At 35.5% G+C, this 137,316-nt stretch overlaps 1 protein-coding gene across 1 annotated transcript; it reads right to left on the reverse strand.

Annotated features, from left to right (window-relative positions):
• Window positions 1-902: 902 nt before the first annotated feature.
• Window positions 903-121,009, reverse strand: Hs6st (heparan sulfate 6-O-sulfotransferase). Its single transcript, XM_075380020.1, has 6 exons — window positions 120,347-121,009; window positions 79,912-80,127; window positions 75,302-75,449; window positions 67,418-67,599; window positions 66,241-66,364; window positions 903-1,016 (listed from the first exon to the last, which is right to left on the reverse strand). Exons 1-6 carry the CDS (start codon window positions 121,000-121,002, stop codon window positions 981-983), a joined length of 1,362 nt encoding a protein of 453 aa, XP_075236135.1. The 5' UTR covers window positions 121,003-121,009; the 3' UTR covers window positions 903-980.
• Window positions 121,010-137,316: the final 16,307 nt, after the last annotated feature.

Genomic DNA, 137,316 nt, shown 5'->3' on the forward strand with positions numbered 1-137,316 from the left:
TTCTTTCTTCATCTATTTGCCGCAATACCTCTTCATTTGTCACTTTATCCACCCGTCTGATTTTTAACATTCTCCTATAGCACCGCATTTCAAAAGCTTCTAATCTTTTCTTCTCAGATACTCCGATCGTCCGAGTTTCACTTCCATATAAAGCGACACTCCAAACATACACTTTCAAAAATCTTTTCCTGACATTTAATTTGTTTACATTTTTGATGTCAACAAATTATATTTCTTACTGAACGCTCGTTTAGCTTGTGCTATTCGGCATTTTATATCGCTCCTGCTTCGTCCATCTTTAGTAATTCTACTTCCCAAATAACAAAATTCTTCTACCTCCATAATCTTTTCTCCTCCTATTTTCACATTCAGTGGCCCATCTTTGTTATTTCTACTACATTTCATTACTTTTGTTTTGTTCTTGTTTATTTTCATGCGATAGTTTTTGCGTAAGACTTCATCTATGCCGTTCATTGTTTCTTCTAAATCCTTTTTACTCTCGGCTAGAATTACTATTATCATCAGCAAATTGTAGCATCTTTATCTTTTCACCTTGTACTGTTACTCCGAATCTAAATTGTTCTTTAACATCATTAACTGCTAGTTCCATGTAAAGATTAAAAAGTAACGGCGATAGGGAACATCCTTGTCGGACTCCCTTTCTTATTAGGGCTTCTTTCTTATGTTCTTCAATTGCTACTGTTGCTGTTTGGTTCCTGTACATGTTAGCGATTGTTCTTCTATCTCTGTATTTGAACCCTAATTTTTTTAAAATGCTGAACATTTTATTCCAGTCTACGTTATCGAATGCTTTTTCTAGATCTATAAACGCCAAGTATGTTGGTTTGTTTTTAAAATAATAATTGTATAACAAAAAAAAAAAAAAAAAAAAATTATCAGAAGTTTTTAATGAAATAAAATTATATGTAATTTCCATTAAAAAAAAAATGTAAATGTAATTTAATAGGCGTACAAGGAAGTCACGTGATGTTCACATCAAATTTTTTTTGATGTCCCTGGAAAAAACCAACAAAATTAATATATTAAATATTTATTATTATAATCAAAATATATATACATTATATAAAAAATAACATTTTACATGATACGTATATAACTTTTCCATCGGTTAATACAAAATAATAACAAAATACGCTTTACTACATTACAGACACATATTACGAGTACATGATTAAATTTATATATACATAAATATACAGAGTGTTTCACAAATAAACGGAACAAATTTCAGGACATGTTCAAGTAAATACGGGACCGGCTTCCTTCTTTCAGTTATAGCTTGCAAAAAATTTCGCCTGACTTCTCCTCCTTCGGTAAAATGAAACCAAAGGAACCTAAATTAAGGAATAATTTTTTCGATTTCATAAGGTTTTCATCTAAAAAATTTAATAAAACTAGCAGAATTAAAAAAAAAAAAAAAAAAACAGTATTTTAAGTTACATAAAAACTGATATCTAAAAGTACAATTTGTTAAGTTTCATGGACAATTCCTAGGATTTGAAAAAGGTTTTACAAAATCGGTGTCGCAACATATAATTTCGTTAAACTGACATTAAACAAATAAAATTTCATTTTGATAAAATCTAAATAACTATAATAAACTGTACTACATGAAGAAGAGTTTAAAGAAATTATAATTTTATTTATTTAAATAAAACAGGCAGATAAATTCTATATTATATTCTGAAACTGAAGCGATAACAAATTTCATTATTTGAAAATATCTAGAAATAAAATAAATTTTATTTTTAAAAAAAACCAATAATGTGGTGAGAGCCCGCTGTGCATAAGCAAAGTAAAAATAAACAATAATGACATAGAATTAGTAGAAAACTTTAAATATCTGGGGGAAAACATCACACACAACCTCAAAGAAAATCCAAACTGGAATGAAAGAATAAATAAACTCATCAAAGCCGCAATAAAAACACAAAACATCTATAACAAAAAATGCACGTCTATAAACACAAAAATAAGACGTTATAACTCGGTTATCCGACCGGAAATACTTTACGGATGCGAAACCGTATTTGGACCGTACCAGACAAGGTTTACCGATAAACTGGAAAAGATTGAAAGACAGATTCTACGACGATGCGTCGGGAAAAACATTAAAAAAGACGGGATTTGAAGAATTATTCCAAACGAAGAGATTTACAAAACGATCGTCCCGATAACTAATAAATTTAGAAAGAAGAGAATTTCCTTTCTAGGACATATTTTCAGAACGGAAGAGACCAGACGGATAATCGAACTTTTCTGGAAGAAGAAAAACAGATCGAACCGGTTATACGAAGTACAGAAAGACGTAGAGGAATTAGATATAACCCGTGAAAACCTAAAAACGAAAACCGGAAACTATGAGAAATTAAAAAATAAAGAAACAAGATTCCTATCGAAACCCAAGAAAACAATAAGCCGTACTCTGTACAAGAAGATCTGAAACCCTTAGAAATTACTGGCAAAAAAGAAAAGCTGAAAAACAACAAATCAGCAAGAAAAGAAAGAACTTGCCAAAAAAAAAAAAATCAACTAAAGTAATATATTATGGTCTTCAAAGTAAAAAAACAACTAGGACGATAGTCTATAGTAGCATTATTCAAATTTCACGGTGTTCTATTAAAATATCGGGCGATTCAAAAAAAACGACTTCACAATTTTAAAAGCATATAAAAAATTTATTTAGATAATTTACAAATTAGGTTGAGATCTCATTTCATAAAAAAACACATCAAGTTTGTCACCCGACAATTACTTTCGTTCGATATGGATTAATACATCAGATGTTCGATAATGCGGCGACATACAACTCATCTGAAGTTGAAATTCATCCAGAGAGTGGCCGACACAAGTCAGGCGTTACATCTGCAGCGTTAATTCGTAAGGCAAACGCGATCTTCAATGAAACCCCACAAGAAAAAGTCTAGCGGGACTGGAAAGCGAGGTGGCCGTGCGATTGGATGTTCACGACCCGTTTACCGATCTGGAAATCGAGTATCGAGAAAATTACGGAATTCTAAACCGCCGTTTCTCAACACAACTGATACTACGAACCTATAAAAATTTTAAGCGTGTATTACGGAAACGCAAAGAATTACACTGCAAATTTTAGAAAGTGCAGCTTTTTGTTTTTTAGTAATTCGCGGAGTAATTATCTAAAAAATTCAGACGGTACTCTAAAGTTGCAGTTGTACTGGCAAGCAGTGTTCGGTTTTCTCAGTTGTATCCATATTGCCGTTAAAAAATGAGTAATAATGTATTTCAAGGTCGTAAAACTACGTAATAAATATAAAGAAGTTCGGGGACCACCGATTTTTTTCCGGTGACGACCGTTTGAGAAATAGTGTTTTACATTGTAACGAAGCGGTGCCCTGTCTTGCTGATAGTAATAAAATAATTTCCAGATAGACGACCACGGAATTCGTTAGAACTTCGTCGTTAAGAGTCGACGAAGTCAATGAAATATGTTTTACAGTTTTAAAAATGTCCTAACATAACAGCGAAATGAAAACGGGGGAAAAAATAAACGCGAAAAATTCTATTTCAGTTCAATTAGATTAGTAATAAAACGACGTTTTTTTTTCATTTTATGAACCGCAGGACTCGAATATTCATTTTTTCTATTTTTAAACACGACTTTACGAATCGTAACGCTAGATAGCAGTACTTGATAATGTACTAGTTAGCGTAGAAAAACTTGATAATGTACTTGAAATAATAAAATTTAAAAGAAAATATACAATAAAATTATTTTTTTAAATTCCCATCGCTTCTTTAAAAAAGAAATACATAAAACAGAAAAAAATTCGAACGGTAAAATTTTTATTCTACAATTAGAACTTTTTTCTTTTTGGTTTGTTTTTCCTCCGGGTCCGCAGACCCGGAGGATAAGATCAACGCTCTGTAGCGTATGTGAAAAATGCCACGCCTGACCGGGGAATTCGAACCCAGGACCTTCGGATTAAAGGTCGAGACGCTACCACTTAATCCACGGAGTCCCGCTCTACTAATCGATAACTATTTCTCCATCGATAACTAATCGATGGAGAAATAAAGTTTATTTAATAATAATAATAATATAAAAAAGTGTGTCTCCACAGATAAAATCGAGGGTTACACTTACAAAGTAATACGTGCAATATTACATCGGGAATTTTCGATTCGTAAAGGTCATTATATTAATTTTATTAAAAAAAGGAAAAATATTATGTGAAATGAACGATATGACTATCAAAAAAATAAATTGGCCATGAATTTCAATGAATGTATATTTGTTTGTTCTAGAAAGGAAATAAATTTTAATAATAAATCCATAAAATAACAATCGATAATTCATAAAAAAAATAAAAGAATAATTAACAAAACGCAGTGATATCCAAAAAAAATTACAATGAAATTGTAAATCGTACGGTAACTCAGATATCATTTCTTTCGCTCAAAAAATTTAGCAATATGATACTGATATCAAAAAAGGTAAGACACTATATTATTTATTACAAAAATCTGTTATTAATTTACAATTTTCTTTAAAAAAAAAAAATACATGTTAGATATATGTAATAGATAATAAACAATGTTTAAGCGTTCCATATAATAAGGAAAAAACAGAAAAATTGTTACAAACTCTTGCCGGTCCGATTTCATTTATTAAACAAGGAATAATGATAAGAATTGTATTATTTCTGTAAATGTGTTATATATAAATGAAATCGGACCGGTTTTATGTTTTTTGCTTATTATTTGGAACGCTTAAACATTGTTTATTATCTATTATTGTATATCTATTGTCTATTACATATATATTTAAACAAAATTCTAAATTAATAACAAATTTTGAAAATAGAAATGTAGTAGTATCTTTAGTTTTGATATCAGTATAGTTTTGTTAAATTTTTGAGCGGAATAAATGATATCTGCGAGACTTTTACCGTACGGTTTACAATTTCATTGTATTTTTTTGGATACAATTTACGGTTACCACCTGGAAGAAAAACGGGACGTACAGTCATTGTTTTTTTTTTTGGGGGGGGGCATAACAACCTGCATCAACGAAGATTTGGTGCCAAAACTAAATTGCATGCCTACTAGGATTTTAACTATAGTACTCTTTTCCAAAATTACGTTGAACTGCAGTTGGTGACTACAAATCGTGAAACCAAAACACATAGCAAGCGCATTCCGCACCGGTAAATATATGGATTTTTTTTAACAACGCTGGTGACCGAATTCGGTACTAATGAACTACGCGAGTCAAAATTTGATATGTTTTCTATGAAATGAGACCTCAACCGAATCTGTAAATTATTTAAATAAATTTTTATACGCTTTTAAAGTGTGAAATCCTTTTTGAATCGCCCGGTATTTCGAAACCAAAATTCATTATTTATATATATTTTGTTTATTATTATAATATATACATTATAAGACATATTATAGGACATATTATTATAAGAGGAACCAAACGACAAGCCCAAAAAAACTTGATTCAGCAAATAGAAGAAAGTTCCAAGAAAACTAATTTCCGAGACTATTATAAAATTTTTGGTCAGGCTCTTCAAAGATATGAACCACCCACCCTTATGCTGAGAGGAAAAAAAGGAAATATGGCCCACACCAATAAAGAAAATGCTGAAATTTTGGCAGAAACCTTCAATAGACTCCTCAACTGTGACGACCCCCCAAAGCTTTTTGAGATTGACACTGAAACTCCAGTTAAAACTTCACCGGTAAATATCAACCCGGCCAACAATTCAAGAAGTTCTCGCAGCCTTAAATGAAATAAAAAACTACAAAGCAAGCGGAGAAGACCAGCTTTTCGCAGAACTCTGGAAACACTCATCAGTTTATTCAGTCAAAACTTCCCTACATCTATGCCTCGTGAAAATATGGAACGAAGAAAAACTTCCAGAACACTGGACCACAGCCCTCATCCATCCATTACATAAAAAAGGGGATAAAACTAATCCTGAAAACTACAGAGGCATATCTCTCCTGGATTGCACATACAAAATCCTGTCGAGAATCATATACAACCGATGCAAAGACCAACTTGAACTGGAACTTGGGGAATACCAAGGGGGATTTAGGCCATGGAGAGGTTGCCCGGAGCAAATAATATCCCTAAAACTTATGATGGACTTATATAAAAGACGGAAAAAACAACTAATAATCACCTTCGTCGACTTTAAAAGGGCCTATGATTGTATACACCGACCATCCGTGCTGAATATTCTGAGAAACCTGGGCCTTCACCCTAAACTCGTAAACATGATAAAATTAACTTTAACCGATACCCAGTCCAGAGTGAAATTCAGAGGTGAACTCTCTCAACCCTTCTACATAAAAACTGGATTGAGGCAAGGAGACGGCCTCTCACCACTCCTTTTTAACTGCGCCCTCGAATTTGTCATGAGAAAATGGTACGAAATAAATCCCAAAAATATAAAAATGGGTACTAAGAAAAACTCCATCGCACTAAATCGCCTAGGATTTGCAGATGACCTCGCTCTTTTAGCAAATAATATTCAAGAAGCCAAAACACAAATCATGAGCCTTCAAAACCTAGCACAAAAGATAGGGCTTCATATCTCTTTCGAAAAAACTGAACTGATGGCCATAGATCCTCTGGTAATAGAGCGCATTACGGTAAACAATCAGAAAATTAAAATAGTAAAACGATTTAAATATCTAGGGGAAATAATAACTTATAATTTAAATGAAAAAGTGACATGGCAAAACAGGACAAATAAAATGATTAAATCCCAAAAATTAACTCGGTCAACATATAACAAAAAATGCCTTTCTGCTAAAACAAAACTTAAACATTATAAAACTGTAGTACAGCCAGAAGTCACCTACGGAAGCGAGACACTTTTCAAAATCACTCAGAAAAACCGAATTGAAAAAATTCTGAAAATAGAGAGGAGAATTGTCAGAACGTGTATCGATAAAAAACACCAAAAAGAAGGCCGATGGTGGATCGTGCCAAATGAGGTGGTGTATCGAGAAATAGAGCCTGTTACTGATACTATGCGGAAAAAAAGAATCTCTTTCTTCGGTCATCTCATAAGGACACCGCAAACAAGACCGTCAAGAAATATCATTGAAAAGCTCTGGTTCCAAAAGCTAGAAGTAGTATGGATCAAAGAAATTAGAGAAGATATGAAAGAATTGGGAATTTCCCTGACCGACCTACAGAATAAAACTGGAAAAATTACAAAGCTAAAAGATAAGAGCATTAGATTTAAACAAAAGACAGACAAACGACAAAATACAACGAAGAGGGTGTTTACGGATGAAGAAAAGAAAGCAAGATCTGAACGGATGAAGAAATACTGGGCAGCTCGAAAGAATAAAATAACACGCTTTTCTCAGAAAAGATCCAACTAAAATTGACTTAAGTGGTCCCATGTTGGCCGTAAAAGCATAATAATAATAATAATATATACAATTTAAAATATTGTTTTCGAGACACCGATTTTTTGTTTTTTCCAATTATTTTATGAAAAATTACGACAGATATAAATAGATGTAGGACTTGTTTTATTCAAGTCAAAAAAACCCCTTAAATTTAGCCGTTAATTTAAGTTCCAGGAAATAAGAAATCAACGCGAAATTTTTCGCAAGCTATAACTGGAAAACGAAGCGTTACCGAACCCATGTTTATAAATATGGTTTTTTCTTTTTTCTTCATTTGTAGAACAGTTCTGAAATTTTTTCTGTTTCTTCGTGAAACATCTTATGTATACACTTCTATATACAATTAACAATAATAATATCTTTGGGATGATGACAATTTTTAAATCAAAAAAAAAAAAAATACAAAGATGTAATATTACAAAATATTTAAAAATGAAAAAAAAAATATATATAACAATTTATTACTTATGTCTTTCAATCCGTTAATTCTTATAAATAATTATAAATAAATTAAACACAAACAATTACTACTGCTTTTGGTTTATATCGAAGTAACATAATACATTTTTAAAAATATAAATCACCATCAGTAACAAAGGTTTTTTAAAATTTTTGTCATTTTAACTTAGAGAAAATCACATTTAGAGAAATTTCACTTACGCACGTTTATGTAAGCGTAACCTGTATATGAATATGTTTAAAAAACCTTTTGTTAACATCTATTCGTTACCTCTAAAAATATATAAATTTATTTATTTTTTTTGGGTCTAATTCTTTTAATTTTTATTATTAAAAATCTATTTTTTTGTAGTTATTTAAATATTTTTAACGAAAATAAAAATAAGATTTTTAATAATTAAATTACAATGAAAAGAACTACGCGATGTATGATATGATTTGAATGACGTATCCCGGAGAATAATGCAATAATTTGCCGGTTTTTTTATTTCACAGAATTCACCATCCTGAGTTAGGAAAAATTAATTTATTGTAAAATAAAAGTATTTCATTACTTCGGCACAAACCGTGAACGTTTCAAATAAAAAGCAGTAAATTAAAATTTTTATTAGCGATTTTAAACATAATATTAACAATTAAGGAGGAAAAAAACAACAAAAATTCAACCGAAAAAAATGCACCTTTAGACGATCCATCAATTACGTAAGCCCAAAGGAAAGAAATGTGTTCACGAAGTTGAAAAAAGTTGATTGTCTCAAATTATAATGTGCGAAAAATCTTTGCTCAAAAGTTAAAAAGAAGCCATTAATGAGTTATACGAAAAACCAAGTATTTTTTTAAAAACATACCGTACATGCCACGTTGGATGAAGGGAGACATCGGTAGTAAAGCCGTGCTCAAAACGGAAATTCATTATTTAAAATTCAAACACAACAAACGTGACTTTTAAATAATGAATTAATCGATTAATATTTTTTACTTTGATGGTTACCACAGTTTGAGTTTTCGGACAAAAAATATGTTATGAGTTTTTTTTTTTATTTCTATACGTTTCACGACCCAGGAACCCCAAAAAGTAAAAAAAGTGGGGGGAGAGAAAAGTATTTGAAGCTTAATAACTTTTACCTGGATAAACCAATTTTGATAAAATTTTGCACAGAGATTTTTGTATACGGGGGAAATTTAACGGTAGATCAATTTCATCAGGGGATGGGATAAATAGTTTCTTTAGAGGGCAATTTTCTCAAAATTTTGCAAACATAACACCGCATTGTACTCTGAATATACATGATCTTACCGTTAAACAAAAAAATTGCCCCCAAATTCACCCCTTTCCCAAACATTAAAAAAAGCTATATTTTTATTTAACGCATAGCTTTTAACAGATTCTTTAATTTTAAAAATATATTTTTTTAAATTTTGAGACTTTTTCTATACATCATTATTTTTCCATTATAAATAACCGAATCCAGGAAATTATAACTTCACATTTTTTTAATTTAATTATTTAATAATATTTATTTTTTTAACGTTAAAAAAATTAGAAAGGCATAAAAAAGTGGAGGTCACACACGAAATCAGGAAGCAACGATACGATAGAACGAAGAAGAAATACTGGGAAAGGCCAGACTAATACAGAAATTAAAGAGGAACTGAAATACGGATGACTAAAGCGTTCCAATGTGACCTCAAAAGTAAAAAAAAATTATTTTAATGAATTTTTTATATTTAAGGGAGTTGTCAACCCAAATATTCATTAATATACAAAGTGTTTCTAAAATGGTTATTGGCTATATTTTTTCAGATTCTACTTAAGGATAAAATATCCTTAGCAAAAATGTCGATTTCCCCTTCGTTCTCACCTGTCCGCCACTTTGTTATTTTTATATAAAAATTTATATCTCAAGTTCGGATAGACAAATCGCATTAATATTTGGTAATAAAGTTTTGAAATCAGGAATTAAATACCTTCGCAAATTACAAAACGGCGTGCATGTTTATTTTTCAATCTTTTATATCTCCATAAATATTACTTTTATCAAAATTTATGTTATTTGCTAAAATATTACGCTTTTTATTTTGAACAAAATGATGTTTTATCTTTTTAAATAGGTTAACGAATACTCGAGTTATGGGAGAAAATTGATACTGTAATTTTGCGTTAAAATTATTCTGTCTTTTATTATGAGATTCAAATTGTACGTGAAGTGGACATGAAAACAGACACAAAATTACAACATCAATTTTCTGCCGTAACTCGGCTATTTGCTAACCGATTTAAAAAAATAAAATGTCATTTTGTTCAAAATAAAAGGCTTAATATTTTAATAATAACACATATTTTGATAAAATTAATATTTATGGAGATATAACGGATTGGAAAAATAAATATGGCCGCCATTTCTTTGCTAATTTTAAAACTTTATTACCAAATACTAATGTGATTCTACTATCCGAAATTGAGATATACATTTTTTATATAATAATAACAGAATTTCGGAAACTGGGAGAACGAAGGAAAAATTGAAACTTCACCAAAGTTTATTGAGGATGCAAATGGCAGGCTGCTTACTGACGACCGCGACATAACGCAGGGATGTCTTAGGCGAAGAAGTGGAAGACGTAACCGAATCGGAGGTCGAACCTGCACTGAAAGAAATGAAAAGAGGTAAAGCAGTGCGACCGGACGAAGTGCCCGTCGAAGTCTGTCCGAGCGATCGGCATCCTCTTTCTCTGTATTTTGTTCAACGAAATTAAAAACGGAAGTTCGATGCCTGCGGCTTTTCGTCAAAGCTTCCTCTTGCCGTTCTTCAAAAGCAAAGAGGAGACTCCAGAAAATGCGGCGATTACAGAGGTATAAAACTACTGTCGCACGCTACGAAGCTTCGGGAAAAAGTCATTAACAACCGCCTGATGAAAATCGTACTGTCAAAAATTCACGTAAATCAATGCGGTTTCGGGCCCGGCAGATCAACAGCGGATGCGATTCAACCTATGCGTATACCGGTGGAAAAGTTTAGAGACGCCGCTAGCAATTTGCATATGATATTCATAGACCTCGAGAAAGCTTTCGATCGAATGCCGCGAGATTTGAAACGGACGGCGTTGAGAAATCACGGTGTTCCAGAACGATATGATGAAATCATTACGGACATGTATCGCGATGCGACCGCAAAGGTGAGATGCACGGCAGGAACGTCGACGGCTTTTCACGCGAACACGGGGGTACACCGAGGCAAACGCTGAGCCCGCTGCTCTTTAACATCGTTATTAATTATCTGACGTCGCACATCGCGGATGAATCGCTGCCGAGCGTACTTTTTGCCGACGATGCGGGTCTCGCGGGTGAAAGTGTTGCGGTGCTGCAGGATGTTTTCAATCGTTGGAAATGTGCACTTGAAAGTCACGGTCTGAAGATCGGCGTATCCAAAACGGAATATACGTTCTTGCCGTTCGGCGACGCACAAGCACCATCGCCTGACATTATGATCGACGGTCGAGTTACCCCGAAGCGAACAAGTTTTAAGTATCTCGGATCTATATTGAATCAAAGAGGCGGCTGTGAGCAAGATGTGAAACGTCGAATCACCGCGGCACGGTTGAAGCGGCAGCAGATTTCGGCTGTTCTCTTCGACAAGCGTACGCCTCCCGCACTTACATATGGAGCAAAGCGTCGGAAACGATACGAACAGTTTGATCGAGATCTCACGACCGCAGAGATGAAAATAAGTCGAATGTCTCTTGGTGCGACTAAGTCGGACCGCATCAGAAGCAAACGAATACGAGGCTCCCTTCAAATAAAAGAGTAAATCTCTCGAGAGCGAAACGATCGGTTCGAAAAGGTTGATTCTCAGCATCCTTCAAGTGTTACAAAAAAAAAATGGCTCTTGATATCCCGCGGGTCAAGAAACGAGGAAGAACAGTTGGTGTAGGCGATCGGAAGATCGACGATTGAAGCGCGGCTTGACCCGGCAAGAGAGGGACGATAGAATGAACTCGAGAATGACACTCCGTTCGATGAGACCAAATCGAATTGAAATTTTACTGTTTTACTGATTACCACGGAGACTTTCGTCTCACAACAGGTATTATATATGTAATATTAGTCATTACGTATATTAATAAAGCAAGGAAGAAGAAGCCCTTAGATCTATTCATAAAAAAATAACTTACATCCAGTAATTCAACAACGAATCCTTTGGTTTCCGACCAAACTTTTAAAACAAAATACAATAAATTAAAAGATTTTCTGTTAGAGAAACGAATATTACGACGATGATTTGTTAAACAACATTAATTAGAAAATTAAAAAAAAATGTATTAAAATAGATTTCATTAAATTGCGATTCATTTTGTATTTTGTGATGATACTCCGATTAAGGTTTTACTATAGTCTTCCTTGATCCATCCAGGCAAATGTTAGAGAAGTTTAATTATATATATATATATATATATATATATATATATATAAGTTAGGGACGGGTATTTATGCTATTATAATAAAAATGGGTAAACTAATCGATTTTAATTACGCGTACTCCACATCAATTACCGACATTTTCGTTTTATTCTCTTTAGTAGCATTTACCCTTGATGTTTTATATATATACATATTATGTACACCAATCATTAAAGTAATGCGAGTTCCATCTCAGCTTCAAAATTTAGAAATACTAAATTAAATTTTAGAAATAATTACTTTTATTTGTTCCTTAATTCTTTAGCTCTATGTATATATATATATATAAAAGATAGGGCTTCATATCTCTTTCGAAAAAACTGAACTAATGGCCATAGATCCTCTGGTAATAGAGCACATTACGGTAAACAATCAGAAAATTAAAATAGTAAAACGATTTAAATATCTAGGGGAAATAATAACTTATAATTTAAATGAAAAAGTGACATGGCAAACAGGACAAATAAAATGATTAAATCCCAAAAATTAACTCGGTCAACGTATAACAAAAAATGCCTTTCTGCTAAAACAAAACTTAAACATTATAAAACTGTAGCACAGCCAGAAGTCACATACGGAAGCGAGACCCTTTTCAAAATCACTCAGAAAAACCGAATTGAAAAAATTCTGAAAATAGAGAGGAGAATTGTCAGAACGTGTATCGATAAAAAACACCAAAAAGAAGGCCGACGGTGGATCGTGCCGAATGAGGTGGTGTATCGAGAAATAGAGCCTGTTACTGATACTATGCGGAAAAAAAGAATCTCTTTCTTCGGTCATCTCATAAGGACACCGCAAACAAGACCGTCAAGAAATATCATTGAAAAGCTCTGGTTCCAAAAGCTAGAAGTAGGATTGATCAAAGAAATTAGAGAAGATATGAAAGAATTGGGAATTTCCCTGACCGACCTACAGAATAAAACTGGAAAAATTACAAAGCTAAAAGATAAGAGCATTAGATTTAAACAAAAGACAGACAAACGACAAAATACAACGAAGAGGGTGTTTACGGATGAAGAAAAGAAAGCAAGATCTGAACGGATGAAGAAATACTGGGCAGCTCGAAAGAGTAAAATAACACGCTTTTCTCAGAAAAGATTAAGTGGTCCCATGTTGGCCGTAAAAGCATAATAATAATAATAATATATATATAAAATGTGTAAAAAATACGGAAGGGAATGGACTTCCACAAATAAATTTTTTTTAGTGGGTAAGCATAAAAATTATGCTTACGTAATTAATGGATAATCCCTCTCCCCCCCTCAAAAACAAAACTTGAACAGCATAACAAATAGCACTTATAAAACAGTTTATGGCACTTAAAAAAATAAAACAACTATAATAATTATTATATTAAATAAATAAATATGATAATTCTCAAAAAATAAGAAAGAAAATCAAGATATATTCTAAAACAAAAATAAAAAAAAAAATCATAAAAATTGGTCTAGAAAATCTTCATTTATTTACTTACAACTTGAAACAAAATTATGCTCATGATTTATGCTCTTAATGTAAAACGATATGTAATTGGAAGTAAAATTCAACCGGTAAATTTGACGGTTTCATATAAATTTTGAACGGAAAAATTCTAGTCGCTTCTTTAGAAAACTATTAAACAAAAAAAATTGTCGTCCGGAAACACGATTTTTTTACAGTCGACGTAAAATATTTATTAAATTGCCCGTAAACAAATATAATTTGTAGAGAATTTAATTCTTAAGTGTACATACGTACGGTATACAGTACGAAAATAATAATCGATATAATATATCGAACGCGAAATAAGAGATATGTTTAGGCCTCGGTAAGGAACAGTTACTGTTGTATCGTCGATAACAAGCTACGTCTACTTATCACCCTCGACTATTAATGGAATGGAATGGAATGCAAAGTTGGCAGGAGTGTATTACTCCCTACTTTATCGCAGAACCTGGACAGAGTCCCTTGCTGCTGGATCATTCTAATCGGGCTTGTTTTTAAAAGGGTAATTTTTTTAATCTCGGATCTAATTTTTCAAGTTTTGTCAATTATTATTTTAGTGAATTTAAGACGGATTTAATTGCATTCCAATCCGTTGTTAAACCAGCGTTATCGAACCCATTTCATGGGCCGACCGCGGAAGGCTAGGCTTATAAAGCCTGTCCTCCCGACGTAATTCCCCTTCAGACCGTCCACTGAAGTCCTTTCGGTGCTAACTCTTTAATAGGCTAGCAGGAATACGCCACAACGGGGAACTAGCTATAAGGAGGGAGCAATGCGTCCCCTTTTCCGGAGGAGTCGCAATTGCTGGGATATTTTGTCTTACTGTAAGTTTTTTTTTTTAAATTTAGACCGCGTTTTTGTTTTATGCGCGACTTACCGTGTTTGACGTCTTCAAACTATATAACTCGGGAAAACTTTTCACTCGCGACCCCGGAAACGCGTCTGACGCACTATTCCGTTTATGGCTCATGCGATATGGAGGCCCCTAAGCCTGGTTTGTCGATTTTCGGCTACCGCACCGCACCATCACGGTGGTTCGTCCAGTACGGCGTGAGGCCGCTTCCTTACAACTGTCGGAGTTGGGTCCTCTCGGCAGATGTCCCGAAGATGACTGTGTTCGGACACAGCCGCTCTCCCGAACAGTCTGCGCGCCTGCGCCACGGCCACCTCGGACACGGATTGAAATCTCGCATCAGATCGGAGAGTGGCGTTTCTCGACTATTAAGAAATTTAACTTTTACGCAAGCTTAAACAAGTTCATTTCAATAATGTAAAATATATAGAAACCGGTTTTATTAAAGATAAATAAACGAAAACAAAAATTAAGACGACATTTTTATAGCGTTAATTAAATTTTATTGTGGAAAAATTAAGAAATTAAAATCTATAACCACGAAATTTCCTTTAACCGATTTTACAGCGGTATTAATGTATAAAATAGTTTTTAATAACGGACCTTCTAAATAATGGATACAATCAATTTACCTGTAAAAAAAACCGTTCAATAAGTTCTGAAAAAAAAATTGACAGCAGGAATAAAAAGTAATTTTCTTTGTTTTATTTTATATTTCGTTTATCGGTTGTGAATTGCAGCGCTTCCCGCCTAAACGATGATGTTATGATTTCAATTACTTCATCGGTCAACGTGATTCGTTATAAGTCGCTATAAAAATGTATACTGTAAATTGAACGCTTATAATATTTTTGTTATGGTATAGTACTGTTTTTTTTTTCTTGTAGTACATTTTCTATCTTTACGTTCTGCTTTGTGTATTTCATAAAAATCGTTACCGCGACTTAATATATCTCAAACGCGTAAACATTTGAGATTAAAAGTAGCAGTAGTAAATGCCTACGAAAAACTCATTCTACGCGACGTGGTCCCCCTTAAGGGCGAATGTGGAATTTAGAAACTGAGAAATTCCCATCAAGAAGGACGATTTGAAGGAGCGAGTAATTTTGTGGTTACATCCGTCCTGGCAGACCTTGGTCGCGGGCTTCGGAGCCCGGGTCATGTCAGTATAAGTCGGCCTGCAGCACGGTTTCGTGGTGTAGTGTACCGCTGTAGGGGCACGACTCGCCGATTCGCCTTAATCGGGTAACGCAAAGTCTCGGTAAATCTGTGCGCTGTATGATCTCGTATAAAAAATGTAATTTTTAGGGTAATAATCTTAAGAAGCGGTTAAAATAGTAATAGTTAGTTCTTTCTTTTTCTTTCTTTCTTTTTCTTGTTTAGCCTCCGGTAACTACCGTTTAGATAATACTTCAGAGGATGATATGTATGAGTGTAAATGAAGTGTTAGTCTTGTACATTCTCAGTTCGACCGTTCCTGAGATGTGTGGTTAATTGAAACCCAACCACCAAAGAACACCGTTATCCACGATCTAGTATTCAAATCCATGTAAAAATATCTGGCTTTACTAGGACTTGAACGCTGTAAATAGTTAGTTAAGATGCAATAATGCAACGGTATGGAAACAAACTGGTTATTCTGTAAATTTTAAAAACACTATCTTGGTCGCCTGAATCCGGCAGATAGGCGGGCGAAACCAGGGAGTTATCTGTGTGTACAGACTGTTCCCTGACGTAGAAATGGATTCCTGGAAGCGGGTGTTAGGAAGGAGTTACAACGCTACGACGGGCGCTATGCACAAGTGTTCCTCTGGAGATTTATGTTGAACTGACAACGGGGCGGAAAGAGACTCTACCGATGCAAGTACCCTCTCGTAAATACCGTACGAAACAAAATGTTTAAATTATGCATAAATTATGTCGGTTATACGAAAAATGCCTGGTAGACCAAATAGCGAAGGTGTTGCAGAAAATGGTGTACAATAATCAGTAAACAAATACAGAGCGTTTCTACAACGGTAAGCTAAGTATAATTTTTAAGATTCTACTTGTAAAACTAAACGAAGAATATCCTTAGAAAAATGGTGATTTCTCCTTCGTTCTCCCACTGGCCGCCATTTTGTTATTTTTATATAAAAATTTATATCTCAAGTTCGGATAGAGGAACAGCATTAATATTTGGTAATAAAGTTTTAAAATCAGGAATTAAATACCTTCACAAATTACAAAATGGCGGCCATGTTTATTTTTCAGTATTATGTCATTATTAAGTCATTTATTTTGAACAAAATGACATTTTATTTTTTAAAATCGGTTAACAAATAAAAAGTCGAATTGTCGCAGAAAATCGATGTTGTAATTTTGTGTCTGTTTTCATGACCTCCTCTTTACGTACGATTCGATTAAATACTAATGTTAGCTTAACAAAATACAATATAGGAGTTTAAAAATGCTAACCGTACGTTGAAAAATGAAAAAATCCTTTAATTAATATTTAAAAACTTTTCACAAACGGCGGGTTACAGAAACATTCCGAGTTGATATTCGTTTTCGGCATCAAAAAATAGTTTAAAATCATGTATCGCACGTTAGGAAACAAAAATTATATTTATCAGTAAAATTATAGCCGTTCACATACCACGTCCGTAAAAGTATATTATGTGTACGTGTGAATTACATCGTACTGTAAGCATACGTTTAGCAAAACCTAATAAAAATTGCAATATTCTATAACCAATGATGAATCAACGGATTCGAATAATGTACAAACTGTTAAGTTTATATACTTGCTATTTTGGAACGCTGAATGATAATTTTTAATAATATTATTAATAACAGCGTACTAGACAACACGTTCGATAGAATACACATTCCAACCCCGTAGGCGGTCCGTCGCCATACCAACCACCCCCCCGCCCGTTCATAGCCCAAATGGGCTTTAACGGGAGGATAAAAATATACAGAATGGACCAAAGAAACGGGAAATTTTCTTTATAATATACGCAACCTCAGTTTTTTAACCGTGTCTATACATATAATACTATCGTTAACGATGAATTTATATTCATTATCAGTGTGCATTTGCTATAAAATCTGTCACAGAAATGTTGATCGCTTAAGTTATTCACAGAGACCGTCATAATCCTAGCTTATCGACTTTGTATATAAATTCCTGGCTTAAGAATTTTGATGAAATATCCTTACGTAAAAGAATAAATCCAAACGATGAAATAAGGTATAAAAGTTATTTTTTGGAAATCATTTAAGATCATTTCAACATATCGCGTATATGTGTACTATGATAATCTTCCAAAAGATTTCAATATTCACTTTTATATTGTAGTATTTTTAAGAGAAAATTTCACCTCAAAATATTGAGGTGAAAATATAGAGGTCGAGACATTTGAAAGATATAATTTTTAACGAGTAATAACTACGTGTATACGCATATTTTTAAATATGATTTATTAATTGAAATTATCAAAGAACATTTTTAAGCTTTTGATTTTTCTCCTTTAAATTTTTTAATTTCTTTGGGCCCATGCTGTGTGTGTATGTATATATATATATATATATATATATATATATATATACATACACACACAAACGACTTAATTAACATTAATTATTGTTTAATTACCTACACGTTTGTAATAAAAATAATAATAATAATAATAAAAATAAAAAAAAACTTCATCAAAATCCATTAAATACGGCAGAAAGGACGAATTTTTTATTATTCGTTTCTAAAATTAAACAATAAATAAAGCTTTATTATTAGCCCTCAAGGGTTATTTTCTAATAACAATTACATAACGTCTTACTTTAAGAGCATTAAACTCAGAAAAAATTTCAATTGTTAAATACAAAAATAATAGAAAGAAATGCAAATAAAATGATACTTATACATAGCGATCTATTTAAAAAAAATTAATCTTAAACAACTAAATTTATTCTATAGTTAAACAAACAAAAACAAATTACAAATTTTTTGAAAGTTTACGATCTCATAATGCTTGATCCAAGCACAGAAACAAAACAATTTATCTGAATTCTAGATGTATAATTAAAATGAAAATCGAGCCAAAAGTTAGCGCTTCAAATATTTACGAGTATTGGCCGATACGTTAATGCAGTCTTCTATAACGGAGAACAAAACATTGTTCTCGACAAACATGTGCTGCCATCTTGTATCTACAATCCCCAACTATAAACACGACAAATTGAATTAGGTTTCGGTTGCTTGACGACATAGACCCGTTACCACGAATTCAATTACGTCGAGTCAAATTAATTTAATTCGTAAAAAACACATGAAAAATACGGATCTATAGAGTTTAAAAAAAAAAGAAAAATGAATCGCTCGCTTTAAACTAATGCTCCGTTTTAGTATATATGAAATGCGATATGATCGCAGCACAGTTAGTTAGTTACAGATTATATTTACAGGCTCCTGGAATAGACGGAATACCTGTAGAATTACTGCGCAGTGCAGGGGAGGAGGCGATTGATAGATTATACAAACTGGTGTGTAATATTTATGAAAAGGGGGAATTTCCGTCAGACTTCAAAAAAAGTGTTATAGTAATGATACCAAAGAAATCAGGGGCAGATAAATGTGAAGAATACAGAACAATTAGTTTAACTAGTCGTGCATCAAAAATCTTAACTAGAATTCTATACAGAAGAATTGAGAGGAGAGTGGAGGAAGTGTTAGGAGAAGACCGATTTGGTTTCAGGAAAAGTATAGGGATAAGGGAAGCAATTTTAGGTCTCAGATTAATAGTAGAAGGAAGATTAAAGAAAAACAAACCGACATACTTGGCGTTTATAGACCTAGAAAAGGCATTCGATAACGTAGACTGGAATAAAATGTTCAGCATTTTAAAAAAATTAGGGTTCAAATACAGAGATAGAAGAACAATTGCTAACATGTACAGGAACCAAACAGCAACAGTAGCAATTGAAGAACATAAGAAAGAAGCCGTAATAAGAAAGGGAGTCCGACAAGGATGTTCTCTATCTCCGTTACTTTTTAATCTTTACATGGAACTAGCAGTTAATGATGTTAAAGAACAATTTAGATTCGGAGTAACAGTACAAGGTGAAAAGATAAAGATGCTACGATTTCCTGATGATATAGTAATTCTAGCCGAGAATAAAAAGGATTTAGAAAAAACAATGAACGGCATAGATGAAGTCCTACGCAAGAACTATCGCGTGAAAATAAACAAGAACAAAACAAAAGTAATGAAATGTAGTAGAAATAACAAAGATGGACCGCTGAGTGTGAAAATAGGAGGAGAAAAGATTACGGAGGTAGAAGAATTTTGTTATTTGGGAAGTAGAATTACTAAAGATGGACAAAGCAGGAGCGATATAAAATGCCGAATAGCACAAGCTAAACGAGCCTTCAGTAAGAAATATAAGTTGTTTACATCAAAAATTAATTTAAACGTCAGGAAAAGATTTTTGAAAGTGTATGTTTGGAGTGTCGCTTTATATGGAAGTGAAACTTGGACGATCGGAGTATCTGAGAAGAAAAGGTTAGAAGCTTTTGAAATGTGGTGCTATAGGAGAATGTTAAAAATCAGATGGGTTTATAAAGCGACAAATGAGGAGGTATTGCGGCAAATAGACGAAGAAAGAAGCATTTGGAAAAATATAGTTAAAAGAAGAGACATACTTATAGGCTACTTACTAAGGCATCCTGGAATAGTCGCTTTAATTTTGGAAGGACAGGTAGAAGGGAAAAATTGTGTAGGCAGGCCACGTTTGGAATATGTAAAACAAATTGTTAGGGATGTAGGATGTAGAGGGTATAAACGACTAGCACTAGATAGGGAATCTTGGAGAGCTGCATCAAACCAGTCAAATGACTGAAGACAAAAAAAAAAAAAAATTACATTTTACTAAAACGTTTTAAAATATCTTTTAAAAAATATTAATATAATTAGAAAAAAAACTTACATGTATATGTTAAATATATAATAATTGTATACGGTAACAGATTTTATAATCTCTTACCATATACGTACAAGTTATTAGAAAATGTACGTCATTTTTAAGCCTTCTCTATTACATAAAAATGTACTTAATACTAAAATTAAACGATTAGCGGCCGTTAAAATTAATTACAATTTAAAACCGATTCATTATTTTCTATAAAATTTTATCCTTTTTTTCTTTTTTATAAACTGGTAACATGAACAAACAAATGTCACTGAAACCTAACCGTACAACAGAAAAATTCAATTTTTACGAAAACTATATTATAAAAAGTTAAAATAAAAACAAATTAAATGACAGATTTAGATTTATTGTTGCTGTTGATGCTGTTTGTTAACAAATTTTCATTACATTTACAGATGAACATATAAAATTACTATACTTTCTTATTTTAAGGTGGATAAAAGAAAAAATGGGACGCTTTGTTTGTAATGTCGGCATGACTGCAGTAAATAAAGATAATTTACGCATACGCCCTCTTAAGAAGATCTGTAGTAACCCTTTATCCACAATCCTTAAACGATTTAATTTAATCACCGCATGCGACACCTTCCGGAGAAGGGGGGTGCGCATTGAGCCCTCCAAACAACTAGGGCCCCGTTCTGGCGTATTCCTGCTAGTCTATAAGGTGCTAGTACCGAAAGGACTTCAGAGGAATTACGCCGGGGAGCAACAGGCTCAAAAAGCTTAATCTCCCACGGTCAGACCCAGTAATAAATTGAAAACTCTGGTCCAAACGGATGAGAACGCAAATCACCAAATCCGTTCGATTACAGAATCATACAGCAGCAAGGGACACATTGTTCAAGCTCTGCGATTCGTAGGGAGAAATGGTGATATTTCCGCCCACTTCATAGCTGTACTGTTACTCTTAGTAACGGACACGTTCAAATGTTGAAGTATGCTGGTTTGTGGCGTCTGTTATGGCCTTTAATTATTAAATATCGCTTAACATCTTACGTACAAAGAAAATTATCAAACGATTTGAACTGTAACTGATTTAAATTATAATTTATCAAATTTAAATTATAATTTATTAAAATTATAATTATAAATTATATTTTTAATGTTTTAAATTACAAAAAAATCTCTCTCCTGAGGATGGTCAAATGACCCAAAACGCTAGGAATATAATATAAATTGTTGGTAAGGTTGATTTTTATAACTAATTTTATAGACAAACTGTGCCATGTTTGAAACGATTTTAATACCTATATATATATACGGCGCAGGAATGTTTTAACACTCGGATGGTCGCGCCCGATCTGAGAGATCCACCAACTCATTTATTTAGTTTGTCTCTTAATCGCATGGGCGCGCTGTGCTCTCTTTCCGTGTATCCTCCCCACTCAAACGGCCAAATACGTTAGTAGTGCAGTGACCTTCACCAGTGCAGTGACCTTCACCGCGTCTGCCTCTGTTCATTTGTTAACAATTGGATCTCACAGATACCAAGCGACCTAATTTGTAAGTATAGTAGTTTTTATTAATTTGATTTAATTTTCTTGTATTATTCTATGTTGTGTTAATTTATTTACGTGTACAATTATTAAATTATTAAAAAAGTTTTGTTTACTGACATTTATATACTCTGGATCTCCCAGATCCTAGCGACTTATTATGTATTAAAAAAAGGTTTCATCTATATTTCTATAATTTTTATGTTTATTTTTTACCTTTGCTAATAACTTTACTTTTTTTCTTCTAGGGGCAAAATGTCATCAAAAAAAATATTCGAATAATCCTGAGGATGTTGCACGAATCCATGAACTTTTATTTGACCATGCGGATGGTGAATCTTTTCTAACAACGTGTTCAGAACAGCCATTTGAGCCTACTTATGACATAGAAAATGAAACGGACGCCGATGAAGAGATAGAACATCGGGAAGATGACGAATCATCGCAATTTGTTAGTAAGGCTTCCAGGTGTTATAGGAAACGCCAAAAACATTCACAGCATCGTCAATACATGGTATTGTTTTTTAAACGACAAAATATTAGAAATGATTGCCACTTCAACAAACAAGTTTATCGATCGAATACGTGCAAATTATTCACGGGAAAGGGATGCATTTCCAACGGATACAACAGAAATCAAGGCCTTCATAGGACTGCTATACATTGCAGGAATGGAAAAAGCAGGGAGGAAGAACCTGGACGATTTGCGGGACTTCGGAGGGTTCGGAATAGAAATACTCCGACTAACTATGAGTGTTCGCTTCTTACTTAGATCCTTGCGGTTTGACGACCTAGAAACTCGTCAACAGCGAAGACAAGTTCATCGTTTGGCTCCAGTACGAGAATTATTTACTGAATTTGTAAAAAAATTGTCAGTCCTCTTACTCAGTAGGTGCTGATGTAACTATTGACGAAAAACTCGAGGCTTTTAGAGGCAGGTGATCTTTTACGCAATACATTCCGTGTCAAAACCTGCTAAATATGGCCTAAAGATTTTTGCAGTCGTAGACTCTAAAATGTATTACACGTGCAATTTAGAGATCTACGCCGGTAAACAACCTGAAGGACAATTTCAGGTTAGTCATAAGAGCATAGATGTCGTCAAAAGACTAATCCTTCCTATCCGTAATTCTGGCCGCAATGTGACGGCTGACAATTGGTTTTCAGATGTTTCTCTTCTACAAGAATTATCTGAAAAATATAGGTTATCATACGTAGGATCCGTAAAAAAAAAATGTGGCAAATTCCAAAGGAACTAAAGGAACTTAAAAGCAGAGATTCCTTTTCAAGTATCTTTGGTTATCGAAAGGAGGGAACAATAGTTTTTTATGTTCCACAAAATAAAAATAACAAAAAGAATGCATTATTAATCTCCAGTCTCCATATGGATGGTACAATTGACGAATCAACGGGTGATAAAAAAAAACCTGAAATAATTACGTATTATAATAAACATAAAATTGGAATAGACATTGTAGATAAAATGTGCTCCTCATATAATGTCCAACGTGGAACAAAGAGGTGGACTATGGTAGTATTTTATTCACTTCTGAATATAGCAGGAATCAATTCCCAAGTCATTTATTTAGGTAATGGTAATAAACAACTACCTCGCCGACTATTCCTAAAGGAGCTTGGGAAGGAACTAATTGAGCCACAGCTGGTTAGAAGAATGTTGGTTACAAATTTACCACAAAGCATGAAAATGAGGATTCGAGAAATTTTGCCTGGAAGTGAGCAACCTGCTGGATCCAATGAACCAAGATCATCCTGATAACACCTCATCAGGGAGAAAACGTTGCCGGCCTTGCTTGCAAACTGACAATACAAGACTGTTAACAAAAAATACTCTTGCACAAGTTGCGGCCAATATTTATGTCTTCAACACTGCGCCTTTGTGTGCACTGAATGTTGTACAAATGTATCAAAAGCGGTTATTGATGAATAATTACAAGTAGTTTAAATTTTTTAATATTATATATAATAACGTTTAATATTTAGCTATAATGTGTATATATTTATTTATTTCATTAATATATGAATTAAAACGTATATTAAACATTTCATTTCACCTATGCAATTAAAATTCTGTACCTTGCCACCAATTTGGTGTAGTAGATCTCACAGATCCTTAGCGACCTTCCATGTTACTACAGGTGTAGCGACCATCCGAGTGTTAAATTACAAAAAAATCTCTCTCCTGAGGATGGTCAAATGACCCAAAGCGCTAGGAATATAATATAAATTGTTGGTAAGGTTGATTTTTATAACTAATTTTATAGACAAACTGTGCCATGTTTGAAACGATTTTAATACCTATATATATATATATATATATATATATGCAAAGACCAACTTGAACTGGAACTTGGGGAATACCAAGGGGGATTTAGGCCATGGAGAGGTTGCCCGGAGCAAATAATATCCCTAAAACTTATGATGGACTTATATAAAAGACGGAAAAAACAACTAATAATCACCTTCGTCGACTTTAAAAGGGCCTATGATTGTATACACCGACCATCCGTGCTGAATATTCTGAGAAACCTGGGCCTTCACCCTAAACTCGTAAACATGATAAAATTAACTTTAACCGATACCCAGTCCAGAGTGAAATTCAGAGGTGAACTCTCTCAACCCTTCTACATAAAAACTGGATTGAGGCAAGGAGACGGCCTCTCACCACTCCTTTTTAACTGCGCCCTCGAATTTGTCATGAGAAAATGGTATGAAATAAATCCCAAAAATATAAAAACGGGTACTAAGAAAAACTCCATCACACTAAATCGCCTAGGATTTGCAGATGACCTCGCTCTTTTAGCAAATAATATTCAAGAAGCCAAAACACAAATCATGAGCCTTCAAAACCTAGCACAAAAGATAGGGCTTCATATCTCTTTCGAAAAAACTGAACTAATGGCCATAGATCCTCTGATAATAGAGCGCATTACGGTAAACAATCAGAAAATTAAAATAGTAAAACGATTTAAATATCTAGGGGAAATAATAACTTATAATTTAAATGAAAAAGTGACATGGCAAAACAGGACAAATAAAATGATTAAATCCCAAAAATTAACTCGGTCAACATATAACAAAAAATGCCTTTCTGCTAAAACAAAACTTAAACATTATAGAACTGTAGTACAGCCAGAAGTCACCTACGGAAGCGAGACCCTTTTCAAAATCACTCAGAAAAACCGAATTGAAAAAATTCTGAAAATAGAGAGGAGAATTGTCAGAACGTGTATCGATAAAAAACACCAAAAAGAAGGCCGATGGTGGATTGTGCCAAATGAGGTGGTGTATCGGGAAATAGAGCCTGTTACTGATACTATGCGGAAAAAAGAATCTCTTTCTTCGGTCATCTCATAAGGACACCGCAAACAAGACTGTCAAGAAATATCATTGAAAAGCTCTGGTTCCAAAAGCTAGAAGTAGGATGGATCAAAGAAATTAGAGAAGATATGAAAGAATTGGGAATTTCCCTGACCGACCTACAGAATAAAACTGGAAAAATTATAAAGCTAAAAGATAAAAGCATTAGATTTAAACAAAAGACAGACAAACGACAAAATACAACGAAGAGGGTGTTTACGGATGAAGAAAAGAAAGCAAGATCTGAACGGATGAAGAAATACTGGGCAGCTCGAAAGAGTAAAATAACACGCTTTTCTCAGAAAAGATCCAACTAAAATTGACTTAAGTGGTCCCATGTTGGCCGTAAAAGCATAATAATAATAATAATAATATATATATACGGCGCAGGAATGTTTTAAGTAAGTGAACTACCCACAACCTATCGATTTGCGGCTTGGGCTAAATGAAATCAAGAGTACCCGTGAACAAGCCACACACAAACGAAGACCTGAAAATTTCCATTCGTCAAGAAATTGAATTCGAACGAAATGTTGGAGAAAGCCGCGCAAAGCTTTTCGGAGAGGTTCCGAATTCGCGTCTAACAAGGATGTATGTCATCTTACTGACATTTTTCGAACCTAATTAACGTATGTCGATTTCAAAAAAGCAGTAAAAATATTAATTTTACGTAAACCTTTTTTTCTATAATTAAAACAACCTATAATTAGCGAAAAACGTGCGTTTCCTCTACTTCAGCCTTACTTTATCTCAGAAACTAAATATTATAGACTCAACATTTTTACCAGGTATTCACAACTCTACTTTACCATTATATAAGAAGATTTCTGCATGTAACTACGTACTGAAATATTTTTAACAAATTCTGTGCCGAAAAAACGGTCCGATTTTAGAAAACTTGTAAAAATATAATAAACTTAGTTAGGTTTCATTAAAACTAATAATTCTGCTTAACAGTTGTACGTCTACCGTTTGTCTGCTAGGATCGAAACAGAAATATGTAATTCAGTATTATTTATTTGTTGGTGTTCACATTTGTTTACCTGGTTAAGGGTCCCCGTCGATCTGGGTGGTACTTTCATATCTTTTAAGTCAAGGATGGATGACTTTCAAATAATTTTTTCCGAATTATTCAGTTTTTTCTGTACCACTCAAATTTTCTAATAACTTATTTAAGAGTTTTAATTTACGAATATCGAATAGACGTTCATTGACAACTCAGCACAGCAATGACATCAAAAAGGGTAGATTCATCATTCGATCGTATTTTCCCGATGATTATATCAGTATTAATGGCCGATTCTTTGCTTGATTAACGCTTTTAAAATCAACCTTCGCGACAGCTGTTATGAATATGCAATTGCAACTGCACTGACGTAATTATTTTTATACAATAACGCCCTGTTGTTATGACAATATTTTATAATTTTTTATTTACGTTTTTAATTTTAATGTTTTAAATTACAAAAAAATCTCTCTCCTGAGGATGGTCAAATGACCCAAAGCGCTAGGGATATAATATAAATTGTTGGTAAGGTTGATTTTTATAACTAATTTTATATACAAATACATTAGAACAATTTAACTTGAAACAATTTCAATACGTAACTTTTTTTTGATACGTTGTTATGGCATCTTTATATATATATATATATATATATATTTCTTGTGTGGGTGTGCATGTCACTGAACTCCTCCTAAACGGCTGGACCGATTTTGATGAAATTTTTTGTGTGTGTTCAAGGGGATTCGAGAATAGTTTAGATTCACAATTTTGTCCACCGGAAAATATTTTTTTAATTGATTTTTTTATTTATAAGTAGTTGTTGATTTTGGAATGTTTTACATCGGATCCGGCAGACTGCGCTACCATTGCAGTATCGAATATTCAATAATATTCTATTTTAATTTTAGTTTGTCCCGACAGTCGGTGCTGCGATCAAATTGAGAAAAATATTTCGTAATTTTGTGTTATTATTGCGTTACAAAAAAATCGTGTGCAAATTAAAATATTACATCAAAATGTAATTGGTGTTTTGAAGTGTGTATACAAAACTATACATTTTGCGAATTTAGTGCGGAATCAAAGCGAGTATATTTCATATAATTTTTTATCAAATTTACACGTGCGTTGATTAACAACCACCCTAACCTATAAATTTATTTGTTTAGCTAATCGATTTCATAACGAATTGATTTTCAATTGTTTTTATTAAAAATTATTCCTTTTTGGAAATAGTAAATAAAAAAAAGCAAAAAAATAAAATTACACGTTTTTATGCGCGTTCAACTTCAAAATGACCCATTACCGTCAGGATTCTCTGAACAATTGTTAAGACATCGGTGATAGTAAAATTCAATCGTATGAAGATACACAATATATTCGACTTCCAGAGAATTTTTGCAACATGGTGGCTACCAAAGACGAATTAATAAAAAGTATCTTTCCAGATTTGAGACGTGATTATACTAATCGTGGATGGCTACGAGAGCGAGCTATTTTAGCCGCAAAAAAATTTAGATGTTGACGCCATCAATTTTAAAATACAAAAGTCATTGCCTGGTAATGAAATTATAATCAAATCGATATACACTGTTGTTGATCCTGACAAAGTCGTCAACTATCCTGTAGAGTTTTTAAATTCACTAGATTTACCTGGAATGTCACCACATAATTTGCGATTGAAGATCGGCTCACCTATAATTTTGCTTCGAAATTTAAATGTCCCGAAATTGTGAAACGGCACGCGATTAGTTATAAAAAAAATCACGGGCAACATTTTTGAAGCCGCTATTTTGAGTGGAAAATTCCAAGGTGAAGTTGTACTTCTATCACGGATCCCGATGATTCCTTCAGATTCATCTGTACCGTTCAAACGTTTACAATGACTATAAATAAGTCACAAGGCCAAACGATGACAATTTGTGGCTTAGATTTAGAAAATCCCGTGTTTTTCTCACGGCCAATTATATGTTGCGTGTTCCAGAGTCGGAAAACCATCGAATTTGTTCGTTTATACTCCTCAAGGATTAACCAAAAATATTGTACATCCCATGGGATTACGATGAATTAAGTTTTTGTAAATTAAAAAATATATGTTATAAAATAGTTTGTGTGTAAACTTTTTCACCTTTAATTAAAATAAGTTTAAGTTTTTCATTTAAAAAGTTATTGCAATATCTAACGTCATTACATGTACATTTATGACAATTCGACCAATCGATAGCGTGCGAGTGAGTGATGTGAAATGTAGAAGGTGTGTTAATAATAATTTTCATCAAAAAGGTCCAGATTGTTACACCTTATTCAAAAAAAGTTTGAAATTTTCGAATTAAGGACGTGTGTACAGGAGACAACGTCTGTCGGGTCCGCTAGTATTTTATAATTTTTTATTTACATTTTAATGTTTTAAATTACAAAAAAATCTCTCTCCTGAGGACGGTCAAACGACCCAAAGCGCTAGGGATATAATATAAATTGTCGGTAAGGTTCATTTTTATAACTGATTTTATATACAAACATATTTGAAAAATTTAACTTGAAACAATTTCAATACGTAACTTTTTTTTTGGTACATAAATAAGTGAAGTACCCAGAACTTAAGTTTCTTCATACACCTTTTTCAGAAAAAACTATAAATGATAAGACCCGAAATCTCTGCCAGGTATTCACAGCTCTATTATATCATTATACGAGTATAAGCACATTTTTGCATATAACTATGTACCGAGATATTTCAAAAAATAAATTGTGCCAAAAATGGTCCAATTTTAGAAAAGTTTCAAAAATAGTTCGGTTTAATTAAAGGCGATAATTCTGCATAAGTAAATAGAAAAAAGTACAACGAAAAGAATAAAAAAATCATTCTCTCTCTCTCTCTTTCTCTCATAGGAAGCGAGAAAAAGCTACATGAACGAGGTTAAAATTAGCATTATTATATGCGACGTACAATTCCCTCTGAAACTGTAACATGTGACCCGATATTGAATCAAGTGGCAACCGATGTGTTAAGAAAGCCGGATCGATCGTAGAAACAGATGTAAGTGGCGTTTGTGAAGAGAACGATGATACGGAAAATACGGGAAAAATTGCTAGTACACCCTTATACTACGTTTATGAATGCGGACGACAATATCGTAGTTACCGGATGAAGATATCCTAACCGAAGTTAGAAACTAGGAAAAAGGCTAGAAAGCGATGAAGACAACGTCGAGGAAAAAGAACAGCCGCCATTGCTTGACGATAAAGAAGCATCGGAAATGTTAAAGAAACTAGTCGCGCTTTGACGGACAACACAATACAGGACCGGAAATATTTATTTGTTTAAATAACGTACAAGTGTCGTAAAAATTCAAAACAGAATAAACAAGTTAAAATTACGGTATATTTTTGAACGCGTCGATGACTGTAATATATGCGGTTGTACGCCTACCGTTTGTCTGCTAGCGTTGTAACGGAAACGTCTAATTTCAGTACTATTTATTCGTCGGGTTCTCATTTGTTTATCTGATTCACGGTTCCGGTCGACTCGAAAGTGGCGATACCTAAAGCCACGGGTAAGGAGAAGAAGGCGTTTTGGTGGTCATCCGAATTGCGGGAGTTACAAAGCGCAACGAGGCGGAAAAGAAAGAAAGCGCAGAAGGAAAGGGATCCGGTCCGTCGCGAATGGAAATGCGGTGAATATCGGCGGGCCAGGAATGAATACTTCAACGCAGTAAGATCAGCGAAGAGGGATTCCTGGCGTACGTTCGTGACGGACGAGGGTCTCCTCAGGGAGGAGATTCGGGACGCAAAGATCCAAGCTTGGAAGAAACCGGTGGAAGACCTGGAGTTCAACCCCTGGGGGAAGGCGTATCAGATCGTAACGGAGAAATTCGGGAGACGCCTCCCCAGGTTGTCACGACGGCAGACTGAAGTGGCTGTCAGCTCCCTCTTCATCCTGGAGGAAGAAGCAAGGGATGAGATCCAAGGGGGACCGGCAGTAAGGTTTTCTATGGACGAGCTGAAGCGGGCGGCTGCGAGAATAAATGAAAAGAAAAGCCCAGGTCCGGACAACGTGCCCGGGTCGGTGATCAAGCGCCTGGTAGCCCGGCATCCCTGGCTCGTATTGGACGCGCTCAACGACGCTGTGTCCAACTGCAGCTTCCCCGACCGCTGGAAAAATGGAAGACTGGTCCTGCTCCCAAAAAGCGCGCCGACGCCAGGGTCGGAAATGAAGTACCGCCCGCTCTGTTTACTGAACGTCTTGGGGAACGTGTATGAGACGATGATCGCTGAGCGCGTCAAGGAAGAATTAGCGGAGACCGGTGGGCTTGCGGATAACCGATTCGGTTTCAGGAAGGGCAGGTCCACCGTCGACGCGGTGAAATATGTGGCAAACTGGGCCGGGGAAACGGCGGCCGGGACATGGAGAACACGGATGATCCCAACGGTGATCCTTCTGGACGTCCGTAACGCGTTCAACAGCGTCCCCTGGAGGGTGGTTCTGGAGGCGCTGGGATCAAGAGGGGTGAGCGACTACCTCTTGGCCCTAATCGGTAACTACCTGTGTGAAAGGGCTGTGGTTGCCGACACGGAGGATGGCCCTGTCAGCTTCCACATGCACGGGGGTGGTACCGCAGGGCTCCGTACTAGGCCCACTTTTGTGGAATTTGGCGTACGACGACCTGCTCCGGGAAGAGCTACCTGGAGGAACGAGGCTGGTCGCGTACGCAGACGACCTAGCCCTGCCGGTATCGGGACGGACAGAGGATCACGTGGAGAGGACTGCCAACGAGGCTACTGCCCGTGTAAGCGAGTGGCTTGAAAGCAGTTAGCCCCGGAGAAAACATCTGTCGTGGCCGTGGTAGGAAAAAGGAGACTCCGGAGGATGACAGTGTCGGTCAACGGCCACGAGGTAGAAGAATCGAGTTCGGCCAAATACCTCGGGGTGTGGTTGGACAGATCTGTTAAGTTCACCGCTCGCTTACAAAGGACTTCAGAGAAGGCGGAGAAGATCATCACCGACCTGGGATGGATACTATCCGGCAAAGATGGACCGAAGGCTGGCAAGAGGCGGCTTCTGCTCTCGGTGGCCACATCTGCGCTGATGTACGCGGTTCCAATGTGGCGCGGGGCTCTTGAGGTAAGGAGGAACGTCGCACGGTTAACGTCGCTGCAAAGAAGGGCCAATATCAAGATCTCGTCGGCCTATCGGACGGTCTCGGCGGCTGTGGCGGCGGTAATTGCAGGAGTCCCGCCTATACATCTGCGGGCACTGGAACTAACCAGGACAAGCGAAGGGGTCCCGAAATCTGAGGCCCGGAGGTTGCTCCTAGAGGAGCGGCAGGGAGAGTGGGTGGCGTCGGATCAGGGAGCCTGGACGAGGCGGCTGATACCGCACATCGTCCCGTGGATCCGGAGGGGTTTTGGGGAAGTCAACCACCATCTGACGCAGTTTCTCTCCGGACGCGGGGAGTTTGGAGCGTATCTCGCCAGGTTCCGGAGAAGGGACGATCCGACGTGCCTTTACTGCTTGGAGGAGGACACCCCGGAGCATGTTTTCTTCCACTGCCGGAGGTGGGAGGCCATGAAGAGGCTAGCTGGTCTAGCGTGGCTGACCCCGGATAATACCATCGGGTACATGCTGCGGGGTAGAAAGCAATGGGATCAGGTTTCGGGACTGGTGACGAAAATCGTACAAACAAAGGCAAGAGAGGCCGAGGACTGGGGAGCATAAGTGGTCACTGAGGGCGGAGTGAACTTATTCTGATTTACTTTGTTTTCTTTTGTCTGCGTATCGTCTTAAATGTGTGTGCTTATTGTTTCTTATTGTAAATATCATTACCTTGTGTTTGTATGTACTTATGCTACTGATCCGTTTATAGTGTGTTATAATTTGTACTTTGTGAGTTAAATGTGTCTAGTGCCCTGGTCCGGGCACGGTCGAAGGGTGGTCGGACCAGCCGATTGAAAGTGTACATGTGTTGTAATGTTTATAATAAAAAAATAAAAAAAAACAAAAGGCGGAGGCCATCGAATCGTGGTGACGATTAGGGCCAGGCAGGCAGCCTTTTTGCCTAGGACAGTCTGGCTTACCAGCACGCAAGAGCTGGTGGGTCGAGCTGCTTCTAATTATGGCAAAAAGGACCCTGAAGGTATGAGAGGGCGCGATGCAAGGAGAAGGGCATGTGAAACGCGTGCCCGGACCCTGGTAGGTTACCCTGGGGTGGGTAGCCTCCCTGTGGAGAGCCACTGGGACCATCCACAAGCGGATGGTTTGGGTGACTCGAGGATGCACGGAGGACCCCGATGGGGGCCTGAACAGGCCAAGCTAGGGGTGGAATCTGCTACCACGTCACTACGGGTGTAACGTGAGGTAATGCCGCAAGGTGATGCCAGTTACCCCCGGGGTGGTTAAGAATGATAAATAAAAAAAAAAGGGTAATAAAGACCCGTGGGGAATAGTGTATCGTCTCGCGACCGGCAAGAGGAAGGAAGAGGTGCTCCCGTCCTCTATGGAAATCGGCGGTCAGGTAGTGACAGATAAGACATTTGTAGTGATGAAGCTGCTGGACGAACTGTTGCCGGACGATAATGAATTCGAGGAGACGGAATACCATCAGAGAATAAGAAAGAGCGTTCTGGAATTTCAGACGGACTCACATTCGGATGAAATTTCAGAAGAAGAGATTGCGGCAGCGGCCTTCCCGCACTGCAAGAAAGAGGTAACACGACTATTTAACGTGTTACTGAAGACCGGCAAATTTCCAGCATGCTGGAAATTTGGGATGGTGAAAATCCTTTATAAAGGACAGGGGAAGGATCCGACTTCGCCGAGGTCGTACAGGCCCCTAACACTTTTACCGGTGTTGGGGAAACTGAATGAGAAAGTCTTATTCAACAGAATATATATTTGGCTGAACAAAGAAGAGCTTATCTCCGGTTTGAGGCCCGGAAGTGGGACGGAGGATGCGATATCATCATCGATAGAAATTACGCAAACATCAGAGAGCGAGTACGTCTTGTGCATCTTCCTGGACATCTCGGGTGCATTCGTTAGAATGTGGTGGCCATCTGTAATATATCAGTTAGGAAGGCGGGGTGCTACACGGGAGGAACATCAGTTCCTGTGTAGTTACTTCGCCGATAGAGAAATAATAAGGCGTCACGGTTCCGCGGAACGGAAGAAGTTCCTAACAAAGGGGTGCCCGAAGGGAAGTGTACTCGGGCCCCTGTTGTGGATAGTGGAGTTTGAAACCTTCCTAAGACTTAGGTTGCCGGAAGGTTGTCAACTCCGAGCGTATGCAGACGACGCACAGCTTTTCGTCGAAGGGAACTCGCGGAACCAAATCGAAGAAAGAGCGGCGAATGCGGTCGAGATACTACAGAATTGGAGCTCGATGCACAAGATGGAGTTCAGCGCAGAGAAGACAACAATGATGTTGCTAAAGGGTACACCGCACAGAAAAGTTTAGTTTATTGAGGAAAAAAAAATTGTAAACGGGAGCACACAGCAAAGACCGCGAAGAAGAACTAAGAAAGAAGCGACCGAGGCGACAAGAACAGCGGCGAAGAAAGAAGAAAATCGTCGAAGTCTAACAGAAGACGAAATCTTTTTGACGCCGTAGATCCTTCTCAATCCTGGATCAATAACTAATCCCGGTCGGAATTAACATTTAACAGCCGCATAAATATTTGGAACGAGGCTGTAGTAAATATTATTTAAGTGGTAGTATATATCGTCGTTGTGGATATTTCGAAATTTTATCGTCCTCGCGGCATTATTAACGTGTTTAGTGACACGGACGACACGGTTTTCTTGAGCACATACGAGTATTATTATTAATTATTTTAATACTTACTGTTCCGGTACCCCTAATAAGAGTAGTGTTTAGAAAAGAAAGATCGCGGCAGTTGGAAACAACTGTCGCTGCAATAGTTATGGACTTTCCCCTCTAAACGGATTAGTCGCTCCGAGAATTTTAAAAACACGCGATCTTGGTCGCATGTCCGGTGACGGACAGGAGATCTGAGTCCAGCAAGAAAAGCGGGCAAACCCGTGGAGTCGTCTGTGAGTACAGAGGGCTCCTCGGCGTAGAAGTGGGTTCTCGGGGTGGCTGTCCGTGAGGAGTTTCAGCACTATGGGGGGGTACTATGCACGGGTGTCCTCCCGGCGGTCTATGCTATATGGGTAGCGGGGCGGGAAGAGAGCCGGCCAATGCAATGAGTGTCGGCAAGGGTACGGCCCTCGTAAAGACTTCGGTCAGAGGGCTGGTGGTCATTAGACCAGCGGGGTCCGGGCGTCCTCTCCCCTCTCACGGTTCGCGCTGTAACCTGGAAAGGAGCTGCCGTGTCTGTGGTAATGAGCGGGGTAGCGGTCGGGCTTGCGCACTCAGATGGCGAACTCTGCGTACGTCGGACTCACCCGTCCTATTCCGGTGGGCAGCCCCGTGATGTTAGGCGCGCGTACGGTGCAATTTTCTGGATAAGATGGTGCCGGGCCTGACTTCCCTCGTATGCGGTCGTCAGGCTTTCCTTCAGTTAATTGACCTATGTACGGGTGACGTTGGGTGGCATGCCACACTCTTCACCTGTGCATGGTAGGCCGGCGGGTATACGGCGTCCGGGGGGGACCGCGGGGTAATATATGCCCTAGAACAGCCCTGCGGATCCTCTACGCACGCTTTCTAATATTGCGTAGGTTCAAGGGCAAACTTATGATAAGGTTAGTTATAGAAAATTGTTTATTGCAGCGGCCTTGTTGCGGGTATTTTCAATTATTAGCGGTGTTGTTTTTATATTTATATTGTACCTTAGTTGTAAGTTTGCTCTAGACATTTCTATTGTATTTGTAATTGCTGTATTTGTATTTGAATTGAAAAAAGAATGCCGAGCTTTGTGTTCCCCGGCCATAGATACTTGGGGCCGGGAAACCCGGTGAATAATGGTGTTCCTGTAGATAGGGACGATGAGTTTGCTATGAGACACGACATTGCATATGAAAATGCGAGCACGAAGCGGGCGGTCAGGAAAGCGGACCGAGTAGCGATAAAGGAGTTCGCAAAAGATGCGGTGATGAGCGGAAACTGGCAGTGTGGGTCGGTGCAGCGGGTCTCTCGGCGAAGTATGCGGCCGAGACTGTAGTGGGGGTGCAGTACCCAAGGATTAAAAGTGGGTGCAAAATCCCCTACGAAGATCTTGATCGAGAAGAAAGAGTGAGAGCCCGTACCGCCATGTTGGAAGAGGCCAGAAAGCTCGAGAAAGGAAAAAAGAAGCGGACTGAGAAGCCTACTACATTCAGTAGTGTGGTGAAGGCGGGTTTAACGGTCGGCGGGTCCCTGGGGTCGGTGCCAAGGAGATATGAGGAACAGGTCTCTCCGAGGCAAGACTATGATTACCGCCGAGTTGTGCCTGCGGGTAGCTCATATTACGAATATGAGCTGCATAAAAAGGATATGGAGCGTGCCCAAAGGCGAAGGGACAAGAAGCGGCAGTCTGAGAAACGGCTTCAGCGGCAATTAACGCTGAGGATGGAAGAAATTGAGCGGGAAGAGGAGGAAGAAGAAGAGCGGAAAAGAGACGAGGAGGTGCTCAAAAGGATCGTAGAGCAGAATAAAGCTAAGGCGAGAGCCACAGCTAATGCGGGGACGAACCCAATGAGCCCAATGAGTCCACTGAGTCCGGCAACACCTGCGGGAAGTGGTGAAGAATCGGATGCGGTAGCCACCGAGGCTGAAGCTGACGAGACAACGAATGCCTCGGAATCTTCCGAGGAAGAAAAGTTGAAAGCGGCACCGGGGTATGATGATCTTTGCCCCGGACCTACGTCAGAGTCTATGAATGGAGAAGACTCTAGCGACGGCGGAGAGTGGAGAACGGTGGGCCGCTCCGGTAAAGGCAAGCGGGTGTGCCGCCTGGGGCCAGAACCAAGACTTCTGGGCGGCGCTGAAAGCCACTCCTCTTCCTCGGAAGTGGAGGATGGCGCAAGCGCTGTATCAGGCAGCGTAAGAGGTGCAACCCTGGCACAAGAACTGTCGGCGGTTGCATCTGGTAGTAAGAAGCGGGTGCGATCACCTGGCGCGGAAAAGCCAGGAAAAAAGCCGGACTCAAGTTCGGGAAAATCTTCTTCCTCCGAAGCGGAGAGACACCGTAAAAAGACGCGGACGCAAAAAAGGAAAACTGCGCGCATGGACGACGAGGAGGTCGGCTCTTTGATGGAGCAGATCTTCGGCGAGTCCAGTGCGGGGAATGTTCTGAAGGGACCACCCAAGCCTCCATTGCTGGCGAAAAAAGAAGAGGCCACTAAACTCAAGGAAATCGAGAGTAAGTTATCAAGAGAGGAGCTTTGTGAGGGTAAGACCCTCAAGGAAGCGGCGGACTTGTTCGCGGGAATAGTGGCAGAAATGGAGGATTGGATGTCAAGCGGAAAGAACATGAACCAGAAGGCGCAGAGCTTTATGGCAACCAGGCTGCGGAAGTTGAAATTTATCAACGAGCAGGTTGTTCGGCGGGCAGAGAGATACCGTGGGTTCGTTGAGGGACTACAGTTCGCGGGATACACTGGTGGTATCCCGGCGACTGTGCCGGTCCGGGAGGTCCCGACGACGGCGAGGAAAACGTTCAGTGAGGCTGCTAGGGGACCAAGGAAAACAACTAAGGTCATCCTGGTAGACAAGCCGGACGAGAAGGTCTCGTCGACGGATTTCAAGGCGGAGATAGCGGAGAAGCTGAAACCGCGGAAAGAAGGGTTAAAAATCTTGAGTATCCGGGAGAATCCGAAGGGAATAAAGATCGTTACCCAGGATTCGGAAACGGAAAAAAAGATTAAAGCCAGTAAGTCGCTCGATGGACTCACGGTCAAATCAAAGAGCGAAAAGCAATTGCGTCCGCGGATGATAATTTATGATGTCCCCAGGGATCTAAGCGAAAAAGACGTGCTGGAGGCCATTAGAAAGCAGAACACCAAGCTGAAGAAGGAGCAATTTGCGGGAATGGTGAAGGTGGCGTTCAGGACAGGAAAAAAGGACGGCGAGTTTGTCCACTACATCATCGAGGCGGACAAGGAGTTGAGAGCGGCGTTAATCGAAACAGGCAGGGTATTCATTGAGTACCAGGCCTGTAAAATTAGAGATTTTATCCGTATAACACGTTGTTTTAACTGTCTTGGACTGGGCCACATAGCCAAGTTCTGTAGAAGCCCGGAAGTTTGCTCCCACTGTGCAGGAGAGGGACACAAAGGCGAGGTGTGCCCCAATAAGGGGAAACCGCCAGTCTGCGCTAACTGTAAAAGGTTAAAAAAGAAGGCGGATCATAATAGCAGGGATCCGACATGCCCAGCGTTGCTGAGGGCGGAGAGAAGTTTGATCGCTAGGACCGATGTATAGAGTCGTGCAAGCGAATCTACAGGGGTCCTACATAGCGCAGGTGGAGTTAGGTGCCATATTAGGCAATTACAACGCCGATGTGGTGCTGATACAACACCCCTATGTAGTGGATGGTGGACTGCCGGGTTAGACGGAGAGTGGAAGCTATTCCACATAGGAGTGGGCGCTATGGCTGCGATCGGTATGAAAAAGGAGATAGATGCCTTGTTCCAAAGGCAGCTTACAAGTGCGCACCATGTTGTTGTTTCCATCACGGGTGGAAGAGGAAGTTTGGTGCTCGTCTCATCGTACTTTCAGTATAGGGAGGCGATAGACGAGTACCTGCGGCGATGGGAACAAGTAATCGTGGAGTTTAGAGGCCAAGAGATAGTGTTGGCTGGAGATGTTAACGCTAAGTCGCCGTTATGGTTCAGCAGAGAGCGGGATTGGCGTGGACGAGGTGAGAAGATCGAAGACCTGATTGCACAACATCAACTTCATGTGTGCAATCGGGAGGGAGAGCTTCCCACATATAGAGGGAACGTCGACGAGCGGAGACATTTTCCAGGTACTAACATCGACCTGACGCTGTTGAAGGGCGAGAACTCCATGGTAGAGGACTGGACGGTGATTGATGAGGGCAGTAGCGATCATCGTATCATCGTCTATGATGTGAAGGTTGGTGCGGCTTGTGAGAGAGTGCCGGTTGTGTCGACAACGGTGGAGAAAGGCAGATATCTCCTGCGTAAGGCAGACTGGAGAAGGTTCGGACTAGGCCTCCGGCGTGAAATGAATGACTGGAGACCGCTTGTCGGTGAGTTAGATGGAGAGAACCTTGCGTCGAGGTTCATGGAGGGACTGTTGCGGGCCGTGGAAGCGGCTGTTCCCAGGGCAACGGGGAGAGAGAAAGTGGCGTTCTGGTGGTCAACCGAGCTGCAGATTATGCAGCGAGCAGTTCGGAAAAAGAGGAAGAACGCCCAGAGAGAAAGGGACCCTGTGCGCCGCGAGTGGAAAGTGCTGGAGTACCGAAGGGCTCGTAATGAGTACTTCGGTGCAGTCAGAGAGGCCAAAAGGTCTTATCGTCTCTCTTGTTTACAAGAGATCTCGCTCCATATCAATCATCTTCATTATCAAAATTCAACTTTAACAATTTATTTTCTTGCATTTATTTTCTTTTCTCTTTTCTCAATTTTAATATGCCTTATATAATTGTACTTGTGATAATCGAAGTGATTTTAAGGATTTCAATGGCAAAGAAGTTGGAGTTGATATTAAATTGACTTGCATTGGTGATCCTCTTGAGTATGATGGCCTGTCACCATATCCAGTCTGGCGTAAGCCAATTCGTGATGTATTGAATGGAGCTAAGTCCTACCATAATCCTGAGAAAACCATATGGATAGATGGTTCGACATTAGAATATGATCCAACCACCAAAAAAAAATTTGGTTACAATTTGTTCGGTTACAAATTTACGCCACAGGGTAACAAGGACCCGTGGGGAATAGTCTATAGGCTCGTAACAGGTAAGAAGAAGGAGGAAGTTCTGCTAACCTCGATGAAGTTCGGCGGTGGAATGATCACTGACAAGCGGTTTGTAGTCATGAAATTGCTTGATGAACTGCTGCCTGACGATGACGAGTTCGCCGAGAACGAATATCACAAACGTGTGAGGAAGCTAGTGAACGAGTTCGAGGCGGACTGTTCGTCGGAGCCGATCACCGAGGAGGAAATCGGAGGTGCGTTGGCTTCGATGAAGAAAGGAAAGCCTCCTGGGTTCGATGGCGTTACGGCTGAACTGGTTAAGGCGGCTTACCAGCATTGTAGAGCAGAGATAGCCCAGCTGATTAACAAATTGTTGGACACTGGGGTGTTACCGAGGTGCTGGAAGCAAGGTGTGGTGTTGGTGCTCTACAAAGGACAGGGGAAGGATCCGGTACTGCCTAAATCGTACAGACCCTTGACCCTATTACCGGTGATGGGGAAACTGTACGAGAAGGTAATGTTCAGCCGGATATATAACAGAATGAACGACAGAGGGCTTCTCTCCGAGCAGCAGTACGGGTTCCGGCCGGGAAGAGGCACGGAAGATGCGGTGCTGTCACTGTTAGAGGACGTGAGGAGCGCTGAAAGCAACTACGTGTTGTGTGTGTTCCTCGACATCTCGGGTGCTTTTGATGGAATGTGGTGGCCATCGGTGTTATGGCAATTCAGTCGGCGAGGAGTGACTCGGGAGGAATATCGCTTCCTGAGTCACTACTTCGAAGAGAGAGAGGTTACACTACGACATGGTGAGGCCGAGTGGAAGAAGCAGCTGAATAAGGGGTGTCCGCAGGGAAGTGTGATGGGTCCACTAATGTGGATAGTGGAGTTTGATTCGTTCCTGAGGTTAAGGCTTCCGGAAGGCTGTAAAATAAGAGCATATGCGGACGACGCCCAGCTCACTGTGGAGGCCGACTCGCGGTTGCAGTTAGAAGATCGAGCAACCAAGGCACTCGAGGTGTTGCTAACATGGGGGCAGCAGCACAAGATGGCTTTCAGCGCGGAGAAAACAACAATGACGCTGCTGAAAGGCAGGCTCGAAAGGAAACCGCTGGTAAAGATCGGAGAGAAGAACATAAAATATGCCAGGGCCCAGAAGCACCTAGGAATCATCGTCGATGAAAGGAACGAATTTAAGGAGCACGTGACGCAGGTTGGAGGAAAGGCGTTCGACGCCTTTTGTAAGATCAGGCGGATCGCTAATTACAATTGGGGGTTGGATTTCCGGACGCTAGTAATTTTATATAAAGGACTGGCAGAAGGGATCCTACTCTATGGAGCGTCGGTGTGGGCACACCGCACGGAGTTGGTTCACTACAGAAGAATTCCATTGAGTGTACAACGACTGATTTTGCTGACGGTTATTCGCGGATACCGAACGATATCCGGGGATGCCGTCTGTGTCATCGCCGGAATCAAGCCAATAGATATAAAAGCAAGAGAACGGAAAAAGATCAGAGAGCTGAGGAAGTCGGGTGCGTGTAACGACAGTGAAGTATTGAAGCGAAGAGAACGTTCCATCGAGGAAGAGGGATATGACGAATGGCAGGCCCGATGGAACGCGTCAACTAAGGGAAGATACACGTACTCGATCTTCCCAGATGTTCGACAAAGATGTGGTCGGCGGTGGCTCGTTGCAGATCACTATGTAACGCAGGCACTGTCCGGCCATGGAAATTTTAACGAGAAGCTCTACAGCTTTGGCTTGGTTCCGAGTCCGAACTGTGTGCGGTGTGGACAGGTGGAATCAGCGGAACACGTGCTCCTAGAATGTGAAGAATATGAAGAGGAAAGGCGGCAGTTCATGCGACAACTAAGGCTTCTGAACGTGCGCTTCGAGCTCGCAGACGTGTGCAGCAACAAGGCCGCGTTTAGTTTATTTAGTCGGTATGTTAAAAAACTATTAATTAAGAAAGAAAACCAGATACTGTAGATCCGTGGGCGCGAGGGGCGCGATGACCGCAAGATATCCGGAAAAACTAAAAGAAGTTATCAGAGTCGCGGTAAACCCTAGATTTAGAGTAGATTTAAGATAGAATAAAGCTTACTGGAAAATAATAGTCCATAATAAAATGCATTGCAAGAACGAAAGATGGTAATATAAAAAATAATAATATCATGTGATAGAGATTATAAGAACGAAAGATGGTAGTATAAAATAATAATAATATCAAGTGATAGAAGAAAATATAGAACGAAAGATGGAAATGTTAAAAGAAGAATAATTTCAGAAGAGAGAAAAAACCGAGTGGAAAGAAATGAAGTAATAAATTAAACAAAAAAGTAGCGTAGTTTAGGCCCTAAAAAAAAAAAATAATTGTAAACGAGACGGCACAGCGACAATTACGGAACGCGGAGAAGAAAGAAGAAAAGAAGAAAGCGGCCAAGAAGAGAACGCGGAAAAAGACTTGAAAGAGAAGGCAAAATCGAGCGTCAGAAACGGCGTAAATATACCCGATGAGACCGGAGAATCGTAGCTGATACCTAGTATCAGAGGCGGTTTGAGGAAGGTTGAGGGGGGACATCTTTGCCCAGTGCCAAGTGCAGCGTTGTACGAATAAAAAGGTATGAGGGCTAATAGAGGACTGCTGACAAAAGCCAATGGCTTAGAAGCGGCAGGGGTGGAGGACTACCGGAGAAGTCCATGGAGGGAACCTCTATACATCAATTAAAGATGTTCCGGTACCCCGGTTTTTCGGGGTAATATAGAGCCGGGCCCGACTTCTCTCGCATGCAGTCGTCGGGCTTATCTTCAGTTTTGTGACTCCTGTACGTGGGGATTCTCCTTGCGTGCAGGGTAGACCGGCGGGTATGCGGCGTCCGAGGGAGGTTGTGGGGTAGCGTGAGCCCTGGGACAGCCTCACAACACTCCTACGCACGCTTTCTAATTTAGCATGGCGTCCGAGGGCCCATTATGGGTAAAGTTCAATTAGGAATCCTGACGGGCGATCTTGCTGTTTACAGCAGTCATCATTATAATCGGATATTTAGTTTTTCTTGTCGTGTTGATTTGTTATTTTGTTTTTAAAAAATGCCGAAGTTCCTGTTCCCGGGACATAACTACCTGGGACCAGGTAATCCAATAGACAACGGTGAGCCAGTAGATCGTGACGATGAAATAGCGCGGCGTCACGATATAGCTTATGAGAACGCTAGAACGGCGAAGGACGTGCGTAAGGCAGACAGAGTGGCCATTAAGGAATTTGCCAGGGACGCAGTCATGACTGCCAACTGGCACAGTGCAGTGGGAGCGGCTGGACTGTCCGCAAAGTATGCAGCAGAGGCAGTAGTCGGAGTGCAATACCCCCGAACTGGAAAGAGAGGGGGTGATTGTAATATAAAGTACGTGGACCTTGATAAGGAGGACAGGAGGCGAGCACGAGCGGCAGTGCTCGAAGAATCGAGGAGGACATATGCAAATAGGTCCTCTGAGACCAAAAAGAAAGGAGGAGTCACCGAGCTGCTTATGGCGGCGGGAGTTGCGGCAGGACAGTCTCTCGCGAGTGGCCGAAATAAGTATGAAGGCGGGTATGAGCGGTCATACCAAGATTATGATTATAGGCGGCCTGAAAACTCGTACAATTATTACGAGGAACAGCAGAGGCAGAAGGCCTATATCAAGAAAATTGAGAAACGAGACAGGAAGCGTAGGCAGAATGGCTGGCTGGAAGGCCAGTTAGCTCTGCGTATGCATGAGATTGAACGTGAAGAAGAGGAAGAAAGGATAAGAGAGGAGAAGCGAATCAGATGAGGAGCTGCTCAAGATCTTCACAGAAATTAATCGGCAAAAAGCGGAGGCCCAAGTAAAGAGCGAGGTAACTGATGGTAGCGAGTCGGAGGTCGCAACGGAGGTGGGTGAAGAGGAAACTATAGAAGCCACCTTCGTGGAGGGCCCCGACCGTGAGGTAGAGGCAGGAACGGTTCGTTTACTGTCGGAAAGTTCATCAACATCGTCCTCTGAAAAAGAATCAGGGGACGAATGGAAGACAGTAACAAGAAAGGGTCGCCGTAGTCCGAGAGGCACTCCTGTGGAGCCGAGGCTGCTACGTGGTGCAGCGAGCCACTCCTCCTCGACATCCGAGGAGGAGGATGGCGGAAAAGCCAAAGCCGAAGAGGAGGTTAAAAAGGCAAAAGCAACGGGAGCGATCCCCAAAAAGAAAAAGGCCTCGCTTGCGCAGGAGATGGCTCAGGTCGAAGGGCAGTCTCAATCTCGGTCGCGGAAAAGAGGACGAGGTTCTCCAGGAGAAAAGGAGAAAAGTAAGAAAGAAAAGCTGGCGTCTGACTCCTCGGAAAGAGAGGGGCAGACTTCGGAGGCTCTCTCTGAAGAGGAACGCGGGCGTCAGAGTAGATTGGAGGATTCTCGGGCGCGGCCGCGAAGTAGCAATAAGGAAAGAAGACAGCGTGCAAAAGAGGACGAGGAGATGGAGCTGCTAATGGACGAGCTCTTTGGCGAGCCAAGCCAGGTAAGCCAGGGAGCTTCAGTCAGGAGTGGAGCTGTGCCGCCTCTCGCGGCAAGGAAAGTAGAGGCCGCGAGGTTGAAAGACCTCGAAGAGCGGCTATCAAGAGAAGGCCTTGCGGAGGGTAACACGCTGAAGGAGGCAGCGAATCTCTTCGGCTCAATTGTAAATGAATTGGAAGAGTGGATGACAAATGGAAGAAATCTCAACCAGAAGTCGCAAAGTTATATACAACCGCGCGTCCGAAAGTTGAGATTTATCCACGATCAGGTGGTCAGAAGAGCGGAGCGATATCGTGGGTTTGTCGAGGGACTGCAGTATGCGGGATTTAGAGGTGGCTTGCCTGTGCCGGTCAGAGAAGGGCAATCTTCAAAGACGACGGCGGTCAAGACCTTTAGCGAGATCGCTAGAGGTCCGAAGAAAGCGACTAAGGTGATACTAGTCGACAAGCCGGATGAGGGAGTCTCATCGACGGCTTTCAAGGCAGAAATTGCCGGTAAACTAAAGCCCAGAAAGGAGGGGCTAAAAATAATTAGCCTAAGAGAGAATCCGAAAGGGGTGAAGATAGTCACCCAGGATTCTGAGACAGAGAAGAAGATCAAGGCAAGTAAGTCACTCGAGGGGCTCACGATAAAGTCGAGGAATGAGAGGCAGCTGCGCCCGAGAATGATAGTATTCGACGTTCCGAGAATGCTCGAAGAAAAGGACGTGCTCGAGGCAATGCGGACGCAGAATACCAGGTGGAAAAAAGAGGAGTTCGCAAAGCAGGTAAAGGTCGCGTTCAAGACCGGGAAGAAGGATGGGGACTTCATACACTATGTGTTAGAAGTCTCGAAGGAGTTCCGCGAGAAATTCGTGGATTCGAACAGGATCTTTATCGAGTACCAGGCGTGCAAGATAAGAGATTTTGTACGGGTAGCTTTAATTGTACGGGTAGATTTTGCGGTGCTTTAATTGTCTCGGTCTTGGACACGTTGCGAAATATTGTAAAAGCCCGGAGGTCTGTTCTCACTGTTCGACCGAGGGGCACAAAAAGGAAGCCTGCCCTGCGAAGGATAAGCCGCCGGTATGTGCGAACTGCAAGAGGCTGAGGAAGAAAGCCAATCCAGCAGGAACCCGTCGTGTCCAGCGCTAATTTGGGCCGAGCGGAGTTTAATCGCTAGGACAGATGTATAGATTCGTTCAGGTGAATCTCCAGGGCTCATACATAGCTCAGGTGGAGCTGGGGACCATGTTGGCGAGTTACAACGCTGATGTGGCTCTCTTGCAACACCCCTATGTAGTGGAGGGACGACTGCCGGGAATTGACGGAGAGTGGAAATGCTTCCATGTAGGAAAAGGGGCTATGTCAGTAATAGCAATGCGGAAAGAGATCGATGCATTGTTCCAGAGGCAGCTCACGAGCACACATCATGTGGCTGTTACGATTACATCAGGAACAGATAATTTGTCGGTGGTGTCCTCGTATTTTCAATACGGGCAGCCCATCGACGAACACCTGCAGTGTTGGGAAACGATTATCCGAGAATTAGGAGATCAAGACCTGCTCCTGGCCGGGGATGTCAATGCAAAGTCACCGCTATGGTACAGTGCGGAAAGGGATTGGCGTGGTCGAGGAGAAAAGTTGGAGGACCTGATCGCGCAGTACGAGCTGAACATATGTAATCAGGAAGGAGAGCTTCCCACTTACCGTGGCAATATTGACGAGCGGAGGCATTTCGACGGCACAAACATCGATCTCACACTGCAGAAAGGACACGGCGTGGTCGTTGCGGACTGGAGTGTACTAGACGAAGGAAGTAGCGACCACAGAATGATAGTGTATGATGTGAAATTCGAAGAGGCTCGTGAGAGAGTGCCGGTGTTGGATTCGAGAGTTGAGAAGGGAAGGTTCCTGCTGCGGAAGGCGGATTGGGAGAAGTTCGGCCTCGGCCTAAGAAGGAATATGAGCAGATGGAGCAAGAAAATCGGAACGGTCGGAGAAGACGAACTGGCCGAGAATTTCATGGAGGAACTGGTAGGAGCGGCAAACGCGGCGATGCCTAAAGCCACGGGTAAAGAGAAGAAGGCGTTTTGGTGGACAGCCGAATTGCGCGAGTTGCAAAGCGCAATGAGGCGGAAAAGGAAAAATGCACAAAAGGAGAGAGACCCGGTTCGTCGCGAATGGAAATGTGGTGAATATCGGCGGGCCAGGAATGAGTATTTTAACGCAGTGAGAACAGCGAAAAGGAATTCCTGGCGTACGTTCGTGACGGATCAAGGTAATAGAGACCCGTGGGGAACAGTGTATCGTCTCGTGACAGACAAAAGAAAGGAGGAGGTGCTTCTGTCCTCTATGGAATTCGGCGGTCAGGTTATAACGGATAAAAAGTTTGTTGTAATGAAGCTGCTGGACGAACTGTTGCCGGATGACAACGAATATGAGGAGACGGAATACCACCAGCGCATAAGAAGGAGTGTTCTGGAATTTCAGACGGATGCACATTCAGATGAAATTTCAGAAGAAGAGATTGCGGCAGCGGTGGTGTCCCTAAAGAAGGGAAAGGCACCGGGGTTTGATGGCGTAACAGCCGAGTTGGTAAAAGCGGCCTTCCCGCATTGTAAGAAAGAGTTAACGCGATTATTCAACGTGTTACTGAAGACCGGCAAATTTCCAGCATGCTGGAAATTTGGGATGGTGAAAATCCTTTATAAAGGACAGGGGAAGGATCCGACTTCGCCGAGGTCGTACAGGCCCCTAACACTTTTACCGGTGTTGGGGAAACTGTATGAGAAAGTCTTGTTCAACAGAATATATAGTCGGCTGAATAAAGAAGAGCTTCTCTCCGATCACCAATATGGTTTTCGGCCTGGAAGAGGGACGGAAGATGCAATAACATCATTGATTGAGGCTATTCAAACATCAGATAGCGAGTACGTCTTGTGCATTTTCCTGGATATCTCGGGTGCATTCGACAGAATGTGGTGGCCGTCTGTAATATACCAGCTAGGAAGGCGGGGTGCTACATGGGAGGAACATCAGTTCCTGTGTAGTTACTTCGCCGAGAGAGAGGTCATATTGCGACATGGTTCCGCGGAATGGAAGAAGTTCCTAACGAAGGGGTGCCCGCAGGGAAGTGTGCTCGGGCCTCTGTTGTGGATAGTGGAGTTCGACACCTTCCTAAGACTCAGGTTGCCGGAGGGTTGTCAGCTCCGAGCATATGCAGACGATGCACTGCTAGTCGTTGAAGGGAACACGCGGAACCAAATCGAAGAAAGAGCGGCGAAGGCAGTCGAGATATTACAAAACTGGAGCTCGATGCACAAAATGCAGTTTAGTGCGGAAAAGACAACGATGATGTTGTTAAAGGAAGTGTTGCAGAGGAAACCATTAGTAAAGATCGGGGAGAAGAATATAAGATATGCCAAGACCCAGAGGCATTTAGGATTGATGAACGCCGAGATTACAAGGAACATGTGACACAGGTCTGCGGGGAAAGCGCATGCAGCATACAATAAGATCAGGCGGGTCGTAAATTGATTTCCAAACCGAAGACTTCCAAACCGAACCGTTTCTAGGATTCACAAATCTCATAGAAAATGAACAAAACGCCAAGATCTTCGCTCCTATAGCGGCAGTCTTGTCTAACTTTGGTAAATTATCAATTAACCATGAGAAATACCAGGGTATCGTTCCGGTCAACACAATATCAATGACCACTAAAGCTGGAGCCCAACCCAGCAAGAAGAAGAAGCGCTCTGCACCGAGCACTTCGACTTCTGGTAGTATAAGTGGGGACTCGATTTCCAGACGCTGAAGATCCTGTACAAAGGTCTAGCAGAAGGAATAATGCTGTATGCGGCATCGATATGGGCGCATAAAACGGAGTTGGTGCATTTCAGAAAGATACCGTTGAGTATTCAACGATTGATCTTGTTAACGGTCATTCGGGGGTACAAGACGGTGTCTGGAGATGCAGTCTGTGTCGTAGCAGGTGTGAAGCCGTTGGACATAAAAGCACGAGAGCGGTTGAAGATCAGACAGCTAAAGAAGACGGCGTGTATCGACAAGGAAGAGCTATCGAGAAAAATCAAGGCGATAGAAGACGACGGATTCAATGAATGGCAGAGAAGGTGGGAAACATCCGATAAAGGTAGATATACGTACGCGATCTGAAATGTAAGAGAAAATGGGTAACGGTGGACCATCATATGACGCAGGCCCTGACCGGCCATGGGGACAAACAGCAAGCTTCATGGATTCGGTCTGGTGCCAAGTCCGAACTGCGTGAGATGTGGCAGAGAGGAGACGGCAGAGCACGTGTTCCTTGAATGCGAAGGGTTCCAAGAAGAGCGGCGGCAGTTCGAAAGGCAGCTGAGGTAATAGATGTTCGCTTCAATTTAGAAGATCTATAGCAGAAGCTACCAAGAGAGGAGCTGTGTGAGGGGAAGACCCTCAAAGAAGCGACCGATATGTTTGCAGGGATAGTGGCAGAGATGGAGGAATGGATGGCGTCTGGTAGGAATATGAACCAGAACGCGCAGTCCTACAAGTCGAGCAGGTTGCGGAAGTTGAGGTTTCTGAACGAGCAAGTTTTTCGACGAGCGGAAAGATACCGCGGGTTCGCTGAGGGACTACAGTTCGCGGGATACACTGGTGGTATCCCTGCGACTGTGTCGGTCAGGGAGGTCCCGACGACGGCGAGAAAGACGTTTAGCGAGGCTGGCAGGGGATCGAGGAAAACAACAAGGTCATCCTGGTAGACAAGCCGGAAAGTATCTTCGACAGTTTTTAAAGCGGAGATAGTGGAAAAGCTGAAACCGCGGAAAGAAGGCTTGAAGATCTTGAGTATGCGGGAGAATCCAAAGGGTATCAAGATCGTTACCCAGGATTCGGAGACGGAGAAAAAGATCGAAGCCAGTAAGTCGCTTGACGGGCTCACGATGAAATCAAGAAGCGAGAAACAACTGCGTCCGCGAATGATCGTGTACGATGTTCCCAGGGACTTGAGCTAGAAAGACGTGCTGGAGGCCATTAGGACGCAAAACCCTAAGCTGAAGAAAGAGGAATTTGGAAAAATGGTGAAGGTGGCGTTCAGGACAGGGAGAAAGGACGGTGAGTTCGTCCTTTAGAGGTCGCTAAAGAGCTAAGAGCGGGCCTGATCGATGCCCGGATGCCGGATTCATAGAATACCAGGCCTGCAAAATCAGAGACTTTATTCGAATCACTAGATGTTTTAACTGTCTTGGACTGGGCCACATAGCCAAGTTCTGTAAGAGCCCCGAGTTCTGCACACATTGTGCAGGTGAAGGGCATAAAGGTGAAGTGTGTCCTAACAAGGAAAAACCACCAGTCTGTGCCAATTTCAGGAGGTTAAAAAAGAAAGCGGATCATAACAGCAGAGATCCGACATGTCCAGCTTGATCGCAAGAACATATGTATAGAGTCGTTCAAGCGAACTTGCAGGGGTCCTACGTAGCGCAGGTGGAGTTAGGCGCCATACTAGGCAACTACAACGCCAATGTGGTGCTGATACAACACCCCTATGTAGTAAAGGGCAGACTGCCTGCGTTAGACGGAGAGTGGAAGCGCTTCCACGTAGGAGTGGGAGCCATGGCTGCTGTAGGACTAAGGAAAGAAATAGATGCCTTGTTCCAGAGGCAGCTCACGAGTGCGCACTATGTAGTAGTATCCATCACGGGTAATAGAGGAAGCCTGGTGCTCGTCTCGTCGTATTTTCAGTACGGAGATGCGATAGACGAGTACATCAAACGATGGGAAGAAATAATTATGGAGTTCAGAGGCCAAGAGATAGTGTTGGCTGGGGATGTCAACGCGAAATCGCCGTTATGGTATAGCAGAGAGCGGGATCGGCGTGGGCGAGGCGAGAAGATCGAAGATCTGATTGCACAACACCAACTTCATGTGTGCAATCGGGAGGGAGAACTTCCCACCTACAGAGGCAACGTCGACGAGCGAAGACATTTCCAGGGTACGAACATCGACCTGACGCTGTTAAAAGGTGAGAACTCCATGGTTGCGGACTGGACGGTGATAGATGAGGGCAGTAGCGATCATCGAACCATCGTCTTCGATGTGGGAATTGGTGTGGCTCGTGAGAGAGTGCGGGTTGTGTCAACAACAATGGAAAAAGGCAGATACCTCCTGCGAAAGGCGGACTGGAGAAGGTTCGGACTGGGCCTCCAGCGAGAAATGAATGAATGGAGAACGCTTGTCGGTGAGGCTGATGGTGAAGTTCTAGCGGCGAGATTCGTGGAAGGACTGATGCGGCCCGCAGAAGAGACTGTTCCCAAAGCTAGGGGGAAAGAAAAGTTGGCATTCTGGTGGTCAACCGAGCTGCAAGCAGTAAGGAAGAAGAGGCGGAATGCGCAATGTGAGAGAGACCCTGTGCGTCGCGAATGGAAAGTAGCGGAGTATCGAAGAGCTCGTAATAAGTACTTCGGTGCGGTGAGAGCGGCCAAACGAGACTAATGGCGTAAATTCGTGACGATTAGCAGATATTCGTGGATATCGAACGATATATGGGGATGCCGTCTGTGTCATCGCGGGAATTAAGCCATTAGATATCAAAGCGAAAGAACCAATGAAGATCCGAGAGCTGAGAAAGTCGGGTACGTGCAGAAGTGAAGAAGCTTTGAAGAACAGGGAGTGTTCGATCAAGGAAGAGGGGTTTGACGATTGGCAGGCCCGGCGGGATGCTTCGAGTAAAGGAAGGTATACGTACGCGATTTTCCCAGACGTCCGACAGAGATGTGGTCGGCAATGGCTCATCACAGATCACTGTGACGCAGGCATTGACTGGCCACGGAAACTTCAACGAGAAGCTTCATGGTTTCGGTCTAGTTCCGAGTCCCAATTGTGTGCAGTCTAGTCTGCAATTGTGTGCAGTGTGGAATGGTAGTCTCTGCGGAACACATGCTCTTTGTATGTGAAGAATATGAAGAGAAGAGGCGACAGTTCATGCGGCATCTGCGTGTGATAGATGTTAGATTAGATTTGAAAGGCATTTGTAGCAACAAGGTCGCGTGTATTCATTTTACTAGGTATGTTAAGGATATTTTAGTCAAAAAAGAAACTAGTTAACATCTGTAGGTTCGGGAGCGCGTGGGGCGCGAGGAGAAGATATCCGATGCCAATGTGCTCGAAATCTCAACAAGATGGGAGAAACGTTCCTCGAGACAAGGAAGGTGTTGGTAGAATACCAAGCCTGTAAAATACTATACTCGAATCACGAGTTGTTTTAATAAACGTCTAGGTGTTGGTCACATCGCCAAATTTTGCAAGAGTTTGGAGTTATGTTCACTTTACTCCGGGTAAGGGCATAAAAAATAACAATGCCGAAATAAAGGAAAGCCTCTAGTTGCTTGCGCTAATTGCAAAAGGCTTAGGAAGAAATCGGGTCATAACAGCGTGGATCCGATGTTATTACTCGTATTTTGCTTATTGGTGTTCGATATTTAAAAATAAATAATGTCTTCTTTTTGTATCCTGTTTAACGTACGTAAAAGTCTTTCTAATAGCTATGAGCAATTATAATTATAATCGTACTTACCAGGGCAAATTCCGGCCTTGGATATGATCCAACGGGCGCGAGAGCGACCCGTGACCAACGAATTCAGGAATATCAACAACAGCCTGCTTTCACACCGCAGTATTGGACTCGGCCACGCGGCGGCAGAGCTAAACAACATCAGGGTAATCGGGTGCCAAAATTCGTAGATAAAAAGAACCGCTTTTGAAACAAATGTTAAATCAAGGTTCCAAGGCATATTAAATTCATTGAGCCAAGGAATAGAAGCGCTAAAAATATCCGGTTCAGAGGTTGACGCACCTATACCCGTAACCCCAAGATGCATCGGCTTCGCAGTAGCGGAGACCTTTCGACGTGTTCGTTGTGATAAGGACATGCGTGATAAGCTTGATCCTAATGTTACGGCTCCCATTGTATACAGAGTTTTACTTGGAAGAATGGAATAATCATGCACCAGATATTGAAGATATGTTAAAGGCAGCTAAAAATGTTAACGTTGTACCTCCAGCAGTCGCAGTTATTTTTAAATTATTAAATCCAGTAAATAATGTCAGGTCCGAGTTCGTAAATGAATGACGATTAAATATTGCAATGTTCTAACCATAGTGAATGTGATTTGGAATAATTTTTCGAGAGTGAATTTGAAACTAAAGGTAGTAAAAATATTGAATCCTATTTAAACAATGAAATTAATAGCGGTGATGAGATTGAAAATAGTGATGACGATTATGATGATTACAGGAAAGTCTTTGCATCTGAACAATCACTTACTTTGCCAAATCAGTTTCAAGAAATGTCTGATCGCAAACATACGACTGTTATCGGTTCAGTACTATACTGTAACAAGACCGGTATAACGAGCCTGAACACGGATTACAACCGATTTAGTAGAAAATATAATAACGGGGGGAATCCAGAAAGGGGCTAGAACAAACCTTTCAGTAAAGGTAACAGGTTCGTTTAAAAATCGGCTTTTGTAATACTGCCCACTGACACGCCTAAACAGATGTTCCGTGAGAAGAGTTACCGGACTAGGGTAGGAATTTCATGAGAATGAGTGAGGGCGGACGAACACTCTCACCGCTTCGAGTTTGATCCGGTCTGGCAGATAAACAGAATAATAGTATAAATACTCCGGAAAAGACCGGTTGAAATCAGTCTAAGCAAGACGTTAAGACGTGAGTCTGCGAGAAAGTGTTACGATAGAGGAGTAATTATATATAGAGTTTGAGGCGAGAGTATTCTGCGTGGCAAAGGATAGTTACATTTTACAAGCGTTTGTTTAGTTTACACGTTCGACGCGATTAAGGTGACATCACAAGTAATCTCGCTACACGAAAACAAGAAATTGTTAGGTGAGTTACTGCAAGACTATAAGTGAAAGAGAAGAGAGATAATGTATTAAATTTCATTCATAAACTGTTAGGGTAGTTTTACTGGTGAACAGCAAGGGTATTTGCAGTGAAAGAACTTTATACTTGTCTTATCTCTTGTTAATACAAGATTAGTGGTTAAAAGTGTTAAGACTAGCGGTCATGCTAATGTCTTTTGTTAATGGGACTGAATTCTGCTTTTCATTATTTATCTACCTGTGAATAATTCCCGACGATTACTTTAAATTCTATTTTGTATGTAATCACTGTCTGTTATTATTATTACTATTATTATTATTATTACCGATAATCGTTGACGGTAAGAATAATATCACGATATTACAGATACACTTTTGAGTTTATATATTTCAACTTATTATTATAGTTAAACATGCACTATATTTGATCAGAAGTTATGTGGAATCCACAAATCTTTAGTCTTATAAAAAATATGCAGTGTTTTACGAGGAATCTGCAATACTTTACAGGCGTGTTCCGCTTATCAAAACAATGAAAAACGTTCACATAAAGATAGATCTGAAAATGCTTCGTTACAGAATTACAACTAGCAAAATATTTCGTCTGGATCTTAGCTCCCCCAGTGAAATGAGGTCGTACTAAAATTTCTTGGATGTTAATCCAGAGGTGAAATTAATGGTTTTGTACAACTTTTTAATGTTTAGCTTAAAATAACTTTCTTAAATAAGCATACATACAAACACGTTTTCTACAAAACTTGTAGAAAATTTAATTCTTAAAACAAGTGATTTAATCAACGTCGATGAACACTGACGCAATGTTTTCCAATTCGTTTTTATTGAAAACCAAACGTAACTAGCCGGCACAAATGTAGTTGAGGTTGGAAAACAATACTTTTTAGCGCATTTGTGTGCCACTAGGAGTGCCGATCATCTATTTACATAGGAGCCAACTACTGTATGTTCCATTGTAAAAGTTATCGGTTATGTTTTTACACATTGTTGTACTAATGTTTAGTTTTGTGTTGCGGGATGAAGTTCAACGTGAAATAATACTAAGAAGAGTAGCAAAGTGTATTTCGTGTAATAACGTTCACATTTATTTCGCTTTCATTTTATTTTATACGGGTTCTGCAATAGTAATGCTTATTAAGCCGTCGAGGAATATCGTATACGATTACCTAATCGGACTGTTCACAACGAACAGGTATTTACAGATACACACAGAAAACTGTGGATCATTTGTATTACATTCTGAACGGGAACGTAACAAGTACACGAAGATTACGGGCGCGTGTACATATTCCGCATATTAGCGTATGGAGAACGTTACGCCGTGAACAAGCGGGTGTTAAATACACATCTTGTCGTAAAATTCTTCACGAATTAAAATTGAAACCGTACCCTACTACAATTGAAGGACACAAACAAACCGAAACGACTAGATTATTACAACCGGCTTCTCGAAAATACTATCGATAGACAGACAGACTCGATATCGTATTTCATGTCAGACGAGGCACGGTTTCATTTTTCCGGTATGAATTCGCAGAACACCAGGTATTGGATGACGAGGAATCCTCACGAGATATTTGAGCGCCCACTTCACGATGACAGAATTGGTGGTCGGTGTGCCGTTTCCGGAAATCGGGACCGATATTTTTCGAGCAGACTCAATGCAAACGTGTACCTCACAAAAGTTTCGAAGAATTCTACGCGAAATTAACCGATAATGAAAACGAATAGAGCTTCTTCCAACAAGACGGAGCGACATATCGCACATCAAACGTTTCACTGAATCGCGTTCATGGACCTTTCACAAATGCACGAGCTGTCAGCAGAGGACGTTGAGCTAAACGTTCGGCAGAGTTGTCTACTTTCGATTTTTTCCTTTTGGGCCACAAAGGAAAGAGTTTATGCATCTAATCCCCAAAATATCGATGAACTGAAAGCGAATATTCAACGAGAAATCAACGCAACCGATAACAAATTTTTGCGCCAGACGACTCTCGATATGATCAGTCGAGAGTAAGAAGAGGACATCGATGTCCAGGGTGGTCATTTCGAACAGCTTTTGAGACAATAAGGTAAATAAATGCAACATTTAAATTACGTTTTACGCTTTTATTATTTAATTTATCCGTACCGTTCATAACATTTCATTCCGACATAACCTACTGATTTTGCAGCGGTTATGATTTGGGTTCGATTTTGACGAATATTCTCGGAATTATACGATTGAAAATTGTTTTCCTGTTTATATAAAGAGGATTCCCAACCTAAAAACAAAACAGCTTATGATCGACATAAATTAATAAACAATGCCATCTTTGAAGAAACAGCAAAAAAAATCAAATTAACTAATAATTTAAAAGAACTGACATCCCAACTGAAAGAAATAGCTGACGAACTAGCCCCTATAAACCCAAGAAAAAAACACCAATGGTGGAATGAAGAATGTGACAAAGCATTCAAAGACCGACACCGGGCTTGGATCAACCACCAAACCCAGAAAACTGAAGAATCTAACCGTGAATTCACCAAACAAAGGAAAATAACTCAGAAAATTATAAGAGGAACCAAACGACAAGCCCAAAAAAACTTGATTCAGCAAATAGAAGAAAGTTCCAAGAAAACTAATTTCCGAGACTATTATAAAATTTTTGGTCAGGCTCTTCAAAGATATGAACCACGCACCCTTATACTGAGAGGAAAAAAAGGAAATATGGCCCACACCAATAAAGAAAATGCTGAAATTTTGGCAGAAACCTTCAATAGACTCCTCAACTCTGACGACTCCCCAGAGCTTTTTGAGATTGACACTGAAACTCCAGTTAAAACTTCACCGGTAAATATCAACCCGCCAACAATTCAAGAAGTTCTCGCAGCCTTAAATGAAATAAAAACTACAAAGCAAGCGGAGAAGACAAGCTTTTCGCAGAACTCTGGAAACAGTCATCAGTTTATTCAGTCAAAACTTCCCTACATCTACGCCTCGTGAAAATATGGAACGAAGAAAAACTTCCAGAACACTGGACCACAGCCCTCATTCATCCATTACATAAAAAAGGAGATAAAACTAATCCGGAAAACTACAGAGGCATATCTCTCCTGGATTGTACATACAAAATCCTGTCGAGAATCATATACAACCGATGCAAAGACCAACTTGAACTGGAACTTGGGGAATACCAAGGGGGATTTAGGCCATGGACAGGTTGCCCGGAGCAAATAATATCCCTAAAACTTATGATGGACTTATATAAAAGACGGAAAAAACAACTAATAATCACCTTCGTCGACTTTAAAAGAGCCTATGATTGTATACACCGACCATCCGTGCTGAATATTCTGAGAAACCTGGGCCTTCACCCTAAACTCGTAAACATGATAAAATTAACTTTAACCGATACCCAGTCCAGAGTGAAATTCAGATGTGAACTCTCTCAACCCTTCTACATAAAAACTGGATTGAGGCAAGGAGACGGCCTCTCACCACTCCTTTTTAACTGCGCCCTCGAATTTGTCATGAGAAAATGGTATGAAATAAATCCCAAAAATATAAAAATGGGTACTAAGAAAAACTACATCACTACTAAATTGCCTAGGATTTGCAGATGACCTCGCTCTTTTAGCAAATAATATTCAAGAAGCCAAAACACAAATCATTAGCCTTCAAAACCTAGCACAAAAGATAGGGCTTCATATCTCTTTCGAAAAAACTGAACTAATGGCCATAGATCCTCTGGTAATAGAGCGCATTACGGTAAACAATCAGAAAATTAAAATAGTAAAACGATTTAAATATCTAGGGGAAATAATAACTTATAATTTAAATGAAAAAGTGACACGGCAAAACAGGACAAATAAAATGATTAAATCCCAAAAATTAACTCGGTCAACATATAACAAAAAATGCCTTTCTGCTAAAACAAAACTTAAACATTATAAAACTGTAGTACAGCCAGTAGTCACCTACGGAAGCGAGACCCTTTTCAAAATCACTCAGAAAAGCCGAATTGAAAAATTCTGAAAATAGAGAGCAGAATTGTCAGAACGTGTATCAATAAAAAACACCAAAAAGAAGGCTGATGGTGGATTGTGCCAAATGAGGTGGTGTATCGAGAAATAGAGCCTGTTACTGATACTATGCGGAAAAAAAGAATCTCTTTCTTTGGTCATCTCATAAGGACACCGGAAACAAGACTGTCAAGAAATATCATTGAAAAGCTTTGGTTCCAAAAGCTAGAAGTAGGATGGATCAAAGAAATTAGAGAAGATATGAAAGAATTGGGAATTTCCCTGACTGACCTACAGAATAAAACTGGAAAAATTACAAAGCTAAAAGACAAAAGCATTAGATTTAAACAAAAGACAGACAAACGACAAAATACAACAAAGAGGGTGTTTACGGATGAAGAAAAGAAAGCAAGATCTGAACGGATGAAGAAATACTGGGCAGCTCGGAAGAGTAAAATAACACGCTTTTCTCAGAAAAGATCCAACTAAAATTGACTTAAGTGGTCCCATGTTGGCCGTAAAAGCATAATAATAATAATAATAAAGAGGATTATTTATTTTTCGCCGGTCCAAAGTATTATAAATATAGTATTACAATATATTATTTCGCACCAGGATATTTATTGCAAAGCTTAAGAGCGTTTTAAGGAGAATAATTAAACTAATGTTCAGTAACGCTTTTACGGACTACCGGCAATAATGTCATTTGTGGCTTTAGCTAGATAAGGAGGATACCTAATCTACTAAATAGCCTTCCTACAGAACTGAGAAATCTTGATCAAAGTAAAAAATATATTTAAGAACATATTTTTTTAAGAGACGCAAACAAATGGGTAATGATAACAGCACATTGTAAAACATAAAGGAAATATAACGGAAAGTGAAAAGAAGTGAACATAATGAATCGATTATAAAAAATGAAATCACGTGTGGAAAATACCTAAATTTACGGTGGTATAAACCGAATATTAAAAGTCGCAAATGAAACATACAGCACAGGGAAGTTATTAGACGCACATTTATTACTTATACTAGGATAACTGGGATAGATATATTCAAGAGCTGTTATTGGTCACATTGTTCATGACCGTTGAAATGTGCACGTCGGGTGCCTCAGGTCTTAACGGAACGAAACAAAAAAATCGGAACGGGGTCTGCTTTGGAATTTTTGATGCGCTACACAGAAAAAAAGGAGATAAAACACCTTTGGTGATAAGTTCCTTAATTACCGCCGATGAAACATAGATTTTGTATTACACGCCAGAAAGAAAACGGAAGTCAAGTGAATGACGTCATCCTCAATCGCCAACCAGATCTACAAAAATCAAGCCACAGCCGTCCAGACACAAACTGATAGGCAGTCTTTTGGGATCGGGTTTGGCATACTGTCGATTGATTTCATACCGCGCGATGCTACTATAAATGCAGAAGCCTACTGCGAAGCTCTACGTGCGCGCCATTGAAAATCGGCGACGTCCTGTTGAACGATAATGCACGTCCACATGTTGCGGGATTTACTTAGAGCATTTAGATGGGAAATTTATGATCACCAGACATATATTCCGGACTTAGCTCCTTCTGATTACCATTTGTTCGGGAAATTGAAAGAATTTTTGAGCGCTAAACAATTCGCGGATGACGATGAACTCAAAAAATCAGTGGCTAAATGGACTGGCGGCAGAAGAATACGACGAGGATATATCGAAGCTGGTGTATCAATACGATAAATGTCTTTAATTCATGTGGCGATTATATAGAGGAGTAGTATCAGGTATGTAGTTTAACAGAAATAAAAAATATTTATAAATTCTCAGAATAATATTTTTACGATGAAACTGTATTTATTTTAGAGATAACTCGTAGATTCAAATTTTCGCTTAACTGTTTACGTTTCAACAATACATTGACTAGAGATGATAAAGATGAATCTACACCCGTTAGATAACTGTAATATTTTTATAAATATTTGTGTGTAATAAAGATTTTACGTCTGAATGACTCGAAAAACAATTATATGATTAACGCATTATATAGGGAAAGAGGAAGGCATAAATAACCACCGACAAAATATGTCAAGGAACTGCCACAAACTAGCCGTAATTTAACAATGGATAATCGGTTATGTCCATCCCGCTCGCAGAAACCACGTTCAACGATTACAATCTAACAATTGTGGAGACACTTTGTCGTAACAAGAGAGAAGTTCCTCCTTTTCTACCATCAAGAAGTAAAGAGGTTCATCAAGTTTTGCTTTTGATCGGCAAAAAACATTAGTCAGTTTTTATCCAAAGAAAGACTAAAGTGTCATACACCTCTCAACTGATAAATCGGTAGATCCGATAAAAAAAAACCTGAAATTATAGATTTCTATAATGAAACGAAATAGACGTCGATTCATTTGACCGGCTAAACCATTTATACAGTGTCAACAAGAAAATCCTAAGATGGTACTTATACGATACGCTAAATCAAGCTGGTATCGATGCATATAATCTGTATAAAAAATAAATATCCTGACATGACGGTAGTAAGAAAAGAATCTTTGAAGGAACCTCGTTTGCAGTTAGCTAACCCATTCATTGAGGAGCGATTAAAAACACTTGTCACAAAAGAGCTATTTGATGGCATAAAAAATGTCCTTGGTGTTGAGGTGGTGACCTTTAAAAACAAAAAAGAACATCTAAAACAAGCAAGATGAAGTGAATGCCCCAGGAGTAAGAACAGGAAAATTAAAACGTTTTGTAACGCGTGTAAAAAACCAATTTGTAATGAATATAAACTGCCGATTGTGTTTTGAAAAATTTTTATTTTTTATATCGTAAAATTTTTTCCAAATGTTTGTAATTCAATCCTAAGTAAAGTGTAACAATAAAATTAATCTTTATAACAATATAAATGAATTTTAATCCCGCCTGTGAATTCAAGTATGTATTTTTTGCCTGTGCATTCTAGTGTTAATTACTTTTGATTGTGGCATGTTTTAAATGTAAGAAAGGATTTCCTAAAAGATCGGGTAACATGGGGTAAATGCGATGAAGAACTCACTTTCACTGTGCTGAAATAAAAAACTCCGCCTGGAAAGCTAAAGGAAAATATGATAGACAAGAATGAAGTCGTAAATGATGCAGAATTAAGAAAACAAGAATACAAAGTTTGAAGGATGAAGCACCACATGAACCTATATATATCGCTCTTTAAGAACTTTCTTCAAAACATATTCAACGACCAGAAAAGATTAATATCGGAGAGGGTCGATAATATGATGGCTACAATAACCGATTTTCAAGAACTACTTACCTCCTCAATAAAAAGATGGAGGAAGAATCTAAAGAATTAAGACGGGACATAGATTAAGGATGGCTTTAGAACGTGAAAAACAGTGCGGTTTGAGCAAGAATGTTATCATCACAAGTATCCCGAAAACAAAGGATGAAGACGCATGTGAAGCGCTCATCAATCTCCTGTGAATGATGAACATAATTTAAAGAAGGAGGAATTCACGGCTCATCAGCTTCTATCAAAGAATAAAGCAGGACCGACTATTTTACAATGTCTAACTAGAGGTAAATAGTATGTATGCCTCAATAGTATGTAAAGCAGAAGACCTAAACTGTCACTAATTGGACAGGGAGATCCTGATCGACCAATCTTTTTGACAGATTTGACTGCTTACTTTACTAAAATTTAATTAAAAATGTACAAGAAATTAAAAAAAAAAGGAAGGATTCAAGTATTGTTAGATGAAGGGTGGTAGAATCACGTTGAGGAAGAATGATCTCTCCAGAGCAATATCGCTCACCAGTCAAAAGGATATAGATGATATTAATTAAACAAATACTGCTTCTGTTGAACAATTATACATTTGAATTTTTTATATATATTATTCCTTTTGTGTTTTTTTAAAAATTTAAATCATTATTATGGAAGTTCAGGAAATGGATTTGAATAGATGGGACATTTTTATCTTTGAGGGATGAAAAGAAACAAGTTATCTTAAAAAATAATAAATTAAAAAGCGAATTAGCAGTGATTTGTACAAACATAAGAAGCACGAAGAAATACATTATATTAGCAAATATACATTATTCAAAAAAGTTTCTGGATTTAATCAGCCTAACAGAAATTAATGTTAGTGAAAAAGCTCAATTATATGGCATTCCATGATATAAAAATTTATTTAAATGTCGACCTAACGGTAAAGGAAGTGGAATTATAATATTTTTTTTTTATCAGATTGCTGATATAGGTCCAGAATTGAAAGCATCTGAAATACTTCTAATAAGATTATTAATGAAAGAGGAAACATTGTTTATTCATACATATTTGAATAATAGTAAATTAGTGAACGAACAACTAAACTTTAATTTATACAAATTGTATTAATACGAATAGTGCCAAATGCTTAGGAATTTTGAATTACATCTTCTTACTATTATTCTTCTTATTCTTCACAGAGAATTTATACACATGAATATTAAATAACCTCAATAAAATCCCTGATAATAGAGAAATGACTCCGAAAGCACTAAGATATATACATTGAAAATTGTTGGTAACTGGAAACATTAATTTATAAAAGTTAATTTAGGACTCATTTTAAAGCTTATTTTGTCTTCTTTTAATACAATTTCTTTCTATCTGATAGTAGCATTACACTTTGAGTAGTATAGTTATTTGTCTGTGTCGTGCACTTTCATTTACTGTGTAATATTTTGACAAATACTTTTGGATTTTTCAATTTTTTGGATTTGTGACAAATTATTTACATTGCATCATTAATTACTGTTTTTTATTTCACTTGGTGTAGTTATTTGGGATAAATAAGGGGTGCAATTTTAAAACATAACTCACAAATGATTGTAGTATTTAGGTTATGCATTTGGTTATAGGTACAAAAATTTGCTTTTCTGTTTTTATTGTTTAAATTTGTTTCGAGGTCTGTTCAAGAAGTACCTAGACTGTTTGAATTACTTGGGTCCAGTTAAATCTGTTTGGCATCGCCATGTTCATACAGATCAGCTGATAACAATGCAGATTTTTGATTGCAGATATCATGAGTGGTTGCTTAGCTACGCGGTTGTTTGTGAAGTATGTTTTTTCGTTTGGCGGATTTTAGAATGAATGACTTAAATAAGCAAAGAGTTGCTGTGAAATTTTGTGTTAAAACTCAGAAAATCTGCAAGTAAAACTTTTGATATGCTCAAGACGGCTTACGGCGACATTGCTATGAAACAAGCGACACGTTTAAATTGGCATGGACGTTTTAAAGATGGTTGTCAGTCGATAGAAGACGATGAGCGTCCTGGATATCCTTCCAAGTCAACTGATGACACATGCAGACAAAATCAACACCCTGGTTCGGGCAAATCGACGTCTGACCATCAGAGAGCTTGTTGAAGAGTGTGGGATATCAGTTAGATCATGTTATGAGATTTTTATCGAAAAATTGTAGATGCCCCACGTTGCTGCAAAATTTGTTCCACACCTGATGACAGACGACCAAAAGGCCCATCGCGTCCAGGCTTGTCAAGAATTGCTTTAACGTTTAGAAGAAGATGAAAAGTTCTTGTTGAGCATCATAACAGGTGTTGAATCTTGGGCGTACAGTTATGACATCGAAACAAAGGTTCAAACGTCCCAGTGGGTAGGTGAAACATAAAAAGCTTGCCAAGTTCATTCCAATGTGAAGGGGTGATGACAGTTTTTTTTTTTTAATGCGCAGGGCATAGTCCACCACGAGTATCTCCCCCAAGGCTCCACAGTGAACCAGACTAACTACATTGAAGCTCTGCAGGACGCTATCCGGCGGAAAAGGCCAGAAATGTGGAAGAGTAGTGACTGGTTTATTTCATCATGACAATGCTCCAGCCCATTCAGCCCTCAGAACTCGTGAGTTTTTGGCCACACTCGATCACTGTTCTTCTCCACCCACCCTACTCACCTGACCTCGCTCCTTGTGACTTCTTGTTCCCCAAACTCAAAAGACCTTTGAAAGGAAAAAGATTTGAGACGATTCCAGAGATTGAGGCAAATACAACGAAGGAACTGAAGAACATCACAAAAGAAGCATTCAAGGACTGTTTCTAAAAGTGGAAAAATCATTGGGATAAGTGTATGCATCTGGGAGGAGAGTACTTTGAAGGGGATTCAGCCAAGTAACTTCTAAACAAAATACATTTTGGCTTATGTGTTAGTCTACATATTTTTTGAACAGACCTCATATAATTTTTATTTGATTAGTTTATTAATGTAGTGTATAAAGTAAATTATAATATTGAACTGACAAAACGATGTGCTTCACAAAAACAAAATATACGAAAAGGAAAATAAAAAAATGAACTTATGAACGAAAAACATTTGGCAAAAAATCTAGTTGCCCTGGTAACTCCTGAGATTCAAGATAATGAAACAAAAGCTGATCCTTCTCATACAAGTACAGGTGATATAGGTGCACAAAGTGTCAATCTACGGCTGTCTGATTTTCATAAATCAGAACTTTCAGATATTTAAGATGTTGGTCCTGAATTTATCAATTCTAAAAACGTTTTTTACATTTTCCAAAAACCTTTTCTTTTTTTATACACGATTTTAAAACACTTGAAACATTATAACTAAACTTGTATGCATGATATTTTTATGAATTTCTTCTTTTTTTAAATTGTTCATAAATTATTGATCTGTAATGTATAGAGAGGTTATCTTAAAATAATTCAAATGAAATTAACCCATCAGGCAGGGAGCACGTGAATGTCACACACATGTTAAGTTGTATGTATTGGCGGGTGGACATGACAGTCTTGCAGCGCACAGTGCTTGCTTCAAAAATTCATAACACTGCCATCTCGTAATGTTTATTTGAACTGGCTCTGTGTTATCCCGAGGTTTCTTTCTTCCCCTTCGTGTTTTTATAACTGCATAGGATTGCATATCGGTGATGAAATACGATTTTGTTCTACGAAGTTGAATGCTCTTCTTTCAGTCAGTTGCATCAGCTGTGAGTAAATGAAAATGGCCAGGTCAAGCACGTCGCCTAATCTTACATCGGAACAAATTATTGAAAGTTTAGATGAGACGCGTGACAGTAACATTAGAATATTTGATAGCGGTAGTGAATTTGATAGTGACGAAAGTGATGAAGATTTTGAGTCAGAAAATCGTAATGAAAATAAAGAAGATTCTGAACAGAGTACTGGCGATAGTCATGACGATATTGATATACAAGTGAAGCGTACAAGAAAAGACATAGATTGGAGATGGGAAAAAGTGGATGATTCTTACACTCACAAAAAATCCCATTTACTGAAAGACGTGAAATAGTTAACCAAGTTCAGTGTGTTTCACAAGCATTTACCTTTTTTCGATCATGACTTAGTGAATAAAATTACAAACGACACAAATCGCTATGTCAAATGACTTCATAAATTCGAAACAAAATGACTTGACACCACGGTCTAGAGTTCATGACTGGAAAAATGTAGACAATGACGAATTGTATACTTATTTTGCACTGCAAATTCTTATGGGAATTATTCAAAAACCTACTATAAAGTCATATTTCACTAAAATAAAATGTCTTCTTATTTTTTTCTCTGAAAGGTTTGTATTTGTTCTATATCTGCTGAAAATTTGGTTTAAATTGGTGCGATAGTTTTGAAGCTATAATTTTTTTACTTTTAGTACTGTAATACAGCTGCTGGTTGGGCATTTAAATTACCGGTAGTAGGGTAGGGCTTTAAAAATTTAATTACCGGCTTGAAGGGTTAAAGAAAAAATAAGATATCAACGAAACATTAACGTTTTTATTAATTTTAGTAAAAAAGGTTATTTCTGACATGATGAAAACTGACAAACAAAAACTGTATGCACATTACAGAACAAAACTTTCTGTTTATTTTGGTTAAAGAATTAGGTTTCTAGGATAAATCATAACTGAGATAAAGCAATTCTTGTAAATGACAATTATTTACCCCCACCCACAATTTTAAGGGTTGTAAATCAAATATGGATATGAATTTTTGTAACATAATTTCCAAGTTTAGACATTAGTTCATTTTCAGACCAGAATAGCAAAAAAATAAAAAAATAAAAATTTGGTTGATACAAAAAAATGGTATCTCATACAACTGCCTCGACAGATGTATGAGATATAGATTTATGTCGTCTCATTTTTATTTGTAATTTTTTCTGAAACCATACTTACAAATAACATTTTTTCATCCAATAAATCAGTTGATAAAATGGGGAATAAATGTTTTGGCACTACTGAACAAATTTCATTAAATTAGTGCGACAGCCTTGGAAAGATCCAAATATTACTACGGCAATCAATCTGTTAAAATTAATTGACCACTTTAACGACTGTTAAAACTACTATTTAATAGGTTGAGTGTATCATTAAAGAATGAAGTTACATCAAAGAAAATATTAAAATTTTATGAACTTATGTCAATTCCCACCTATTTATATGGCAGTGAAACAAGAACGTTGACAAATCTCCATAAACAAAGAATGCAGAACGTTCAGGTTTCTAAGGTCAGCGGCTGGTTACATCAAATTAAAACAGGAAATGGTATGTAGATACCAGAAGTGAACTAAATCTCCAACATTGAATGATACATTTAAGGAATGTAGGGAAATATGGTGGTCATACACAATGTATGGATCCAGAAAGAATTTCCCAAAAGGTAGAAGTTTGGGATAGCCGAGAAAGCGATGATTGGACTAATTTTTAGGAAAGGCTGGCGTAATTAACTTATACCTTATATTTATAAAGAAGAAGAACTTTTTAACAAAGCCTTAGAACAAAAATGTTTAAAAGAACAATTATAGCATTTTCAATATTTGATAATTTTAATTTTTTTTAAGGGTTGAAAAGACCCTTTAATTGTACTACAGAGATAATAAATATATATATATTAATACAAAAATATTCTTTTAATACGCATTTTGCAGTTAAATTTAGTATTCTAGAAAAAATAAATAAATAAAAGATGGAAATAAACTATAATGATAATGAAATGTGTTTATAATAGCAACATCAACAACAACAACGGCATATTAAAAATTATCTGACAGGTAATCAATTATTCCTTACAATTAGTTCTAAATAAATGATATAATCACATGATAAAAACTTAAAAACTAATATCAATTCGTTCACTTTATAAAAATAATAATTACACTCAATTACACATACACAATCAGTCTAGTTCGTAAATTAAAATAATAACGTTATACCTCACTAATAATATCAATTTTTTAAATATGTTCTTTTTTAATTAATTAATCTATATTTAAACTTATTTTAAAATCTTTGGTGACTTTTACTTATTAAAGATTAAACGATCAATATCTATATATATACACACACATACACACACACACACACACACACACACACACACACACATATACTCATTCACTCACTCATGTATTTTTAAAATTTTGTACTTGTGTTGTATCTTCAACATATTCGTCCCAATTGAATTCAGCAGCACCTCTACCTGGTAATTCACCGAGATGTGCGAACCTTTCTTCAAATTGGGGATCTTTTGACTTCAGTTTTTCAAATCTCCTAAAAAATGAAAACACACACACATATACATTAAAATATGTAAATAAATTTAAATTTTCCAAATAAAATAAGAACTAATTTTGTTTTTAAAAAAAAAACATTAACTTATTCATATGTTTATATTTATGAATACACCACCTTTGCTAAAAAGAATGGTCAGTTATTCTAAAAAAAAAAAAAAAATAACAATACCCATTCTCATCAACCTATACAACAAAACAGTTTTTCTGTAATTCAAAAACAATACATTTTAACTTCCAACAAAGAAAGAAAGTGCCTTACTATACTTTTATTGAACCGACTGAAAAACTCTTCCTACCAATTTATTTAAAATAAAACAAGAATTTTCGTTAACAAACAAAACTAAATTTATCAACAAATTTGTGAACAACATTCATTAAAAATTTTATTTAAAAACCTGCATTTTCTGTATCCCTTTACTGTGTATGTATGTATGTGCTCAAATAGTTTTCATTAACATCTTCTGAATTGGGAACTATTTTTTTACAATTAGTATTTTCAAGTATTTACCTTAATATTATTTAATGTATTCACATTTTAAACGATTAGTTGTGTGTTATTTTGTGATCTGTTAACAAGGTTTCCCTTGATCCAACCAGGTAAATATTTGAAGCATGTTTTACTTCCTTGCACAAAGTAAAGGAAGTATTGTGATGGGGAAAAATTTAGGTTTCGAGATTTCAACGGAAATATTCATTTTGACTAGTTTCAGTGTGATGTCTGTACGTATATGTATGTACATACATACATATATCTCGAATAACTTAAAAACACAATTAGCCATAGGATGTTGAAATTTTGGACTCCGGACTGCTGTAACATCTAGTGCACCTCCCCTTTTTATTCCAAAAAAAGCCAAAATCCAAAAAAAATCTGGATTTTCTGACCTTGTTTGGAAAATTCTTTCCAAACAATAAATGCCTTATAATTCTTAAAAAAAAGAGAAGTTATGGGAACCATAATTTAAATGGTAAAAAATAGTTATGCTATAACCACTACTAACGGTAATATAAATAATAAAACGTAAAATACCTGTTCATAAGTTTTAAAGCGAAATCATATAATTCAATATCCAACGCATTTAATCGCTGTATAGTTTCTATTTGATCTGGACGCAGCGTAGATAAAGTAATACTGGATAATGTAGCATTATGTTGTGCAAATGGAACAGCAAATCTTAAATTAAATGTCTCTTCGAATACATACTGACCAACCTAAATATAAACATACACAAATGTTTTATTTAATATACAGCATTTGAACAAAATTTTTTGAATTACAAAACACCTTTTTAGATTCATATTATTCCTCTGAATTGTTAAATAATATTTAAATGCTATTAAATAAACTACTTAGGGTAGAAAATATTGAGATAAGACATATTTTGACTTAAACTTTAAGAACAGTTAAATTATGTAATAAATATCACAAAAAATATATAGAGGTTAAAATTAGAAATGATAGTTTTTCTTACAAATATTATTAAAGTACTATCAAAACAAAATAACTACTTTTTAGCCAATATATAATAAGACACAAAAGGGTGAAAAATTATACATTAATAATATCATTGAAAACATTACTAATACATACAAAGAAATATTTAAACCAGCATACAGACCTAACTACATAATAAAATATTTAAAAAACATCTGTATGAAATTTATAAAATTAAATATAATGACTGTGATGGTATTTATATAGGAAAAACAAATGCGTCCATTAAAATTACATTTTTTTAACAATATAGAAATTATAAAAATAATAAATTAGGTTTACCTAATAATATGGCAAACCATCTAATAAACAATTAACACACTATTACTGATATTAATACAAATTTAGAAGTATTAGAAATTAATACGAGGTGTGTGAGAAAAGTAATGAGATTGGTAACACTGCGAGCGATCTGGCAATGCTGTGTCTATCGGTCTGTGCTAGTCCGGTTTGTTCATCCCTTCCACATGCTCAGTACGTGTTTCAACTCCGTTCAGCCAACACATTTTTGACAGCGTCATCAGTGAATTTGTGTTTTTGTTGTGCGTTACGAAAATGGAGCATCGGAATTTAGAGCGACGTTGTGCGATCAAGTTTTGTGTTAAACTTGGGGAATCTGCGAGTGTAACCTTTGAAAAGTTGAAACAGGCCTATGAGGAACATTACTTATCAAGAGCACAAGTTTTCCGTCGGCACAAATCATTTTCAGAAGGCCGAGATCACGTTGAAATCAACCTCGCTCAAGGAGACCTTTGACTTAAAAATCTGACGAAAACGTTGAGCCTATTAGGTTCTTGTGAGAACAGACCATCGTTTAACAATAAGCATGATGAGCGAACAGTTAAATTTGAACACTTTCACCATACTGATTTTTATAATTTTTATATTGTTAGAGAAATTAATTTTAATGGACGCATTTGTTTTTCCTATATAAATACCATCACAGTCATTAAATTTAATTTTATAAATTTCATACAGATTGTTTTTTTTATTATTAGTTTTGTGTATTTGTTTTTTAAATATTTTATTATGTGGTTAGGTCTGTTTAATATTTTTTAATATTAGGTCGGTTTAAATATTTCTTTGTATGTTTTAGTAATGTTTTCAGTGATATTATTAATGTATAATTTTTCACCCTTTTGTGTCTTATATATTGGCTATAAGGTAGTTATTTTTCATTTCTAATTTTAACCTCTATATGTTTTGTGATATTTATTAAATAATTTTACTGTTCTTAAAATTTAAATACTCTTATCTCATTATTTTCTACACTAAGTAGTTTATTTAATAGCATTTAAATATTATTTAACAATTCAGAGGAATAATATGAAGCTAAATATATTAATTAAATTTTGACAGACGATTTGGACATGTGAAAGGTTTGTGAGAAATTGGTGCTGAAAAACCTCACAACAGAACAGAAGGACGATCAAAGAAACGTGTGCATTGATCTTCTTGAGAGGATCGACAACGACCAAGAATTCTTCAATCGTGTGATCACACACAGGTGATGAATCCTGGATATTTGAGTACGATCCTGAAAGAAAGTGACAAAGTGAATAGCGGCACAATCCGTCATATCCTCGACTGAAAAAATGTCGAATGAGCAAATCAAACATCAAAACCGTGTCGATTTGCTTTTTTGACAGTATGGGGTATGGTGTATAAAGAATTATCCCTTCAGGACAAATTGTCAACGAAGTGTTTTACAAAGGTGTCCTTGAAAAGCTCAGGAAAAGTGATTTGCATGAGCCTAGACATTGCAAACAAGTCGATGCTTCATCATGACAATACCCCATGTCACACGGCCACTACCACCAGGAAATTTTGACCTCAAAACGTATTCCTATTGTTCCTCAACCCCCCTAATTCACCTGATTTGAGTCCTTGTGACTTTTCCTTGTCCCGAAATTGAAACATATCTTAAAATAATGTCATTTTGGAACAATGGAGAACATTCAAAAGACTGTGACCGACCAGTTAAAAGCCCTACCGGTTGAAGCCTTCCAGCGCTGCTACCAGGAGTGGGAACGAGTCCGCCGGTGTATAGCTGCCCAAGGGAACTACTTTGATAGGGATAATATTGTTGTTTGAAAAAATAAAAACTTTGGTAAGTAAAAAGGCAGTCTCATTACTTTTCTCACGCACCTCATAAAATTAAATATATTAGAAAAATATTAAATATATAAATACAAACAAAATTTCAATTTGATAAACCACCAGAGATGTTTGAGGGAGATGGTCTTATAAAAGGTGCAACAGATAGCAACACTTCTTGAAATTAATACACTATTTTGATTATCTTAGTATTTTTATTAAGCAATAACGGAATTATTTCAATCATGATTGAGAATGCACAATCCTGAGAAAGTACTTTCATGAAAAATTAAGGTAACAAATGTCTTATCTCAATATTCTGTACTAGATACTTTATTTAATATAATCTAAATACATATATTTGTTTAATATTATAGAAATATAAACCACCAAAACACAGTAATTAGATAAAGTAAATGTACCATCATATTAATTTTCAATAACCAGTTTTTAATTTTTAGTTTTATTAAAATAAATTATTAAAAGCATATATTTTAATGTAATAATATAGATTTAATACCAACTAAAGATTTAATATCAAATTGCACCTGGATACCATAAAAACCAGTAATTGGAAATTAATATGGTAAGTTTAATTTATCTAATTATTGTGTTCTTGTGGTTTATATTACATATAAAATTTTATTAACACAGTGGTCAATATGTTGATATATATATATATATATATATAAAACACAGTGGGCTAAAATCAGTTTCGCCTGCATACATATTTGAATTCCATAACACTCTGTAACAGGTGGGAAAATTTGGTTTTACAGTCGGTAGAAATCATCTGATATAATTACTATTCAATTGTAGTTCAGTTCATTTTTTAGTTCCCCATCTATATAGTTAAACTGCATAGGCTAATCAGCATTATACTGCATAACCCAGAGATTATACTAATTTGATGAAATTTTGCATGTCTTGACCAATTCCTCTACCAAAAAACACAATTTTTGTATTGAAAAATTCCAGAAGAACATATATTTTATGTGTAGAACCTGTATTTTTATTATTATTTAAAGACTGTACCGATTTATAAAAAAAAAAATTTATAGCAATGACTTATGAGTACAGGGCATTGATGCCATTCAATTTTGATCAAAATTGATCAAAGGGGAAGTAAAATACATTTTATTTTATGATCTTAAGAATGTTAGTATAGTTCAAACATTTACTCACAGCGTAGGTAAATTTTTCAAACATTTTAATACCTTCTTAGGTAGTTAAGACGCTTTCTGATCATATTTTGTCATGAATACAAGCCCCAAGAAGTTGTGGGGGTAAACATTTTTTTTTTCTTTTTTGCAATTTCTAAACTCAAAGCCATACTCTTGTAGTAATTAACCTTTTCAGATCATGTATCCATTAAACTGGCTATGTACGGCGTCAGTTTTAAAACGCTGTTACAAAATCATTTTATATGACATCTAAGTCGGTTATTTTCTTTTATATTCGCAAAGGAATCGGTTTTATTACACAATTTGAACGACGTTTACAATGTAAAATGTTTTATTTAGACTAGAAAGAATATGACCATTTTTTTCTCAGAAATGTGCTTGTGTGTGTGTCTGTGACTTGTGTATTATAATTGCTATGAGGATTACTGATTTATTTATTATTTCAAAAATAGCTTATTATATTAGCAACATATGGATGTATTGAAACACATAATAAATTATGATATAGGGCACACACAAAAAAAATAAGGAATTTGTGGTCATAAATACGTCACTTTTACTTGAGGTCTATAAATATTTTTTCTGACAACTGATATCGATAAACATGTAACGCATAACGATTCGTAATGAATAACACCATACAATAAAAATTGTTTTTTGTCAATCTGAATACCTATTTCAGTGGTGGGGATTTTTATAAAACGTACTATTCTGAATCTACTTTCACTTATACTAACATATATTACTAACTGTGTTATTCATCAACGGGTTTTTCATCATATTTTGCCCAATTTTCAACTGATTTGCTTGAAAGTGTTATTTTTAAAATCAGCAAACTATGTTTCATAAACACAAAGCAAAAAAAAAAAAATTCACTAATAAAAAACACGGTAGAAATGCGCAAATAAAATTCTGCAATTAAATTATTGTAATTTTTGTACAGTTTCAATTTTTTTTTTGTTACAGGCATAAAAAATATCCAATCGTAACGGTTTTTTTTTGTCAGAATCTAATAAATTCTTTAATATACTGTAATTTTTTCACAAGAGGGAAGCATAAGACTATGAAGGGAGTCAATCAGATACCAACATATTTTCGCTAAAATGTACTACAAATTGACTATTATAATAGTCATTTAAAAAGTCAATCTTCACTGTTTACACAATATCTCCCGATTTTAATTTCCTCAATTTATTTTTTCAAAACCACTACTATATTTAAACACCCCACATAAATAATTTTCAAAATACAATACAATAAAATTTAAATAATGTTATTAAACTATAATCTTATTTTTCTTTTTATTTATTTTTAATAAAAATGATTCTGTTTCTAGATATTTTCCAATCCTGAAATCTTATTAAAAATTATAATGCAGCAATTTTTGGTCACATTTAAGTCAGTTTTATTTTTAATTAGGTCAAATTTCTTAAAATCTTCTTTGTGTTCAGTCAATATTACTCAAAATAGATTTTTTAGAATTAAATTCTCAACAAATTTTATTAGATTATTGGCAACTTAACACCAGGGTTCCCACTGAATTTTAAGATTTGTTTTTCCTGGGTTTTACTGATCAATTTAGTAAAAATTTCCTGACTCTCTTAATGTTATGCTCCTGCAAAATATATATGTATATTTTTTTCCAGCCTCCACCATCACAATAGTTGCCAAACTCACTTTTTTTTTATTATTTATTATTACATTCATTTTTAAAGTTTATTTTTTAATTATTTTTTTACAATATACAATTAAAATTAGGCTATGTTTTGCTAAAATTTACAGGAACCAAATAGCAACAGTAATAATTGAAGAACATAAGAAAGAAGCCGTAATAAGAAATGGCATCCGACAAGGATGTTCCCTATCCTTGTTACTTTTCAATCTTTACTTGGGGAACTAGCAGTTAATGATGTTAAAGAGCAATTTAGATTCCGAGTAACAGTACAAGGTGAAAAGTTAAAGATGCTACCATTTGCTGATGATATAGTAATTCTAGCCGAGAATAAAAAGGATTTAGAAGAAACAATGAACGGAACGGATCAAATCTTATGCAAGAAATGCCGCATGAAAATAAACAAGAACAAAACAAAAGTAATGAAATGTAGTAGAAATAACATAGATGGGCCACTGAATGTGAAAACAGGAGAAGAAAAGATTATGGAGGTAGAAGAATATTGTTATTTGGGAAGTAGAATTACTAAAGTTGGACGAAGCAGGAGCGATATAAAATGCCGAATAGCAAAGGCGAAATGAACCTTCAGTCAGAATTATAATTTTTTTACATCAAAAATTAATTTAAATGTCAGGAAAAGATTTTTGAAAGTATATGTTTAAAGCGTCTCTTTATATGGAAGTGAAACTTGGACGATCGAAGTACCTGAAAAGAAAAGATTAGAAGCTTTTGAAATGCGGTGCTATAAGAGAATGTTAAAAATTAGATGGGTGGATAAAGTGACAAATGAAGTGATGTTGCGGCAAATAGATGAAGAAAGAAGCGTTTGGAAAAATATAGTTAAAAGAAGAGACAGACTTATAGGCCACATACTAAGGCATCCTGGAATAGTCGCTTTAATATTGGAAGGACAGGTAGAAGGGAAAAATTGTGTAGGCAGGCCACGTTTGGAATATGTAAAACAAATTGTTAGGGATGTAGGGTGTAGGGGGTATACCGAAATGAAACGACTACCACTAGATAAGAAATCTTGGAGAGCTGCATCAAACCAGTCAAATGACTGAAGACAAAAAAAAAGTTTTGTGATATAATTTTTAAGTAAATACATTGCAAAGTCCAAAAAAACAATAATTAATAAATTTCTTGCATAAAAATGAACATCATATTAATTACAAATAATGCAGATAACAAATAAAAATTAACTAAAGCAATTTTTAAAAATAACTGACTCGCACCTAAGATTGCTTAATACTTTTTCACAAAACTAACCTACATTACACTTAGCAAATTAAATAAAAAACTGATATTTAATAATTTGGTTTACATAAAAATGCTAATATACACAGATTTCAATTTAACAAAGACTATATGTGTGATCACAACTTAATGAAAATCACAAGAAGTAAAAGTAACACAAATAAGAAAAACTACAACATAATACCTTATTTTATACAGAAAACAAACATTATTAACATCTACTTGAAAAATATTTTGACATTATTACTCTAACATATATTAAATAAAAAAATAATAATAATAATATGAGATCTCATCACATATGTATTACGTACGAAAAAAACATAGGGCAACTTTTCTTCAATATTTTTAGGTTTCTAATGGTTTGTTCTTTTCTAAAAGTTTAATTTTGGCAGGTATCTGTTCTTCTTCCACCACAATTGTAGCTCTCAACTTTTTCATTTCTTCCACCAGTTTTTTTAATTTCTGCTTGCATTTTCCTTTTCAAGGATCTATTTTGTTCTTCTCGAGAGAAGTTTTTTCGTTTTTCTATAAGACATTCTTCATATTATCTTCTAGAGTTTCTCACTGCAGCGAGCAAATTTTCTATAATGAAAACATTCTACTTGCCCCCAGCATCTACAATCGCACAAAAACGTTTCGTCGATAACTTATTGTCTCTTCGTGTAAATTTGCCACAAGAGATTTGTTAATGGAAAAGCCACCTCTGAAAATACAATTCTCTGATATTATTTGCCATATTTCCTGATTTTTTTAAAAATTCCTGACTTTTTCTGCACGTGGGAACCATAAACAAAGCTACTGAACACCTATTAAAAATTATACTTGCGATATCGATCCTTTTTTAAACAATTTTCTAAAAAATTACTACAGAGTTTTGGGACCTGTTTTATTCAATTTTCAAGTTAATACCATATGAAACTAAATCGATCCATTAATTTACTTTCCAATGGCTGCATTTTATTTTTGGACCAGAAATCAGTGCAATTTCTAGCCAGCTGTAACTTAAAAATAGAATATGTTTATACGATAAACCAGACTCGTGTTTATAAAACTTTTTTTACATGTCCCTGACATTCGTCATGAAACAAACACCCTGTATAGATACAAGCTAATACTAATATGTATTACAAGCTATACAAATTCACAGATCCGATTTTATATTAAATAAAAAAGAAAATTCACAAATACGGTGAAATTGAAATTTACCTTTTGATGTTCAGTCAAAGCAAAAAAAGCCATAGAAGCGAGATTTCTTTTAGCACTGGCTAACATAACTCTATTTCTTTCAGTTGGATTCATGTACGATAAATTGTAGCAACCAACTAACGCTAGGTCAGCCAACATTCTTGTTTGTCTGAAACGCAACGATAAATATGTTTATAAATATTATCAAAAATATTTCACATGTTGATGCATCTTAGATATTTGAAGTAGCAATACATATTCAACGGTATATCAGTTTTTTTTTTTTTTAGAAAAACTCAATTTTAAACAGCATCAATTGTTACTTTTTGAAAAAATGTTTAAAAACAAATTTTGCACTCTACAGGGGATGCAAAATTTATCTTAATTAAAGGTACAAGAAGTATTGATAAGCCCACGCCAAATCTAGAGATGATGCTCACAGTAGATCATTGATCTCATTCTTTAGTTTCTTGCAAATCTGCTAGGAGCATACGCCAAATTTTAATCAGATGCAGTCATAATTTTGTTGTTGGTAGTCATTTGAGTAAATGAAGTATTGTGATTTGTGAAAAATGGTTGGGTAGTAACCAAACATCAGTTTTTAAAAGGCAAAAATTGCATAGAAAACTAAAGGTGAGCCAGATAAATAACATGGGTTTTTCAGTTTCACGATTAGAACAGTTTACAAGCGATTTGGTTATTTTTGGAATAATCACATGAGAACAATGTTGAACATTCTGAATAGCCTATTGAAATCACAACCGCAGAGAATATTGAAAAAAATCCATAATGTAGTAATGGAGGATAAAAAATTGAAAGCGGGCGAGCTCACTTAGATAATATCAAATGAACTGATGCATAAAATATTACAAAAATATTTATGAATGTAAAAACTTTCCACAGAGTGGATGCCATCATGTTTGTTCACAATCGATTAAAAACAAGAACAAGTAAACATTTTTAAGCAAGATTACATTGAAACAGCCAGCTGTTTCAATTTTGCAATGTAATTGAGAGGAATTTTTGCAAAATTTTATAACAGTTGACAAAACTTAGATACACTACTAAAAACCTAAAACCGAGGAACAATAAAACAAAAAGTTGGAGCCGGGGAATTCATGCAAAGAAAAAAATCATTCCAATAGTGGAAAAGATGCAGGCTACTGTCTTTTGTGATGTTTGTGCTATAATCTTTATCAACTTTCTGGAGAAGGGGGAAGAAAAACTGAGCAAATTATACATCTTTGCTGAATCATGTAAATAAATGAGGAGATAAAGGAAAAGCCAATCGCATTTGACGGTTCTTTTTTACTGAGACAATGCACACCGGCTCACTCATCTGCGATAACAGCAAGAATTGTTCAAATTACACAAAAAAATTCTATCGTAACTTCACCTACTCAACAGAATTAGCACCTTCAAACTATTACTTGTTTCTAAACATGAACCTGCTGGAAAGAGATGAAAGAGTTGCTGAACACATCTGTCTATTTTGAAGACTTTATAAATCATATGATAAGGATGGGAATAAAAAGTAGACTAAATGTATAGACTTGAAAGGAGATTACGTTGAACTTTTCTAAAAGAAACTATCTTCTTAGATTTTGTGCAGACTTATCAATAAACCCTTTGTAAATCCATAATAGATACGATGTACATACACATTATATGATACACATAAAAATAAATTAAATTATAATTAATGAAGAAATAAAATTTAATCCGGACATACTTGGCTTAGGAAAATGATAATTTTATTAAAATGATTCAGAAGCTTATAATTTTTTTTTTTTTTTTTAAATCATTTATCAATAAACCATAACATCTACAAAATACTTATCTTCAATGACCAAAGTAGTAAACATACAATTTTTTTTATTAAAAATTCCTTCATAAGAAGCACAGTTTGCAGCAGATTTATGATATTACTGGTTCTACATAGCATTATTACATCAAAAAATCAAGAGTACATATTAAAATTTTCCAAAATTGACAACATTACTCAATCTGAGAACTTTTAGATACCGAGAACTTCTGTGTAATTGTCTGAAACCTGCAACCTCAAGAAAAATACCATTCAGAGCGACCAGTATCTACATTGGGTCCCTCTGCTAATGTTTTTTTTTTTACTTCTGTACTCCTGCAGAACAATGCCGTGCTATTTGGTGTAAATCTCCCAACATCAAAACCAATTTAACTTAATTAGGGAATATGCAAGATTACAGACATATGTATGTACCATAACAATAAAATGGCTTTCAATTTTAAACCGTATTAATCTACCACGTACAAGAAAAAATAATGGTAAGTATTTATGCAGGATGAGGATTAGTATTAATAATAATGCCTTTTACTGACTTCTAATGAAATATCTTCCTAAAATAGGTTTGTGGCCTTCTCACAAATATTCATGGTTTTTCTTAATTGTAATCACTTTTAGATTTTAAAGAGTATTTTGCAAGGAAATGTACAAGCATGATATTGGAATCTTCCTGGATAGTACTCATGGCAACTGTATACTGTACAGAACACTGGAAGCCATTATACTTCCAAGCCTATTCTATAGTTTGAATGGCATCATAATGTGGACATGCTCAGTATAGACATACAATTTTTTATAACCTTGTTTTATTATTACTCCCCTATGTGATCGGCGATAAATTTTAACAATACCCTCCATAAAATTTAATGAATAAATGAGAGGCCTTTAAATGTAGAAGTTACTGAGACTCTTGAGATGCTTAATGAGGCTTTTAAAGAAGATTCATTAGAATGAAAACAGATTTTTGAATGATTATCCTAAGATACCATCCACAAACGAAACACCAGAAAGAGTGAAAAAAAAAGAAAAGATTTCAAAGACCATCCATTAGGACTACCGCCCGCAATGATCCATAAATTATGTGACAGATGGAATTGGTTATGGGACTTGCCCAGAAATATTAACTGAAAATTTAAATATTTGTTGTCTTGCAGCAAAATCTGTCTTTCAGTTCTTGTTACTTGATCAAAAGCTGCTTGGCCAGGAAATGAAAGTTTGGTTACAAAGAAAAATGACGCAGAAACAAACAGTCGAAGAGCTGACAATCACTAAGCCTGAAGAAGGGGAAGGATCAAAAGTAAAATACATGCTTGTCATGTTCTTCAACATCTAAGTCCATAGACAATTTTTTTTTGGTGTGTAATGATAAATCTTCATAATTATTATAATGATTTGAAGTACATTAAGCGAGATGCGCCAAAAAGGATTGGAATTGTTGGAAAAACTGAATCGCATTAAAATACAGCCACACATACCTCTCTTAAAATGACAAATTTGTTATATATAAGAAAAAAAAACACAAGGTTAGGATCACAGAGAGGGGTAGAGTTCCTTGTGCCTATTTTTTTTCCTCAGAGTTAGATTAAAGGGGAAAGGCCACCACTTTGATACCATAGATGGCATAAAAGAAATATTCACAGGTAATGAATGATAAACGATTTCTCTAAAAAAGAGATTTTGAGGTGATGCTTTAGAGAGGTGGAAAAACCTGACTGAAATTAATGTAAATGTTTCCAGGAAGATTACTTTGAGGGGTATAATGACTATTTGTAAAAAAAAAAAAAACAAAATTGGTACCTACGTATTAACGCCGCCGCAGGTTATGTTGACTTCGTGTATATCTAAATCGTACTTCGTGTTAAATCGTATGTATATCAAAATAACCTAAATAAATATAACCTACACTCGCTAACCTCTTACAACATTAAATATGCATAATATATACAACTTATTAACATTATAGCACCGAAATCCAATTAATGTTAATCCACCGAAATCCAATTAACTACTTTGTTTTTAAATAAAGCTGTAGCTGCGGTGGCATTAATATGTTAAGTACCGTAAGTTGTATATATTATGTATATTTAATGTTAATTACAAGAGGTTAGCAAGCAAAGCGAGCGTAGGTTATATTTAGTTGGGTTATTTTGATACAGTACATGAAGTCAACATAAACTGCGGTGGCGTTAAGTACCAAAAATGTAAGCAAATTAGTAATTTTAGGGTTTAGTCTGGGAACTTTCCAATACTCAATACTACCTCAAATTATACTCTCTCTCTTTTTCCTGTTTAGCCTCCGGTAACTACCGTTTAGATAATTCTTCAGAGGATGAATGAGGATGATATGTATGAGTGTAAATGAAGTGTAGTCTTGTACATTCTCAGTTCGACCGTTCCTGAGATGTGTGGTTAATTGAAACCCAACCACCAAAGAACACCGGTATCCACGATCTAGTATTCAAATCCGTGTAAAAATAACTGGCTTTACTAGGACTTGAACGCTGTAACTCCCGACTTTCCAAATCAGCTGATTTGGGAAGACGCGTTAACCACTAGACCAACCCGATGGGTCACCTCAAATTATACTAATTCAATGAAAACTTTAAATAAATCTTACACATAATGTTATTAACTCAATCAATACGCATATTCATTCAAAATCCAACATTATCTAAAAATAATAACAAACAAAATTTTTAAATCATTATAAACACAAAATTAGAGTCTGACAACTGAAAACAATGAACTGTGTTAAATTAAGAAAAAAAAAAGTTTAATAAATAATGGAGGAAATAACAACACAACTCACCGATTAGCAGCCAAATTGAAAGGGCACGCAGCAAACTGATCTAATGTGACGCCTTCCCAAGAATTACCATTATAGCAATGCGGCAATTCTTGTTCAGTTGCGACTCGCCCGCCACACCAATGTCTTGAATTACGCCAAGTAGCACCTCGTTGTACATGTCTAAATTCTGATAAATACCTACTAATTGGCTCTCTCAGTAATGTTATATAAAAATACCTAAATAGAAAAAACAAAAAAAAAAAAAAACATTAATAGATCACTATTCAGATAGCTGTGGACTGCAAACAGTGTAATGAATAAATAACAGTAAAATGCATTTTAAAAAACCAACAAAAAAAGTATAGCAGACCCGTTGTAACAAGGGGCTTTTTCCTCAACTTACAGCCGTATATCTACTACCTTATACAAGCGCCTTGCTATAACTGCTCGGCTGTACTTCCCCATCTATGTAACTATGGCTACTGAAAGCTCTACCCTCAACCGATTAATAATTAGAAGGAAGATTAAGTGTAACTTTAAGGATGTAAGAATGAAAATTATGTAAAAAAAATTACTTCAAACTTTTTATGTAAAATTCTAAGATATAGTCCTTAACTCTCCAACCTTTTTACCGACTGTAACCGACATACATTAAACGGCATCTGACATGTATTCAGAAGTCATCAAACAAAATTTCAAAAAATTGATTAATCCAGTCAGATATCAAGAAAAACAACTGAAGAAATACAAAAAAAATTGTGCTTTTATCTCTACTTCTGAATGAAATTCCCAAATACATAATCAAAGTGATACTTTTAGTACAGAAAATGGCAAAAAGAAAATGCTTTTTGCCCTCATGTTTGACAAAAGAGCAACTTAGTTATCTAACGGGATTAAATTATGAGAAAAATTCAGCTATCCTTTCGATAAAACTTTGACATACAAGAGCCGAAATATCTACATTTTGACTGTGACCAAAATTAAATCGCATCAATCACCCGCATACAGGTATCATATATCAAATCGGTTCATCCAGAATCAAGAAAAAGATAGATCAGGCAAAATAAATCCTTCTGGAATTTTTCAATCCCAAAATATATTTTTTTGTTGAGATCAAGAAATATAAAAAAAATACTGCTATGTAAAATCTTATGTATTAGCACATTTTCCATTATATAGTAAATATCCATGAAAGTAACATAAAATTGTACAATAAGAAGAAAAACAATTTACTATTCATTAAATAAAGATCCAGGAATCCACGATTTGATAACTAATATTATTTGAAAACTACTCAACACAATAACACACTGGTACTACAAAAAGAAGTTTAACATTAAATTAAATATATACCATAGCTAAATCGTTTTAAATAGATCTATAATTTATATTTAAAACAAAACGCTGTGTAAACATAATAAAACACTTTCTCATGTACTGAATACTGAAACAATGTGCCGAGTCATACAGAAACTGATCTTTTTTTTATTACACAAGCCATTTTTCATGGTATTAAACAACACTCTGACAGCGAATACTTTTTAATGGAGCACCAACATATGACATACTTCAAAGAAAATACTAGGGTCGTTAGGGAAATTTCTTGTCCTAAAACAGAGATGGTACAAGTATGACCAAATGACAGTTATGGTATTTGTTAAGTATGTTTCTTTAGACGGCGTGCTGTCAAGTTTCAGACATATGCAATTAGTTTGTTCGTTTGTGGCGATCGAGTAAAGTAAACAAGTACTGGCATTTTTCTGAAAAACTGATAATCGAATTTAGAGCTGAAAGTACTTTGTTTTGGAAGATTTAACTTTGATAAGATTTCATTTTAAAGGATTCTTCCCCCTTCATTTTTCACATTAAAATAATGGGCCTCTGAAATTAATCAAGATGATGAATACTTAGGCGCCCAAAAACCACTACGACATACAAAATCCTCAAAACAATTTACAATGCCATATTAAATAGTCACCGATAGGAGGTACACGAGCCGGCATATCTCCAATGTCCAAATGGCAAACACCTCGATAGACCATGTCCAATACATTTTACATGATTTTTTGGGTATGAAAAAGATTTCCACACGACGGGTGTTAACGTTTCTTAACGATCTATCAAACACTTCTCGTGAAGGTTTTTTTTTTGTCTTCAGTCCTTTGACTGGTTTGATGCAGCTCTCCAAGATTCCCTATCTAGTGCTAGTCGTTTCATTTCAGTATACCCTCTACATCCTACATCCCTAACAATTTGTTTTCCATATTCCAAACGTGGCCTGCCTACACAATTTTTCCCTTCTACCTGTCCTTCCAATATTAAAGCGACTATTCCAGGATGCCTTAGTATGTGGCCTATAAGTCTGTCTCTTCTTTTAACTATATTTTTCAAAATGCTTGTTTCTTCATCTATTTGCCGCAATACCTCCTCATTTGTCACTTTATCCACCCGTCTGATTTTTAACATTCTCCTATAGCACCGCATTTCAAAAGCTTCTAACCTTTTCTTCTCAGATACTCCGATCGACCAAGTTTCACTTCCATATAAAGCGACACTCCAAACATACACTTTCAATAATCTTTTCCTGACATTTAAATTAAATTTTGATGTAAACAACTTATATTTCTTACTGAAGGCTCGTTTAGCTTGTGCTATTCGGCATTTTATATCGCTCCTGCTTCGTCCATCTTTAGTAATTCTACTTCCCAAATAACAAAATTCTTCTACCTCCATAATCTTTTCTCCTCCTATTTTCACATTCAGTGGTTCATGTTTGTTATTTCTACTACATTTCATTACTTTTGTTTTGTTCTTGTTTATTTTCATGCGATAGTTCTTGCGTAGGACTTCATCTATGCCGTTCATTGTTTCTTCTAAATCCTTTTTATTCTTGGCTAGAATTACTATATCATCAGCAAATCGTAGCATCTTTATCTTTTCACCTTGTACTGTTACTCCGAATCTAAATTGTTCTTTAACATCATTAACTGCTAGTTCCGTGGAGGTTTAAGTTTACTTAAACGTGAATTCGTTGAGTTTTTCAATGTTTAATAACATGAAACACGGATTCACCATTACAAACCAGAGACCAAACATTGGCCGGGAGCAGATGAAAGTGTGCCAAAGAGAGCAAATTTTCATTTTTTGGTGTAGCGCTCATAAACTACATGGAAAACGGCAGGACCCATTACCGGGAAGTATAATGTTTCACTGCTGGATTGACAGTCAGGAAAAAATCCACATCTGGCCAAAAAAAAACAAAAAACCAGCTCTTTTACCACAACAATGTGCCTGCACACTCGGTTCTAATTGTTGCTGCAAAACTCCACGACATATGTTTTGAAGTGCTTCCAACTGCGTCGAATTTATTTCCCGTGATTATTCCCTCTTTCTAAACCTGAAGAAATTCTTACCGGATGAAAATTCACTTTAAACGATGGTGTTAAAGCTGGGACAACCTTTTGTTTCAACTTTTGTTATTTTGCGGAGTTCAAAAAATTGCATTTACTGAGGGTAATAACAAGTCAAAAAGAAGTTGATCTAAACGTATCGAACTGCAGTTGAAAAATAAAAAGATTTTCTGAAAAATCGTATGTTTTCTTTGCCAAAAATTTTCCCAACGACCCTCGTACACATAAGCATATTAAATATTTAATAGTGAAGTAAAGCTTAAATTTTATTAAAGCACTTAGAAGCAAAATAGTATGTTTTAATGCTGTTACCGACGAAAATGATTGTGATCTAATAAAATACTGAAAAATTTCACTTTGTGGGCAACATAAACACTACCGTTATCATTAATAGGAATTCTATCCGGATCTACCTGAGAAGCACAAGAGAATGGTTTTTACAAATGTTTGACGGTAGATTGTTACAATCCATCCGGTGAATAATTGTTTGAACCGCTAACTTTAGAATTTTCAAATACTTTTGAATAATTATCTTTACACACTGATACGACTGTTTCATCTGGAAAAATAAGAAAAGCAAGGGCCAAAGGATATTCCCATTTCATCTTCCACATCCTACATCTTGAAGCGAGGACCTACATTTACATACATATTCTTATCGATGATGAAATTCCAATCCCGTTAATGGGGTCCTCGGCCATTAATGCGCTGGCAATTATGCTACTCTGCAAGATCACCTCCGAGTTAGAAAGTTTTGTTCTCTTTGGGTGCTTCAAAACTTGACCAACTATCATGGTGCTATGAAATTTGAAAATGGGAAATCTCCCTATTTGAACAGTATTGTGAAAGGTGACCAAAACTTCGCTGTATTGTTATTACGTCCCGACCCGGGCTCAAAGCAAAGTGTGGGTGTTCGAAGAACAGGATACTCCAGTGGCTATTCAAAAAAACAGATCGGTGAAGAAGAGAATGGTGGACATATTTTTAGTGCGACAGAAGTATCAGAGCAAGTCGTGTTGAAAACTCAGAAGGCAGTTACAGGGAAGTGAAATGCCGATGAATGCCCGCCTAGAGTTGTCAAAGTACAAACTTTCGCCCAAACTCAAGGACGGAAAAACGGTTTCTTTACCGCAATAACGCAATAAGTATTTAGCCAAACTGGAATAAAACTATCAGATCACCTCCCCTACAGTCCTGACCGGCTTCATGCGACTGTGCTGTTCCCCCAGGTGAAGAACAGACCGAAAGGGAGACATTTTATGAGCGATGATGACCTCCTAAAAGCTTAGGATGACGATTGTGTACACATTTCCGACAGAATACGGTAGGGTTGAAGACTGTTTACGAGTGATGAAGAAATATAAAATATATAGTTTTTTTTTAAGTTATAAAAAAAGAAATACAGTTGTATCGCACACCTTTCCTAGTGCCCTTCGTATAAGTTAAGATTTTATTAATTAAACATCATTTTAAAACAATATAAAAATATATTATTATGCTGTATATAAAAATGTACAAAAGTAAAAACCAAAAGTCGAAAAAAAAGCTGACAACACATTTATAGGACTTTCCGGTTATGTAGCTATTTATAAAATATAATTAATAAATTAATGACGTACTGAAAAAATCCCGCCTTATAATTACAAGATAATATTGGCGTAAGATTAAAACACCAAATTTCAAATCTGATATTACTAAAAAAAAGCTTTTATTTCAATCGCTTTAAATATTAAAATAATTTTCATCGCCCTTATAAATGTATAAATTGTTACCTCACACGACCATCTTTGTTAATTTTTGCACAAACAAAGTAAGGAGTCCAATATAAATTTTATAAAAAAATCTTTTTTTTTAAAGCAGTCTTGATTAAATTTAAAAAAGGAGGATGTAGATTTCTCCGGTGCTAAGTAAGGTATAAAAAAGATTTCCGCTGCAAAATTAAGAAAAACTTCAAATTTATTCAATATAACAACGGTTACATGTGAAAAAAAGTTTCACATGTTTAGCATACGACAAGCCCCATCTTACAATTACAGCAACATTTTGGTCATTCCTTGCCGTAAGGGTTGGTCAAATCAAAACTTGTTTCAGACAAAAGTTTTAGGTAATGTTTAGATGACTAACGACCGCTTTAAACAGATTCGATACTGTACCTATTAATGGAGGTATGATTTTTTTGTCTTCGAAACCCCATTTTTTCCACCCCCTGGACCAACGGTTGGTCATATCAAAAAATTTTACTTACTTAAGTTTTAGGTTTTAGGATTCGGAGTAACAGTACAAGGTGAAAAGATAAAGATGCTACGATTTGCTGATGATATAGTAATTCTAGCCGAGAGTAAAAAGGATTTAGAAGAAACAATGAACGGCATAGATAAAGTCCTGCGCAAGAACTATCGCATGAAAATAAACAAGAACAAAACAAAAGTAATGAAATGTAGTAGAAATAACAAAGATGGACCGCTGAATGTGAAAATAGGAGGAGAAAAGATTATGGAGGTAGAAGAATTTTGTTATTTGGGAAGTAAAATTACTAAAGATGGACGAAGCAGGAGCGATATAAAATGCCGAATAGCACAAGCTAAACTAGCCTTCAGTAAGAAATATAATTTGTTTACATCAAAAATTAATTTAAATGTCAGGAAAAGATTTTTGAAAGTGTATGTTTGGAGTGTCGCTTTATATGGAAGTGAAACTTGGACGATCGGAATATCTGAGAAGAAAAGATTAGAAGCTTTTGAAATGTGGTGCTATAGGAGAATGTTAAAAATCAGATGGGTGGATAAAGCGACAAATGAAGAGGTATTGCGGCAAATAGATGAAGAAAGAAGCATTTGGAAAAATATAGTTAAAAGAAGAGACAGACTTATAGGCCACATACTAAGGCATCCTGGAATAGTCGCTTTAATATTGGAAGGACAGGTAGAAGGGAAAAATTGTGTAGGCAGGCCACGTTTGGAGTATGTAAAACAAATTGTTAGGGATGTAGGATGTACGGGGGTATACCGAAATGAAACAATTAGCACTAGATAGGGAATCTTGAAGAGCTGCATCAAACCAGTCAAATGACTGAAGACAAAAAAAAAAAAAAATCCAAAAAATAGTACTAACTTTAAACGAATTCGTTATTTTACATAGCGATATTTTGTTTTTTCGAAAAAACCCCCAATTTCCTTTCCCGTGGTCCGATTTTGCCCGGTAACTCAACCGAGATTTTGGGTCGTTATATTTTACGTATCAATTTGAAATTGACCGGCGCAAAATTACGGCGGTTATCGCATCCACAAGAAAGTGAAATATATATAACTTTTGAGCTGAAGGTGGTTTTTGGGGCGTGAGAGACATGAAACGCGAAGATATGTCGAAATTTTCCGAAAGTCGAATCACGGTACCCGTTGCCATAGATAATCGGTCTCATGAAATCTGTCCGAAAATATAATGAAATAAACTATTTTGTAATTTAGGGGTTTTACCCATTTACAACCCCTTAAAATCGGTTTGAAAAATAGATATTTTACATAAGAATAAAAACAATAAATTTATTTATAATTATTAAAGATCTACCCGTTTTGAATAAAAGTCCATTTAAACAATGACCTCGTTTATATTAAATATCGGACATTAAATTATTAAACAGCACTTCATTATTCACTCATGTCATTTAAATATAAAGCGATGCGTTGATATTAAAGTGTAAGCTGCCCTATCATATACGTACTGTATTATAATATAATACTAAATTTAAACTTGATTTTCATAATATAATTTATTATAACCGTGTCGTTACACGTGTGTTATTCGTATTTATTTTTTTAATTGTTTTTATAAGATAGGCATTTTTAATATTATTACGTTCTATTAAATGAAATGTTTTCTCTCTTTAATTTTAAATAGCAAATATAATAATATTTTTTATTACTTTAGACCCGGACACTACTTTATAATTTTATTTTGTAATATGTCGACATTAGAATACAAATAAATATATATATATTTTTTTTCTCTTTAGCCTCCGGAACTACCGTAAGGTATTCTTCAGAGGATATGTATGAATGTAAATGAAGTGTATTGTTGTGCAGTCTAAGGTCGACCGTTCCTGAGATGTGTGATTAATTGAATCCCGACCGGCGAAGAACACCGGTATCTACAATCTAGTATTCAAATCCGTATAAAAGTAACTAACTGCCTTTACTAGGATTTGAACCTTAGAACTCTCGACTTCGAAATTAACCGAATCGCGTTGACGAATTAAACGCTAGACCAACCCGGTGGGTTTACCGATTAATCCTGCTAATCTACAACGTCTGCGAAATCGAATCGTTACATTAGCGAATTCAATAATCGGGGACCAGTTACCGATAAAAATAATTAACTGTTATTTATAAATATCGATTTTTACATCCTTGTACGAAGCAAAGGAAGTGTTGTGATCGCGAAAAATTTCGGTTTTCAAATTTCAATAAAAATATCAATTTGACCATCCCTAAATCCATTTTGACTATTTTCGACGTGACGTCTGTCTATATGTGCGTATATAACTCGCATAACATGAAAACGATTAGACGTAGAACGTTGAAATTTTGGAATTACGACTTTTGTAACGGTTTAACTGTGCACCTCCAACTTTTGCTTGCGATCGGCTTGACAAAGAGGTCAAAAAAGGCCGAAAATCCAAAACATTTAGATTTTGGATTTTCTATTAACTGCAGTAATGAGCCCTCACCGAGAGCTTTTCAACGATATATCATAAGTGTTACTTATTTTAATCGGTCGCATAGTTATAGCCAAATAAAATTTTAATCGATGAAATATTTGAATCTTAAAAGAGGAAGGCACATCGGTTCGAATCAGACTTAAAAAAATTAAAAGTACATAAATTTCTTTCAGATTAATAGTAGAAGGAAGATTAAAGAAAAACAAACCAACATACGTGGCGTTTATAGACCTAGAAAAGGCTTTCGATAACGTAGACTGGAATAAAATGTTCAGCATTTTAAAAAAATTAGGGTTCAAATACAGAGATAGAAGAACAATTGCTAACATGTTCAGGAACCAAACATCAACAGTAATAATTGAAGAACATAAGAAAGAATCCGTAATAAGAAAGGGAGTTCGACAAAGATGTTCCCTATCTCCGTTACTTTTTAATCTTTACATGGAACTAGCAGTTAATGATGGTAAAGAACAATTTAGATTCGGAGTAACAGTACAAGGTGAAAAGATAAAGACGCTACGATTTGCTGATGATATAGTAATTCTAGCCGAGAATAAAAAGGATTTAGAAGAAACAATGAACGGCATAGATGAAGTCCTACGCAAGAACTATCGCGTGAAAATAAACAAGAACAAAACAAAAGTAATGAAATGTAGTAGAAATAACAAAGATGAATGTGAAAATAGGAGGAGAAAAGATTATGGAGGTAGAAGAATTTTGTTATTTGGGAAGTAAAATTACTAAAGATGGACGAAGCAGGAGCGATATAAAATGCCGAATAGCACAAGCGAAACGAGCCTTCAGTAAGAAATATAATTTGTTTACATCAAAAATGAATTTAAATGTCAGGAAAAGATTTTTGAAAGTGTATGTTTGGAGTGTCGCTTTATATGGAAGTGAAACTTGGACAATCGGAGTATCTGAGAAGAAAAGATTAGAAGCTTTTGAAATGCGGTGCTGTAGGAGAATGTTAAAAATCAGATGGGTGGATAAAGTGATAAATGAGGAGGTATTGCGGCAAATAGATGAAGAAAGAAGCATTTGGAAAAATATAGTTAAAAGAAGAGACAGACTTATAGGCCACATACTAAGGCATCCTGGAATAGTCGCTTTAATTTTGGAAGGACAGGTAGAAGGGAAAAATTGTGTAGGCAGGCCACGTTTGGAATATGTAAAACAAATTGTTAGGGATGTAGGATGTAGAGGGTATACTGAAATGAAACGACTAGCACTAGATAGGGAATCTTGGAGAGCTGCATCAAACCAGTCAAATGACTGACGACAAAAAAAAAAAAAAAAAAATTTCTTTCACTATAACCTCTGATTTTTTTCAATTTTTTTTGTAAAACTTTTTTTACAATCGCAGGTTTTTTTCCTTCAAGTCATTTAATATTTTTATTAATAAATCAATATAATTAAACTAAAAAAATTGTTGAAAAAAAAATTTTCACCGGTCCTAAGGAAGGGTAAAAAAATTTTCCATCTTGAAGTTAACAAAAAATTCAAATTTACTCGATACAACGGATATTTTTTTTTGGTTTTTTTTTTGTCATACCTTGCCGTAAGTGTTAGTCATATCAAAAATTTCTTTAGACAAACGTTAGGTAATGCTTAAGGGATTAACGACCGTTTTAAAAACGATGCAATACTGTGTCGATTAACGGAAGTATGGTTTTTTTTTTGTCTTCAAAACCCCATTTTTTCCACCCCCTGAGGTGAAGGTTGGCGATATAAAAAAACCTTACTTACATAAGTTTTAGGCCCTTATCCAAAGAATAGTAGGAACGTTAAACAAATTCGATTTTTCACTTAATAAAAAAGATATAGCGATATTTTTTTTTTCAAAAAAGCCCCCCGTTCCAGCCCCATAGTCCGATTTTAGCCGTTAACGAGCTTCACTGAGATTTTGGGTCGAGTTTTTTTTTTTTAGAGAACAATTTGAAAGTGACCGGCGTAAAATTACGGCAGTTATTGCGTCCACAAGAAAGTAAAATATATATATATAAATCTATATGTAAACCTTTGAGCATTACGGTGGTTTTTGGACTGGGATATGTGAAACGCGAAGATGTGTCGAAATTTTCCGGAAGTCGAATCATGGTAACCGTTACAATAGGTAGCTTTCTTATGAAATCTACCTAAAAAAAGGGAAAAAAGAGAAACGTTAAAAAAATGCATGACTTTTGGTCGGGTCCGGCCGGTTTGATGGAGTTTAGGGTTCCAAATTTAGTAAAGATTAATTTATATGCGTAATTAGAGGACAATACAAAAAACCGCAATTAAAAACCCTCACAACAAAGCTTCAAAAATTAGAACATTTTTTTAGGGTGACGGTGCAATTTTGTGCAAGTTTTTTTTGTGCAAATATTGTGATTTTTTAATCGTTAACAAATGCGGTTAAGAAAAATATGACCTTAATTAGTCGAAATATGGAGATTCTGAGGGTGACCTTGCTGTACAGCCTGATCTTTGAAGTTGAAAATTTAACGGCATCAATGTCAAAGTAATTTGACTAAGTACGGTCAAAATCGGTCCAGAAGCTGTGAAGATATACGATTTTTTAGAGGCCCAACATCACATACACGCGCGCGTAATACGAAGATTAACATCCGGAAAATTTCCATCCGGTATTTTGGGTTTCATAGGTGTCAAAATGTCAAGATCCGGTGAAAACAGGGTATGCCCCGATCGGATCGATACAATACCTTCCCTTCTAGAGCTATAGGAGACGCGAAAGTATTATATATATAGTAATTATATTTGTAGCTACCAAAAGTAAAAGTACAGTTGTGAAATTAAAAAAAAATTAATAACTTTTTTTTATAATTCTGTGTAGCAACCGCTGACTGCAGATGGTAAAGATAAGATAATAATAGTACAATAAACTAGTTCCAAGATGGAGCGTCTTGTCTGTCGGTTATTATAATAATAAAAGCTAATTATATAATTATAGCTTATATAACACAGACACCTCTAACAGCTTCTTTATGAATTTATGTACTAGTCGTTCCACGAACATCCACGTTCCACGTGGATGTTCAATACAACATATGAATACACAATAACATAGTGACGATTTGCAGGGTATATCTGTACGCAGGTATAGGTTTATAATGTATGAATTTAAATAGGAAATAAAATGTAATAATAAAAGAAAATAACCCAAACTAAACGTACATATTGTCGCGTGTTCCACGGCTCGATAAAGATATTGAGAGGTTGTCGAAAATTTAGAATGTTTATATAACTATACAGAGTGATTTTTTAGTCCTGTTACCCGATTTTAAAAGTAATTTAAGAAAGGGAAATTTAGGTGGAATAAAAAATGTATTTTTTACTTACAAAAGAGATTTAATAAAAAGCTATTACTTACATAATTGTTAAAGAATATGCTCAAAATGCCCACTCCTTGCGGTTATACACGCACGGACTCTTTTCAGCATATTAGCAGAAACGTTTTTAAAAATCGCATCGGAAATATTCGCGATTAAATCTGTAATATTGACTTTTAAGTTCATCAATAGCGTGAGGATTGTTTCTGAAGGCCTCGGACTTAATATAGCCCCACAAAAACCAGTCAGGAGATGTGAGGTCTGGGAACCTTGGAGGCCATAAGCCCTTGCTTATTATTCGATCGTCGAAGAACTGTTGCAGAAAATCCACGGTTCCTCGAGACGTGTGGCACGTAGCGCCGTCTTGCTGAAACCGGCAATACCGTTTTTGAAGTTCCAGGAGGGACACAAATCGGCGCACAATATTCCTGTATACTTCACCGTTTACCCGAAGAATACGGGTCCGACTATACGATGACGAGATATCGCACACCACACACCGATTTTTTCAGGACGCAAAGATTTGTCTTGTAAAGAGTTAGGATTTCCAACCGCCCAAATTCGACAGTTTTGACTGTTCGCATAATCGTCGAGATGGATCCGAGCTTCATCGCTAAAGAACACCGCGTTTAAAAATTCGATTCCGTTATCGTTTACGAGAGACCTAAACCGACGGCAATATTATAATCGCTTTTTTAAATCTGGACGCTGAAGCTCTTGGACTAATCGTACGCGATACGGATACGATTTCAATTTTTTAGCGTCTTTCTGAACACTCGAATACGAGAAACCGATTTGCGTGGAAAGTTTTCGTAAACTTTTCCGCGGAGAATCGAGAGCGATCTTGTTTTCACATTCTCTAAAACGTAATCTGTCGAGCGAGTCGGTCGACCGCTACGTTTTCTGTCGCAAACACTACCCGTCTCTCGAAATCGGTTTGCTAGCCTAGAAATTGGTATTTTTTTCTGCCGAAGGAACACCGATAAATTTAATTTAAAATAATTCTTTTACACTCGCGTACGATTTCGTAGCGAAATATCGTTCGAGAATGAAAACTCGTTGTTCTACGGTAAAAGACATTCTGTTCGTAACACGACCGGAAACGGCACAAAAGTTTACACAGCTCGAGGAGAACCGACTCACACTGCCGTATATATACCGGTTGAGTAACGCTACCGACTTCGTGTCGCAAAACACTTTCTTAGAAAAAAAATTACCAGACACTAACAATCGGATCACCCTGTAGTTTAATGGTTTAAAATAATATTCAAATTACAACCGGGCAAATTAATTATAAAAATGGTGATAAATACAAAAATGATAATAATAAAACAGTTAATGAACACAAATATTAATATAGTAATTAAAACCGCAATAATAGTCAGGATAATAGTGGTAAACGATAATTACACGGCGTAAAACATAACATAATCAAAACAGTAAGCGCGACATAAAAGCAGAAAAAATACACAAGTATCAAAATATTACACATCAAATAGCGATAGCAATGTTAATAGTAGATAATAAATACAGACTTCAAAATAAATAATCGTTCGGAATTAATTCTAGGTAGATAAATAAATATAAAACTAGAACCGTTAACAAAACAAATCGCAAATAATCGTATAGTGTTCGATTGCAAATACCTTTGCCATCTAACCCGGCAATTTACGAATGAAGTTTATCGCATTACTTCTTTCTATTATACGCTTATAGTTTTACTGTAAATCACCGATAGTATTTCTTGGTTACCGGATTTACTCGCGGCGTCACCTTAATCTTATCGAACCGATATTCTCCTCGCTGGACTGACGTCTCGCAGACTCACGCCTGTGACTCTCCACGCTGGACCGTCGTCGTACGTCTCGCTAGACCGGTTCGCAGAACTCTGCCGATCCCACACGACTCGCAGGCAGCTCCTCGCTTCAAAAGAAGATCGAGGCCGTCCAAAACATCGCGTTGCGGACGATCTTTGGAGCTCCGTGGTTCGTCAGGAACGCCACTCTCCGATCTGATGCGAGATTTCGATCCGTGTCCGAGGTGGGGGTGGCGCAGGCGCGCAGACTGTTCGGGAGAGCGGCTGTGTCCGAACACAGTCATCTTCGGGACATCTGCCGAGAGGACCCAACTCCGACAGTTGTAAGGAAGCGGCCTCACGCCGTACTGGACGAACCACCGTGATGGTGCGGTGCGGTAGCCGAAAATCGACAAACCAGGATTAGGGGCCTCCATATCGCATGAGCCATAAACGGAATAGTGCGTCAGACGCGTTTCCGGGGTCGCGAGTGAATAGTTTTACGCGAGTTATATAGTTTGAAGACTTCAAATACGGTAAGTCGCGCATACAACAAAAACGCGGTCTAAATTTAAAACTTTTTTTTTTTTTTTTTTTTTTCGTGTGTGTTCTGCTTCTTTTGTTGCAGATACAACAGCCACCACAAAAAACAAATGGTTTCTTCACTGCGGCCACGCGGTCCCCCCAACCCCTTCTCAGACACACGTCTGTCTGAAGGTTAATAATTACGTGGAGTGAATAATTACTGTTTGCTTCTTCCACAAAAATCGCCGCCCCAAAACCGCGATCGCGAATAGGTATCACCATTTGTAAGTTCCCTATTACCTTCCTTTCCTTTCAAGAAAGAAGAAAGAGGGAACGAGCCCAGCAGCCATCAGCCCAGCAGTCACAAGCCCAGCAGCCACCTGCCCAGCAGCCACTGACAGCACAGAAGAGCGAAGAAACCTGCACTTTCCCCCGTTCAGCCCTTCGGGGCTTCGGGAATTACAAGGTTAATGGTATGTAACTTCGGTTACTACCAATTCTTGGAAAGTGCGGGCCAAAGAAGAACGAAGAGGTCTTCGGGAGAAGAAGAGGGAGACGATGAAGATGAAGAAGAAGGAAGACCAGCCACTCGTCTCAACATCACGGACTGGAGTCCGGAACAGAGCCCAGCAGAGATGCGTCCTAAAGGGCAGCCATACCAGAAGCGGATGAAGAGCTTCTAAACATCCTCTCCTTTTCAAAACTTACAATAAGATAAAATAACCCAGCAATTGCGACTCCTCCGGAAAAGGGGACGCATTGCTCCCTCCTTACAGGTAGTGCCCCGTTGTGGCGTATTCCTGGTAGCCTATTAAAGAGTTAGCACCGAAAGGACTTCAGTGGACGGTCTGAAGGGGAATTACGTCGGGAGGACAGGCTTTATAAGCCTAGCCTTCCGCGGTCGGCCCATGAAATGGGTTCGATAACGCTGGTTTAACAACGGATTGGAATGCAATTAAATCCGTCTTAAATTCACTAAAATAATAATAGACAAAAATTGAAAAATTAGATCCGAGATTAAAAAATAACCTTTTCAAAAAACAAGCCCGATTAGAATGATCCAGCAGCAAGGGACTCTGTCCAGGTTCTGCGATAAAGTAGGGAGTAATAGACTCCTGCCAACTTTGCATTCCATTCCATTCCACGACTCGCACCCTCTCCTCGCAGAACTGCCCTTGCTAGACCGACGCTGTAACGCTTTGCAGACTCGTTCTAATAGAAATCTTTTTTAGCCGGTCTTATAGAGCTATTTACACTGCTAGCCTCTTCACCCGCCGGACCGGATCCGAGTCAAAGCGTGAGAACGGTCGACCGAGGTTTTTGTTCTAATGAATTCCAAACCTGGTCTCTTCTCGCCGTACAACAGGTGTCCATTGTGCGTTAGCGGGCATTATAACAAAGGACCATTGTTAAACGGACCTATTCTTTACGAAAAGGGTTCTCCTTTTCGTCCGTTTCTGGATTCCTCCCGTTATTATATTACTTATTACTTTCATAATAATCGATGGGAATCCATTACTCAGGCCCGATATCTGTCTTGTTACAATATATACTGAGGAAGTCTCGTGAACAAACTGAAAGAATTTCCGCACTTCCAGTACAACTGAACATAGGAATAAATAAATTTTTCTTTTAAAAGAAAATCGTTCTAAAAAGTAGAAAATAATTTTTCAGTAATTATAAGATAATCAGAATAATTTTCAACATTTGTAAAAAGAAAACCATTGTGCGCTCATAAAATATTACTTCGTCTATTCATTTTAATTTACGTTACGCTTTTCTTACCTTTATGGATTCTCACCGAACACCTATTCCAGTTCTTCAGTAATATTTTATTAGCGCACAATGGTTTTCTTTTTGCAAATGTGGAAAATTATTCTGATTATCTTAATATTTCGTTTTAAAAGAAAATAATTGTTTTCAACTTTTTTTTTAAATTTATTTATTTTTCACTTTTTAGCTCCCGCCCGCACTTGTTCATTCAAATGCCATCAATTCATCCCCATCGACTTATAATTATTTCTCATTCTATCTAATTCTACTAGCCCCGCTTAAAAAATAAGATAAAAAAACCTCGCCCGTATTCGCCTTTTCACTTTCATTCGCTCGCTATTGATGCTAATTCTCCAACCGTCTTTTATGTTGCAGTTTCTTTTTCTGTTACCACGAGAATCTTAACTGGTCTCGCACGAAGAAAAATAATTTTGTTAAAATAACAAAAGACGGGATGGAAAATAAACGATTTTGTTATAGTAACAAAACGCATTTACTTACGATAACAAATCGATATGTCGTCGTAACAAAATCAGTAATGATAGGTTATAGTAAAAAAATCCATTTTCCTCCATGGCACGAGCGGTATCGTCTCGGCGTTTCATCCGGAGGTCCCGGGTTCGAATCCGGGTCAGGCACGGCATTTTCACACACGCTACAAATCATTCATCTCGTCTTCTGAAAGCAATACATAACGGTGGTCCCCGAGGTTAAACCAAAAAAAAAAAACAAATCCATTTTGTTATCGTAACACAAAATCGTTTCGCTCTCTTTTTCCGTTTAGCCTCCGGAACCTACGATCGAAATGAACTGTAGTTTTGTACAATCTCAGGTCGACTATTCCTGAGAAGTGCGGCTAATTGAAATCCAACCACCAAAGAACACCGGTATCCACGATCTAGCATTCAAATCCGTATAAAAGTAACTTACCTTTACTTTGAACCTTAGAATTCTGTAATTTGAAATCGCTTATTTGCGACGACTGACGAGTTCACCGCTTGACCAGAACGGTGGGCTAATATCGTTTCGCCGCCGCAACAAACCCTTACCGAAAAATACGATTTCTTAACCTTATGTAAACAAAGAAACACGTTTTCAAAATGTACGCCGTATTCAATTTAGAACGATATTAAACATCGAAAATGAAATATCGATATTATCATCAGAAACAAAGCTTTTTGCAAAAATTAAGCTCGATTGGATAACGGGAAGCGTGTCAAATTTTAATTACAAAATTACACAGGATTTCTAACATAAAACAACAATTGAAAATATAAACGCGGCTCCGTAAACAATTTTTGTTCTATTTGCATCGCTAATGAAGAACTCTACACTGATTTTTGGTCAATTAGTAAAATGAAGTAAACGAACCGCTTAAATTAAGCGGTAAAATTATATGATTTTCGACCTGAATAAATTAAAAAAATTTGATGCGGACAACACACGACTTCCTTGAACGCCTATTAAATTACATTTACATATTTTTTAAAAATACGTAAAATTTTATTTCATTAAAAACTGACTTTTGTTTATTGTCGATTTATTATTCATCGTAAAAATTATTTATAATGAAACGTTAATTTTTTTTTTTTGTCTTCAGTCATTTGACTGGTTTGATGCAGCTCTCCAAGATTCCCTATCTAGTGCTAGTCGTTTCATTTCAGTATACCCTCTACATCCTACATCCCTAACAATTTCTTTTACATATTCCAAACGTGGCCTGCCTACACAATTTTTCCCTTCTACCTGTCCTTCCAAAATTAAAGCGACTATTCCAGGATGCCTTAGTATGTGGCCTATAAATCTGTCTCTTCTTTTAACTATATTTTTCCAAATGCTTCTTTCTTCATCTATTTGCCGCAATACCTCCTCATTTGTCACTTTATCCACCCATCAGATTTTTAACATTCTCCTATAGCACCACATTTCTAATCTTTTCTTCTCAGATACTCCCATCGTCCAAGTTTCACTTCCATATAAAGCGACACTCCAAACATACACTTTCAAAAATCTTTTCCTGACATTTAAATTAATTTTTGATGTAAACAACTTATATTTCTCGAATTTACTGAAGGCTCGTTTAGCTTGTGCTATTCGGCATTTTATATCGCTCCTGCTTCGTCCATCTTTAGTAATTCTACTTCCCAAATAACAAAATTCTTCCGCCTCCATAATCTTTTCTCCTCCTATTTTCACATTCAGCGGTCCATCTTTGTTATTTCTACTACATTTCATTCCTTTTGTTTTGTTCTTGTTCATTTTCATGCGATAGTTCTTGCGTAGGACTTCATCTATGCCGTTCATTGTTTCTTCTAAATCCTTTTTATTCTCGGCTAGAATTACTATATCATCAGCAAATCGTAGCATCTTTATCTTTTCACCTTGTACTGTTACTCCGAATCTAAATTGTTTTTTAACATCATTAACTGCTAGTTCCATGTAAAGATTAAAAAGTAACGGAGATAGAGAACATCCTTGTCGGACTCCCTTTCTTATTATGGCTTCTTTCTTATGTTCTTCAATTGCTACTGTTGCTGTTTGGTTCCTGTACATGTTAGCAATTGTTCTTCTATCTCTGTATTTGAACCCTAATTTTTTTAAAATGCTGAACATTTTATTCCAGTCTACGTTATCGAATGCCTTTTCTAGGTCTATAAACGCCAAGTATGTTGGTTTGTTTTTCTTTAATCTTCTTCTACTGTTAATCTGAGGCCAAAAATTGCTTCCCTTGTCCCTATACTTTTCCTGAAACCAAATTGGTCTTCTCCTAACACTTCCTCCACTCTCCTCTCAATTCTTCTGTATAGAATTCTAGTTAAGATTTTTGATGCATGACTAGTTAAACTAATTGTTCTGTATTCTTCACATTTATCTGCCCCTGATTTCTTTGGTATCATTACTATAACACTTTTTTTGAAGTCTGACGGAAATTCCCCTTTTTCATAAATATTACACACCGGTTTGTATAATCTATCAATCGCCTCCTCCCCTGCACTGCGCAGTAATTCTACAGGTATTCCGTCTATTCCAGGAGCCTTTCTGCCATTTAAATCTTTTAATGCTCTCTTAAATACAGATCTCAGTATTGTTTCTCCCATTTCATCCTCCTCAACTTCCTCTTCTTCCTCTATAAAACCATTTTCTAATTCATTTCCTCCGTATAACTCTTCAATATATTCCACCCATCTATCGACTTTTATGAAACGTTAATAATTTAATTTAAAAAAAGGAGATAAATTCTGATTCGAACCGATGTGCCCTTGTAAGATCAAAATATTTCATTAATTAAAATTTTATTTGGCTATAACCCTGAACCGATGCAAATAAGTACCGCTTATGATATATCGTTGAAAAGCTGTCGATGAGGACTAATTAGTGCGGTTAAGAAAAAGTCCAAAATCCAAATTTTTCTTTGATTTTGAACTTTTTTGGACACTTTTGGCTCTGAGTAGACTGCAAACAAAAGAGGAGGTGCACAACTAGATATTAGATCGGTTCCTAAATCCAAAATTTCAACATCCTACGGCTAATCGTTTTTGAGTTACGCGAGATACGCACGCCGAAACTAGTCAAAATGGATATTTCCGTCAAAATCTGGAAACAGAAATTTTTCGCGATTAAAATACTTCCTTGTACCGATCAAGTAATTAAAAATAGTACGAGAAGCAGAATACAAAAAAAATCCTCTAGTATAATACAAACGTAAGGCGTTACAAACCTGCGGTCTTACCGGAAGCGCTATTTGGTCCAGAATATTTACATAGCTTTTCAAAACAAAAAATAGCAAAGTAGAGAAAACAATTCTAAGAAAAATATAAAAACCAAAATTTGAAAGTTAAATTTACTAATTGAAAAGGGAAAAAAAATTAGAGATTTAATCCGAAAATGAAAATTACACGACAACAGATTGAAGAAACATATATTTGATTTTTACGAAAACACAACCGCAAAGATCATACGATTTAAAAAACATTAAACATCTCTAAAGATTTAACTGAAGACAGAGATGTATTTACAAAATTGTTACAAAAAAATAAGTTTCCAGAGAGAAAAAATCTGATGCGGACAACACATGACTTCCTTGTACGCCTATTAAATTACATTTACACTTTTTTTATTTAAATGAAAAGTACATAAAATTCTAATTCGAACCGATGTCCCTTCTCTAAGAACCAAATACTTCATTAATTAAAATTTATTTGGCTGTAACTCTAGAACCGATGAAAATTAAACACCGTAAATGATATATCGTTAAAAAGCTCTCGACGAGGGCTTACTGCGATTAAGAAAAAGTCCAAAATCAAAATTTTTTGAATTTTGGGCCATTTTTAAACACTTTTGGTCCAGCCGATTGCAATCAAACGGAGAGCTGTAGAACTAGATGTTACAACAGTCCTAAACACAAAATTTCAACGCGCGACTCAAAAACGCATATGTACGTATATAAGTCAAGCCGAAACTAGTCAAAATGGATTCAGGGATGGTCAAAATTTCCGTTGCTATTTGGAAACCGAAACTTTTCGCCAACACAATACTTTCTTTACTTCGTACCTGAATAGGTGGACGGAAGAAAGTAATCGACTGAACGGAACAAAAGACCTTTTGGCAAAAGAAAAAGAAGTCCAAACAATATGTAAATGGAATCGTTAGCGATCGCAACGAAAAAAAATTACAGTCTTCATGTAATTATAATGAAATAAAAGCGTGACGTTAAAACAAGCTTACGATTTTAACATTTCGTACCTATTCGGCTTTTAATCCGTTTTGATCGAACGAAGTACCGTTAGAAAGAGTTTCACGCGGTTGCTGCTAGGTAGCATCAGAAATTCGTTCACTTGAGTGTCGGAAAAATTGGCGACTCCACAGCAGCAATAATTTGCGTTCTACCCGTTCGGGCAGTGCGAATTAGTAATTACTACTCGGCGTTATTTCTGTTGCGCGTACGGTGTTGATACTCCTACCGCTCAGAGCATTAGGCCACGGTATAGACGATTTAGACGCAGGGTTTCTATAAATGAAAATCAAGCGGTCGACCCCGCGGGTCAAAGCGCATCCGTCAGAGTCGCTCACGTACCCCCGAAAATCAACTCGCCGTGTGCCCGTAGACAATTAAAAGTTCCCAGAATCTGGCGTGTTTTGCGTGGATATTTTCTTACGAAACCGACAGGATTCGGTTACTGCAAGCCGTTTACGAAGATGAAAAACAACGAGGCGTGGAGTTTTGAGAATTCGTCCTGAACAAGACGGTAAAAGACGACATTTTTGTAACACGCTTGGTGTTTAGCGACTAGACTACTTTTCATTTAAACAGGAAGGTAACACGCCACAATTTTGGAATACGGGGTACGGAGAAGCCACGTGAATTTGTACAACACGACAGACCCTCCCGAAGTTAATGTTTTTTTGTATAATTTCTCGGGAAAGGGTACGTTTTTTCTTAGAGAGGACTATTACGGGAACAACGTACCCCGGTACGCTTGAAAAGCGGCTTTTCTTTCAGTTAAAAGGCCGATTCGGAAGATTTCATTTTCCAGCAGGTCGGAGCACCGCTCGCTGGAGTTTGTACGTTCGAGAATTTTTGAACGATAGGATTCCTCAACGATCGCCAGGTACGATTTTTACTCGTGGGGTTTTCTAAAAGATGCCGTCTATGCGCCTCCTCTTCCCTCTAAAGCGGTCGAACTGCAAAACCGTAAACAGCAGCCGTGGCAGCAGTGAATAGGGAATCGCTAGCTACGGCGAGGCCGTATGCCGTGCATATCAAGCACCTATGATTTGTTACGTAAAAAAACCTCACGAATAAACCTTTAATTTTTAATTCGATATTTTTTCAAAATGTCTTTTGTCTTTTTGTCTTCAGTCATTTGACTGTTGATGCAGCTCTCCAAGATTCCCTATCTAGTGCTAGTCGTTTCATTTCAGTATACCCTCTACATCCAACATCCCTAACAATTTGTCTTACATATTCCAAACGTGGCCTGCCAACACAATTTTTTCCTACTACCTGTCCTTCCAATATTAAAGCGACTATTCCAGGATGCCTTAGTATGTGGCCTATAAGTCTGTCTCTTCTTTTAACTATATTTTTCCAAACGCTTCTTTCTTCATCTATTTGCCGCAATACATCTTCATTTGTCACTTTATCCACCCGTCTGATTTTTAACATTCTCCTATAGCATCGCATTTCAAAAGCTTCTAATCTTTTTTTCTCAGATACTCCGATCGTTCAAGTTTCACTTCCATATAAAGCGACGCTCCAAACGTATACTTTCAAAAATCTTTTACTGACGTTTAAATTAATTTTTGATGTAAAAAAATTATATTTCTTACTGAAGGCTCGTTTAGCTTGTGCTATTCGGCATTTTATATCGCCCCTGCTTCGTCCGTCTTTAGTAATTTTACTTCCCAAATAACAAAATTCTGCTACCTCCATAATCTTTTCTCCTCCTATTTTCACATTCAGTGGTCCATCTTTGTTATTTCTACCACATTTCATTACTTTTGTTTTGTTCTTGTTTATTTTCATGCGATAGTTTTTGCGTAGGACTTCATCTATGCCGTTCATTGTTTCTTCTAAATCCTTTTTACTCTCGGCTAGAATTACTATATAGTCAGCAAATCGTAGCATCTTTATCTCTTCACCTTGTACTGTTACTCCGAATCTAAATTGTTCTTTAACATCATTAACTGCTAGTTCCATATAAAGATTAAAAAGTAACGGAGATAGGGAACATCCTTGTCGGACTCCCTTTCTTATTAGGGCTTCTTTCTTATGTTCTTCAATTGTTATTGTTGCTGTTTGATTCCTGTACATGTTAGCAATTGTTCTTCTATCTCTGTATTTGAGCCCTAATTTTTTTAAAATGCTGAACATTTTATTCCAGTCTACGTTATCGAAAGCCTTTTCTAGGTCTATAAACGCCAAGTATGTTGGTTTGTTTTTCTTTAATCTTCCTTCTACTATTAATCTGAGGCCTAAAATTGCTTCCCTTGTCCCTATACTTTTCCTGAAACCAAATTGGTCTTCTCCTAACACTTCTTCCACTCTCCTCTCAATTCTTTTTGGTGGTTAGCTTCAATTAACCCACAAATTTCCGGAACGGTCGACCTGAGCCGGTACAAGATTACAACACTCTTGCATGTCATACACATAATCATCTCACCGATTTCATTGAGGGGTGGTGGGAGAAGAGGGGGTTGCATATTGTTCACTATATCATATTCAATTAGCTTACAGAGTAAAGAATAAACAAACGTTGGCTTAAAGCATTGATTCTCAAAATTTTTCGCCCGCCTCCTACATTGAGAATAAAAACTTTTCTAGTGCCCCCCAAAATTGTTTAAACTTACCATCTGTTAAACATAATAATTGCAATTATTGTTTTTAAACGTGGCGTATCCTATTTATTTCTGAGTTGAAACTTACATTTTAAATGAGAGCAATTAAAACGCATATTTGAAAGTATTTTTATTAAAATTGTTTGCGCTTTAAAACAAAAATGGCGTTTTCTTTAAAGTGGAATATTTCGGAACAGAATAATCGTACAGAGACATACAAAAAAAAAATTAAAGGCAAAGTCTTAAGCTTTTAAACGATTTTAATGCAGTTTACTGAAAAAATTTCGTTTCCCCCAAGCGCTCGATCAAACGTGAAGAAAAACTTTCTTCTCGCTGATTTTTTTTCTTTTTAATTCGAAGATTTTTGAAATCTGAAAAGTGCTGTCAAAAAATAGATTACTCAAGCTTTGATTTATTTTTATTCGTTTCTCTAAGGCTCTTCGTTACAGAGTAAAAGTAGTTTGAATACGATCATTTTTGATTGTAAAATATAAGTTACCCGTTAATTAATTTTTTACTCTATACTAATTAAAATTTTAGTGTGAAATATCAGGAAAACATAATTTTGGCCTTTTTTAATCAGCCCTTGACTTCCTAGACCGCCTAGATGCCCCCAATTTTCTGTGGATCTTTTACCCCACCACCCTTGAAGGCTTCCAGCGCCCACAAGGGGGGGGTCGTCTTCTCAGTTCTGTTAAAACCGTCGATCTTTTCATATGATCCTTATGATCACTCTTTTGTTCTCGTGTTCCATTTTTGTTTCTGTTATTTATTTACTCTAATGTTATTTAAAATTAATATAACGCATTTTTTTTTTTTAAGTTTACCGGAACGCGAGTGTACTGTATCGCTAGGTTTGTGTCTGTACCCGCCGGGTTGGTCTAGTGGTGAACGCGTCTTCCCAAATCGGCTGATTTGGAAGTCGAGAGTTCCAGCGTTCAAGTCCTAGTAAAGCCAGATATTTTTACACGGATTTGAATACTAGATCGTGGATACCGGTGTTCTTTGACGGTCGGGTTTCAATTAACCACACATCTCAGGAACGGTCGAACTGAGAATGTACAAGACTACACTTCATTCACACTCATACATATCTTCCTCATTCATCCTCTGAAGTATTATCTAAACGGTAGTTACCGGAGGCTAAACAGGAAAAAGAAAGAAGGTTTGTGTCTGTACGACTTGAGTTCTACGATTATTTTGACATCGAGTCTGTGACACCAATTCAACCGATAATAATGCACGATTACTGATATCCCCTCCGAAAAAAAAGTCGCAAAAAATCAATCGGAAAAACACATCGTTACGCTTACAAAAGCGAATTACAGAATAATCAAACAGCGTTGATTTTGGATACGTCGTTAATAAAACGGTAACATAAGGAGAAGTTGTGCTGCTTCAGTGTACAATGCGATTCGCGAGTATGAATGTACTAACGAATTACCGGTTTCCTAAAAAAAAATTAAAACCCCCGCAGATCAATTGAAAACAAATTTGACAGTTTCGGTAACAACTGAATGTGAAAATACGAGGAGAAAAGATTATGGAGATAGAAGAATTTTGTTATTTGGGAAGTAGAATTACTAAAGATGGACGAAGCGGGAGCGATATAAAATGCCGAATAGCACAAGCTAAACGAGCCTTCAGTAAGAAATATAATTTGTTTACGTCAAAAATTAATTTAAATGTCAGGAAAAGATTTTTTTTGTATATGTTTGGAGCCAAAGATGGTACACCAATATATAATACGAAAGGTAAAATCGATAGATGGGTGGAATATATTGAAGAGTTATACGGAGGAAATGAATTAGAAAATGGTGTTATAGAGGAGGATGAAATGGGAGAAACAATACTGAGATCTGAATTTAAGAGAGCATTAAAAGATTTAAATGGCAGAAAGGCTACTGGAATAGACGGAATACCTGTAGAATTACTACGCAGTGCAGGTGAGGAAGCGATTGATAGATTATACAAACTGGTGTGTAATATTTATGAAAAAGGGGAATTTCCGTCAGACTTCAAAAAAAGTGTTATAGTCATGATACCAAAGAAAGCAGGGGCAGATAAATGTGAAGAATAGAGAACAATTAGTTTAACTAGTCACGCATCAAAAATCTTAACTAGAATTTTATACAGAAGAATTGAGAGGAGAGTGGAAGAAGTGTTAGGAGAAGACCAATTTGGTTTCAGGAAAAGTATAGGGACAAGGGAAGCAATTTTAGGCCTCAGATTAATAGTAGAAGGAAGATTAAAGAAAAACAAACCGACATACTTGGCGTTTATAGACCTAGAAAAGGCTTTCGATAACGTAGATTGGAATAAAATGTTCAGCATTTTAACAAAAATAGGGTTCAAATACAGAGATAGAAGAACGATTGCTAACATGTACAGGAACCAAACAGCAACAATAACAATTGAAGAACATAAGAAAGAAGCCCTAATAAGAAAGGGAGTCCGACAAGGATGTTCCCTATCTCCATTACTTTTTAATCTTTACATGGAACTAGCGGTTAATGATGTTAAACAACAATTTAGATTCGGAGTAACAGTACAAGGTGAAAAGATAAAGATGCTACGATTTACCGATGATATAGTAATTCTAGCCGAGAGTAAAAAGGATTTAGAAGAAACAATGAACGGCATAGATGAAGTCCTACGCAAGAACTATCGCGTGAAAATGAACAAAAACAAAACAAAAGTAATGAAATGTAGTAGAAATAACAAAGATAGACCGCTGAATGTGAAAATAGGAGGAGAAAAGATTATGGAGGTAGAAGAATTTTGTTATTTGGGAAGTAGAATTACTAAAGATGGACGAAGCAGGGGCGATATAAAATGCCGAATAGTACTAGCGAAACGAGCTTTCAGTCAAAAATATAATTTGTTTCCATCAAAAATTAATTTAAATGTCAGGAAAAGATTTTTGAAAGTATACGTTTGGAGCGTCGCTTTATATGGAAGTGAAACTTGGACGATCGGAGTATCTGAGAAGAAAAGATTAGAAGCTTTTGAAATGCGGTGCTATAGGAGAATGTTAAAAATCAGATGGGTGGATAAAGTGACAAATGAAGAGGTATTGCGGCAAATAGATGAAGAAAGAAGCATTTGGAAAAATATAGTTAAAAGAAGAGACAGCCTTATAGGCCACATCCTGGAATAGTCGCTTTAATATTGGAAGGACAGGTAGAAGGGAAAAATTGTGTAGGCAGGCCACGTTTGGAATATGTAAAACAAATCGTTGGGGATGTAGGATGTAGAGGGTATACTGAAATGAAACGACTAGCACTAGATAGGGAATCTTGGAGAGCTGCATCAAACCAGTCAAATGACTGAATACAAACAAAAAAAAAGATAACGCGATTCATAAAAAAAATATAAAAAAATTTTATTTATTTTAAACGGTTTAGCGGTGTTACCTCTTCTAGTAGATAATTCGATTGTCTCGGATAACGTCCCTTATAATTTATATAAAAAGGAAAATATTCCAGCCGTGTCTTTCAAAAAGAACGATATAAAAATGCGTGTTAGTCCAAAAGGAGTTTTTGAAAAGGATGAACTTAAGGTCCGATTATCGCAAAGGGTTTCGCGGATTAAAAGTAATTTTAACGCGTATAAAACCGACGGGTCAACAAGATCCAGTGGCGAAACCGTGCCTCGATTACTTCCCTATCATTATGAACTCGCCCAGATCGAGTTAATTTGGAGACAAATCGAATAAATGTTACGTAGCGTCAGAAAATACTGCTATTAAAATTTTATGCTTTTACACCGTCGATAAAACGGCCCACCAGGAATTGAAAGATCGTATAAAACATATAATCGATACTGTTGAACCGCATTTTTGGGAATCGGATATAATATAATCGATAACAAATTTTTCAGCCTCCCGTTGTATCTCTAAACACGGTCAGCACTACTCGGAATCAGATGACGTAACCGAATTAAATTTATTATTTGTTTATTACGATATAAATCTAATCTAAGATATTAGTAAAATTTTATTGTTTGCATACAACTGACGATTTCATCTCTTAAAAAAACTAAAAGTAGTAAATTATACTAGATTATTAATAAATTATATATTTAAAATATAATAGCGCGTGGTTAGTGAATTATTAACTCGCATAGTTTCTAGTATACGCATCAGGATTTACAGGAGATGGTTGTGAATCGACCGCCTGAACACTCATACGCGCAGTTTGTTTACTTGAACTCTTTAGCCGAGTAAAGTTGGATAGATCGCAAAATATAAATCGGCTGATGCTAATTTTAGATTAATAAACAACGCGTATAACAAAAGAATCAAAATCGATCAGACAAGCGAAATACAAAACCTTCGTTATCAAATTCACATACTTAACACAGTTCAAGAGAACTTTAATATAACTACAAATCATTTTTTTTTTTTAAACGGGCTGCCGAAAAAATTTTAAATTGAAAAATGGACTAAATACCTTTCCACAAACGACCAAAATAAGCCGATCGAGTATAAATTTCGCACTTTTTTTTTTTTTTTTTTTTTTGTTTCAGTCATTTGACTGGTTTGATGCAGCTCTCCAAGATTCCCTATCTAGTGCTAGTCGTTTCATTTCAGTATACCCTCTACATCCTACATCCCCAACGATTTGTTTTACATACTCCAAACGTGGCCTGCCTACACAATTTTTCCCTTCTACCTGTCCTTCCAATATTAAAGCGACTATTCCAGGATGCCTTAGTATGTGGCCTATAAGTCTGTCTCTTCTTTTAGCTATATTTTTCCAAATGCTACTTTCTTCACCTATTTGCCGCAATACCTCTTCATTTGTCACTTTATCCACCCGTCTGATTTTTAACATTCTCCTATAGCACCACATTTCAAAAGCTTCTAATCTTTTTTTCTCAGATACTCCGATCGTCCAAGTTTCACTTCCATATAAAGCGACACTCCAAACATACACTTTCAAAAATCTTTTCCTGACATTTAAATTCATTTTTGATGTAAACAAATTATATTTCTTACTGAAGGCTCGTTTAGCTTGTGCTATTCGGCATTTTACATCGCTCCTGCTTCGTCCATCTTTAGTAATTCTACTTCCCAAATAACAAAATTCTTCTACCTCCATAATCTTTTCTCCTCCTATTTTCACATTCAGTGGTCCATCTTTGTTATTTCTACTACATTTCATTACTTTTGTTTTGTTCTTGTTTATTTTCACGCGATAGTTTTTGCGTAGGACTTCATCTATACCGTTCATTGTTTCTTCTAAATCCTTTTTACTCTCGGCTAGAATTACTATATCATCAGCAAATCGTAGCATCTTTATCTTTTCACCTTGTACTGTTACTCCGAATCTAAATTGTTCTTTAACCTCATTAACTGCTAGTTCCATGTAAAGATTAAAAAGTAACGGCAATAGGGAACATCCTTGTCGGACTCCCTTTCTTATTAGGGCTTCTTTCTTATGTTCTTCGATTGTTATTGTTGCCGTTTGGTTCCTGTACATGTTAGCAATTGTTCTTCTATCTCTGTATTTGAACCCTAATTGTTTTAAAATGCTGAACATTTTATTCCAGTCTACGTTATCGAATGCCTTTTCTAGGTCTATAAACGCCAAGTATGTCGGTTTGTTTTTCTTTAATCTTCCTTCTACTATTAATCTGAGGCCTAAAATTGCTTCCCTTGTCCCTATACTTTTCCTGAAACCAAATCGGTCTTCTCCTAACACTTCCTCCACTCTCCTCTCAATTCTTCTGTATAAAATTCTAGTTAAGATTTTTGATGCGTGACTAGTTAAACTAATTGTTCTGTATTCTTCACATTTATCTGCCCCTGCTTTCTTTGGTATCATTACTATAACACTTTTTTTGAAGTCTGACGGAAATTCCTATTTTTCATAAATATTGCACACCAGTTTGTATAATCTATCAATCGCTTCCTCACCTGCACTGCGCAGTAATTCTACAGGTATTCCGTCTATTTCGCACAATAAAAAAATAAATAATAAATTTCGCACAAAATATAAAAACATAAACCGTTCCTGCTGTACATTTTAACAACAATATAAACATATTTTATTTTTATTACGTGAAAATCGGTCGTCGGTTATCGGTTACTTGATGTGACACCAACAACAGGTAACAAACAACGGGTTTTAAATTCAAACGAAATTTTTCAATTAACAAATTTTCAAGCTTTTCAAAGATTTCAGAATTATAAAATCGCTAAATTTTTGAATCGGTAATCGTGATTATTTCTTCTGAAGAAAAAAGCCGTCAGCTGATGTCAATCGTTTAAAATTAATAAACAAGTTATTATTAATAAACGGTTACAATTATTTACATCGAAAGGCGTAATTAGCGCCTCTTCTGGCAAGTATGACAACTTGACAAAGAGGCGGCGACGCTACCTTTATCGTTTTTAAATAGGGGTTTTCAACACCTCCAAATACATTTTATTAAATAAATAAGAGATTTTGGATATATGAACTGTATTTATGATTCCTGAATAAAAATCTAATCTTATGCGAAAAACAGCTTTTCGATTACCATATTTGTTTTTTCTTATTAGAGCACATAAAAGTCCCACAGTAACCGCAATAAAAATACTCAGACTTCAAGTAGTCCGGCCGAGATTACCCGATACTGATCGCTCAAGAACGAATCGAGTAATTCAAATCAAATTTTAATGAAATCGATGTAGTAGTTTGGAGATTTTTGGGCCTCAAACTTAGAGATAAGAGATCTGTAAATAAAGTAATGAGTTTAGAAAAACGTTTTATTGACAATCCAGTTATATATCACCTTCGAAATAGTTCCCTCGTGAAGCCACGCAACACTTCGAACTGTTTTCCTACTTTTCATATCGATGTTGGAACTGAGAAACCGCAAAATCCTTCAGATGGTCGGTTATATTTTTAGTTATGTTTTTGTTACCGTTCCAAAACGGTGTCCTTTGAGGTATTTTTTTAAAGTCGGGAACACGAAAGTCGCAGGGACTCAAGTCAGATGAATAAGGCGGTTCATGAATTACAGGAACGTTTTTCTTTGCCAAAAACTCATTAATTGAGAGTGCAGTGTGACAAAGTGCATCGTCATGATGCGGCATCCGGTTGTCTTTGACGGCTTGTATCACGCGGATAACTTTTTAAAGCAGTCTTTCAAGAATCGTTCGGTAAACATATTGATTTACACTCTGTCCTGTAGGAAAAGACTCCTTATGGACAATGCCATTACTATCGGAAAGAAACAAATTAGCGCGGTTGTGACTTTTGATTTACTTTTTTTTGCCTTCTGGAGACACGGTGTTTGAAATGTGCCGCTCGTTGCTCTGGCGTTTAGTTTCTGGGTCGTACTCAAATATACAATATTCATCACCGGTATTCCGGTTTCAATTCGCTCTAGAAGATCGCGGCCCACTTCCACCCTGTTGTTTTTCTGTTCAACAGTGAGGTTTTTTGGGACCGGTTTTGCACAAACTTTTTCACGTCCGATTTTGACGTTTGTCAAAATTTGACGGACGGTTAAAATTTTCAATCGTTCTGCAATCATTCTGACAGTTGATCGCCGGTAGTACCGTACCACGTCTCTGATTCGCTCAACCTTTTGATGTTAACGGTCTTGCAGAACGTGGATCGTCCTCAAATGATTCCCGGCCGTCTGAAAATGCTTTAAATGCTAAAATTACTAAAGATGGACGAAGCAGGAGCGATATAAAATGCCGAATAGCACAAGCGAAACGAGCCTTCAGTAAGAAATATAATTTGTTTACGTCAAAAATTAATTTAAATGTCAGGAAAGAATTTTGAAAGTATACGTTTGGAGCGTTCCTTTATATGGAAGTGAAACTTGGGCGATCGGAGTATCTGAGAAGAAAAGGTTAGAAGCTATTGAAATGTGGTGCTATAGGAGAATGTTAAAAATCAGATGGGTGGATAAAGTGACAAATGAGGAGGTATTGCGGCAAATAGATGAAGAAAGAAGCATTTGGAAAAATATAGTTAAAAGAAGAGACAGACTTATAGGCCACATACTAAGGCATCCTGGAATAGTCGCTTTAATTTTGGAAGGACAGGTAGAAGGGAAAAATTGTGTAGGCAGGCCACGTTTGGAGTATGTAAAACAAATTGTTGGGGATGTAGGATGTAGAGGGTATACTGAAATGAAACGACTAGCACTAGATAGGGAATCTTGGAGAGCTGCATCAAACCAGTCAAATGACTGAAGACAAAAAAAAAAAATGTTTGGAGCGTCGCTTTATATGGAAGTGAAACTTGGACGATCGGAATATCTGAGAAGAAAAGATTAGAAGCTTTTGAAATGCGGTGCTATAGGAGAATGTTAAAAATCAGACGGGTGGATAAAGCGACAAATGAAGAGGGATGTTGCGGCAAATAGATGAAGAAAGAATCATTTGGAAAAACATAGTTAAAAGAAGAGACAGACTTATAGGCCACATACTAAGCCATCCTGGAATAGTCGCTTTAATATTGGAAGGACAGGTAGAAGGAAAAAAATGTGTAGGCAGGCCGCTTTTGGAATATGTAAAACAAATTGTTAGGGATGTAGGATGTAGAAGGTTTACTGAAATGAAACGACTAGCACTAGATAGGGAATCTTGGAGAGCTGCATCAAACCAGTCAAATAACTGAATACAAACCAAAAAAAAAAAAAAAATCGGATTACAAGAGTCCTCCCGCTAACACCGCTTCAGTACTTTTTTTTAACTTCAAGAAGATTGAGGCTCTATATTAAAAATGTACTCACGGAAAAAAATGCTTTTTACTTAGGTAATTTAACTTAGGTTGCTCGGCATCCTGTGCTTTTAAAACGGATCTGGAGAAACCGGAAGTTAAAGAAAGGCTAAATATTGATCCAAGCGAGTATAAATGAACTTTCATGTAATTTGAAGTTAGTAAAGGTGACAAAAACGGTGTCATCTCGGAGTAGATGTAAAAATTTAATTTTTTCCCAGCATTTATAAGCTACTACTATATAAACAGGAAGAGGGTCTTTTTTTGTTCGGGATAAACAAAAAAACTACTCGATTAATCGAAACCAAATTTTTACTCGTGTTTCTTGGCATAACTGAGAAGGTTTTTAGATATATTTCATCTCGGAAAAAGATTTGGGAGATTTGAAGCACAAACTATGAGTATCATTGCGCGAGCTGGGTTTGACTGAACGATTCGAATCATTTGTCTGAATAACAGCTCACGCAGTGATAGAGACTCACAGTTCATTAAGGTTTGTGCTTCAACCGGAAAATCTGCACTAAATACATATTACACAAATAATAGAATTAAATTTACATTTAATAAATTTAAAAGATTTTTGTTTAACAATGATGGGCTTCCCGTGGGAACTGCGTGTGAGGCACGAGAGCACGTCGTAAGAGGCTAAACCAATCGCCACCATCAACTGGTAACAAACGAGGAGCCGCTAGGACACTGTTTTGAGAGATGTAATGAGGTGCTCTTAAAATATCTCTGCAAACAATCGTCCTATTTTCAAAATTTAAACAGGGTATTTGTTAATAGATTCAAGGCTAAATTTTGCATGAATCAGGTCCACACCCGATCTAACAGTTCACGATTATTCAGAAATATATATAAATAAACTTTGTTATCGCATTGCGCGAAAATCAACCGATCGATTACTTTAAAATTTGCAGGATATATTCGTGTTAGTCGAGGGAAAGTTTTAAGCCATCGACCGAAACCCTAGCTCCCTTGAAGGTTCAGAAATTAAAAATATTCATTATTTCTTCGCCCCCATGGAGGATGAAGTTGTGAATTAAAGATATTCATTAAGGAAAAAATAGATTAATCATTTCAATTCATTATTATATTCCTGCCACCACGACAAAGAAATAAGTTATAAATATTTCTTCGTCAAAGATGTATGTACTTTAATTACCGTAGTTAGTGTTATTTTATATTTTGTAATTTAGTTTCTTTTTCAGGTTTCTATAAAGCCTGAAAACTATAATTATTTTTTATCTATTATTCTGACATCCGTAAGGATAACGTACGGTGTGCTGGTCCACAGGATGAGACCCTCTGGATAGATTGGGACGGCAAACGAAGCGAGCTCGGCGACCATAGGGAGCGTCGAGGGTTCAACTTCTGGCTAGACAGACCGACTAGTGAAAATATAAAATATGTACAAGCATTCTAAAGGCATATTATAAAACCTAGTCCACAGGATGAGGCCCTCTGGATAGATGGGGACGGCAAGCGAAGCGAGCTCGGCGACCATAGGGAGCGTCGAGGGTTCAACTTCTGGCTAGACAGACCGACTAGTGAAAATATAAAATATGTACAAGCATTCTAAAGGCATATTATAAAACCTAGTCCACAGGATGAGGCCCTCTGGATAGATGGGGACGTCAAACGAAGCGAGCTCGGCGACCATAGGGAGCGTCGAGGGTTCAACTTCTGGCTAGACAGACCGACTAGTGAAAATATAAAATATGTACAAGCATTCTAAAGGCATATTATAAAACAAAAAACTCTACGCGTTCAAGCAACTTTCCGATAAGAGTAAAACTTACTCTGAAATCTCTTTACAAGATATAATTTATTTCCTTTGAAAATAATAGAACTGATTTTTAACGTTTTAGGTAACATAAAGATACGTCTTAAAAAGCTTTTTACATTTTCTAAAAATTTCAAACCTCAGAAAATTCCATGTAGGGGTATTAAACAAAATGATTTTTTTGGGAGTACAGTTATATAATATTTTTTTTTTTTGTTTTCAGTCATTTAACTGGTTTGATGCAGTTCTCCAAGATTCTAACTTATATAATATATAACTTAAAAAAAATCAATGTTGATGTAACAGTTCCTTTTTAAAATAACAATTAAGAAATCATTTGTTCTATTTTTTTTTTTTTTTTTTTTTTAATTTTTAACTATTATTTTTAAAATTCTATTTTTATAATATTATAAATATTTGATAACTACTAATTTATAATAATTATTTAATTATAATTTTTAATTTACAACAACACAACCGTTGTACTCTGCATCACAGATAAGTTTCATAAATACTGATAAAATAAATACAGTATACCCCGTTATATTGAATATAAAATACAATACTTTTAATTCGCTTCATAATTTAATAAACCAAAGTTTTAATATCAGAAAGTACATCGTTTTAATTTTTTAACCGTTTATAGATTATTATAAGGCAAAAATGGATTTATACAATGCATTTGCAGATACACATCCTAACCTGCAAGACAAATAATTTGCTCAGACTATACTAGACACGATCAAAATGTATTCATATTATAAAACTTTGCGTCCCTCATCTGTGTCAGTAGTTTCACAGAACTATAAGCATAATGTTTTCACAAGCCACGCATTTGCAGAACATTATTTAATCGCTCCATCTTATTCTCAATTCCAGGATGTTGTTACAGCAAATTTTCCCGATAATACAATTCTAAATAAATCAAATACATACATTCAACGTTTAAAACAGATGTAATCCCCTCATTAAATGCAGTTGTCACCTGTAAGTGTTACATTGATGGTTGCGACATTACACATAAAAGCAATGTCACTCACTGTACCTTTTATTTTTCTAAGAAAGTGACTCGGGAAACAGATGGGACCAGTTGATCATAAAGGACAAAAATAAACTCAGGTTACGTATATATCAAATTCAAACGGTAAAATAAAACCTACAGAACATAATTTTAATACATGATTTCCACACTACAAAGGATTATTTGATATAATATGTGTTTTTCAAAAAATTTTCTATAGTTAGATAAAATCTTCTTACTGGATACGTGGTTTTATTTTCTCAAAACAATAAATTATGAATCCTGAGATCATATTTATCGTGAAAGATCATCGTGTAATCAAAACGCTGGCTTTTGGTGTATAATTTCACGATTATGAACGGTCAAACCCATCATTATTTCATAAAAATATTAATTGCAGAACTTTATTCAGAAATTATCACAAATTTCAAAAACCGTTACAAGACTGATGGGTGCATGGCCACACTATTGCTTTGAGTATATAATCGTGCAAATTTTCAGGTGATCACCTTAATATCTCCTGTACAGTTTTCAGATCTCTCACCATCAAATTTTTATTTATAAGGAAAGTTATCTAAAAGACTAACTGTTTTAACTCTAATCCAACCTTAACCCTCCTAATCTTTACCCACAGAACGGATTAGCAATCTAACATGTTGCCAAAACTCACAAAACTGGTAGTTAACAGACTAAAGTATTAGCAATGTGGTGCAGAATTTGACCTTGTCCGGGTCACCCGCTGTCCAAACATGCTTTCTGACATCTTCTGCTTTGCTGACCCTAAGCAAAATAGAATTAGTTTAACTAGTCATGCATCAAAAAATCTTAACTAGAATTCTATACAGAAGAATTGAGAGGAGAGTGGAGGAAGTGTTAGGAGAAGACCAATTTGGTTTCAGGAAAAGTATAGGGACAAGGGAAGCAATTTTAGGCCTCAGATTAATAGTAGAAGGAAGATTAAAGAAAAACAAACCGACATACTTGGCGTTTATAGACCTAGAAAAGGCATTCGATAACGTAGACTGGAATAAAATGTTCTGCATTTTAAAAAAATTAGGGTTCAAATACAGAGATAGAAGAACAAAAGAAAGAAGCCGTAATAAGAAAGGGAGTCCGACAAGGATGTTCCCTATCTCCGTTACTTTTTAATCTTTACATGGAACTAGCAGTTAATGATGTTAAAGAACAATTTAGATTCGGAGTAACAGTACAAGGTGAAAAGATAAAGATGCTACGATTTGCTGATGATATAGTAATTCTAGCCGAGAATAAAAAGGATTTAGAAGAAACAATGAACGGCATAGATGAAGTCCTACGTAAGAACTATCGCGTGAAAATAAACAAGAACAAAACAAAAGTAATGAAATGTAGTAGAAATAACAAAGATGGACACTGAATGTGAAAATAGGAGGAGAAAAGATTATGGAGGTAGAAGAATTTTGTTATTTGGGAAGTAGAATTACTAAAGATGGACGAAGCAGGAGCGATATAAAATGCCGAATAGCACATGCTAAACGAGCCTTCAGTAAGAAATATAAGTTGTTTACATCAAAAATTAATTTAAATGTCAGGAAAAGATTTTTGAAAGTGTATGTTTGGAGTGTCGCTTTATATGTTAGTGAAACTTGGACAATCGGAGTATCTGAGAAGAAAAGGTTAAAAGCTTTTGAAATGTGGTGCTATAGGAGAATGTTAAAAATCAGATGGGTGGATAAAGTGACAAATGAGGAGGTATTGCGGCAAATAGATGAAGAAAGAAGCATTTGGAAAAATATAGTTAAAAGAAGAGACAGATTTATAGGCCACATACTAAGGCATCCTGGAATAGTCGCTTTAATTTTGGAAGGACAGGTAGAAGGGAAAAATTGTGTAGGCAGGCCACGTTTGGAATATGTAAAACAAATTGTTAGGGATGTAGGATGTAGAGGGTATACTGAAATGAAACGACTAGCACTAGATAGGGAATCTTGGAGAGCTGCATCAAACCAGTCAAATGACTGAAGACAAAAAAAAAAAAAAAAATTAAATTTATATATATATTATTTTATAGCCTATGACAGTCCTGGTAACGTAAAGATTCCAGCGCAGGGGTCATGCATCTTAAATCAGTTCAGCCGTTGAGCTGCTATTGCAGAACAAACATACATACATACACCATAAATACATTACGCTCCTTTTTGGATAGTTGTGTTATAATAAAAGATGTGAATAAATTTAAAAAAAATAAAATAAAATATAGATTTGGAGGCATGAGATATTATAAATTTTTACCATAATGTAAAAAACTGTCAATGTAAGATAGATTTGCAAAGCAGTTTTGAAAGTCAAAAAATACTTGGCGTATTTTGAATTTTTACACGAGAAAAATAATCGTAACAAAGGTCAAACCAATATAATGAGCGTCACTTATCACAAAACTATAAATAAATATTTATTCTGATTATTACAGAATAAAACATTAGGTACACATCACATCAGAAATGGGAAGATAGGCTAATCCATGAATAAATTATAACAAAAATAACAAACCCAGAATTTGCGTGGAAAGATCAAGGGAAACTTTATCAAAGCAGATCACAATATACAAAATTAATTATTTCAAATATAAACTTACGATTAATACATGAAAAGATACATAATACAAAATATCTGATGTGGACACTACATGTCTTCCTTGTACGCCTATTAAATTTATATACACATTTTTTTAAAATGAAAAGTTCATAAAATTTTATTTCATTAATAACTTCTGATATTTTTTCAATATATATACATATATATATTTGTTTTATTGTTATTACTGAATTATTATTTATTGTAAATTTTTTTAATATGATCAGAGGTTAATAATTATTAATAAATCAATATATTTAAATTGTAAAAAAAAGGAGATGAAGTCTGATTTGAACCGATGCTCATTCCCCTTGTAAGATGCAAATATTTCATTAAATAACATTTTATACAGCTATAACCCTGGAACCGATGAAAATAAGTACCACTTATGATATAACGTTGAAAAGCTTTCAATGAATGCAATTAAGAAAAAGGCCAAAATCAAAATTTTTTTGATTTCAGGCTTTTTTGAACACTTTTGGTACGGATGTTTGCAATCAAAGGGGAAGGTGCACAACTAGATGCTACAACAATCCTAAATCCAAAATTTCAACATCCTATGGGTAATCGTTTTTGAGTTATGGAAGATACATACGTACATATGTACAGATGTCATGCCGAAACTAGTCAAAATGGTTATTTCCATTGAAATCTGAAAACCGAAATTTTTTATTGTCACAATACTTCCTTTGGTACTTACGTATTAACGCCACCGCAGCTACAGCTTTATTTAAAATTGAGTATTTATTTTATTGAGTCTCTTTATTAATTTTAATAAATGGTTATTTATATTTATTTATTTTATAAATATAATTTAACCAAACTTTAACCTTGACTAATTAACAACGTAATTTATTTAGTATTTATTTAATAAATTCAGTAATTATTGCAATTATTTATTATTTAAATAACAATAATTACTTTATTAAATAAATACTCAAAAAATTACGGTGTTAATTAGTCAAGGTTAGTGAGCGAAGCGAGTGTAGGTTAAGTTTGGTTATATTATATTTATAAAATAAATAAGGAGACTGTTTTAAATCTATGTTAAACTCTATATCGGCCCATTTTCCACCGAAATCCGACTGACTACTTTGTTTTAAAATAAAGCTGTAGCTGCAATGGCGTTAATACGTAAGTACCCTTCCTTTACTTCATACAAGAAAGTAAAAAACCCTACAAAATAATTCAGAAAGCATTATTGAAAATTATGAGAATTAATGGACCATTAAACAAGAAATAAAAAATTCAGTAATTTTTTAATATTTTTATTTTTAATTGGTATAATTTAAAAATGTATCAACGGTAATACTTTTTCTTTAAAAGAAATAAATTGCTGGTAAAATTTATTTTTAAATGATTAGATAATTTATTAAAACTGACAATGGATGCATTTCAGGTTTGATCTGAATATGCATCCACTGCAAAAAGTGAATATAGTTTTTTTTTTGTTTTTTTTAATAATCTTACTATTCTTTTTAGTAAATGATAGCAAATTTATAAACATAATAATTTAGGAAAAGTTAATGTTTTTAATCTTCTAAATAGGTTAGTAATAACGCTGATTCATATTTGTTAGTGTCAAACAATGATCTGACAAGCCCATTTTTGTATTTTTAAAGGTCATTCTAACTTTTCTGATTAAGCCCCAAGAGAAAATATTACGATTTGGTAACTCTAAGCAATTACTTAATTCGACTTCAATTTTCTTCATACTTTAATACACGATAACAGATATGCTTACGATAAGATAAACACAAACTGTAATATCAGAAAGCAGGTGACCCGTGGAAGGTCAAAGACCACAATGTGTTATCAGTACTCTATCAGTTTTTTGGGTTTTCAAGACCAGTTTTTGAGTTCTTTAAGTTGTTAAGACCTAATCGGATGCTAATTCATTCAGTGGAGAGAAAGGTTAAGGTTAGACTTTTGTTTAGAGAGGTTAGAGATAAATTACCATGCTAAGGCAATACTTAACCCTTTGGCTATCAGTCAATTTGTGCTAAAAACTGTCAAGCGTTTTTATCTTGGCAATCAGAGGTATTATTGAAACCATTGTATATCATGTTGTTTTCAATTTATAAATTTAAAAAAATACAATTTACCCAGAAAATTATGTAGAATATGACATATGATATGACGATGTCAATAATTTGTCCACACAGCCATCTAAAACCAAATACTATCAATATACATGTAGAATGAAACACACAGAATCAATATACAACACTCCAGTACAAACTAACCGCGATTTTAATAAATTAAATGAGATTAACAGAGTACAAATAGATCAATACCCTGAAGTTCTAGCGCAAATTATGGTTATCTTTATCCTGACATTCAAACGGTTAACTCATAGGACAATTAGCGGAATTTATGTTTAAATGGAAACACAGACAATAATAGAGTGAGAGAGAGAGACCACATGTTCCATGCTATTAATCATGTGTACAATGGATAATCATGTTATAAAGAATGCCGTCAGTCATTTTCAATGGCTGACTACAAGTCAGACTCTGATGACTATTACGGTTTACTGTTTATTCCTCTCTCCATAAAAAGTATAACCTTAACTATAACTCTAATCTTAGCCCTAACCTCTCTCCACAAAATGGATTAGCTTCTGAATCGATATCGTAACTTACAGAATTGATAGCTAATCGACTAGAATATTAATAACACACCGCAAACTTTGACCTTGCACAGGTCACCCGCAGTACAAACCTGCTTTGTAACATTTAGATCTTGAATTTTCCTGATCCTAAGCAAATATAGTATATAATATATTGGTATATCAATATGGTATATTAAAGTACGATTATTATTTATGTTGATTAAATAATTGCTCAGAATTACCTTGAATTTGGATAGGAATAAATACAAGCATAATAGATATTCAATAAAGGTAACATGATTAGCTTTTATTGAGGTGCTTTGAATAAGATTTGATTTTGTTACAAATGACTTAATAAAATGGCCAAACATATGTTCTACATATTATAAAAGGTTTAGAAATGCACCTACAATTTCATTTCAAATTATAAACTTATGCTACCGCAATTCTTTTGATTATTTTTGAAACACTACTTCATTCTAAAGAAAACGTATTAACACAACTCTTGGTTTAAAGGTTATAACAGGAGACTGTTCCCAGTTCGGACTTTGATTCTTAACCTGGTATTTGTCTGTACTTAATAGAAGCTATATATTTAACTGTAGCTTCAATTAAAATACTAAAATATTGATTTTAATATCTCATTTTCTTATTTTTACAACTACTAAGTGAAAAATATTTAAGGAAAACAACTCAATTCGTAGGCAATTAAAATTAAAAGAGATGTGTTTAAAATAGTGAAAAATAGTTCACCTACTATCAAAGTTATAGGTTATGATAGAAAATGATGAGCAACAACATACCTTCTTTTAATAGAATCTCCCTCATTTTTATCCAATTCTGAATCGACGCAACTAGTTAATTCGGTCCAGTCAGCATGAAGACCACATTTCCAACCGGTAGAATATCTACTAAACAACCAGTTTTCATTTCTATTAGGACGAAAACAATAACACCTTTTTCTTTTTCTTTGACATGTACAAGGTCGTTGCAAATCTAAATCTTGAACTAGATGTCTACCAAAAGATGTACCACCGGTTTTTTGAATATGTAAAAACACCATAACATCGTGGGCATTCATATCAAATTGAAAATTTTCATTCAGTACGTCATCATAACTTAAACCCGGATTGGTTACTTTAGAGTTAATTGGATTTGTATGAATGGCTTCTAAAGGTTTACCTAAATTATCTTGAATAGGAGGAAATTTTAACGTCCATTCGGTCCAAGATGCTGATTTTTGAGCTGTCAAAGCACAAACTTGATCTGAACAAAAATAACCGAAATAAATAATACCACTTAACGCTAAAAATATGCATATCATAATAAATGTCCTAAATCTTGACTTTGCAGAACGAGATTCCATTTTAATTTCATAAGTAACTGATTCACGAAGTAACAGAGAGAAATCACTATCCAAGACTTGAACTTCGACACTTTTTTTCGCCATTATCTCCATCCATTCAACTACAAAACTCTATATGCATTTGTTTACAAAGAGATTGTATCTTTCAATGACATATCGGTGAATGAAGTGAAATAATAGAAAACTAAAAAATAAAGAACACTATCGCCATTTTGGGTCAAAATATTCACATTTTAAAAAAATTGAGAGAAAGAAAATACTGCTTAGTCTACAAAAAAAACCAAGATGTTTATTCTATTATTTATTACGAAAACTAAAGTGCATAAATATAACAGCATTAGATAAATTATCTTTATTTTTTTAATATATAGAATTAACATAATAAAAGTTATGATAAATTATTTATATGAAAAGATCTTTGAAATGTTTATGCCAGATTTTCCAACTAAAAATTAAACAAAGGCATTAGATGTAATCCTACGCATTCCATCCAAATTCTTTTACCGTCGTCAACATGCTCTATGAATGCAGGCAAATTTTAAAACGTTCATATTTGATTAGTTTCTTTAAAATCGTATAAATTAGAAACTATTGATGATGTATATAAGTGCTTGATACTGTAAACATACTTGGTCTAATGTGATAAGTTACATTACCACATTAATGGTTTGTGAACATTCCAAATATACAAAGTAATACCAAATATAGATCACTTTTCTGAACCAGTTTGTGTGTTTAGTCTTTTTATTGAAGCTGAACTTCTCAAATTTGAGTTTAATTTTAATAGAAGTTATTTATATCAATTTTCTCAGAATTAAATTAAACTATAAAGTTAACTAGAAATTTTTATTTGTTTAATGATAAATTAACAAAGTAATTTTATTCCAAATCTAAAAAAGTGTATTTTCCGACAAACATTTTTGTGTTTTACTCGTTTTTTTTAAACCTAAGTGAGATAGAGGTTTAGGGCCGCTTTTATTGAATTTCTTAGATCAAAATATATATATAAAAGCAACAAATTTACCCCTCGATTTGTACCCTAAGAATTTTAGTACAGTTTAATTTCACAGAGAGAGCAGAAAGAAGGGCTAAATGTTTCACAAGCTGAAACTCGCTAACGAATCCTTTTCTGACCTATGTTTGTATGAACTTTTTTCTTATTTTTTGCCATAGAATCATCTAATAAGAGATTTCCGTACAATTTGGAATTACTATATATTCATGAAAAAAACTTGGCATCTCATCACTATTAACTAAAAAGTGAACTAGGAGAGTTTTTCAATACAACGGAACCGATTATCACAACTGGTTATAAGTAAGGACACCTTTAGACAGGTTGTTTAGACCTACACTGTAGCTGCTCTAGTCTCTTCCCCTCAGTGTCACTTGCTTTTTAGCTGTTAGTGAAAAGAGGTAGGGATGTCATCTTAGTCAAAAACTGAATACTGGGCAATTTTGCTTGTGGGTTAAGTATTGATTAGTGTTTAAAGGAAATAACTCCTGTGTTTGGAGAGAATTGTCCCATTGTACAACAATGTTTAGATGGTACCAAGAATTTAAAAGAGAAAATTTTAGCTAAAATTGTCAAAACTCTCAAGAAATTGCCCTCAAGCTCAAGGATGAGTGCATGGTTTCTTCACCCCAATAACATTCTGCACACTGCTCCAAAATTTTCTGTGAGTATTTGGCCAGTGCTGAAATAAAACTGTCAGATCACCTTTCCTACAGTTTTGAACTGCTCCATGTGACTTCGCGCTGTTCCCCTGGGTGAAGAACAGACTGAAAGGGAGGCATTTTATGAGTGATGATGATCTCCTAAAGGCTTGGGACTATGAGTATGTCCAGATCTCCAATGAAACATGGCAGGGTTGAAGACTGGTTTCAAAGCTGGAGAATTGTGAAATGTGTGATGGAAATTATTTTGAAAAATTTTAAAAAAATAATGTCATATTGTAAAACTTTCTTATGCCCTTTGTATTTAGTATGCCTATGTATAACCTTATCGAAAATATATATTATATTCAGTTTGGAAAATAACTTGAAGAATTCAGAAGAAATTTTAAGGATATAAGAATTGGCTGTACAAATATTTGTTTGGTGTCTGTAAACATGATTCATGTAGATGATTAATTAGTACTTTGCACTGCTACACTGACCAAGGTTTTTTCGATGGTTACTCCTGATCCTTACAGGTAAATACTGGAGCAGCTCTTTTTTATTATATTAGGAATAGCAAGCCTGATTTAAGTTTCTGATGTGTCATTTTTAATTAATACTTCAATTTAAATAAAGCATTTATTTTTGGCTTATGACTTAATCTTTACAGTTTCATTTTTAGTTTGGTTTGTAATCTTTATAGTAAAACTATACCATTTTACTTCCTATCATTATTATTATTATTATGTATATTCCCATCTAAAGTATAATGTTATCTTCTGAGTTACTATCAGAAAGTCAGTACAAGTTTTCAAGATACAAAAATGGGCTGTCAGATCACTATTTGGCACATAATGTATGAATCATGCTAAAAATTATAATCACTTATTCTCAAAAAATGACTACATCGACCATCTCTATCAAATCACTGACGACATAACTTTTTTCATTTAAATCAACGCAATACTTCAGTTTTTGAGAAAGAGTTTTATTATGCTTTAATAAATTACTAAATAATCTTTCCCCAAATCTCTTTTAAATATTACTCATCAATGAATTTTTAAATAATAAATAATTTTTTTATTCTGATAAGCATAATAGTAAATATGTAGATAGGTAGGTTGCAACTCCACAAAGACATTTTGCATAATAATGAATTTATCTCTTATTAAGGTTTATGTAACCAATTTATTTAATAAATTGTTTTCCTAATATTTCTACTGATTTTGTTCAATCAGAGTCTTGTCCTACTTTTCAATCAAGTTAACCAAGTATAGAATACTTTTTAAAACCTAGATTGTTTCAGTAGAAGCTACAACTCTGAATTAGCATTACAAATTGTATTGTATCTAAACTTTAATTCAAAATAATGAAACTTGAGTTTAATTTTAACCATAATTAAAGAATTTGACAGTTCAAAAACGTCTACTAAAAAAAATAAAATAATACTAGAATCAAAGAATTATCTTTGAAGTAAACTGATCCTTTAATATCAGGATTTTTTCTTTACGACAGTTTTATATAGATACTAGCTCCCAGTCGCAGCTTCGCTCACAGTAAATGGTTTCTTGCGTTTCCTGTGGTAGACAATCTTTTTATTTTATATTTATTAGTCAAGTAACCGGTGGCAGTGCAGTCAGTCACACATACAGAAACTGTGGCATATTGCATTTCCCGTTGCCCTTTTCAAAATTAATCAATTCAAAAAAATGTTAGCTAAAAATTAAATTTTTTCTTGAAAATCAAAGTCATTTTGATTTTAGGTGTAGGTGTGCAAAATTTTAGACAAATCTGTACGGTAGATCTCGAGTTAAGTTGGAACAGACAGACAAACAAACATTGATTTTTATATATATAGATATAAAAAAGGGATGAGTACCCATAAATAATTTTTCAACAATTAAACGTACAAAAATTAAATTTAACAAATTCTTCTACCTTAAAATGCTCTGTTTTTTGCTGTGAGACCATCCGCCCCACCAATGTACCACGGGGGAGAAAATCAAAACTTTTAAATGGAGAGTAGGGATGGTGCATCATTTCAAAATACAATAAAAAACAAACATTTTAATGTAAAACCCTTTGGGCTACAACAGCCATATCAAAAATGGTACTGTTTTAATATTTTTCACAGTTAATTTCAAATATATAGTCTGTAGTACCTCTTAAATGACTCCACAACTGTGAAATATTTAAAAAATATAACATTTTCTGATGTTCTTATCTCAAAACAATCTATTTTTTTATATATCACTATAAAAAAGAGTACACTGGGATGTACTATCTTTCTCTCTTTTTCTGTTTAGCTTCCAGGACCACCATAAGGTATTATTTCAGAAGATGAATGAGGATAATGTATAAGAATGTAAATGAAGTGTACTCTTGTACTGTCTCAGGTCGATCATTTCTGAGATGTGTGTAGAGTTTATTGAAACCCAACCAGTAAAGAACGCTGGTATTCACGATCTAGTATTCAGATCTATATAAAAGTAACTGCCTTTACTAGGATTTGAAACTCAGAAATCTCGACTTTAAAATCAGCTGATTTGTGATGAGTTTCACCACTAGACCAATCTGGTTGATTTATCTGGGGTGTACTATAGAGACCACTTTTGAAACTAATTGTGAAAATTATTGAATGGCTATCATTTTGGATAGGGTTGTTGAACCCCAATTTTTAAGCCAAAATTATTATTTTTCAATCATTTAAAATGTTAGATTTTCTCTTCCACCTTACATGAATAGTATGCTGGTCTCATAACAGAATATAAATTGTTTTGAGGTAGGAGTATTTGTTAAATTTCATTTTTCTAATTTATCTATTGTAAAATTATTGAAGAAGTCATCAGTTTATTAACAATCTGTATAAATAAAGATTTATAACGCATTATATATTTTTATTTTGGCAAATTAAGGGTATTTCTACGACATAAGAAATTTTAGTATTCAAATTTTCTTTTTTAACCAACCCAGTTGATAGGTAATAATCTCCTCGTCGTAAAACAGCTGATTTTGAAGTTGAGAATTTTAAGGTTTAAACCACAGTAAAGGCAGTTACTTTTATATGGATTTGAATAATAGATTATGGATACCAGTGTTCTTTGGTGGTTGGATTTCAATTAATCACATATATCAGAAATGGTCAACTTGAGACTGTACAAGACTACACTTCATTCACATTCATATATATCATCCTATGAAGTAATACCTTACAGTGGTTCCAGAGGCTAAACAGAAAAAGAGAATATTCAAATTTTAGATATGAATGTTATATATTTTGTTTGTACCAACTAACATTTGATACAGAATCTTGTTCTACTTAACACAGTTTATTTTTCTGTAACAATAATTATCAAAAACAACGAATAAAGAAATACAACGAAAGAAATGCAAAGTGTACTGGTTTACTTTGAAGGACCTTTAATAAAATGCTAAGCATGACATCATTATTAAATATTTATTATGCTTATGTATATTTCCATCTAAAGTATAATAGTATTTCTTGGGTACTCCTCTAAAAGTCAAAAAAAGTTTTCAAGATAAAAAATAAACTGCCAAATAACTGTTTGGCATCAATAAGTATGAATCATGTAAACCAAATATAGAAAATAAAAAATGTTAACATTTCCTTGTGTTTATATTTATGATTTTATAGTATTCATACTAAAAAAAAGGGTCATTTATTCTTTTAAAAAAAGTAACCATATCCATTTATGTTAAACCACCAGACAACAGAACTGTTTTTGTGTAATTCACCGCAATACTTCAGCTTACCTGAAAGGGTCTTACTATGCTTTAATAAATTATTGGCCATTAAAAAAAAATCTTCTAGTCAATTTATTTAAAATAAAATTAAATGATTTTCTTTTACAGAAATAATATTATTTTGTCAATGAATTTTTAATTAAATAATACTAACTAAAAAAACCTTTAATTTTCTGCATTGTGTTCGACGTGTACATAAATACATACTCAAATAATTTTCATTATCCTGCTGTGAATTGTAATTTATTTTGTAGTTATTTTTGTATTTTATTTCTTCATATACTTACATTAACTTTAATCACAACAATTATTTTATTTTATAATGAATTGTGTTTTTTGTGATGCTGTTCTGATGAAGGTTTTATTATGCTACAGTTTCCCTTGATCTAATAAGGTAAATGCTGAGGTAATTTCTTTTTTTAAACATGAAATAACAGGTTTACCTACTCCTTGATGTGATCTATTTAATGAATTTTTATGTACTGATCAGAGTAAAAGATTTATTTTATTTATTACTGCTTTTTCAAATTTCACAATGCAGCCTTGTGCTCTGAATTTACACTTCCCTTAAATCCTACTGTTTATCAATAGTGAGTTCAAATAATAGTCAGTAATACTTAGTTCAATTTAATATAGATTTCTCCCATAATCATCAGATTTGACTAAATGGACCTGCAACTTTTTATTCCTCCCTTGTCACTGTAATAGACACAAAAAAGGTTTAAGAGGCATAGTAAAAGTAATCTGATTGTTGCCCAATTTCTACACCAAATTTTTGTTGGTATCTGATTATTTTGTTTATCGTCACACAAATAGAACATTCCAATGAAAGCTTTTGTTTTAAGCAAATTGCCAACATCGACCCAACCCGATATTTTGTAGTTAGTTTTATCTAGCCATCTCAATACTTATGTAATGCATTATGTTTCCCAGTATTTGTTTGAAAAAAAAGAAGGAAGTGATCAACTTTCAATTCATTGATTCTTTTATCCAAATTGGGCTGGAATTTTTCTAAGTCTGTTTTGGAATCCATTTTTTCCTATATGATCAGGAATTGATCAACCAGTAACTGACTGATCCTTTGATGTTTTTATTGTTTTAAATAAAATGTATCAGAACACAGCATTTTTGCAGCACCTCCAAAACATTTTGGCCTTGATTTTTTCTTAACTGGTATCAAAATGGATGGAGAAATAATCTAGTTGTTGCAAATTATGAAAAAAAAAACGTCATTATCAGTTGATATAAATGTTCCAGTTTTTTTGTTTTTATATAAACAAAGAAAAAAAAACAAGTCCAGTTTCTTTATCAAAATATGGTTAAGAAAGATCAACAAAATTACAATCTTAATCTTTATTTATATCATGTTCTCAAATATGAATTCTAGGAGAATGCCTACAAGGATATACTGTTACAATTTTGCCACTACTAATGGCAATAGGAAACATTTCTTTGTTCAATTTTTGCCAGTGCTTGAGTTAAAAATCTATTCAGAACCTACTGAAGAAGGATCCCTTCACAATCCAATTTTATTTTTAGTTTTCATAAATGATTTTATTTTAGTGATTTTTTAGTCATATACTTTTTTCAGGTGATATAGTTGAATCTGTTGTTGGCGATTTATACAGGAAAGCAGAAAATGAAATCCTGCAATGTTTTCATTAAAACAAAATAAGGTTGAACGTTTCTTAAAGTGTTATTTTAATTTTCTTACTTTTCCCCACTTTCACAACTTCAGTCATATAATTGTGATCAATCCTTAAAGAGCTATGAAATTAATTACATAATATTGTTTGTATAGTTGACTAGATAGAAGTAATTATGTTAAATAAAATGTTCTGTGAATTAATGTACATTGCACTGTATAGGGAAGTTTCATTTAGGTTAGTTGTACTACTTTTTACAAAGCTACCTTTGTTGGTTCTTTTGTAAACAGTTATGCTCACAATCACTGTATCTTTTATATGTAGAATGAAGTTATATTGGCAATGTTTTTTTGTAAAACTATAAATTAGACTTACTCAATTTTTGTACCGAATTTGTCTGATTTTTGTAACACACTGAGATCATTCAATTTAATTTTTTAGATCTTACACAAAAACTATCAAAAATCATAACTCTCCGTGAAGACTCTTTAATGTCTCAATGTTAAATTGTAGCTGTTGTTTTCAAGATCTGCTTGAAAAAAGAGACCAGTTAAATTGGATCATGAAGAAAGTGAAAGTATAGCAGAAAGATTACTAAAAGAGATGATTTCTTGCAGGCCAGAGTATCTGTCTAAGGTTCAAATCCTAGTAAAGGCAGTTAATTTTATATGGATTTGAATTCCGGATCATGGATACCGGTGTTCTTTGGTGGTTGAGTTTCAATTAACCACACATTTCAGGAATGATCGACCTGAGACTGTACAAGACTACACTTCATTTACTTTCTTATATATCATCCTCTGAAGTAATGCCTAAACGGTGGTTTCGTTGGCTAAAGAGAAAAAGAAGACTAGGTAGGGTATCTAAAGTTGATCCTGAAAAATCAAGTTGTAACCTTCAAAGGAAAATGGCTGACTTCAGTGTTGAAATTCAACATTTGAATGTGTGACAAAGTTTGCTTAAATGAGGTCAAATCATTGTAAAAGCAGTTTCTTACTGAAAATATGAAGAAAAAGAGACTACAATATCTTTACTAAAATGAATAGACAGTTATTCTTAAAATGTAATAACAATGTAATAATAACACTTCTATCAAACTAAACAATAAAACAGTGTTTTTTGTATAATTCAACACATACTTTAGATTAGAAAAAGGGCCTTAATATACTTTAATAAATTTTCAAACCCTTTAAAAAAAAATCTTCCCAACAATCTATTTAAAATACAATTCAACGATTTTTATTTTTAGACACAGTATTACTATATCAATGAGTTTAAAAAAGTTCTGAATTTTCACAAACATTTAAAATGTACATAAATACATGATCAAATAATTTTCATTAATTCCTTCTAAATTGTAATTTATTTTTGTAGCTATTTTTTTTTTTTTTTTTTTTTTTTTTTATTTATTTAGTATCTTCACTTAATTTATATTTTAAATAATTAAATGTGTATTTTTTTATGTTGCTCAGTTCAGTGTTTTATCATGGTTTCCATTGAATCATTCAATCAAATGCTAAAACAATTTCTTTACTTTTATCTGTGCAGTAGCATATGTACCCATTTGTGACATGGTCTATATAATGTATTATTATGTACTGACCAAAATAAATGAAATGTAATATTTTTTTAATAACTCTAATTCATTAATTATTTACTAACAAAATTTTCATATTTATTTATTTTGTTAATACTATCTACATTATGTTTGTAAATTTATAAGAGACTCAAGTATATTACATGTTTTTATATTATTTTCATACTTTCTTAAAATCTTATTTTACATAATATTTTTTTTCAAAATAATAATTGTAAAAACAAACACCAAACATAGTAATAGAAAAATCTAATAAACTACCAAAAGTCAGCTTTCATAGGATCCCGCATCATCAGCTGGTACATAATTCTTTAATTACAAGAAAAATAAATAAAAACTTAAAGGAAGCTGTAAAACCTAGCAATCATAAAAGTGGAATAACAAAACATTATGTATAAAAATAATTACAAAGAACTTATGTATAATTGCATAGAATAATGCATAGATAATGATTTTAAAGTGCATGTTGGTTTTTTATACAGATCTTGATGTTACACAAAAAAAAATGTAGATTTCAAAACTCCAGAAAAATGTATGGAGAGCTATCTTTTGCTTGATACCTGCCGACTGAATGAACCTATTTAGCATTATGATTTCTGTAAAAGGTGCACTGATGGCAATTAATTTTGTTCAGAATCTGCAAAGAGGAGCAGGATGATGTTGATCTTATAGGTCTCGTAACACAAAGAAAAGGTTAAGTCTTTCACATTATTTAATACCTGTTAGATAACCTAAGACGGAGTTTAGTAAAACCTCTTTTTTTTTGTCAATTCATGTCTCAAAGTTACATTCTTGTACTAATTAACTGATTTTTCATCGCATTACTTTGGTTATTTTGATATCTTCAAACAAATACACTGATTTTTATGAAATTTTTTAAAATTACCTGAAGCCATTTAATTTTGGTTACAATCAACCAAGGGTGTGGGAACATACAGTCATATCTCAAAATTTTACTGAAAGAGTAGAATAATTTATTTGTTTAATTCAATATTTTTTAGAAGGCTAATTTATATAATTTATGTTTATGTTTTTCCCTGGAGAAGTTACAGAACTCTTTGCTGCTTTTATTTTATAAATATATCAAATTCATTATATTTATAATTCATATTATTCTAAGGTCTCAAATGTTTTAAAATATTGATAATAGATTGTAATGCAACACTCAAGTTTTCATTTTGTGTATATTTTTTCTGAATTTTGTTTGTTTTATTGCCGTATTTATACTGTAGTTCATAAAGAAGTTTCTAAAGATATTAATCGTGAGAATGAAAGTGTGTGAGAATAAAGAAAAATATAAACGACTGATAAATGTAAAAAGAGAAAATCAAGAAAGAACAAAAATGGAAAGAATTTTTGGAATACAGTAGAAAGATCAAAATTAAGAGTATTCTGGGAAATAAAATAAAACGTTACTTTAGAGAATAAAATAATGATAGATATTATTTTGAAACCATTATGGTAGAATAGAACGGCTAGTTTTATATAAGGACAACTCTTAGTTCTGTATAAATTGCTGCCAAGGACCAACAAATATTTGATAATTGTTATCAGGACGTGCCGTAACTATATTCCTTTTTACAATAAAAGTGTAGCAGTATTCTGTTCTGCAGTTAAGTTCAAGAAGCTATTTTGTGAGTTCATTGTAATCAGGAGAGAAGGTGGTATTTTTCATTGTTAAAAGTATAAGCTAGTTTCCTTTTGTAAATAGCAGAAGTAAGTTCATTGTATAAAGTTTATTATTGATTTTGTAGTTGTTAACTCACTGTCATAATCACTTATTACATTTTCATTCATTCCATTAATTATTGTAAATTTTATAATAGAACCAGAATTATCGTTTGTGATGTATAAATTATATAACATTTTATGTTTTCTTCAAAAATGAAGTATCTATAACAAATTCAGTTAGCTTATAGAGTTCATCTAAATAGACTGTGTGTACGAGTGTTCAGGCGGTCGATTCACAAGCATCTCTTGTAAATCCTTATGCATATAAAAGCAACTATGTGACGTTAATATTCAGTAACCACGCGCGATTATATTTTACAAAAATTATACATACATTTTAAATTTAAATAAATAAAGACATGTTAAATGATCAATAAATATTTCTTACCTTGTTTTACACATCCATGATTATTTTATTCATTAAAATTGTTTATTGTAAGGTAGTTTCCTTGAGTTTTTTAAGAGTTATGAATTAGTCAATTGTCCACTAACAGTTGAAGTTCACTAATATTTTATATTAGATTAAATTTCTATCATAATAAACAAATAATAAATTCAATTCAGTTTTCATCGTCTGACTACAAGAAATGCATAATGCTGTCAGTACAATGAGAGGCTCAATTTTATTTTCCAATTCCCAATAACTTAGTTCAACAGTATCCATTTTTACGTTTTATACAATTTTTCCATTACTGCTAGTCCGTTTTATCAATGGCTTTTAAGCATAGATTTTTAACATCAGATATTTTAAAAGTAGTATTTTCTGAGACTATGTAACTTTTGATTTGTTCCCAGTGTTTACGCCAATTGCTAAAGCAGTTATAAGTCAATTCAACTTGTTTAATATTTGACTTATTTTCATCTAAAATTTAACAGTATTTCGATGTAATGAATATTCTAAATATAAATTTTTCAATTATAAATAAGAAATTTTTCATACACTGAAATTTATGCATTCCATTCAACATACATATAATTATATGCTCAGCTGATTTTTATTTATGCCTTTTGTATTGATTATTTATTAAGATTTAACTCTGTATTATTTCATGTTTATAATGTTTAAAAAAAAAGAAAAAGTAAACAAGTTGCGTGAACTCAGCTCCTGGTGGTTCACTCGGCTCCATCTACACTATTTAAGCAGGCTCCCCGCTAGAGTCAGTGAGTCTCTCACAGTCTATCTCTGAGCATCGTCTCGCTCAGTCTCTCTCTGAACATCATTCGAAGAGTCATTAGTGCTTAGTCAAAATTTACACTTCATGCAGTTAACAAGTAAATTACACATATTCTTCAACAATGAATCTTTGTTACGTATATAAAATCCACGATTGTGAGATTATATTTTGTGCAAGTGAATATCAAGATGTCAATGTTTTTCATTCTACAGTAATCGTCTGTTAAACTTTTTATTATGACAGTCCAGATTACATTCTGTGCCAGTGAGTATCAAGATATTGTTTTTCATTAACAAAAAACAGTAATCGTCAAATAAGGTAATCCTCTGTTAAATAATAAGATATTATCATTATACTCTGTATTGTTATTATATACTGTGTATGTAAAAGAAATATTTAAGATAATAAGTTTACCTTTACTTAAGGATTGTTGTATATAAATATCACACAACGAGATTTTGTGCAAAGCATTTGTCTTAACAATATGTAATAATGTATTTATGCATTTTTTTGTTTTTATGAATATGGTTATATAATTTTGATTTTCATTCTGTTAAAAATAAAGTCCAATTTTCTTTTGGCAAAAACGAGCTATGTGTAAATTTTATTTTTGCAACTTTCCTCAACACCCAGATTAACTCAATAGGGTTGAGCTGACAATGATAAGGAGGAAATCGAAGCACGATTTTACCACTGGATCTTACTAACTCAACAATTTTATACACAATAAAATTACTTTTAATAGGCAAAACCCTTTGCAATAATTGGACCTTAAGTTCACCCTCTTCAAAATTCACTTTTGAACTAACCCACATTTTGATACCATTCTTTTTCCAAGACGGCTGGAATTTTTTCCTCAAAAGACATGCCTATTTATCTCTTTACTAGCTCCCAGTCGCAACTTCGCTCGCGCTATATGGTTACTTGCGTTTCCCGTGCTAGTCAATTTTATATTTATTAGTCAAGTAAACGGAGGCAGGTGCAGTCAGTCACACATACAGCAACGGTGGCATATCGCATTTCCCATTCCTCAGTTATTTCAGTCGAACAGGATTGGGCTGTGTGTATTCGGTCGCTTTCCAATCTTGACTGTCTTTTGTCTTCAGTCTCTGCTGCACGAACAGTTTTCATCATACGTGCTTTTTTGTATTTCTCCCGATTGAAGAATGTCTTTTAGGCGTGGTATGATGTTTTGAAAAAGATCACAGAATTTAAAAGATTGCAGTTAAATACTTTACACACTTTAAATTAGTAACACACACATGATAAACAAAAGTAGCTATTTATTTATGTTTTTAAACAGCTGTAAAAAATTGTAAATGAATGAATAGTAAAAATTACATATGCGTGTACGCTAAATCGATTGAAACTTAGGAATAACTGTACGTTAAAACCTCAGCCCTTTTCAAAATTAATCGATTCAAAAAAATGTTAGCTAAAAATTAAATTTTTCTTGAAAATCAAAGTCATTTTGAAAATTAAATAAGCTTTAAGAAAGAAATAAAGTGTTTTAAATTTTGTTATGTTAGAGGTCCAAAAAATTAGCCTATATTCACCGCAGGGCTTCAAAGTGTAGGTGTGCAAAGTTTTAGACAAATCTGTCTGGTAGATCTTGAGTTAAGTTGGAACAGACAGACAGACAAACAAACATTGATTTATATATATATATATATATATATAGATGATAGTCCCAATTAGATTCAAAGATCCAGAAACCACCATTGAAAAACCCAGTATCACTACTGTTGTATATGGATATGGCTGTGTTGTGAATCGGCACTGATACATGAGATGTGACTCAGCAGAATCATAACCAACTAACTCACATAAATGCAATATTTGTTTATTTCTCACTCTATAAGCTAACTGAATACAGTATAGACCGTTTATTAAAACTCAGAAGTATCCTGGGGAGCAACTTGGGCCCAGTAATTTTTTATATTAAGACTTCTAAATGTTTATTGTTTAGTAATGACGTGAAAATTAACAAACCAGTTAATTGTTGTGAAGATTATAGGTCGCTTCAAATTGATATTGATTAGGTAGCTGTATAGATTTTGATTAATAAATTAGAATTAAATACAATGAATGTAAAGTATTAGTTTTCACTTGTAAACCACGATATAATAAGTACAGATTTATAATAAATAATAAACAACTTGAAGAAGCCTCAGAGATAAAAGACATCAAACTACTTCTTGATCCACTGGCTTAGGTAAAATAATCATTTATCAAGTACTGAAAGTTTAATAAGAAATATTAGTTTTGTGATGAGAAATACAAAAGTGTCTGTGACAAAAATAATGATGTAATAATAAAGAAATATATATGCTAGTCAGAAGAATATTAAAATACGAACCAATGATATGGAATCCTTATCAACAGAAATATACTCATGAAAAGATTATACAAAATAAGTTTATATGATATCTGTACCTTAAAAAATGTAGCAACCCTGTCCTTTGGTTTCTATTCAACAGAATGTTTGAAGAATATTTTCTCCATCAATTTGTTGTTGATTAGTTGGAAAATATTGCACGAGGATAATTATGAACATTTTTATAATCATATCAACATTCCTAGTGTAATTAATTGAATAAAATCTAAAAATCCCTATAACTATTTTTTATACTAATTTGTTGTTTTATGTACCCCAGTCAAAATGGTAAAATTTAATAATTATTTTTTTTGGTACATCAGTTGCGGATGTTTAATGAAATAAATGAGGACTAGATTTATTTGTAAAATTTATAAATGACTATTATAATACAAATCTTTAAATCTTTTGTTTAAGTAATCATACATCAAATGTGGCAAAATGTGGAGTTATGTCTAAATAGAAAATGTAATTCTCTTGTATTTGGAGCTCTACATATCCTTAAAATGCATCCATGAAGTTGTAATTACCTGCTAATTTTTTTTCCAGGAAAAAGGAACCAATAACTCTGTCTTATCTGATTTTGCTAGTAGATTAACTTTTGGGAAAATCTATCATTATGTTGATGTTCAATAATGACATATAGAGGAGGTTCAGCAATCAATATGCAAACATTATGCTGATGTTTGAAGCATGGAATAATATAGCTTCATCAATTAAAATAAATTTGTTTAGAAACTCCTTGTTTTGATCTAATCATTTAACTTTGTTCTGTGGATAAATCTTATAACAACTGAATTTTATAACCAGTAAAAATCATAGTGTTTTTTCTAAAAAAAAGCCATTATAAAGAATTGTTTTTTGTACACCTTATTCTACACAATACCTCAGAGCATTGAGTTTTTTTGGCTAAGAAAATAACTTGTTCAAATGGCTTTGACAATTTTTGGATTAACTACTTCAGTAGACTACCTACTGTTTCTCTGGGTTGTTTGTCTATCAGTGAATGTTATCATCAGGTGGTTCTTCATTGAACACATGATGGTACACACCTAACAAGCTTAATCAATTTAAACTTAGCAATCATAAAACAAACTGAACCTTCCTGTACATCATAATCAAGGTGGCTAATCAACTTCATGTGGTTATTGACCTTATAACACAGCACACATGGGCTGGTATTAGAATTTGTTTAAATATCAAAAACTTAGAAAGTTTTTCTTCTTTTTTGACATATATGTCAAAAAACTATTTCACGGTTTGTTCCAAAACTTTGATTGTTGAAATCCCACCATAATTTTACAGAAACATTGTATTTAACTTAAATACATTGCAGATAAGTTTTCTTACTTCTACAGGTCGTGAATATAAACACCTTTTAATTTATTTAAGTATTCACTTGTATTTAGTTTATATAATTCTGGTTTAAAATAATAAGATATAAACAATATTATTCTGGTGTGGGTTAACATGAATGAGAGTACTCATTACTACAGTTAGTCACACTTGGCAACACTGTAGCCATGGTCAATGAAAACGTTCTTTGTGTCTTTGAACATAAGCATGTTTTTCCTTTATTTCAGTTGCCTTACTAAAGCAAAACATGTTATCAAATATTGTATTAATTCATTTTAAATAATAATGAAGGTAAAGAAACCTTGTCCCATCTTTGTACATTGTACAGATCCAAAGATAGTATAGTTTTATGAATCGAATGAAAACTTAAAAACTCAAAGTTAAAGTTACCAATCTGAAATTTTGTAGATTATAAGGTTTAAATAATATACTAATGAGTAATGATGATAAAATCTGATCTTGTATAAAAATCTGAATATGATTTAACAGTGGTTTATTTTTTAGCTACTAGTGATCGGTCAAGGCATGAAAAAAAGGTATCTTTTTGTTCTTATATGATAATATATTTATAAAAACCTAGTAATAAATAAAGTTTTAATTGCATCAAACACAACAGAAAATTACAAAGTTTATTTGAAACTTAAAATTTTTATTTGAGAAGAAAACTGGGATATGTCCATTTAGGTTAGGAAATTTTTAAACTGTTACAATTTCACTAAATTCAATTCCATGTCATTTACTATTAGTTTATTTATTACAATCATGACAAGTAATGAATAAAATTAAACAAAGTAAAGACTGTTATCTACTGTTTTACATTTTATTTAGTTTATAAATATAGAAGTATTTAATAAAATAAGATTTTTGCAAACAAAATTGGTCTCAAAATATCATTTCAAAAGACAGAAATTATGCCCCAGAATCAAACACGATTAAAAGAAGTAAACATAAATGGTAATAAAATCAAACAGTAACACAATTAAAATACCTTGGAGAAATAATAATAAACAACCTAAATGAAAAAACCTCAGTCCACGTAAGAAGAAACAAACCAGCTAAAGCTCAAAAACTAACCTAGTACAAAATTCTTACAAAAAAAATGCC

This window comes from Lycorma delicatula, chromosome 12 (assembly GCF_047948215.1).
Source record: "Lycorma delicatula isolate Av1 chromosome 12, ASM4794821v1, whole genome shotgun sequence".
NCBI lineage: Eukaryota > Metazoa > Arthropoda > Insecta > Hemiptera > Fulgoridae > Lycorma > Lycorma delicatula.

What these genes read in the sequence shown, in the direction of transcription:
- Hs6st (XM_075380020.1), bottom strand. Translation starts at nt 121,002, where the DNA reads ATGGAGATAATGGCGAAAAAAAGTGTCGAAGTTCAAGTCTTGGATAGT. An exon ending in TTCAATTTGGCTGCTAATCG is followed by an intron (nt 75,450 to 79,911) that starts GTGAGTTGTGTT and finishes GTTGCGTTTCAG; the next exon opens with ACAAACAAGAATGTTGGCTG. An exon ending in CTTTGACTGAACATCAAAAG is followed by an intron (nt 67,600 to 75,301) that starts GTAAATTTCAAT and finishes GTTTATATTTAG; the next exon opens with GTTGGTCAGTATGTATTCGA.